Here is a 128,632-nt window from a genome sequence, read left to right on the forward strand (position 1 = left end):
AGTAAGAACAGGAACCACTCCTAATATTCCCAGACTTCTTTCAGTGGAGGTGAATTGCTAGTAAGTTCAGGGCAAATGGAACCATTAATCTGTAAGAAAATCTGCTGGGTTTCAAAATAAATCTACACAGAATCCTTATCTGATCCAATGCGTAAGTTTTAACTGAGTTTTCTTTTAAGTTATCTCACTTTCAATAATCAGGCCTTGCCCCCCCTCAAACTGCAGCAAGAGAATTACAATCTGGCTTTGTCTTGAAACACTCTGAGTCTTTTCGATGATGCTCTCTTGACAGCTCTGCTATTAATAGTGGCATTTTCACTGCTTTTTAAAAAGCAGAGATGAGCTGAACTGAAAATCAGTCATGTTAGTAATGATTTTTTACTAAGGGCAGATGCAGCGTACTAGGTTACATAGAAGGATTTATGTTGACAAAACCATGAAACATAAATTAACTTATTTATGATATGTCAGCACATGTGTCTGCAAAACGAGATAGCCTTTCTTCAGAAAAGTGCAGTAAGGATGCATTTATGGCATGCTTGGATTAGTGTCTGTGTGAGGGCAAGACTTGACTTTTTCATTCTACCTGGAGATGAGAAAAGATTTTGCTAAGCATTAAACATTCTTTAGGACTTTAACGCATGTATCTTGAAAAAAATAGTGGATTTTTATTCTGTTGTGGTAGTGCTTTTGACACCAAATATTGCTGTTTCTATCCATTTAGCAAACACTCCTCTTTTGGTAACAGAAAGCATTAATGGTATGGAAAAGTCAGAATTTACATGTGAGCTCTCATAAATACTTTAGGGCCTACAAGTAACATGGCTGATTGTTCTGGAAAGACCTCACTATTATGAAGGGGTAATTAATTAATGCAAGATGCTATTTTTTCCATAATTAATATTGTTTACTAATTTTAATATTCAGAATGCTTGCCACCCTGTGCTGGTTTGGGTATTAACCTGCCCCCCCCCCCACTTTGTAAAATCACCCAGACTAGACTCAGCAGCTCTGGAAATTGAATGAAGCTTTATATTTACAGCTTAGAACAATATACAATATATACAGTTATATACAGAAATACACAAGTTTAAAAGTAATACAGAAACACAATACCCCCCCAGAAACCTAAGTCCCCAGGAGGGCTCTCAACTGTCCTTCCACCTTTCTCCCACCTTTCTCCCACCCCTCTCCCTTACCCCAGATCTTGCCTTATGGGCAAGGAAGATTGGAGGGTTGGCCAGGGGGGTTAGGAAGCAGGTGGATTAATCAGAGAGATGGCAGGTTAGGTTAGAGAGAAAAAATGCAGCCCAAAGCCCAAACAGCAACTCCATTATCTATGTTTGTGTTCTTGTTCTTGTACATCTCAGCAAGCCTATAAGTGGACATCACCATTGTTTTCTTCTCACAGCCTGTAATCTAATTCTTCTCACCAAAAATTCTAGCTAGCTTCAAACTAGCACACACCCCCAACCACTAATTTTACTAATAATCAATTTTTGCACGGTTATGAAAACATTTTACAGATAATAACTAGATCTGGAAAAAACCAGCAAAAATATAAACAATAACTGAACTGGAAGAGAAGATTCCTCTGGTCAAATGCTGCTTGTGATCAATATACTGATTGCCCACTAGATGGCCTCAATTAGCTCTTTTCTGCTTATGGCAGAAGGCAATGGTGAATCACCATTGAGTCTCTTAAGTATTTACTCACAGGGCTAGCTACAGCTTGAGACAGTACCCAAACACTTTCAGGGAATTAGGTCTTGTTGGCCATTGAGCCTTCTGATTCTTCCCAAGCTTCTGGGGAAAGGACGCAGATAATCTCTGACCTTGTCTCCTGTCTCCTTTGGATGATCTGTGTATTTCCAGGACTTCCTGTCTTGGCAGGAGACTTTCAGAGGTAGACAGGATGTCTTGCAATGTGCAATCTTAGCACGATGTCAAGCTGGCTATGCAGGCCGATTGCATGGAGACATTTAGAGCCTGTCTCTGGTAAACTTGCAACAGTGGAGTTTCTAGGCAAACAATAAGACTGTAAACAATGGCAGCAGGCACAAACAGAATGGCAGAGCACACTGTGTTTACCTGCATATTTCTTTTATCAATGTGGGCCAAGACTAATGGGCTTTTGGACACAGAATAGCAATCAGAATGACAGTTCACAGTATCACAGTATCATCAGGGTTGGAAGAGACCTCACAGATCATCAAGTCCAACCCTTTACCACAGAGCTCAAGGCTAGACCATGGCACCAAGTGCCACGTCCAACCTTGCCTTGAACTGCCCCAGGGACGGCAACTCCACCACCTCCCCGGGCAGCCCATTCCAGTGTCCAATGACTCTCTCAGTGAAGAACTTTCTCCTCACCTCCAGCCTAAATTTCCCCTGGCGCAGCCTGAGGCTGTGTCCTCTTGTTCTGGTGCTGGCCACCTGAGATTAGAGAGCAACCTCCTCCTGGCCACAACCACCCCTCAGGTAGTTGTAGACAGCAACAAGGTCACCCCTGAGCCTCCTCTTCTCCAGGCTAAACAATCCCAGCTCCCTCAGCCTCTCCTCGTAGGGCTGTGCTCAAGGCTTCTCCCCAGCCTCATCGCCCTTCTCTGGACACGCTCAAGCATATCAACGTCCCTCCTAAACTGGGGGGCCCAGAACTGAACACAGTACTCAAGGTGTGGTCTAACCAGTGCAGAGTACAGGGGCAGAATGACCTCCCTGCTCCTGCTTACCACACCATTCCTGATGCAGGCCAGGATGCCACTGGCTCTCTTGGCCACCTGGGCACACTGCTGGCTCATGTTCAGGCGGGTATCAATCAGCACCCCCAGATCCCTCTCTATCTGGCTGCTCTCCAGCCACTCCGACCCTAGCCTGTATCTCTCCATGGGGTTGTTGTAGCCAAAGTGCAGCACCCTGCACTTGGAGCTATTGAACCCCATCCCATTGGACTCTGCCCATCTGTCCAGACGGTCAAGGTCCCGCTGCAGAGCCCTTCTGCCTTCCAACTCAGTCACATCTGCCCCCAGCTTGGTGTCATCTGCAAACTTGCTGATGACTGACTCCATGCCCTCATCCAGGTCATCTATGAAGATGTTAAAGAGGATGGGGCCCAGCACTGATCCCTGAGGGACACCACTAGTGACAGCTGCCAGCTGGATGTGGCACCATTCACCACCACTCTCTGGGTCCGGCCCTCCAGCCAGTTCCTAACCCATCACAGAGTGTTGCCTTCCAAGCCATGGGCTGACAGCTTAGCCAGCAGTTTGCTGTGGGGGACAGTGTCAAAGGCCTTGCTGAAGTCCAGACAGACCACATCCACAGGCCTCCCCACAGCCACCAAGCGGCTCACCTGATCATAGAAGGAGATCAGGTTGGAGAGGCAGGATCTGCCCTTCCTAAACCCATGCTGGCTGGACCTGAGCCCTTTGCCATCCCTTAGGTGCGCTCTTATCACCCCCAAGATAACCTGGCACTGAGGTCAGGCTGACAGGTCTGTAGTTCCCAGGTTCCTCCATCCGACCCTTCTTGTGGATGGGGACCACGTTGGCAGTTTCCAGTCTCCTGGGACCTCTCCAGTGAGCCAGGACTGCTGGAAAATGATGGAGAGCAGCTTGGCCAGCTCAGCTGCCAGCTCTCTCAGCACCCTGGGATGGATCCCATCTGGTCCCATGGACTTGTGGGTGTCCAGTTAACCAAGCTCGACCACATTAGGTGAAACCATAGGCTTGCTTTACCCAGATTTGGGAAAAGCATAGGCCTTGCACAAAGCAGGCACAAGCTAAGTGTGTGTACCTTGTTTACTACAGGAGAAAAACATGGCTGGGCAAGCCAGTACATATATAAGCATATTTCTGGCCCATCAAGCCTACCATGACACTCACCTGGAGTGCTGCATCCAGCTCTGAAGCCATCAAGACAGGAATGACATGCATCTGATGGAGCAGGTCCAGAGGAAAGTCACCAAAATGCTCAAGGCACTGAAACACTTCTTCTGTGAGGACAGGCTGAGGGAGCTGGGTTTGTTCAGTCCAGGGAGACTTAAGAGCTTCCTGAAGGGGGCCTACAAAGAGGACTGGAGAGGGACTGCTTCCAAAGGTCTGTAGCAGTAGGATGAGGGGCAGTGGTTTGAAATGAGAGCAAATTTAGACTGCATGTTAGGAACAAGTTCTTTAGTATGAAGGTGGAGGAACACTGAAATAGGTTGCTCAGGGTGGTAGTTGAGGCCCCATCCCTGGTCAGGCTGGATAAGGCTGAGCAAGCTGGTGTAGTGGAGGATGTCCCCGCTGACTGCAGGGAAATTGGACTAGATGACCTTTGGAGATCCCTTTCAACCCAAACCATTCTATTATTTAAACTGTGATTTTTTTTTTGGTTATCGAATCAAATACCTGTGGCTGTAGCTGCAGGGGTGCTCAGACCGGCCTGGTGGGCCATGATGTGGTGGTCCCTGACCTGAGTGCAGCTCCACCCCAGGCTCCCCCTAGCTCCGCCCTGAACTCCATCCCAAGTTCCACATCAAGCTCTGCCCCGGGCTGAACCCCCACAGATAATGATCTCTGATATTCTTGCTCTTTCCCCTATGACTACCCGCAGAACTCAGTTACAAAAGATGAGCCCTTTCCCAGGCACGGATCCAGTGGAAGGAAGCTCTGTGGGAACCAGCACCCCCCAGCAACATGCACCAGATGGGGATTGATCTCATAGCAAGGTGGTAATCATGACTTCTCTACCCAGGAAAGAGATCAGGCAAACATGACAGGAGTATGCCAGAGCCAGTGGACAATATTTTTTAGCCTGTCTCTTGAGCTGCTGAGATGGAGGAGCAGAAACTGTGGATTTAGATCAGAGGGAATCTAAGCAATTTGGATCCTTGTTGAGGGATGGGGGTGTGGATAAAGAGCTGGGGAGGCTGGATGGCACACACACACTTTGGACCAGACTCCTAAGAGCTGTGAGACACAGATACCCCTCCAAGGATTGTTGGAGAAATTCTTGCTAGCAGAGGACACAAAATAATAAACATGAGCAACCCGTGCTGGGAGCATCCTTGAATCCATCTTGGGAGTTAAGATACCAGGCGCTGGGTAGTTCCCCCCCACATGCAGCTGCAGGGGGTGGAGTGCCAGCTGCATGTGGGCAGAGTTAGCCAGCCCCAGAGGCTGACCCTCAGATTGTTATGGTATATTACTCTATCCATGCCTTACATGTAACCCTGTACCCTCTATATGTAGCCAATCTTGGAGCACGCCTCTTGCAAGAATGCATATAAGTCTCTGTAACACCAGAAATAAAGCGGACTATGACCATCTAACCATATTGGTGAACAAAGAGTCATTTTACCCAGGTGCTCCACTGGCGGTTAATAAATGGCGCCTGAACAGTGAATCAGGCATGCGGGTCAGACCGCGGCAGGCCGGCAGTGGGAAGGACCGCACTCAAGAGAGCCGGGGTTGGCAAACGGGCCGACCACCCTGCGGATGTTTTCATATCGAAAAAACTAGTGTCACCAGTGACACCAGACCGGAGGGTGTCACCTAAAGAAGGGGGGTGATAGCCGGAAGCTCAGAGCTGCGGCTGAGCACTCCGAGTGACAGGTAAGGCCAACATGGAAACAGATGCGGCACTGTCCCTGCTGACATGCATACTCTCCGAGAGAGACGTTCCGTCAGACGTGAATAAGCTCTGTGAGCTGAGTGCATAGGAGGTGTCGTGGGATGCAGTTTAGGGGATTTTTATGGGGAAAACATGCGAGGCTGATTTGTAAAGATGAAATGATTTATTGCTATAATATGAAAATCCCCTTCCCCAAAACTTATCTAAACTATCCCACGTAAATTCTTTTGATCTGAGGTCGCAGGTAAAATTGCAGAAAATGGCAAGAATAAGGAGAGTCTGTGATTTTTAAGAGAGTTCTTTGAGTCTTGAGAAGTTACTCAGTCTTTAAGTAAAAGTTCGTTGGTTACTCACTGTTCAAAGCAGTTTCAGCAAAGTTGTTTCAAAGTGTTTATGAAGTTCAGGGCGTTGTCCGAACCTCTCCGCAGGATCGGGCCCAGGCAAACCCTGGCTTCAGAGGATCGGGCATCCACTGATCTCGTGGCAAGCAGGGTGAGAGATCGCAGGAGCGGCAGGAGCGAGAGCGAGCGAGCAGGCTACAGCAGCAAGCTGAAGCTGAAGCTCCCGATCAAGGCAGACACACCATTTTTATAATGTTTTAGAGGGGTGTGCTTAACCAGTTCAGGCGACTTTATGTTATTCTCACAGATTGGTACAAAGTTATAATCAACTTGTACAATTGGACAATTCTTACCATAACCTGTAAGACCACCCAGAGATCGGCCCCCTGGCAGGTGTTGAACGCACATGGGAATCAAGGCCTTTAGCTCGAAAACATGGCATTGGTTTACCTTTTACCCTTCCTAGAGAGGAACCTTCTCATGGGCTAGAAATACTGTTTTGGTTTCACGATTGCTTTTGGCCTTCAATGTGAGACACTGTAACGTGCACAACAGAGGCCTTGCTAAAAGGGCTCTGCTACCCTCCATGCCAGGAGGCTAGAGGACTTTGTATCGGATCTAGCCAGAGCGCTGGAGAGACGTGGGAGACACGCACTTGGGACTGAGTTGCTGCTGACTGTAGAGCCATTAAAATCGCTCAAATCCACCTGGCAAGACGTAAATCATTGCCTTAGCAGACAAAAATCCCGCCGACGGGCGCGATGGCTGACGCACATGACCGGGAGCTGCCCCAACCGGCACCTGTAATGGCGGCTGCCGTTAGGTACTCAGCGGCTTCTGTGATGGTGGCTGCCGATAGGCACCCAGTGGCAGCAGCCGCGAACACTTCTCAGTTTGAAAAAGTTTTCTGGACTGCCGTGACGCGGCTCGACACTTCAGCCTGTGTGCTGCGGCTAATCTACCAGGTGCTGCGGTGCCTCTTTCTGCAATCGCCAGGGTCCATTTTTTCGTCTGTTATGCAGCTCCCCCACCGCGCCCCCGTGTTCCCCCCAATGACAGCATGCAAGGCAGTACAAAGACTTTTTGCTTTTAAGCGGTAAAAGAAACTACTGAGAGGAACAGAGGGACAAAAAGCAGAGAGCCAAAAGAGACGGCAGAGCGACCACACCAGAGAAACTGGAACCCCGCCCCTCTTCCTACAGCTTGGCGAGCACTCCGGATCCTCCCTTCTTTACTGTCCTCCACAGAGTTGCATTGTGCCCGCCCGCCCGTCCCTCCAGCCCCCCGGAACGCACCCGTAGCTGGGAGGTTTCCTGACGAATCTCCAGAAATTAGAGGGCTGAATGCAGCTGGGATGGAGAGAGTCAGACTCTTTGCCTTGCTTTCTGGGTGTTTGTGCTACGGGGACTGAGGGGAGGCGCGGGAATGGGTGCACTGGGGACAAGGATCAGTGGGTCTGCTAGAGCTGAGTTGTTTCGGAGTGTTAGGTTAATTTGCATTTGTAAAGCTACGGGGTCTGGTTAGCATTTCAATAGCTCACACAGCTTTAGGTCCTGCCTTTTTTCTTTTTTTTTCCTTCGCATTTTGCCTTCTGTCTTGAGTGTCTGAGAAAAAACAGCAGTTTAGAGGTTTTCAGAGTATAATATCAGGAGGCTGAATTTGGTACAGCTGTGGATTGGATAAAGGAGAGGGAAGGAAAGAAACAGCAACCATCAGGTGGATGAGCTGAAAGGCTGGGGGCTGGGTGAGCTGGAGAGCAAAGGCAAAAAGCGGCGAAATTTGCTGCTGAGACTGCCAGCCCTCCCCCTCCTCCCCACCCCCCCCACCTGTGGAGCAGCTTGTGGGGCCCATTCTCCCGCTGCCTTCTCCCTCCTTCCTAATCTCTTTGCAGGTTTTGCTGGACTATCAGAGCCATTGGAACTGTTTGGACTGGAAAATTACTGAGGTTATAGCCAGACCTCAACAGACTGACTTACACACAGACTTGAAAATACTGCCAGATGTCAAAAAGTTTATGGAACAGATAGTGAGAATAACCAACGAGGACCTAGCACCATTTTCTGCCTCTGTTGCAGGGCGTGGATGCGCACGGGCACATCTTAAGCACCCAACGGCAGTTGGCAGTCAAGACGATAGCCAATAAATTCCTGACTGGTGTGTTCACCCATCACATTACCGATTAATTCCTTCTACATGTCAATAGGCAGTGACATCCTTCTGCACTTATTGCTCAGTGGTCAAAAAGAGAGGGAAATTGCTAGGAAATAGGAGAGATGCCAGTGCCACTGACAATGAGTGGAAAATCATAGAATGGGTATTCTTGCCCACTCATACAAAGAACACCATACAGACTCGTGCAAAGACACTTGACCTACAGTGGTTTAGAATTCCAAAATTAAGCCCCATGCCTGTACCTGGACAGACAGTATACACAGACTTGGGAAGGAGAAAGAGGAAAGCAGCATGTACATGACATAACAGTGGTTGATGGCATCATCACCCTGTGGTGTCATTGCTAGAATTGAAGATTCATTGCTAAAAGCACCAAAACAGGGAAGACTAGCACAGTTTTTTACTAGAACTCAGATGCATTGCCTCTCTCAGAGCATGAACACTATGTAACCCACATTACAAGTCACCAGCTAGATTCTTGACTAGGAGAAGGGAATGATAGAGCTGATAGGCTAACGAGTGCCAGTCAGCTCCTTCCCCCAATAAATGTGTTCAAACAGATAAAGACAGTCCTGTATTTTTGAAAGCCTTTTTAATGGTAACATATTTTGGAGCTTAGGAGTTTACTGGAGAAGCTGTTAATTGCAATGGGATGAGTTTTGTGATAATTCTGATTTTCTTCTTTTTCTGAGAATACCATGGTATTATCTTCTTGAATTTTCTTTGCTTTTTCTCGAATTTCCTTCAGCTTATAGATTTTTAGGGTAAGATAAGTTAAGGCTAAGGGTTTGTAATATGACAATTTTGGGATTTTAGGATATAGGGATATCATGGGATGTTTGGTTTGTTTTTTTTTCCTGTATATCTGGGTATCACTGGGATCACAAAAAAAAAAAAAAAAAAAAAAAAAAGGGAGAAAATGTGTGGGAGAATTCTATCGCAGCAGGATGAGAGCTGGTAAACATGAGAACTTGTGCTGGGAGATGTCCTTGAGCTGGAAGCTACAATGAGCAACCCACGCACACCTGCAGGGGGCTGGGCCTGCTGGCCCCTGGGGTGGACACAGCTACAGGGGGCTGAGCCTGCCAGCCCCCTGGGGTGGGCCCTGCGGGTTGTTATTGACACAGGGCAACCTATCTGCACCTTGCACGTGGCTCTGGGCCAATCTGTACTGTCCACTTGTGCCAGCCCCAAACTGATTGTATACACCTCCTCTGAGCACTATATAAGAGGCTTCACTACCCTAATAAAGTGTACTGAATGCATAGGAGCTGCTGAGTCAACTCGTCAGTATCCCGATCTCGCCTCTCACCAGCCTCCCGACTCTGACAGAAATAGGATTAGAGGAAAGTAGGATAGCAGAAGGAATTTTTTTTTAAATTTCTGTAATTCCATCATACAGACTAGGCCAATGGATCTGTTAGCCTAGGCAATGAATATGTCTGCATTTGGTTTTGTATTTGCTTGTGTTTGATCACTTATCTTCACAGGCCTTAATGGAGACCAACTTGATTATGACCAGCCTGTTTTTGTTAAAGTGAGCAGAAATCTTGCTCAGATGGCAGAACTGTGGAAAGAACTTGAAAGGAGTACTGACATGATGATTGTGTGTGTATGGATCATAAGGCTTTGTTCATAGTTAACGAATTTGGGTATTTTCATGAGGTTTGATAGCACCTGTTGTAAAGGCCAAAGCCCGCTTAATTGCCATAGATGGTGATGTGATTGTTATCTTTTGCAAAGGGCCCTGCAAAAGCATAAGAAACACAGCTTTTAATTCTTAAAGCAGATAAAGAACTGTGGGGGAAAGGCCTAATAGAATAGCCTGAAAGTAACATCTAGGGCATATCTTTGTATCGTATTTAGAAATTAGTAGTTCTTAAGCACAATAGACAGACACAGCTCATAGCTAAGGAGTGTGATGAAAACATCAAGATTTCTGAGAACTATAGAGTGAATCCAGAACTATGGGGGTCTGAGGAGAAATACTGGACAACAGATACATCTGTGAATCTACGATGTCGACTGCCACAGAGAGCCAACAAAGATGTGGCACACCTGCACTCTCCTGTAACTGTGATGTTCGTCCGGACTTTAGGGCTTTTGAGCACATGGCTTACTGTCACTTGAAGAAAAAGCTTTTAGGATTGTTAGCTGAGCTTGGGTTATTGGCTTGCCAAACTAACACTACTAGTGAAAGCTCTAACAGGTTTATTCTCTTTCTGATTTTAGCACTATTGATTTGTAGCTGTATCATTTACCCCTGTGTTGAACAGCCTATGTAAAGTTGAAAGGTCAAGCCCAGGTTGCTCAAAAGAAAGAGAGGGAATTCTTGGAGAAATTCTTGCTAGCAGAGGACACAAAATAATAAACATGAGCAACCCGTGCTGGGAGCGTCCTTGAATCCATCTTGGGAGTTAAGATACCAGGCGCTGGGTAGTTCCCCCCCACATGCAGCTGCAGGGGGTGGAGTGCCAGCTGCATGTGGGCAGAGTTAGCCAGCCCCAGAGGCTGACCCTCAGATTGTTATGGTATATTACTCTATCCATGCCTTACATGTAACCCTGTACCCTCTATATGTAGCCAATCTTGGAGCACTCCTCTTGCAAGAATGCATATAAGTCTCTGTAACACCAGAAATAAAGCGGACTATGACCATCTAACCATATTGGTGAACAAAGAGTCATTTTACCCAGGTGCTCCACCTGCGGTTAATAAAGGATGACATGATCTTCCATTCTCTTAAGTGGGCAAATATGGAACAGAGGATCATGTAACTGAGGCAAATGGCTGTAGAAGAGATAATCTATGGAAATGGCCAACTGCCTCTGGACCCAGATGATGTCCCTGTGAAGCCAGCCCTCTTAAAGAAATTGACCCAAAGTGTCCCTTCCACATATGCACACACACTGGGAGGGCTGCTCTTGGGCAGAGAGCTGAACAATCTTCAAACTGTCCAGTAATTTGTTAATGACCTGAGGCAGTTTGAAGACAGTGTCTCCAGAAAGGCTCTGATACCAGCTGTGGAAACCCTTACCCAAGAGATGAATGAGCTTAAGGCCTCTGTCTCAGAACTGCAGAAGGCAGAGGATGATTACTCTTCACCTTCTGAATGGATGCCGGTCTCAGCTGTTAGAAACACACACCGCCGTACTCCCCCTCCTCCTCGTAGGAGACCAGTTCAAGCCAGAGAGGGGACACCTAGGGACTCACTATGGAGAACACTGTGTGAACATGGGGAAAACATGGACAAATGGGCCAGAGTGAGGGAACTGCAGGGTGCAACCACAGGGAATAACTCCTTCAGAAGAGGGGTTGCTCCAGTGTCCCACAGGCAACCCTCTCACCCAAGGGGTGGTCCTGCCAGTAATTCAGGTCCATGTGCCTCATGTGGTCACAGTGCTCAGCATTAGAGGTGCCCTGTCTCCAGCCAGGCGGAGAACAAGGACAACAGAGTATATTGGGATGTGTTTGTGAAATGGCCAGGCACTTCTGAAGCTGAGAAGTACCGAGCTTTGGTAGACACTGGTGTCCAATGCACTCTGATACCCTCCAGCCATAGGGGGACAGAAACTATCACAGTCTCAGAAGTCATGGGGGGGGGGGGGGGTCGCAAGAACTGACTTTACTGCAGGCTGAGATAAGCCTCACTGGGAATGTGTGGGAGAAGCACACCATAGTGACTGGTCCTGATGCACCTTGCATCCTGGGGATCGACTTTCTGTGGGAAGAGTATTTTAAAGACCCAAAAGGAAACAAGTGGGCATTTGGCATAGCAGCTGTAGAGACTGCCAATAAAGAGCAGCTATCTATTATGCCTGGCCTGTCAGATGACCCTTCCATAGTTGGTACCCACCAGGTGGAGGATGTTAAGTTACCCATTGCTTCTGGTATAGTTCATCACAGGCAATACGGCACCAATCGAGACTCCCTGCTGCCCATACATCAGCTGATTTACCACCTGGAGCAGCAGCTTGTCATCAGCAAGAGCCACTCACCCTTCAACAGCCCGATATGGCCAATGCAAAAGGAGAGTGGGGAATAGAGATTGACTGTGGACTTCAGAGGCCTGAATGAAGTGACTCCTCCAATCAGCGCAGCTGTGCCTGATATGTTGGAGCTGCAGTATGAACTGGAGTTGGAGGCCAAATGGTATGCAACAATTGACATTGATAATGCCTTTTTCTCCTTCCCCATTGCAGAAGAATGTAGGCCTCAGTTTGCTTTCACCTGGAGAGGAGTCCAGTACTACTGGAACAGACTACCTCAAGGGTGGAAGCACAGCCCTGCAATCTGCCATAGCATGATCCAGACAGCGCTGGAGAAGGGTGGAACTCCTGAACACCTGCAATTTATTGATGACATCATTGTATGGGGTGAGACAGCAGAGGAGGTCTTCGAAAAGGGTGAGAAGACCGTTAATATTCTTTTGGATGCTGTTTTTTCATAAAGAGAAGCAAAGTGAAAGGGCCTGCCAGAGAAAGCCAGTTTCTGGGAGTTCAATGGCAAGATGGCCGATGCCATCCCTATGGATGTGGTGACTAAAGTGGCCACTATGGTGGAACCCACTAACCAGAAGGAGACGCAATCCTTCCTGGGGTTTGTGGGCTTTTGGAAAATTCACATTCTTGGGTGCAGCCAAATTGTGAAACCCCTCTTTGACGTTACAAGAAAGAGAAATAACTTTGAGTGGGGACCTGAACAGCAGGTGGCATTCAACCAAGTCAAACAAGAGGTGGTCCATGTGTTGTGGAGGGGGATTTCTGTACCTGCGCCTATTTGGCGGAGGTGAGAAATTAATTTGAGGAGATATAAATTTCATATAAAAATATAATTTATTAAATTTATTATTTATGAACTCTCAACACCCCAACCACTGTGTATTAAAATTTAGTTAGGTGCAAGGTTATGAAAACAATTTAGGACAGAATATATACAGGGATTTGGTTATTTAACTAGCAAACATCAAACTATAAACAGAGAGAGGAGTTTCCCAGAGGCTTAATACCGCTTGGGATTTTCTATGCTATTTGCCCAGCAGGGTGAGCTGAAACTCTTTCTGCTCTAAGGCAGAAGTAACGTATATTACAGAGGTACTAAAGCTTTACTCACAAGTGTTATTATTAATTATTATTCACCCTCCGGGGTTGTGTCACAGCCTGTGCCCAATGTCCGGACTTCAGGGGATCTGTCTGTGGACTCTGTGAGGCTGGAATCTTCCCAGCTTGAGGGGAAATGATAAATCTTCCCAGTCTCTGGGGTAATAGGTTTTCTAACCTTTGTTCTCCTGGTGATGGACGATCTCTGCCTTTGATGCTGCTGTCTTCTTCTGGATGCTGCATCCAGGGATATCAGCTGGCAGGATTCCAGGAGCAGGAGAATGTCTGTGCAGTCTCTGGCACGGTTCCTTCATGGGTTCAGGCCAAGTGTGTGTGGATGCAGACAATCCAGAAGTCTGCTTCCTGGTTCTCTCAGCGGCAATGGGTTTTCTGGGTGTTCCCAGGCAATAAGCAGCGGGCATGTGAAGTGTGCTCGGCTGCTGGGAGTCTGAGCTCTGTAGGTAAAGCAAAGCAGGATCTTGTCCTGATAGCAATATAGCTTGCAGATATGCACAGCTGGATTAGGAGGCTATAGGCTCCATATATATATATATATATGCAGGCTAAAATGAGCTCTGCATGAAAGGTACGCAGGCGGGTAAGCTGCGATTGAATCAAAGCATAAGGCCTAAGCCTCAGAGAGCTGCAAGTGAGGACCAGAACTATGTCTGAGCCTTGCAGGTGGGTCAGAGCTGCACTGCAGGCAGGGTCAGAGAGCTGAGCACGTGGTTCTCCTGTGCACCCATCTTTATTAACTGTGGGTCGAGATTAATGGGCCCTTTGGCCACTAGAGTGACCAATCAGGTTGGCAGTTAGCCAAACCTTACCATAATAGGCAGAAGGCTCTTGCCTGAACTCTCCCAAATATGGGGATCACATGGATTTGCCCCAGGGAGACACGAGCTGGGTGTGTGTGGTTTACGTAACTTGTTTACAACCAGGGGTTCTCGCAGAAAAACATGTCCAGGCATGTAGAGGCATAAAAAAGCTTCTTTTCAGGCCTATGGACCCTCCACAACACCATGCCATGGCCTTGGGGCCAGTTAGAACTGGCCCAGAGATTAAGAACATTCTCTACACAGCAGCCGGTGAGAATGGCCCTAGCTGGAGCTTATGGCAGAGAGCTCCTGTTGAAACACGAGACTGCCCACTTGGGTTCTGGAGGAAGGCATACAAAGGTTTAGAGGCCAATTATACCCTCACAGAGAAGGAAATGCTGGCTGCCTACAAGGGAGTTAGAGCCGCGTCTGAGGTGACTGGGACAGAGTCACCACTCCTTTTAGCTCCAAGGCTTACAGTTCTGACTTGGATGTTTAAGGGAAGAGGTTCAACTCCACACCATGCCACAGATGCCACTTGGAGTAAGTGGATGGCTCTAATAACTCAGAGGACTTGGATGGGGAGCCTCGAGTGTCCAGGCATTGTGGAAGTCATCACAAACTGTCCAGAGGGCACTGACTTCGGAAAAGCAACAGAAAAGAAGACAGTGACCCATGCTGAGGAAGCCCCCCCATACAGTGACCTTCATGATGAGGAAAAGGGATATTCTTTGTTTACAGATGAATCCTGCCATTTTGTAGGCAGCTAGTAGAGATGGAAGGCTGCCACCTGGAACCCTACATGCTGGGTTGCAGAGGCAAGAGATGGAGAAGGCGAATCCAGCCAATTTGCTGAGATAAAAGCTATCCAGCTGGCCCTGGACATTGCAGAATGAGAACAGTGGCCAATGCTCTACATCTACACTGACTCATGGATGGTAGCAAATGCCTTATGGGGGTGGCTGAAAGGATGGAAACGAAATGACTGGCAGAGACAGGGGAAGCCTATTTGGGCTGCTGACCTCTGGCAAGACATATCTGCATGCCTGGACAAACTACCAGTTAAAATCAGACACATCAGTGCTCACATCCCCAAGAGCAGAGCCACTGAAGAACAAGAGCACAACCACCAAGTTGACTTGGCTGCCCACATCTCCCAAATAGACTTAGACTGGAAACACAAAGGTGAACTGTTCCTAGCTTGGTGGGCTCATGACTCTTCTGGCCACCAAGGAAGAGATGCCACATACCAATGGGCCCGAGACAGGTCCATGGACATACCCATGGATGCCATAGCCCAGGTTATCCATGACTGTGACGTCTGCACTGACATAAAGCAAGCTAAGCGCATGAAACCTCTGTGGTACAGGGAATGGTGATCAAGATACAAGCATGGGGGGCCTGGCAGATCGATTACATCACTCTGCCTCAATCTCGCACTGGCAAGCAGTATGTGTTAACCATGGTGGAGGGAAGCACGGGATGGCTGGAAACCTACCCAGTACCTCATGCTACTGCCTGCAACACCATTCTGGGTCTGCAGAGTCACATCCTGTGGAGACATGGCACCCCAGAGAGAACAGATTCAGGTAATAGGACCCATTTCAAGAACAACCTCGTAAGCAACTGGGCAAAAGAACATGGGATAGAATGGTTTACCATATCTCATACTATCTACAAACTGCAGGAAAGGTTGAACGTTACAATGACCTGCTGAAAACCACCCTGAAAGATATGGGGAGTGGAACTTTCAAAACCTGGGAGAAACACCCAGCAGAAGCCACCTGGCTGGTGAACATTAGGGGATCAGTCAACAGAGCTGGTCCTGCTCAGTCTGTCCTATTGCCCATAGTTGAAGTTGTGAAAGGAATCTACTGGGAAAATTGTGTGGGTTGCTCTTGCTTCTGTGGCCGAACTTATCAAAGGAGTGGTATCTGCACAGGGTCCTGGTCACACTGGGTAATGCTTGAAACTGGTACTATTGATTGTGTACCACAGAGAAACCTCACTCTAGCTGAAAAGGTCTAAATCTCAGAGTTGGTTCCATGTAATCCTATATCATAGTTGTAGAATAGTTGTGTAATAATTATGCAATAGTTTATAAGTGGTTATAAGTTATTTTTCTAGTTACACCCTCACCACAACAAGGTGTCCAACAGAATCCACACCACACAAACAGCAATCCAGAGGAACTCTACAGCATCGCATCACAACATGGCATCCAACAGAACCTACACCACACAAGCAGCAATTCAGAGAAAGTCTACATCATCACAACAAGGCATCCAACAGAACCCTGCACCTGATTTTCCCTGATGCCCTACAGTGAAAGACTGTTCCTGATATTTTCCTTCCAGAGGGAAAAGACTTTTTCCTGAGTTTCCCACAAGAACTGTTCCTGTTTCCCTGATTCTTCCTCCATGTTCCTATCCTGCTCAGATCCCACCTCACCAACCTGCACAGGAGAAGCACATTGCCTTGGGATACAGCTGGCGACCAAGAAGGACTTAAGAACTCTTAATCCATGGACACATTTTCATATCTTTGGAAAAGGAGACTGTTTGGAGGAAGGTGGAAATGGTCTAACCAAGGGGTGGAATGTATAGGGTTAACCCTCCAGGGGGAGTGACCTTGAACCTGACCCTTGTCGGTCTTGACCCCTCCCCTGGGGTGGGTCTGAACACCACCGGGTGATTCATGGTTAGCCCATTCCCCCTTCCTGTCTAAAGGTCTACAAAAGCAGGGGGACTTCCTGCTCTCTCTCTCTCTGTGCTCTCTGCTTCCCTGCTTATCAGCATCACCATCCTGTTCCTGGTTCTCTTTGTTTTACCATGTGGCCATCACCCACGAGGGGGACAAACCCATTACTATCAAAAAAATCTGGTTGTATTTACACATCTTGTATTTTGTTTTTTCCCTTCCCTATACCTTTGTAACTTCCCTACCTCAGATACTTTTTAAATTTATTGTTAAACTTTTCTTCTTTTTTAACTTCCAAATCAGAGTGAAATTACCTTTTCCTCTCTCTACATCTAATTCCTTTCTTTTGAGAAAGAATGGGGAAGAGGGAAGGGCACTCTACAAAATTGTTATTGGTTCTATCAATTATATTTGAGTCTCTGGGAATTTAAATTAGAACCGAGACAGACAGTTTCAATAGCATGAAGCTGATAAGTTTGATTCTAAAAATTGCTGCAGTGCAGCATAGAAGTTTATAGCTCAGGACAAGTGTCTTTCAAATTTGTGGGTGTTGAGTATACATTATTTATTTAGAATGAGAATTCTAAACTGTGGGTTTTGCATTCAGTGTTTTCTGTTGCATAAACTATTGTCTGCATGGATGGTCTTTTATTATTTTTATTTTTTCATTGATTAACAGGACTACATCACATGCTGGACGTGTAGGCCTCTGGCTAGTGGTTATGATTCTAGTGTTTGTAGGCTTGATATTGTTATTCTTCAAAGAGGCCCTGTACCCCTTCCTGACGCATTCTCATGAATTATAAATGGCTATCACATTGCCACTCTCCTCACATTTACTGGTATTGGGTTAAAAAATGAAGAATGTTGCCCATGTCATGTTCATACCAACATAATATTTAATATAATTTCATGTCATTTAAGACTTACCACATTCTTAAATTATTTTATGACCAGTTGCCATAAACAGTCATAATCTTCTCCATGGTGTTATGAACCATTATGGCTGGCTGCTCTCAGTCAGGTATCATCCTATTGCCTTTTATAATACAATATTCTTTAGCAGTTGAATAAAATTATAATACAATATTCTTTAGCAGTTGAATAAAAAAAATATTAAAAGAGCCATAAAAATTGTCATCACAGAGGTAAGATTTTTTATTAGAGATAAGATTTCTTATTAGCAATGTACACTTATTTGATGTCAATTCTTTAATTTCTTTTGTCAAAAAAGGATGTGTATTTCACACAGCTTAAATATTTCTGAGCAGTTATTGCTGCCTTACGGGATCCTATGAAGATGTCCAACATTTCAGTAATGCAGTTGGACAGCCAAACTTACAGAGAGATGCCAAGCTATGTGCCTGATTCCCAGGGTTTGCTCATGTTTCTGGAACTTCTGCTTGGATATTCACACCTTTTAGGATTGATCTCTCTTAGAAGAATTTGCTATGTTAAAGTGCACTTAGAAAGTCCAAGAGTATCACCTTTAAACATTTTTTAGTAACCAGTATCTAACCTGATGATATCTCTGCACACAAAGCATATTATCACGCACCAAAACCTTGGAGACTTGATGGATAGTGAAAGCGAAATGCTATCAGGTTACATAAACCACTGATTGATGAATCAGAGTTATTGTCATTTTTTAGAGGAAAAGATTCCAGAGAGACTTTTAAGCCTTTGAACTGCTAGTCAACCTGCAGTACATTTGTTTCTTTAGTTTTTCTTAAGGTATGTTCATGAGACAATAGGCCTCATTAGTGGAAAGCTGATGACCTGACCACACAACAAATCTGTTTGTACTTTAAAAAGGAGGTACTGCCCATGAATATATGATGAAATTTTTGTTTTCCACCCCTTTCCCATAGGTAATTTATTCTGAAAACAGGTTTTGACAATTGGAATATTTATGTTTTCTAATATTTAAAAATAGAACTTTGTGCAACAAAACCTTCCAGCCTTGTTGCAAATTTTATGAAGAATAAAGAATTTTATTTCTTTATGAAGTTTATCACAAGGCTGGAACACATGAACCTGTTTTGCTAAAACAAAAGCAAAACCCCTGAATTCACACAAGTGGAAATGAATGTGTTGAACTCCTTTCTTGGGAGAGAAACTGTTACAGCAGTCTCATTAATTCTAATAAATATGTAATCAAGTAAATAATGATTAATGTTTTGCACATGGACATTATTATCTGCAATGTACAGATATGAAATGAATGCTAGAAGTGACTGACATTCTTGACTAATGGGAAAAAAATGAGATGATGATTAATTAAGAGGAGTGATCACAGCTTGAAAGAGTCCAGAGCAGAGTCACAAAGATGATTAAGGGAATGGAACATCTCTGTTATGATGAGAGGCTGAGGGATCTGGGGCTCTTTAGCCTGGAGAAGAGGAGACTGAAAGGTGACCTCATTAATGTTTATCAACTTGTAAAGGGTGAATGCCAAGAGGATGGAGCCAGGCTCTGCTCAGTGATGCTCAATGACAAAAGGCAATGGGTGGAAGTCAGGGGGTAGGAAGTTATGTGTAAACATGAGGAGATTTTTTTTCACTGTGAGAGTGACAGAACACTGGAACAGACTGCCCAGGGAGGGTTGTGGAGTCTCTCTCTCTCTGGAGATATTCAAAACCCTCCTGGATGCGTTCCTGTGTGATCTGCTCTAGACACTCCTGCTCTGGCAGGGGAGGGTTGGACTGGATGGGCTTTTGAGGCCCCTTCCAACCTCTGACATTCTGCGATTCTGTGACCAGAAATGATAGCAGAGTCAAGAATGGGAGACAGATCTGAATGTTTACCTAGTCTGTAGCTGACAAACTGTGTTGAGGTGCCAGGAAAGAAAATCTCACTGGGCAGTCAAAATAAATCTGAATTCAGGTTCCAAACTGTCAGAAGGTCTCATGTCTTTCTGTGTTTCTGCAAACACAGTGGTAAACACCACCCCGCTTTCTCAGTCAAATACAGATGGGCACTTCTCTATAACTTGTTAGTCTCTATACTGGCCAATAGAAAGAGACCTTGTGATGCCCCATAATTTACCCCAGTCTTGTATAACCATTATGACAATAAAGATTTTTTAAAATCAAGTTATTATTTTTTTTAAAGTCCTTTCTCTCTGTCTTCTGCGACCATAGGTTTCCAAATATAATGCAAAGAGTTTTTTACTTTGTACAGATGTTGTGACCTTTATGAGCAGCTGAAAGGAGAGAACATGTTGTGAAAGAGCCTGTATTGAGCTTTCCAGGCTCGGTTTTGCTGGTCTATTTGAACATTTAACTTTTGGAGTGTGTACTTGAACAAGAGAACAACCATGGGAAGAAACTCCTGTGTTGTCCTTGTTAGAAATCTTGTCCATTAGCCACCACTTGACATGGCTATCCAACTATCACAGCTCTGCACTGCTGCTGTCTTGATTAGGACTAGCGAGGGGTGGAATTTTAAAGTCCCTTGTGTCTCCCAATAAGCCTCCAGTAGAGAAGTAGATTGCAGGAGATACAACTGAGGAAAAAAGTAGTTTCAAATATTGTTTGGATTGCAGTCCAGCTCTGAACTAATAGGAGGGGAAATGACAGTGAACCTAATCTGTGTCATTACGTCCTTATTTGGGTTCTTTTGCTGTCTTAGGTTCTGTGGGATGTGCAACCCATGATTGCTGTAAGGTAAAGTTCTGTGGTGACACACCTCATATTTCCATCTTTTCCTGAATTAGTTACATCTGTGGTTGTTTACAGCTGTAGTACTGGGAAAGAGCTATGTATTCATCTGTTTCCAATGTCATGTCTTGTATTTAGAGTGAGAACAGAAGTGACTTATATATTTTTGGAAGGTAACTTGTCATAACACAGAATATTTAGACTAGGACCAGTAATTGTACATCAACTCTGCATGTTTTTACTGAGAACTTTTAATGGTTTCCAGAAGAACACCTTTTATCTGTTTGAAGTTCCCAGGAGTTTGCATAAGTAACTGTAAGGAGATCCTAACCTTAGACTGGGTGTTGCGGAGGGGAAATTAATTGATATGAAATTATATTTTCCAAAATTAATAGTTTCTTAATTTTGCTATTCAGAACTCTCAACCACTAATTTTAATATTTTGGTTCTTACACAGTTATGGAAACATTCTATGGATAATATCTACATCTAATATAACTAGCAAAATACATAAACGTTAATTGAACTGGAAGAGACTATTCCTGTGGTCAATGCTGCTTGTGGTCAAATACGCCGTTTGCCCAGTAGATGGGCCCAAGCTCTTTCTGCTCTATGGCAGAAGGCAGTAGAGAATTACAAAGAGGCATTGAGCATTTACTCACAGATTATTATTATTATTATTACCCTTGTGGGGGCTAGCCACAGTCCAGACAGTGCCCAGATGCTTTCAGGGGATTCTGTCTTGTTGGACATTGAGGCTCAAATCTTCCTGGCTTCTGAGGAAAGGACACAGACAGTCTCTGACCTTGTTCTCATGGCTTCTTCTGGATGATCTGTGTATATGTGCGGGGATTCTAGGCAGGACCATCAGGTTCAGAAGGCAGGATGTCATGCAGTCTCAGCACGATGTCATGCTCGTCACCTAGGCCGATCGCATGCAGACATCCAGGGTCTGCTCCTGGTAACTTGTGGCAGTGGAGTTTACCAGGCAGTGTACAGTAGCAGCACGTCTGGGCACAGCAGAGAGAGCACAGCAAAGAGCAGGAAAGCAAGCAGGGGAGAAAAAGGATGTTGTTCACCTGCATATCTCCTTTTATCAATGTGGGCTGAGATTAATTGCTCTTTGGACACAAGAATAGCCAATCAGTATGGCAGTCAGCCAAACCTTACCATATTAGGCAAAGCCACAGACTTGCTTTTCCCTAATTTGGGAAAAGCACGGGCCTTGGACTAGGCAGGCACAAGCTAAGTGTGTGTACCTTACACCACAGGACCCTGGGTAGGCCAGACTCTATGGCTCCAGGTCCTTTTGTGTCTGTTTCTGCACTTGCCTCTCTGGTGGAGCAGAAAAACATGCCTAGGCAAGGCAGGACATGAATAAGCCTATTTTGGGCCTATGAGGCCTACCACAACACTGGGATCTGCTGGCTGACAGGCTTCTTTGTTCCTTGATTGACATGAGTAGATCTAGAATGACATAAATAGAGATAACCAAGACAAGTGTTATCTGACCTGGTTTTTATCTGTCTAAAAGTTAGTTATCTAGACTAAACTAGCTCTCTAGACTTTCAAATCAAAAAGAAGAATGAGGCACCTTCAGAGACTGTTTCCTCCCACTTATTGTATACAGCTATCTTGAGATAGGATACATTACTATCTGGAAATATCTTATTCTCTGTAGTGCCTGTTGTGAGTCTCTAGATAAGGATCTTCAATAAGACTACTTTCTAAGTATAGGGTATACCTGATTACCTGATTCTATACAAGTACTTGACTCTCTCAATGTATTTTCCCTGTATTGGCACATTAGAATACCCCTCAGACACAATCTGTCCAGACAAAAAGAATACTTACAATTTCTATTCCTCAAGTGGACTCGTGAAGTGGCAAATAGAGTCAGAGTCCAGTATAGTCCCCCTGTAATCCGTGAGGAAGAAGTAAGGGACTTGCTGAGACACTTGGATCGTCATAAGTCCATGGGACCAGATGGAATCCATCCTAGGGTGCTGAGAGAGCTGGCAGATGAGCTGGCCAAGCCACTCTCCATCATTTTCCAACAGTCCTGGCTCACTGGAGAGGTCCCCAAAGACTGAAAGCTGGCCAGTGTGATACCCATCCTCAAGAAGGGTCAAAAGGAGGAGCCAGAAAACTACAGACCTGTCAGCCTGACCTCAGTGCCAGGCAAGGGCATGGAACAGGTCATCTTGAGTGTTGTCACAAAGCACCTACAGGATGGCCAAGGGATCAGGCCCAACCAGCATGGGTTTAGGAAGGGCAGGTCCTGTCTCACCAACCTGAGCTCCTTTTATGATCAGGTTACCCACCTGGTGAATGTGGGGCAGGCTGTGGATGTAGTCTACCTGGACTTCAGCAAAGCCTTTGACACTGTCTGCCACAAGAAGCTCCTAGCCAAGCTGGCAGCTCATGGTTTGGACAGATTCACTCTGTGCTGGATCAGGAGCTGGCTGGATGGCAGAGCCCAAAGAGTCTTGGTGAATGGTGCCACACCCAGATGGCAGCTGTCACTAGCGGTGTTCCCCAAGGATCAGTGCTGGGCCCAGTCCTGTTCAATATCTTTATTGATGATCTGGACGAGGGGATTGAGTCCAGCATCAGTAAGTTTGCAGATGACACCAAGCTAGGAGCAGGTGTTGATCTGTTGGAAGGTAGGAGAGCCCTGCAGAGGGACCTGGACAGACTGGATGGGTGGGCAGAGGCCAATGGGATGACATTTAACAAGGCCAAGTGCAGGGTTCTGCACTTTGGCTACAACAACCCCAAGCAGCGCTATAGGCTGGGGACAGAGCGGCTGGAGAGCAGCCAGGCAGAAAGGGACCTGGGGGTACTGGTGGATAGTAGGATGAAGATGAGCCAGCAGTGTGCCCAGGTGGCCAAGAGAGCCAATGGCATCCTGGCCTGCATCAGGAACAGAGTGGCCAGTAGGACAAGGGAGGTTATTCTTGCCCTGTGCTCAGCACTGGTCAGGCCATACCTTGAGTGCTGTGTCCATTTCTGGGCCCCTCAATTCAAGAGAGATGTTGAGGTGCTGGAAAGTGTCCAGAGAAGGGCAACAAAGCTGGTGAGGGGCCTGGAACGCAAATCCTATGAGGAGAGGCTGAGAGAGCTGGGGTTGTTTAGCCTGGAGAAGAGGAGGCTCAGGGGGGACCTGATTGCTGTTTACAACTACCTGAAGGGAGGTTGTAGCCAGGTGGGGATTGGTCTCTTCTCCCAGACAACCTGCAATAGAACAAGAGGACACAGCCTCAAGTTGTGCCAGAGAAAGTCTAGGCTGGATGTTAGGAGGAAGTTCTTGACAGAGAGAGTGATTTCCCGTTGGAATGGGCTGCCCAGGGAGGTGGTGGAGGCACTATCCCTGGGGGTGTTCAAGGAAAGACTGCCATGGTCTGGTTGACTGGATAGGGCTGGGTGCTAGGTTGGCCTGGATGATGTTGGAGGTCTCTTCCAACCTAGTTGTTCCTATGATTCTATGGTGGGCTGATAATGCGAGAAGCAATTTGGTGAGAATATGTTTTTTATGAGTAAGGCCATGAAAAATATGGGAATTGACTATGCTAAGACAACATAGACTCTCTATAATGATGTAAATTAAACTCAGTGGAGAAAAATACTGAATTCCATGCATACTGAATTTTACATAAATTTACTGAATAATAAACTGTGCATTTATGAACATATGTGCATTTCACATCTCTACTCCTTGTGGGTTTTTTGTTGTTTTTTTATTTGTTGAGGTATTTTGTGTAATTTTATTTAATTTGCATATGTTGCTGGGAAGTAACTGAGAGCAACTCCTTATCTTCATTTAGTATTCCTGTGCTACTGCTGTAGACTGTATGCTGAAACAAAAGTGAATTACAAAGGTCAAGATCTACACGGCAGGTGCTTTTCTGTGTCATTTAAGCATATCCAAAAAATAAAAATTCACAGAAGTCACTGATGTGTCTCTGTGTGTACTCTTTTCTGCATACAGACCATGCAAGTAGGTTACAATGATTTACTTTGACAACATATACTTGCCCTAAAAAATGTTCCCCTGACATCCTTCAGGTTCCAAAAGGCCTTACAAAACATAAAAGCTCTCCAGCACTGTCAGGTCTTTTTTTTTTTATTTCCTGGGAAAATACTATTTTCATAGAAATAATTTCTTTCATTATCCCTACAAAAGGCCTTTCTCCTTCCTCTGGGGCTGTGCAGCCAAAGGTTTGTTTGTAAGCAGAACTCTCTAAGACACTTTCTCCATGAAGTAAAGATTGATATAATTAATTTCTCCTGGTGCTACAGAAAAAAACACCAGGAAAAAAAGTTTGAATGTAGACAGTTCTCAGGAAAACTCCTGTTAGTTTGTACGTGTTTGTCTGTGTCTGTATGTGCATGTATGTGTTTGAAGGAACATGCTCTTCAAAAATCAATTTCTTCATTTTGCCTTTAGGGAAAACCTTAAGCACATTGAGGAATAAAATTCTTTTGACTTCTGTGAGCATTCAGCACTTATGTTCCTGCTTTAAGGCACTTATATGAATTGATCAAAATTGAGTGTTATCTATAAGACTAAATTGTTTATAGTGGACACTGTGAATCTTTGGGAAGAGGCTTTTAATCCTAAAAGTCAGTTTTGATGAGCTGATTCATGCAGTAATTAAAGCCATCATCCTGAAGAGGTACTTCAGCTTCTAAAAAGATAATATTTTTAAAAAATCTTCTTCCCCTTTATTGTTTCTTGCTTTCAAGGGGGATAAAGGGCAGTTACTTGTCTTCAATTTCTGAAATGCATATTATTGGTGACTAAACCCAGGGAAAAAACATTCTCTAAAATGGAGCCAGAAAATCATATGATAGTAGGCATAAACTATAAGTCACTTAAATTGTCACATGAATTATTTTTTTTCTAACACAGACATAAATATTTAAAGCAAATTGTTAAGTGTGGGAGAATTTCTCCTGCAGCGGGGCATGAGCTGTAAACATGAGACCTTGTGATGGGAGATGTCCTTGGAGTCTCGCAGGCTCCAAGGAAGCTAGGCTGTGGACAGGAAGCAACCCACACACAGCTCCAGGGGGCTGACCCTGCCAGCCCCCTGGGGTGGAACCACGGGCTGTTTTGATAAGGGGAACCTATCTGCACCCTGCACGTGGCTTGGGGCCAATCTGTACTGTTCATTTGTGCCAGCCCCAGGCTGGCTGGGTACACCTCCTCTGAGCACTATATAAGACACTGCACTACACTAATAAAATTGTACTGGTGCATAGAAGTTGCTTTGTCAAGTCTTCAGATATGGAGATTTGAAAATAGGCAACTCTGTAGACAAAATCACAATGCGCAGTTCCCAAATGGGGTAGATTAAAATACAAAATATATGCAGACTCTACAAACAGTTATGAGATTAAATATTAGCCAAAATAGAGTGAAAGAGAAAAGAGTGGTAAATCCTTTTAATAGCTAAACACAAGATAAAAAAACAGCTAAAATGAGCTTTACAGTTACAGTTTCCAATTGATTAAGATAAATATGATGTATCAAATTCCCTGTGTGTTCTTCTAGACAAATCTTTTGGTTAGGGGCTTGCAATCCGATTTGCATAACTACTGCAATTAGAATATTGAAGATATTTTTAAGAGTGATTTTCTAAAGACACTGATACTTCTACATAGAACAAGGCTTAGTCATACACAGAGGGCTGTTGCACATGCTATGAGTACAGGAGATAAGTCAATTTACACCTGAGTGAATACTGTTTTCTTCTGACATACAATGTTGAACCACTGCCATTTTGGAGGGCAGTGTCCTCTCCCTCCTCATCTTTGGCTATACTTTAAAGGAAGCTAGAATGACAACATGAAGTTAAATTAGCTTTATCTTCAGCCATTTTCCACCTCTGTTCATTGTTGTACCATGTTGTGGTAGGCCTGATAGGCCTAAAATAGGCCTATGTATGTCCTGGCTTGCCCAGGCATGTTTTTCCCCTGTGGTAAACAAGGTACATATGCTTAGTTTGTGCCTGCCTTGTGCAAGACCTATGCTTTTCCTAAATTTGAGTAAAGCAAGCCTATGGTTTCACCTAATATGGTAAGGTTTGGTTAACTGCCATTCTGATTGGCTACTCTGTGTCCAAAGGGCAATTGATCTTAGCCCACATTGAAAAAAGATACGCAGGTAAACGCTGCGTGCTCTGCTGTGCTGTGCCATTCTATTAATGCCTGCCATTGCCTGACACTACTGCCTTATTGTTTGCCTGGAAACTCCACTGTCACAAGTTTACCAGGAACAGACTATAAATGTCTCCACGCAGTTGGTCTGCATAGAGGGCACGACATCGTGCTGAAAATGCACATGGCAAGACATCCTACCTGTACCTGAAAGTCTCCTGCCAAGATGGGAAGTCGTGGAGATATACAGATCATCCAAAGGAGCTAGGAGACAAGGTCAGAGATTGTCTGCCTCCTTTCCCCAGAAGCCTGAATCAGAAGTCTCAGTGGCCAACAAGATAGAATTCCCTGAAAGCATTTGGGTACTGTCGGGACTGTGGCTAGCCTTGCGAGTCGGGTAACAATAATTTTGTGAGTAAATACTTAAAAGCCTCTTTGTAATTCTCCATTGCCTTCTGCCATAAGCAGAAAGAGCTCTTTGCGTCCATCTAGTGGTCAAGTGGTATATTGACCACTAGTGGCATTTGACTGCAGAAATTTTCCAGTTCAATTAATGTTTGTATATTTTGCTTATTATTATATGTAAAAGATATGATTATTATCTGCAAAATGTTCTCATGACTGAACAAGAACTTGAATATTATTAAAATTAGTGGTTGGGGGGGGGCAAGAGTTCTGAATATCAAAATTAATAAACAATATTAATATTGGAAAAATATAATCTTGCATTAATTAATTTCCCCTTCATAACGCTCTGTAAGCCAAATCCCAGTATAGACAGCTATCAAGTGTGATTTGGAGGCCATCATAGAATGAGAACAGAGACTAGTGCTATATCTCTTATGAAGTGTGCATTTTCTGAGGGAGAATGAGGCTTTTCACATATTAGAAGTATGCTAATAGATTTTACTTGAGACATTTTCTAATGTGTAAAAGCTGAGAAGACTATGCTCTTAGAAAGTTTACCAGTTGTGAACTTCTATTTTAAGAAATAACAGGTAGAAATGCCTTGCCTCATGCTCTGGTGCATCACTGAGAAGCTACCACTGTTTTGTAAAGCATTAGCAGAGGGGCCACAAAATGTTCTTCAGCATAGCAGCAGAGTTGCAAATTTGTGAGACAATAGCATACCATGTATCAGAAATGCCAGCTATCTTGCTGGTGTGTCGCTTCCTTCTCCTGCAGCGTAACCAGCACAATTGTAGGGTAGTTCAGGGAGATTTTTCAAATGGTCTCTCAGAAAGCTAAGAAAAACACTACCCTGGAGATTGGGCTCAAAACTAGGCCTTTTATTAATCAAAATTCCACCCTCAACCATACATTTAAGACTTTCCTTTAGTAGTTATTTTTTGTAGAGTAAATAATAAGTGCGTCAGTAGTTATTTCTGTGAGGGAGACAAGCAAAAGTGTCAACAAGAGACTTAAGGTCACAAATGAAACCTTCTTCAGCACTAGTACTTGGAAGTGTATCTACTAATTCTCAGATTTGATCAGAGTCACAGGGTTCTTCATGTCACATTAGCTAGGACTATTTACACTTGGTCAAACCACATTCTGATTTTGTAATTTCCAGTAACCAGTAGGTAGCAGGCACTCAGCCTGTAGGACAAACACAGGGGCTATGTGACTATGGGTGGCCCTCTTTATTTTCACTTCTGCATGGTGAACCATCATGATTCAAAAAATTACTAAAGAAAAGGCTTCTCCTAGTGAATATCTCAGCACCTAATTATAAGCATCTTTGCCCCCTTTTAGAATTAACAGCACCCCAGTTATACCCCAGCAGGTAGCTGAGCTAGGATACTTCAAAAGTAGATGCAGAATGGCTGTTACACTGGGAAGAAGCACTTAAGACCAGAAGCAGAGGATGCTGAGTGATATTATTCCTCTGTGTTCCAGGGGCTGAGGTAATTTTCATCACTTTTAGTTCAGATCCAGGCCTGTCCTACAGATGAACCTTTGGATAATTTATACCAACAAGGAAGGCCTACATTTTCTTCAAATAATTCAAAGACAGCAAGAAGAGGCCAGTGATTATCTCTGTGCTGCTCTCCATCCACTAACTAACATTTTAAACACCCCCTTCAAGATATGAGAACTACAAATTCATTCACCTGTTCCAGTCTGACCTTGTGTCACCCTTTGCTAGGACACTGCCTACCCTATAAGTCTACACAGCTATATACACTCTCAAAGTTCCTTTCTTGTTTGTGAGCACTCTCCAGGCATCTTCAGTGGGCGCTTCATCCTCAGATATCCAGCTCTTGACTTTTTGGGTGGGGAGAGAAAAAGATGGGCTTCTTTTTTTTTTTTCTAATGAAGAACTTGACCCATGTCTTTTACATCTGAGTGAGCACCCTAAAGTGCACAGCTGAAACCATTTGGCAAGACCACAAATTCTGCAGTAAGTATCCATGAGTTAATTTTCAACAACTTAGAATAAAGGTCAAAGTTCAAGTGTACAGTATCAGTCATTTCTTCTGAACACCTTTTCAAAACTGTAAGTAACCCTAATTGTTTTGCCATGAGATATTTCCCTTTGCCTTAGACTACTGTTGTGTAATTGCATTAGAATAACTGTTTGAACTCTGGCTAGTAAAACAGAGATTTCAAAATGCTTTACAATTACAACTTTAACAATTAGTTAAAAATTCTAACACAGTAATTGCCTTCTGCTTGGTTATCTCATGTGATTTTTTTAATCCTGTGTGTAAACAAAACAGGGCTTATCAGTTTATCTATATGACTAAGCTAAGTCAAGAGGAAGATGCATTTTATGTTGAAAGTAGGTTGTATCTTTGGGACTCAGGCAAGGCAACCTAGCAGATTATTGCTTCCTAACATTTTTATCCAGAGATTGGTGTGGTTTTGATTTATTTTATTTTTTTAATTTTAAAATTTTGGTTATTGGTTAGCTAGCCTGCCTGCTGTGGTCAGCTATGTCGAATAAGCCTGCTTTAAATCCACAGAGGATGGTAACCACTTTGTTTTTAAATCAACCCCTTCAGCCAAAGTTACATCAGCTGTACTTCATGTTTTGTAGCTGAGGCCTACAGTAAAGTGTCTACACCTATGCTTTAGCTCTGTGCACTTTGTAAAGTGGTTGTTTTCTAGAAAGAAGTCTTCTGATTATTGTCTGTTCTAGTTTTGTCCAGTAGTGGAGATGGCTGGAAGAAACACTTCTGGTGTTGCTGCTAACTTAGTCTGCCAAAAAAGTGCTCCCAAACTCAGTACAGAAATGGAAGGATTAAGGCATTTTACTAAGGAGAGGTTTTAGTGATGTCTTCCCTGAATTTCAGTGAGCATTTCATGTTTAGGAGTAGGACTCAAGTGTTGGTGTTTTGCAAATTATCTGGTAGGTCAATCAGAACCCCAAAGGTTCTCTTGAATAAATACTTAGCTTTACTTAGCCTGTGCAAATTCCTCAAGTGAGCAATCTAGTTACATAATGACTATCCAGCAGCATAAGCTGCCTATCCTCTTGCTGTTGGCTGAAGTGATCCTGATCAATGTTCATTGAAAGAAGACAATTTCCCTTACAGCTGTCCCTGACCCTAGGAGTCCTGCTGTGTTCAGGGCTGTCCTGGGCAGTTTAGATTAGGGCTTGAGACTGCAGTACTACAGATATTTGAAGGGTTGTAGCTCTTGGGATGGTGCTAAGATGAGAGGTTTCACCTCTTCATCCTTTCCTACTCTGCTTTCATTCCCACTTTGCCCTCATGTTCTTGGCTTCTACTTTCCTGCTTTTTCTTGCTTATGTAGGTCTGACCCTTGTTGAACCATTCTGCAAGCCAAGTCAGCTCACTACCTGGAAAGCAAACTTTTTCTCTCACTAAAATGCTGCCTGTTTAATGAGTTTAAACAGGTTTTCTAGAAGAATCTGGAGAGCCCAAGTGTGGAGGCAAGGTAAGCAACAGGAAAGTAGAATGGAGAGTTGATGGCCGTGGACAGTACTATTGGTTTATCTTTGGGCACAGGAAATGCTAGTCCTAATCTAGGTGTGGTGTAAATGCACCTGAACTCAATGAGATGCACACCTACATCTTATTAATTAACCAAGGCTGTTAGTCTGTGTTGGCTTCAGTTTCATATTGACCAAGTGTGACCACAAAAATATTTTAAATGCTGTGGAAAACGACTTTAGAAATATAGCTAGAAAGACCTAGGTCTGTCTATTTTATTATTCAATTAATAACCTTAATAATCTTCCAGTAAAAAATGGATTGGAAGCTTTTTCTTCTACTGTAATTTACATTTTCAGGGGAGGTAAGAAGTAAAGGCCAAAACATGCCCATTTTGTCACTTGCAATTTTTACAAAAGGTAGAGTGGTTTCTGATGCCCTTAGAGAAACAGAGACCAAGAGAGTGCTAGCTCATTCTTTTTAGCACCAGAAGCAAAAAATGTATTATTAGCCATTATACTGTTCATAGATTCATAGAATGATTTAGGTTGGAAGGCACCTTAAAGATCATCTAGCTCCAACTGCCATGGCATGGGCAGGGACACCTATCCACTAGACCAAATTGCCCAGAGCCTCATCCAGACTGGCCTTGAACACCCCCCAGGGAGGGATGCACTCACAATTTCCCAGGGTAACCTGTTCCAGTGTCTCACCACCTTCACTGCATGTAATTTTCTTCCTGATGTCCAGTCTCAATCTGCCTCCTCTCAAGCTTCAGTCCCTTCCCTCTTCAATCCTATCACTACAAGCTCTAGTAAAAAGTACCTCTGTACATGCAGTGAAACGCAGGGACCAGCACAGTAAGGGACAAAATACCCATTGCTAGCTCCAAGGACAGAAGAGGACACACCCTTTCTCATTGCTAGTGGGTTTACAGTCTCAATAAAGCAATATTAAGTTAAACAATAATCTATTCTCCAGGATAGCAAACTTTCATGCCAAAACTGCAAAGGAAGTGTAAAGCTCTATTAGCACACTTTAGTATTGTGATTGAACACAGTTGTATAAGCATCTTTAAGCAAAGCCTGGAACGAAAGCTATGTATATATATATCATAGTTAATTGTGTTGCTGACCACCTACACTTACTTGTAGATTAAGTATTTCCAAGAATGCTGTAATACTGCAATACACTTTAAGGCTGAAAATGAGGAGGTAGCTGTAGAAGGAGTTAATGTCCAGAGAATTCACTAGCAATCAAGTTAGTTGAGAAACACATTTGAGAGGATTAACAATTGTTGTAGAAAGTAGTATTTGAAGAGATTGACTGAGGAGGGTGCTGGGTTAGAAGAATTATGAAAAGCAGCACAGTCCTATTGATGTGCTTGTCAAGAGCAGCTTGCCTTTCTCAGCCAGGCTCTGTGAAGTGGAAAACATAGAGGAGAGCAGGTGCTGCAAGATCACCTTGGGAAATGTACCCTGAGATGGACAAGAGGAAATTAACTGTATTCTACCCCTACTATAAGGTAGGCTCTGACTTGCCCTGACTTTCTTCAGCTTTACCCTCATCAGCAGAGGGAACACCACTTTGTGTCAGACCTTAGAGTGAAATCTTCTTTAAACTGGTGCTCTCCCCTTGTCTAACTCGTTGTGCTGACCCTCAGATGTGTAGGGGCTTTTACAGTGTATAGGGTTAACACACTCTGGGGGAGTAACCCCTGAACCTGACCCTAGGGGTCTTGGCCCTTCCCCAGGGGTGGGCCCACACTCCAGGTGATGGTTAAGCCCACTCCCCCCACTTCCTGTGCTATAAAAGAACAGAGGAGTTTCCTGCTCAACTCTCTTTTCCTGCGTTCACTCTTGACCCACACACTCACACTGCACACCACAGCACAACAACCGTGGCAGCCACGAGGCAGAGACACCATCACACTACTCGGGTTGTATCCATCCCTTTTTTGTATTTTGCTGTTTTTCCCTTCCTATCCTTTTGTAAAACCTCCCCTACCTCCAATACCCTTTTTTTTTTTTTCTAAGTTATTGTTAAACTTTTCCTTTTTAACTTCCAAATCGAGTGAGATTGATTTATTGGGGGGTGTGCTTATCTCTTTTCTCTCTCCCTTGTCTTTTGGGAAAAGAGGGGGGAAGAGGCGAGGACACTCTATAATTCTATAAATTGTCATTGGGTCTGCTAAATTTATTAGAGTCTCTGGGAACCTGCATTTGATACCCAAGACATACAGGTAAGTCCAAGTCCCTGGAATATACTGCTCCTTCTTAGAACACATTTTTGGGAAACATGTAAGATGTGTAAGAAAGCGGATGGCTTAACACTACCAGTGGCTCTAATCACCAGATTGAGATGGAGATGACTGAAAGAGGGATGTTTTTGCATAACTTGGGAGGGAAAACAGAATGGAGTCAATTTTGTTCTGTTATAACTTAAGCTGGTCTGGTGGATTTGGGTTCTTTTTTTGTCCTTCTAATTTGAGTGCTAAGAGATTAGTCTCCAACATAGCTTCTGCTAAAATTAACAGACTTGCACTGGTGCCAGTGGAAGAGGGGAGGCCTCAACAGAACATGCAGAGCAGAACTAAGTATCCTTTTTATGGCTAGCAAGGGCAGGTATAGGAAATAAAGACCATGGAGACAAGTATACATCAAGATATAGCCTTCACAGTCCTGTCTCCCACTGTGGTCAGTGCAAAGTACTTGTGAAGAAGACTGAAAAGCTGTATTACAGACAAACCAGCTTGCCCACAGAATATATCTTTCCCCTGCTTCTCACAGCAATCAGTGTTTGAGTAAAATAACACATGTCAAATAACCTTTATTGGAATAAAGTTCATGGGCTTGTAGCTTTTGTTGGAATCCAGTTTTCAATTATTTAAGGAAGATGCTCAAATATCAAATATCTTAGAAGGAATGAAGTTTTTGCAAATACGGGATGAAAATGTTTCTTTTTTTTCTTTCATCTTTTTCAATACTCTGATGGGATCATTAGACTCAGGCATCAGGATCAGTTGAAAAAAGGCAACATGAATGAAGCTGAGAAGCCACATGCAGAGAACAAGTTCTGTTGCATTTCCAAGCTGAAAGTACAGAACCATTTTAGCAATTTTGTATGAACACACAACTGTAATTACTTTAGAGTAGTTTGGTAGAAGTTACATCCAAGACTAAATGAATGAATAAGCTCTGTTACTTACCTCATTCTTAATACCTTAACCAAGATCAGGCAAGTTTGTAAACACCCATGTTGTTTTTTGTGCCCCTGAACTTTTACAGTCTGGGAGGTGTGATTGGTTGCTCCTCTGAAGCTCCACCTCAGAATTTGCATAATCCACCTGTTCTGACATGTTTATTGTTCCATCTTAAACCAGTGGAATGGACCTCACTGACTGTGACATGGCAGTAAAAATTGGCTGTTGATGTACCCTAGACTACAAGTTGTCAAGAAGTGCTATAAAATGCTGTGAAATAGCTTGGGTTTAGTAGTAATTCAAAGTCCAAATACCTTGCTTGTGCTCTTCAGCATTTGTAGCAAATGTATTTTAAAATATTATTAATTTCACAAATACTGTTTTTAACAACCCCAAAGGATTTGAATGCAAATATTCATACTATTTTTTTTTTCCTACCAGTTGGTTCTGGATTCTTATCACAAGGACACAGTTTACTCCTGTTCTAAATGACTTGTATTGGGCTCCTGACCTCGGTCGAGGTGGGCATGGAGACACAAGATCAAGTAATTCAATCAAAGGAAACCCTTTTAGTTCTGCATGTAATTTGTCATTCAGATTAGCAAGGAACGCAAAGGGCTTTGCATCCGGGCCTGGCTGCAGACGATTTTCAAGTCCTGCAGATGGCAATCTTTCAGGAGCCACACAGTGGGAGAGGTTGTGCTGTGCCTGTCTTGGCTGGGGAAATGGGGCTTAAGGTTTCTGAAGATAATCTTGTTCAATGGGAGCAGGTGAAAAATGAAATCATTATTTTGTTGTTGTTTTGCCTTTGTTTGCCTGGCACTTGCCTGGACATATGGGTATCACATGGACCTACACCAGGGAGACACGAGCTTGGGTGTGTGGGGCTTACACAATGTGCTTACAAACACCTTATACAACACAGACCTAGGCAGGGCATGGCATAAACAAGCCTATTTCGGGCCTACAGGCCCTCCTTGACACACAAGTATCAATTGAGCAGAACTGCTGCACTTGTTTTGCCTAGAAGTGTGTCTTTGGTGGGGAAAATAAATATGGAATATTCCTAAATATAAAAAAATTGATTTTTTTAATGTATTCTCTCTTGTATTCTCTCTTTTTTTCCTAGGTCGTCTTCTGCTGGCACTTATCTCTTGGCATTTGTTGGTAAAACATGTCCTGGTGCTTACATGAACAGCATGTACACACAGATAGAGAAGCAATTTAGTATACTAGCTTCTTAGTGGGATTATGAATGGGAGCTTTGAAATTGGTAATAACTCATTTTAGTATTTGCTATTCTTTGAATATATATTTTATTGTCCGAACATGTATGAAGTGACTCTCATCTCCATGTTGATTACCATATGTGACCAATTTTAGCCTACTGTTCCAGCTGGTACCATGCATCTAGTGTCTTGGAAACTAACATGACAATTAAATGAGGAAATTTAGGATTAAAATCTGATTGAGCTAATTTCTGAACATCTTAAGATATGCACAGTATCTAACAAAATTGGACTGATTTATGATCTTTGTATTGAATCTTTCTGAGCAAAACAGAAGTATTTGATAAACTTTGTTTAAATTTAAGGTTGTAGGTAGCATTTTACAATTCTTTTAATCAGTGACCTCGAAGTGGCTTGGATTGTCCTCCTTACTCAAACTCAACAGCTATTTCACACGAATCACAGAATTAACCACTTGGAAAAGACTTCTAAGATCATCGAGTCCAACCCATCATCTACCCTTCTAATTAACGAAACCATGGCACAAAGTGCCCTCCCCTAGCCTCCTTTTAAACACATGCAGGGGCGGTGACTCCACCACCTCCCTGGGCAGCCCATTCCAATGGCAAATTAATTTGAAGATTTTGTACCTGTACACGTGTAAGGAAAGTTCTCGGTTCTGCTTTTAGTGACACTTACCTAGCCTACCAGTGAGTTTTATAATAAAACTTATCTCTTGTCATTACCAAAAAGATCGAACAAAAGGCTCAATATGTTCAAGCCCATATAAACAGAAATCTTCAGTAGATATGTTTTGTACTCCAAAGTGACAATGTAGATTTTTATTATCTCTGTTTCAGCTGAGGAAATGGTCAATATAGGCTCATGTACATTGATGGGGAAGGGAGTCAAGGCTCCTTCTCCCCTTTTTCCCTGATCTCCAATATCTGCATGTGTAAGAAGAGGAAATTCTGGGCAGCACACTGCTGCTGCCTGCAAAACAGTCTGATGGACAGCTCAGAGTTATGACAGAGAAGGAATAGTCAGAATAGATTTTTGCTTTTGGTAAGGAGGAGAATTTAAGAAATCTGAAACGACCAAAATTAATTAAGTGATATATGAAAGGCTGATGATATTAAATAACTTATCTTCTCATGTTCATTTTCCTATAACATGTTGTGGCATTCTTATCTCCAAGGGTGTAAAATAGTTGTGAATAACCAGAATAATATTTGAAATTATTAAGAATCAATGCAGACAGAACCAACTTATTAGGACCATGTAAGTGTACAGCTTTAAGTGTCATTCAATCCACTGGTTCAATACAGTCTGTCAAGCAATTGTACATATAAGGCATGTTATCTTGCTCCTCAGTCAGAGATATGTTTTTGTTCTTTTGACAAAAAATCCCCACAAAATTAGTAGGTGTGCAATTATTAAATTTCTGTTTTTATGGGACCTAATTCATAACACACAGCCTGATTCTTTTCTTAATTACACAGCAATAAATAAAAAGTAGAGAAAAATCAGCTGCTCCTGAAGTGAAATTGGAGGAGAAAAGAATCAAGATTTTTAGCACATTTGTATTTTAAAATTGTATTAGGTACAAAAATCTATACATTTTTATTCCTTTCAAACTATCACTGAAGTTAATTTAGCATGCTTTTATCTCTGTGTGTCATATTTTGTTTACTATTTACAGTACAAACCCAATTGGATATGTACTACTTTATTTTCCCACGCATTGCAAAGCAGATCATCCTAGAAGAAAATCTTCCTAAACCAGCTATTATTCTGCAACCTCTAAGCCTAGTCTTCAGTCAGGGAGGCAGGAAATTTCTTCTTTACAAAGATGAAGTTAAAAATCTTCTTTCACCACAGTGTCATTTCCATTTTGCCTTCTACTCTCATGCTCTTTTCATGCAGTGTGTAACTCTTCCAGAAAAAGATCACAGTTAGGAGGGAATTGCTGTGCCATTTAGGCAGTTCCCTGTCTAGTTACAGTTTTTGTAAGACAAGAGAAGTAACAGATGTTCAAGCTAGTAAGGTATAACCAAATTTGTGTTGCACTTTAAAAGGTATGAAGATCTCTTGCTTTGTCAATATGAATCAGATTCTTTTTTGCAGGTAACTTGCTGCTGATAGCATTTGTGAGTTATTTTGGAGTAAAGCTTCACAGACCCAGAATAATTGCATTTGGCTGCACAGTTCTGTCATTTGGATACCTTTTGATATCACTTCCTCACTTCGTGTTTGGAAGGTGAGTCTTCTTCTTAGCTCACAGCAGATTCTGTGATCCTTATTTGCCCTAATCTACAACCTCTCCCACTGAAATAGTGCTGCTTAGCTGGGGGACACTTTGCTGAGCATGGATACAATATGGTAAGTGTAGAGCAGCTTGTTTTGTTTTGCTTGTGAGATGACTTTAAAAGTCACTCATCGCTCAACCCTGAGGAGAGTAGCTCCTCTGCTGGGCATCTTCTCTTGCCTTTACCTTTATCCTTCTGTTACCTCCTGTGTGGACTCTCTGAAGAAATGGTGGCCTGTGATACTGTGATGATTTTCAAAGATGTCTGGATGAGAGGTCATGACTGATTGCTGTGTTAACAAGGGCTATACAACGACTCTTCAATTAACTTTTTAGCTATTTTTTTGCTCAGCTTAACAAAATACTATTTTATTCTTGTCTATATTTTGATAGCTTGGAGCTTTAAAGAGCAGAAGGTCCTCTGATCTTGTTATCTCTGATGTAGCACGGTTCTGACCGCATTGGTAGCACTCTCAGTGTAAATCAGATCTGATTATAGGAAGAACAGAGAAGGTTAGGGTGTTGTATTAACTTCTCCAGAAGCATCTGTTACAAGATTATGTTAAAGGCTGGGTAACAGTCCCAGTAAAACATTGTGGTTTTTTTTTCCCTGCTTTGTTGCTTCTCTCTATAGCTACACATTCCTCTTCACTACTTCACTGCAGTAGCTAATTACTGAAGTACAGGCTTATGTGGCATTTCCTTTTAACCTATACCTGCTTTCCTTTGATTCAAACAGGTACCATATTGAAAGCAGTATTTCACAGAGGGAGAAATTTTCAGTCATGCCTGTGTGCCTTGTCAGTCAAAGCTTGTTTTCTTTACCTGAAGAGGACCCATCACCAGGTCTGACTCTTCCTATGTCCCCTCAGTTTTTATAGTGTTTAAGCAAATATGATTTCATTTTTATGAACAATTATGTCAGGGTCCTGCTTTTGATCTGTACCTTTTGAAGGCATAAAAACCAAAGGTCAGGAAATTTCCTAGCCTTCTTGTTTCTTTAGTCTGTGACTTGAGAGATGAAGTTGTTTTTTTTTCCATACAGTTTTCAGGATACCTGAGCATGTTGGTTAACACCCCTGTCAGTCCACTTTGGGGAAATACAACACTGAGCTGTTCTCAGAACTATTCCTCTTTTTTACTTGAAATACTGTGATGCTGTAAGATGGTGGGAATCACATTAGGCCAGTGAGCAAAAGGTATCAGGATGCTTTTTTTTGTTGTACCACACCAAAAAAAAAAAAAAAAAAAAAAAGAGAGAGAGAGAAATAAACACAGAACAAAAATATAAATTCCACTTTCTTTCAAAGAAAAGAGAAAGTAATTTAAAGTAGACTACAACAAATAATGGGAGACTGAATCATGCATGTGCACTAGCAATATGCATATATAGTAACTATGAAATCAAAAGGCTCAGAGACCTCACAATGAAGTTTGGTTTAATCTCCTGAATCCTTAGCTATGTCCAAGGGAAGCATTTAGTCTGCACCATCTCCTTATGCTCCCTTGATAGCTGGACAAAGAAGTAACCAGAAACACCTTTTTTTCACATAATAAGATGGACTGCCTTTCATACATTATTACTTTCAGAGTTATTTCTAGTGGGATGTATCTCTGCCTATGGTGGGGGATTGGAACTAGATGATCTTTGAGGTCCCTTCCAACCTAAACCATTGTCCTGGTAGGGCATAAATCCTGTTGGGCAGGTTTAACTCTGGCTCTCCTCCTTCTTTTGTGCTGGGGTCAGGGAGTGAGTAGATTGGGCAAAAAATAAGGGCTTCACCCCAGCAAAGCCTTGAGGGCTAGGGGCTTAGCATCTTGTGTCAGGTGTCTTGTGCTGCCCTCAATGTGCCTGCATAGTCAAAGACAGGAAGCTTTGAATTCATTGGCCAGAACAATGGTGCTAGTGCCTATTGGCCAGTTTGATTTCAAAATTGGGTATATAAAGAGGAATGATTTAGAAAACCGCACCTTTCTACACTAGCCTTTGTACATTTGCTTTTCTATGATTAGCCTTTCTGCACCGTGCCTTTGTCTGCACAGAGCATCTCCTCCTTCGAGGCTCGTTAACAGGCGGCCACGTCTATGCAGCTCACACTAGTAGCTTAGCGGCATCTCCTTCCTCCTCTGCCTGAAATATTTGTATTTTACCTCAGGAACAGTGCGAGTTTAAAAGCGTCTTTCATACAGAAGACATACTCAGGGACCAAAGGCATCATGAGTATATGCCAAGACTGCATAGGCATTAGTTAGAATTTTTCCTGTTCTCACGTTATTATTTTCCAAGTTCTGATTGATTAAACTGTTTCATTCTATGCAATTACTTCGTGTCAACCAAAAACCTAAAGAACACTTGGGATTTTTTCCTGATTTTTAATATTAATAATAAAAATAAGATTCATACAGAAATTAATATTAATAATCCATAACCTATTATTAATTTCTAATACAACCATTCTATGACATTCTGTGAGGCTGTGGAACTCTCACAGTGTCCTTTGTGTAAGGATGTTCGTATTCTGTACTTTAAGGTGGGTCAGATTACCTCCTAGATTCACCTAATGATTGTTGGAAACTTAGATGAATGGAGTTATCTCACAAATTAGGTGAGATGAACTCCACTGCTAATTGCTGTATTTTGTGAGAGTGTTCTCCCAATGTTTTCTAAAGCTGAACCACATCTGAAATTCTGTATGAACACAGTGACATCAAACCATGGTGCTGTTGTGTTTTAGTTTTCCGTGTCTCCATTCGGTAATGGCTTATAAGCTTTCCAAAACTGTGTGCCACTTAGGGTGTTAATTTTTCCACCTTCACAAGGAAAAATAAGAATATTGTATACTTAATAGGACTTCATATTATCATTTATGTGAAGATTTCAGATACTGTTTTCCTTCATTTCATAAATGCACAAATTCAGCATCTTATTTTAAATTATATAAAGGTAAAGCATCTTCTTGTAAGTCATGCAGCCATTCCACCCACAGTCCTATGATTATACTTGGTAAGGTGATTATTAGTTTATGGATAAGCAAAACTGTGATATTCATACATATCAGTCCATGTCTTGTGCAATGCAGAAACCAGTTTGGATTGAGCCACATATACACATGGATTGCTTCACCCATGTTTGCTGATGGCAATCTGACATTGATACAGTGTGTTCAAGCTTGCTCTCTGGATAGTGATGCTTTCATTTAGAAAAACATCAATTGCTGCTAACAAACCTGGTTTTAATTCATTAACAAATAGGCAATGAGAAGTTTCAACAGGACAAAGTGAACCAGACAAGACAGTGGAGCCTGTGAGCCCATTTCCCACCTCGCTCATGGGCTGTCCATTCAGTCTGTATCTTGCCAATTTGTATAGGAGGAGGCAATGGGAAGCAGTGTCAAGTGCTTTGCTCAAGTCCAGACAAAAAAGACCAGCTGCTTTCCCATGTTGACAGAAAGTGTTACTTTTTGTACAAGGTGGTCAGGTTAGTCAGGCATGATTTGCCATCCCTTCACTAATGATGACTTATCTTCACTGATGTGAAAATGGCAGTTTTAGTGAAGGAAATGGGTGGTTGGACTGCCAAGTGGTTGAAGAGGCATGAAGAGTGAAGGGTTTTAAACTCTATTCCAGCAAGCACAATAGCTTCTTCCAGTACTGTAGCCTTTCAGATGTTATGACTACTGACTCCCACATTTATTAGACAGACTTACCCACCAAAATTTGAGCTGTTTGTCATAGAATCACAGCACACATCTGCTTCAAAGAGACCTCTAAGATCACCCAGCCTAATCCTCAACCCAGCTCTGAAGACTCAACATTAAACCATGTCCCTAAGTGTCAGGTTGACACACTGCTTGGACACCTTCAGGGATGGTGATTCCACCACTATCCTGGGAAGCCTGTGCCAATGTTCAAGAATACTTTCAGTAAAGAAAGTTATTTCCTAATAACCAGTCTGAACATCCCCTGGTGCAGCTTGTAACCATTTCCTCTAGTCCTGTCTCCTGGCACTAAGGAGAAGAGGCTGCTCCCTCTTCAACCTTCCTTCAGGTAGTTGTAGAGAGTAATGAGGTCTCCCTTCAGCTTTCTCTTTTGCAGACTGAACAACCCCAGCTCCCTCACATCCTTGTAGGTCATGTGCTCCAGGCCCTTCAATTAACAGTTAGACTAAAACATTAATTCTAGCTTCTTATTTTATTCACAGAATGTGAAAGAGAGACTGGGTCCTTGCTGTGGATATTTGTCATGATTGGAAACATAGTACGAGGGATGAGTGAAACTCCCATCATGCCTTTCGGCTTTTCATATTTGGAGGAGTTTGCCAAAGCAGAGAATTCACCTTTCTACCTGGGTAAGTCTACTCTTTTGTGATTACTCCCATCCCCAAACAAACATACACACAAACAAAACCAAAAGTGAGGATTCTTATGACTCTCTTCAGAGCAACAAAGGAACAGAGAAGACAGACATTATTGCCTTATCAAAATAATTGGAATATAAAACATATAATTTCACTAGAGTCAACTTGTTGAAATGAGACAATTTTCAGATGTGAACATCTATTCAGTAGAGCTGTCCTAAATATATGCTACAATGCAAGAAACTAATCATGTCCAGGTTCTAATTTAGTGTGTTTATTCCTTTCCATACTTTAGGATGTCTACACACAGCAACCATATTGGGCCCCTTCCTTGGTTGCTTGCTGGCATCATTTTGTGCAGAACTGTTTGTTGATGTGGGGTCAGTAGATGCAGGTAATAGATGAAATATAGAAAATCTTACATGTAAGTCAGTAAACACAGTTTATTTTTATTTATCAGCACGGAAAGACATTTCTTCATTAATGTGAGATGTCTTAATTTTATCTGAGTTTGCTGGTGTTTCCTCAGAAAGGAAAATATGTGTAGAAGTTTCAGTTCAATAGAAGGCCTGAATGCACCCATACACAAGCGAACGAAATTCAGCAAGGGTAAGTGGGGAGTCTTGCATCTGGGAAAAAATAACGGCATGGACCAGTATAGGTTGGTGACTGACATGTTGGAGAGCAGCACAGAGGAGAGTGACCTAGGGGTCCTGGTGCACAGAAGGATGAGCGTGAGCCAGCAATGTGCTGGTGTCCTGGGCTGTATTAGAAGGGCTGTGATTAGCAGGTCTACTCTGCCTTGGTGAAGCCACATCTGAAATGTTCTGTTAAGTTCTGGGTCCTTCAGTTCAAGAAAGACCTCAGGAAACTACTTGAAAGAATGCAGCAAAGAGCCGCAAAATGATAAAGGCAGTGGAACATCTCCCTTTTGGAGAAAGGCTGAGGGAGCTAGGGCTCTTTAACTTGGAGAAGAGGAGCCTGAAGGGTGACCTCATTCATGTTTCTAAAAATGTGAAGGGTGAGTGTCAGGAGGACAGAGCCAGGCTCTGCTCAGTGATGTGCAATGATAGGACAAGGGACAATGGGTGCAAGCTGGAGCAGAGAAGGTTCCAGGTGAACATCAGGAAAAACATATTCACTGTGAGAGTGACAAAATAATTGAGAAGGCTGCCCAGAAATGTTGTGAAGTCTCCTTCTCTTCAGACATTTCAATTCTGCCTGGATTGGTTTCTGTATGGCCTACTCCAGGGGATCTTGCTTTGACAGGAGGGTTGGACTGGACGATCTTTGAAGGACCCTTCCAGCCCCTAACTTTCTGTGATTCTGTGAATCTGCATACAAGTGTAGCACCGCTGCAAGAAAATAATAAAACTGAAGACAAACAGATCATGTATGAAGTTGCTAAAGGTGAGTTATAAATTTTATTTCCTTCTTAATTTAGTCCTTAAGATGTATTTTATGTCTGTATAATTTTGTCAGTAAAGACGATTCCAGGGTATGTAGTACAAAGGGTTTGCATGGAGATTTAGATGGCTTCTGTCAGAGGAAAGAAGTTAATTCCATAAATCCAGGATCTGAATTCAGTCCTTTTCCCCTCTTACATTTCAGGTGTTCATAGGTCTGGATCTTTTCTTTCTGGTAGAGGATTCATGCTGTAAAAATTGGTTAAGAATGGTACAACTCTGTGAGCTCTGGACAAGTTGTACATATTAATTAATTGTACTCCGTGTTCACTGTGCAGGCAACCAGCACAAGCTTTGTGTCCAAGAGAGCAGCTCAAAGCCATAAAAGGCAACTGACATGTACTTAAGTGTCTCATAACATTTAATGGCTGTTGAGAAGGGATCTATTTGAGACACAGTTTCACATCAGTGGCCTTTCAGATCTATATATCTGTAAGAAGCTAATTTTTATCCCTTTTATTTTCCATACTGTTGGAAACATAGGTTAATAGAGCATGTCTTTGGAATAGTCTCAGGATTTTGTACATCTAGCTCAGGGCCCCCTGGAGGATCTTCGTTTTTCAGATAATAAGTGCCTAGTACCAGGTGCTATCTCTCCATGGTGAAGAGTCCTGCAAATTCACTATACTCAGAGTACTCAGATCTGGACTCAAATTGCAACTTCATTGTGCTAACCATGGCGTCCTTATCTGCTGTCAGGTAGCCTTAAAGGAATCCATGGACTAAGCAGTACTCTGGTGAGGAAAAGTTCAGCTAAGACTGTGGGTCACAGGATCACAGGATGACAGGAGCTGGAAGGGACCTCTTAGATCACTGAGTTCAACCCTCCTGCCAGAGGAGGGTCTTAGTACTCCAGAGTCCTTCAGGGCTTATGTTTTCTTCATCGTTCTCTCTCTTTGTTGGTGTGAGTGTCCACTCTACCTGAATATCCTGAATCAAGAATCTTTTAATTTCACAGAATGCTTGATGTTGGAAGGAACCACTAGTGGTTACCTGGTCCAACCTCCTGTTCAAGCAGTAGCACGTACAGCCACTTGGCCAGGATGTGTTCAGATAGCTTTTTAAATCATCAGGGATTTCAAGTTGAAAATTAAGGTATTTATAGTTAAAGTGAATCTATTTCCCAGGAAGGTTTTATTAGGAACTATATTGCATATATTAAAAAATGCAGATTATTTACTGTGTTTTGGATATTTGACTCGTTTTTGCAAGACTTGCATACCGATCCTATTCTGCTAAGATATTTGCCTGCCTCATAAAGATATATGTGTCCTAAGTGGTCTTCACTTTTAATGAAGCACAGCCATTGTTTGCTGATGCTTTCTGCAGTTTCTTGACAATAGCTCAAGCACATTAATTGAGAGCATTAAACAAAGAGAAATTGTGGAGGTCTTATGGTTCAGATCCTAACTTAATAGGTATTTTACAGAGAAAAGACCCATGGAAATTAATTTCTCAGATGTTTACTTGGCTGAAGACTGGAAGATCCGGATACTGAAAGTACAGTGGGAATAACTGCAGTTCCATCCCTCTTCAGACCTCTCCTTCCCCATCACTGACAGTAACAATAACCAAAATCTGTGATCACACCTCTGGGGTCAGGTTGTTACAGCTACCTCATGTGTCTTCACCCCTTCCTGCTTGTTGTCCCTTTGCATTCCAGGTGCAGAAAAAGGGTTTTGGTGAATACTCTGAGTGCATGGAATGAGGAAAAAAAAGGAGTAGGAGTGGTGGGGCAGTAGCTGCTGCTGCCAGTCTGTAGATACAAAGTTCACTCACTGTACAGTTAAAAGTTTCAGAACGCATTTAGGAAAAGGTTATTGCTGTGATTTTTTTTTAATATTTTTTTTAATAAGCAGCAGCATGCATTGGTGTGTACATGTGTGTGATTAGCTTTGTGTAGAGAAGCCATACTGGGGTAGCCTGGGCTGAGCAAGTATTAATTGGCCTGTTGTGCTTGGCAAAGCTTAAAAATTAGCCTGATCTAGTTGAAGGATGTTTCTATTCCTCTTCCCTCCTCAGCCACACTGAAATGGGTGATCCATTTCATACAGTATCACACTAATCCATTCCATTATTTTATTCCAGATTTCATCCCACTCCTCAGGGCTCTCTTTCACAACCCAGTTTATATGTTGTTTATATGCATAACTGTGTTAACAGTTCAGTGCCTTTGATGGCATGATATCCTTCATGCCCAAGTATCTGGAAGAGCAGTTTGGAAAATCTGCATCAGATGCCATCTTTTTAATTGGTATGTTTGCATTTTTCTCTCTCTTCTCTACCACACAGCCATGTCTCTATGCAAATTCTCTCTGGTTTCATTTATGTCATAGAATTATAGAATGTCATGTCACGTTCATGTGCATGTGTATAAATATACATACTAAGGTCAAATGCCTCTACACATGAGGGATTCCACACTACAAATATTTCTATAGAATCTTCTGCTAAGCATTTCCTAATTTTCTGGGCAGAATTTTATAACTGACTTCCAATCTTCTGAATCATCTCAGAGAGTTCAGCTGTGATATGGAAGTCGCACCACTGATCTCAAGGAGGTTAAGCTAATTTACATCAAGAAAGCATGGGCCCAGTGCTTGTACTAGCTTGATTAAAAAGAAAACCATCAAGCAGAAGGTGGATTTAATGTTCATGGAAATTATATCACTGGCAAAATTAAGCCATAGGTAGGCTGAATCTGTGCACAGCTGAAATTGTCAGTAATCACCAACACTTACTATCTTCTCAAGGTATTGGTCTTGGGCTTTTTTAAAGCCTTAAATCCTCCTTCATATGAAAAATTCCATGTAAGAAAAGCACTGACCAAATAGCTGTCTTCTTTTTGTTTCTAATATCTTGTCTTTTTTTGATGAGTAAGGCCAGGGTATTTGTGCATTGGGAAATGGTAACAGCAAGTACTTTTAGCGTGGAACACATATCCTGAATCTGCAGGAGCCTTTCTATCATGTCTTAAATTCTGAGTTTTCTTCTCTTTAACTACAGTGACTTAATTAGACTAGAATTTACTCAATCATTATAGAGGAATCATCTTAAAAAACATCTATCCACACTTCTGTTCCTTCACTCAGGGCTCATCTTTGACAGTAGCTGCACCACTGTCTTTAAAATCTGCCACAAATGTCTCTGATCCTACAAGTGTATTGCCCTCTATGACCCTGTTGCCCTCTGTTGCTACTGTTTAGGAGCTGTGCATCCAAAGGCCTGTAACTATCATGCATTTTGGCTGGCATGGTGCTGCTGGGTTGTTTTTCAGACAGATTATTTCTTGGTTATGTATTGGAATTGAGAGGATCCAAACTCAGGTTTAATAGTCTTCTCTTTTCTCACTTTCACCCACAGTCAAGTACTGTTAGAGAACCAAAACTGCCTTGAGTAAAGCCAACCAAGCTGCATGATGCTTATGTGTAAAAGCTTCCTAAATGTCTTTCAGAAACTCTTTGCTTCATTAAAGTATCAAACAGCAAAGTGTAAGAGCACTTTCAGTAATCTCATATCAAAACTGAAAGGCTCTTCCTCCTTCCTCTGGTGCTCAGTGTGAATCAAGATGTGATCAACTGTCTTGTCCTCCTGCTGGGTTTCTCTCTCATCTAGGGAGGCTGGATTAATTTTTTTTTAAGAATCTTTTATTTTAAGTCTTTTTTTTTCTTTTCAGATTGATCTCTAGATTGCAATTTTCCTATGACTCATCTCACCCCTTCACTCTAGATTTTTCCCCAAACAGTTTCCAACTATTATTGACTTTGGCAGCTGTTTTGAGTGTGCAAGAGAACTAGCAGAGATCTCTTTTTGACTGGTTAAACTATTCAGTCACAGCAATGTTATGACTCTTTGCCAAACAGTCTTCCCTTAGGAGTAGCTTTAGTGGCTTCTTCTCTTTATGAGTAGCTTTTATGTTCTCTTCCCTCATGAGCAGCTTTTATGGTCTCCTTTATTTTAACATGAAAGTTTCACTTGTTTAAATAGGTGTTTACAACTTACCAGTTATATGCATTGGATACTTTTTTGGAGGCTTATTTATGAAGTAATTCAAGATAAATATCTATCAGGCTGTGAACATAGCATTTTGGGTATCTTTACTGGAATACCTTCTCTACTTTGGTGCTTATTGGACTATATGTGATACTTCACTAGTTGCTGGCCTAACGGTTTCCTATGAAGGGTATGTTCTTTACAACACAAGAAGACTTAAGTCTTATGACACCAGCATGATTTTTCTTGTTAAGAGTCAGCCAGAGAATCCACAGATTTGCAACATTCTAGTTTAATGATATAAATTCTCAAGGTTTTATTCCTTGCATGAGACAGGAGGTCTGTCTTCTGTTCTCCCCATTTTAAAAGATATCCCCATCAAGACTCAAGCAATTGCATGCCTGTATTAATCCTTTGGCTAATACAATTATACACTCAAGTGAAGTGACTGCAGGTAAAAATAACAAATGGTTGTTCAACTTAGACATACAAGAGCGCAATTTCAGAATTATACTGACACAAACCTCTTCCTTTATCTTATGCTGGTTTAGTGGAATTTCATTTATGTTGACTTCTCAGAAGATATTTTATCTGCAGTTTCTTGATTTGAAGCCTGCCATTAATTGTTGGGAAGGGTTGTGCGTCTATAAAAAGGACTTGTATCTGTAAGGGTTATAGACAGTAAAGCATATAACTACCATAGATGAGAAAAAATGGAGGATATGCTATAAATTGGTAACACTAATACATGTTATGTAATATCCTATAGAAAGGTAGAAAGGCATCACTCAGGGATAGGAGTATGTAACGTTGTGTCCTGGATCAACACTTGAGCTAGAATAGTCTTAAGCATTGCAAAGGGTGACTGTAGGTATTTTGTGACTGAAATATTTATTAACCTTCTAACTGTGTTTCAGAATAAAGCAAGTTTCATATGAAGAAAATACTCTACTTGCTGGCTGCAACAGGGATTGTGACTGCCCACTTAAAATACGGGACCCTGTTTGTGGGAACAACAGAATCACTTATGTGTCGGCTTGTCTTGCTGGGTGCAAAGCCTCAAGAGGCACTGGAAAGAATGTGGTAAAGCAAAGATTTTATAGTGCTATAACCATGAAATATAGTAAGTGAGAAACATCCATATAGAGTGGGAAATATCCATATGTGTACATTTAATTGCTATATAAGGTGATAAATAGAGTTGGGCAAATTTATTGGGTGGCAGATAATTCAAATTCCAAATTGAATATGAAAATTAGTTGCAAGTTTAGATTGAAGAATATAATGAAGAAGCCTCCTGTTCTTTTACTATTTGAAGAAATCTTAAATGCTTAAAATGGAGTGAGAAATTATCCTCAAGGTCTTGCCATTGGAAACTTGAGCACATAAGAACACTTCCACCGTAATGAAATTCTGTAGCATGGACTTAATGTCTTTTTCCATGTACATTTAAACAGGTAAACAAATATTAAAGAACATTTATAATATTAGTTCACAACACATTAGAAACTTAAAAGTTCTAATTAAATTGAAAATCTTGTAAAATGCTGTGTTAAATAAACCCCCCAAATCATACATATTTCAGAAAGCCTTTGTACTCTACAAATATTTTAGGAAAAGTATTAGAGGAGAGCATGGCCAGACACTGATGTTCTTGCTCACCTTGGCTGACACTTGAAGGCCCTTGTTCTGATAATCTTGATGATTTCAGTAAAAGCAATTGTTGGAGTGGGAATATTGCAACCCAGTCTCAATCAAACATCTCTGTTTTCTTCTCTGACATATGAAAGACCACACATTAGGTTAGGAAAAAGAGAGTCAAACCTATTGACACTGGAAGAATCACATAACCAGACTCTTTTGGGAAATAGGAGGGCTCTTTTCATCATGGACTCTGAAGAACCACAGTTCCAGCTGCATAAGGGAACTATAGGTCCATCCTCCTCTCAAACCCATACACACAGAGAGATCTGTGCCTGGCAGACTGGGAGAGAGGCTGCCCTTCAGTGCTGCATGAATAACATATTCACTGCAGGAGTAAGCTACTGCCACCTGTGCCAGTTTCACACTCATTGAGTTCTGACAAGCCTACGTGATTAAAACACTCTTTTGATAGGTATTTGAGAACTGCACCTGTGTTGCGGCCTCAGTGTATTCATCTCAAAATGCCTCTGCAGTTTTGGGCCAGTGTGATGGAGAAGAAAACTGTGACAGAATGCTTCATTATTTTTTGATGTCACTTGTCTGCAGCTTCATTTTTAGCTTAGGAGCCATGCCTGCTGCTAAGGGTACATGGCCTTAATAAGGTACAGTAAAATGTCTTTATCTTGAGAAAGCTACTGAACTTTTATCCAGTGGCCAGACACCCCTAGAAATTAGCAATGTGTTGGTGTATGGAGGAAGATCCTGTATCATTTCTGTGCTAAGGTTTAGTGTCTTGTCAGCTTTGTAACCTGTTGTTGCTTGTAGCTATTAGCTGCATCCTGAATATGACTACTGATTCAGTGCGCTGAGATAATGAGAGGTGTGTTATGGGTGTTTATTGATCGCATCAACATTATGTTGATTAAGGTTCAGCTATCTTTCACTTCATGCTGATCTCAGTCCAAGCAGATGATAACAGGACAATAGTTTTTCTTTTTGTGATTTGGCAGCCCTATTTAAAGAATGTCTGTAAACATCACCTAATGAGAGTGATAAAGTCTCTCAACCAATGCTCTGTTTAGAATGTGATGAATATGCTGAAGAGTTTTATTTTAAAAACCACAGATTTAAACTTTTTTTTTCACCTCTACTAATTGGTGCACAATTTAATTATCATGCAGGTCTCTAAAGCCTGAAGAAAAGTCATTTGGAGTGGGTATCCATGGACTAGCTTCAAGAGTATTTGGTAAGAAAAGTGCTAACACATAAGGATCACATCAGGGCTATGGGCATGATGCAGGAGTCTACTCATTCTCAATGATGAGATAAAGTGTCAAGCTTTGACTAGGAATCACAGTTCATGTTGTAGCATGTACGTGTTGTTAAACAGGCTAATATTTATTTGTTACTATTATTTTCAGCTGGAATTCCATCTCTCATTTATTTTGGAGATTTGATAGATAACACTTGCTTGAAGTGGGGTACTATGTATTGTGGTGAAGAAGGAGCGTGTAGAATGTATGACATTGTCACATACAGGTATATTTTCTAGTTTAATTTCTCCATTTTACTGTACTATTAGAGGTGGAATTTTATGCTATTTATATTTCCTAGTAGACAAACTGCTTCTGTCTTAGCTCAGTTTGGACGAATGCTAGCTCATGAGTACTCAGAAGTTTTGCTCAGGTGGTCTGAGCTGCCCTTTTCAGGTGTCTCTCTTTTCCCTGCAGAGAACACCATAAGACCACTAGGTGGCTAACATCACTGGCTAAACTGGTTGATGTAAATAACATTTTTATTCATATGGACATATTCTCTTTTCTCATGTTGATTCGTCAACAAGGGCAAGTGTAGAGGAATAACCCCAGTACAGGTTGGGGGTGATCTGCTGGAGAGCAACTCTGCAGAGGGCCTGGGAGTGGTGGTGGACAATTAGTTCACTATAAGTGAACTATGGGCAATGTGCCCATATGAGGGCAATGAACTCTCATTGTCAAGAAGGCCAAGGGTATTCTGAGGTGCATTAAGAAGAGTGTGGCCAGCAGGTTGAGGGAGGTTGTCCTCCCAATCTACTCTGCCCTAAAGAGGCTACATATGAAGTATTTTGTCCAGTTCTGGGCTCCCCAGTTCAAGAGGGGAGTACAATTCAGGGCCTCAAGGATGATTAGGGGACTGGAGCATCTCTCTTAAAAGGAAAAGTTGAGACCTGGGGCTCTTGAACCTGGAAAAGAGAAGAGTGAGAGGGGATCCTACCAATGCATATAAATATTTAAAGAGTGGAAATGCTGGTGATGGGACTAGGCTTTTGTCAGTTGTGATCAGTGATAGAACAAGGGACAATGGGTACAAAATGGAACACAAGTGGTTCCACATATACACGGGAGAAACTTCTTTGCTTTGAGGATGGTTAAGTAATGGAACAGGCTACCCAGAGAGGTTGTGGAATCTCCTTTCCTGGATATTTTCAGAACTCATCTGGATACATTCCTGTGCAACCCAAACTAGGCATACCTTAATTAGTGGGGAAGTCTGACTAGATGATCTCCAGAGGGCCCTTCCGAAGCCTACCACTGTATGATCTACTGTGAGATCCAAAAGGACAGGGCACAAGCTTTAGAGGACTGGGCAATCATTGCAAAACAATGTATGCTGAGTAGCTGTGTGATGGTTTGGTTTTCTGTTTTTTTTTTTTTCTTTTTCTTTTTTTCATGAGTGTATGTATTTAATGGAGCTCATCCTTCATTTCAGGTGGCTCTATCTTGGCCTGCCAGCAGTATTACGTGGAGTGTCCTACATCCCAAGTGCACTAGTTCTCCTTATATTAAAGAAGAAACTGAAATCTGAAAGCCAAGTCTTATTAAATGCACCAGTAGAAATGCAAGAAACATTGACATAGCATTTCAAAGCAGAATATATTGTGAGAATATAAATTTTGGATGTATCCTTGTGAAAGATTGCATACTTTAGCTAGTGAACACTTGGGCAGAGATTCACAGAATTACAAGTAGCTGTATCATAGTTATATCATAAAAATGTCACATCACAAACATGTTACAGGAAAAAAATGTGTTTGCTTTAGAATAAGGAATATAAATAAGAAAACCTTGGATATGCAAGGTTTGAGTTGTCTGAGCAAAGGTCTGGGAAGCAGAAATTTATGTTTTCAGTCTTCTTTTCCCTGAAGATAGCCAGAGTTCTGCAACTGACTTCAGTAGTGCCAGATTTCACCTTGGAATTCTCCAACAGCTTCTGCCACATCCTCTTTCATTGACTGTAGGCAGGCTTTGTAGTTTCTTTGAGTCTGGATTTGCAGGCAGGATTTGTAGTTTCTTTGAGTTCCATATATTAAGTTATTTCAGACAGGGCCTGTTATTCTACATAGCGTAAGTGCCCAATGTACTGGGAACCTGGTTTATGATGTCATCCGGGTACTGTGGTGATGATCATATTAATTAAAAAAACCTCAAACAATTTTTTTTAAATGCAGTGTTATGGTGATGTTTTAAGGTTTGCACAGTGTGTGGACAGGGAAAAGCTTTCAGGATTTGTCAGGGGAATAACTCGCATTAAATGAGCTCTTTCATTATGGCTATTTGAAATAGAAAACAAAAATTCTCGATTATTACTCCATATGGCATAAAGCATGACGGGAGCTTTGAGTTTACCGTAGACCATAGTACTTTCAAGACTTTCCAACCTATCAAGGGTAGATGACATAGACTTAGTCCCTTTTTATCCCCTTGAGACCTTCTACAGCCACTAAAAAATGGGAATGCTATTTTCCCAAAGTAGTTATGTTAGTTAAGATGTATTCTATTTTACTATTTCTTCCCACATGACAGAATTTTAAAGATGATTGTGTCTTTTCTCAAGAAAGGCTGGGCTAGATGATTCTTGAGGGGTCTTCTAACCTGGTATTCTATGATCAAATACAGGAGGTCCTTATAAGCAGTTATTTTGAAAAGATGTCACAGCTCTTTCCTCCCTTTGCACTGCAGGATAGAGCCGAGCAGGTATAACATGAGGAAGGGGAACAGAGCAGAGCACAGGTCTGCCAGAAGCTTTGTGGACATTTGATGCATAGTCCATTTTCAGTATTCCTCTTGCTACAACGAGGCACTTATTTGAAGCCATTAGTCTTTCGTGTGGATATTATATTCCTCTAAAGCTAGAGTTAAAACTCTCCAGGCATTCAGTCACAGCTTCATGCCAATTCAACCTGGGAAACATGAAAAATTGCCAGGCACTGAAGTTCCACAGCTGCAGGAAACAAAAGGGCTTTGTTAGGTAGGCAAATCTGTGCCATTTAAATGAACCACTGCCAGAGTCAGGCTTAGTTAACTCACTGTACTGTGAAATGGAAGGAGGCAGATAGGAAGGTTTTCAAGTTTTGAATTTAATATGTTAGTAGATACATTAACTTTCTTTGTAATTGTTCCAGTTCATCTGTTTGAGAATGCAGCAGTGAAACAGGCCACCTTCAACAGATGCTTTGAAGTCATTAGCCTGCTACTCAGACTGGTTATCAACTTAGATGGTGCTGGCTGGAGAGATGGATAGCAGCCATATAGAAAGGTTTCTTGCCATATGTCTGTGGTGGGAACATGACTTACCTCAAAGCAAAACCAGGAAGCAGAGAGTGCAGGTCACTCCAAAGTAATTATCATAAAACCCTTATGATAATGCCACATAAAACAAACAATCCTAAGATTAGTCTTGGAGGCGAAGAAAAAGGTCTCCTTCAAATCTAAAGCCTTGATCCTATGTAGACTTGATCCTGTGAAGTTTTCAGGATGCTGACCTTGATTCAGCAAAACATTTAAGCACTTGCTTAACTGAAATATAAATTCCCTTGCTGATGTTTGTTGTTTATGTAAGTGATGTGAGACATTTCAAGACCAAAGCTCCATCATGACACAATAATTTGACTGAGGGGGTGACTGTTTGATTTAGGATATAAATATTGGCTTTGTGTTTGTCATATAAATGTACTGTGTTAACATGGAAAGCTTTTGAATACAATTTTGGACAGTATTATTGGCAGATGAAGTTTGCTTGGTCTTTCAGCCATTTCAATTACAGGCCTTTTATCAGTCCTTCCAATCTCAAGCTGAGTTTTAGGAGACAACTCCTCCCTACAGACTCTTCTCATCCAGTCAAGCCTCATGATATCGGGAGTGAATTCAGCCTGTGAATGTGGAGAGGGAGACACCCTGAGTATACCTGGAATGGGATTTGGCATGTGAAAAAACCCAAATCACTTTTTGAGTTAATATAAGATTGCTCATGTGATAAATAACTGGATATATCCAGCAAAATGTTCTTGGCTACTGCTGCTTTTTTTTTTTTTAACAGAATTGTTTTCAGATTTTCCTTTCTTAATAAGGCATAAAGTGTTCCCAGTTATGCTAGCTGGGATTTTGAACTTTCATTGTTTAGGACTTTCTCTGAGAATGTGGAAAATTACCAGGTAATTGCCCCTCTCTTTCTTTGTTTGGGGAGTCAAAGGCATAGATTTCTTAAATCATGGGAGACTTAAATCACTGGGCAAGACCCACCTTTAGAAGGTGAAATCTTAGGTACTGGAATGCCTAATGTCCCTTCAAGAACAGACCTTTTGGCAGCTCCATGCCAGAAGCTCAACATATGCCTGTTAATTTCCAGAAGAGGTGCTTTGGGAATACAAACATCATTTCCTCAGGGCAGACATGCATGTGACTATGAATGCCAGGTTGCTGGAGGATACTTGAGCAGTGTTTGAGGAAGGTTCTAACTCAAGAGGGCAGAAAACCCACTGGAGATGGGAAATGGTGGTGTAAAAGAAAACACTTCGACACAAAAGGTGTACATTTTTAAAGTGCCTTGACACTCTGTGTTTGTATAAAGGCCACCTAGCTTTATATTACTGTCATTTAAATGGTTCCAAAACAGGCTTTGAAAAAAACAAACTTCTCATTTGTGGTTCATGAAGACAAAGTGGCCCAGTTCGTGCTGTACTTTTGCTGTTACCATTGTTTTGAGGCAGCTCTATGGAAGGCCACAGTGCAGGCTACTTCCCATTGTCTGGCACAGGATGATTTTTCTTTTTTTTTTTTTGCAGGTAGTAAACCAGGTTCAAGAAAACTTGGTATCAGAAAGACAAACCCATATATAAAACAAGCTTAAATTTATGTGGAAAGTTTCAGAATTTCAAAAGATTTCCAACAGGACATGAACCCTGCTTTAATTCTGTGGTTTTGGTTTTAGTTTTAGTTTTTTTTTTTTGTTTCCCCCATGCTACTGTACCTCATACTGCATATTTGGAATGTTTCCCCATGAGAATCTGGATAACTGGATACCAGGATTTGCAGTACCACTGCTATGGCTTTATTACTTCCTCTTATGACCAGAAGCTTGCAGGAGTATTCCTAACAAGGTGTATATATATATATATATGTATGCATGCACTTAAACACAGAGACAGACCACTTGTGCTGTACATGCACTCTATTTTTCTAGCATTACACTAAGTGACTTCTCTTTTAATTCCTTTCATATAGGAGTCTGGCTTCTGAAGTCCTGTCCTGAGTGCTAGAGAAGTTATTTCTAAATTCAAATGCACCAAACACAAAACTATTCATTGGTTCAAACTTTCTCTGCTCATTTTATCTTGTTATGGTTTAACTTCAGACAAAGCCTGAACAACAGAGGCTTAATAGAGCTATGAACTTTTCTCACAGTCAGAGATTGCAAAGGCAGTGGTAGGTAGAGAGTAGCTTAGGTTTCTCCAAATCTTATTTCTGTATGAACATTGTGAGCTTGCTACAGCCTTCAATGACAGCAGACAGTGATACTGTTAAAAAAGAATTATGACTTCAGTAAATGTTTGGAGAGATGAAGAGTGACAGGTATGGGAGAGCTGGTTTGCTTCTCACTATGAGAAGATAAATTCTGAAGAAATCCATATCCTTGGGAAACCCTTTTTGCCATATATTTAGGTGGCTTTAGTAGTAAGGCTGAGCTATTGCAGTCATTTGTCGTTGCTGTTATGACTTGTACCTTTCACCTTCCCCCAACTTCACTGAGCTACTGGAATGCATCCAGAGAAGGATGACAAAGCTGGTGAGAGGCCTGGAACACAAAACCTATGAGGAGAGGCTGAGGCAGTTGGGGTTGTTTAGCCTGAAGAAGAGGAGGCTCAGGGGTGATCTCATTGCTGCCTACAACTACCTGAAGGGAGGCTGTAGCCAGGTGGGGGTTGGTCTCTTCTCCCAGGCAACCAGCAACAGAACAAAGGGGCACAGTCTCAAGTTGTACTGGGGGAGGTATAGGCTGGATGTCAGGAGGAAGTTCTTTACAGAGAGAGTGATTGGCATTGGAATGGGCTGCCCAGGAATGAGGTGTTCAAGAAAAGACTGGATGAGGCACTTAGTGCCATGGTCTAGTTAATTGGATAGGGATGTGTGATACATTGGAATGGATGATCATGGAGGTCTCTTCCAACCTGGTTGATTCTAGATGCAGAGATGACTAATAAGGAGTTACTCTTTGAAATTCAAAGGCCTGAATGCTCCAAAGTGAAAGGTGAGCTGTCAGTGCTCATTTACATCTTTAGTATCACAAACTCACTGAATAGTGTCTTCTCTAAATGAAGCTAAAGGAAAAGGGAGCACCAAGATTAGTCTGCATGTACCCTTAAATAGTGAAACAAGAAGACTTTCTGAGAGGATCTGTTTAGCCTGTGTTTGCATGGAATCCAGGTAATTCCAGGATGCAGAATGATCCTTACTCAGTGTTTATGTACTACAGTATGGCAGGCAGAAGATAGTGTTTGCTGCAGAAATCAGACCAAGACAGTCAGGCAACAGCCAAGGTATAATATCTGCTCATAACATTTGGCAAGTGCAGTGAGTGCTGGAATAATCCCATAATCCAGACAACTCTATGGAAATAAAACATGTGCATCATCATTTTTTTGTTTTGCTTTTCATTTTATAATCAAGTACTTACCTCTGTCCCTCACTAGAGGCTTTGCAGACACCAGTGTGTTCTGCAGCAAGATGAATTTGCCTTGGTCAGTCTGATTTGCAGCACTAGTGGGATCCTCCATAGCTCTGGTGTGACCTGGCTTTGTTTGAGAAGAAGAACTACTTCCCAAGTAGTGGTAAGCAGAAAAGGAGGGTAATAGGCAGAGAGTACTGCAGCTGATGTCTCTGGCATCTCCTCCACAGAAGGAGGAAGAGTATATGGGAGTATATATTACTGGCTTGGGAGTAACAATTGCACTGCAAGCTGCCAATGGGAATCTTGGGCTATCAAAGCAGATTTTAGCTACTGCTTGTTTATGAAGTCCTCATGGTGGAGAAGGTAGGTAGTGATGTTAACAGATGGGAAAAATGTAGGTGTCTAATTCTAGTCCTAATCGCATTGGTTTAGTGCTTCGGAGTTTATGAATTCACTACAGTAAATAACGGCAAATAAGAGAGAATTTCTTGGCACATATTTATTAATCCTTGTCAAGTCTAATTTTTAAATCTAGGTGGCTTGACTTACACAACTTCTCTGGAGATTGTTTTGTGCTCTGCTAATTTTACTGTCTTAGGACATTTCCCACTCTGTCACAGACATCCTATTGTGTTCAATTTTAATATAGAGCTTCTCATCCAAATTTTTTCTCTTTGCTGTTTTTACATTCTTTGGATGTCAAGCACCCTAAATGAAGCCTGTGCCGTCCTTATGTACCAAGCACGTTATGATCTGGCCCAAAAATGCATAAAATCTGTGTGATGCTCATCCAGTGAACATCCTTTTGTTCTGATAGCTGGTTCTTGTCTAGCATATTTCTTTATTACCTTGAAAAAAGGTCTACCAGCAGCACTTTAACCAATCATACGGTATATTTTGATACTGTGTGATTATTTTGCCTGTGAATTTTTCTATAATTTGTGTCATTTACAAAGCAAAAATCAAGGAACCATGTTTTTTGTGTAAGCTGTATTGAGTGACATTCAGATGCAGATTAAATGTCAGAAACATTTTTGTTTTTTTCAGGTACTCATATTTTTGCTTTTCTGCCACAAACCAAACCAAATCCCCCAGTGAAACAAAAGCAAACAAAAAAAATTTAAACAAACAAAAGCAGCCAGCTGTGATGGTTTAGGTGTTTCCCCTCCACCCCCCACTTTGGACAAATCACCCAGACTAGACTCAGCCAGTTCTGGAAAATGAATGAAGCTTATTATATACAGCTTAACAGAATATATAAGCAGATATTCACAGTATATACATTTATATACAGAAATATACAAGGTAAAAGGGAATACAGAAACACATCAGCCCTCCCAGAAACCTGAGTCCCCAGCAGGGGCTCCCAACCGCCCTGTCACCTTCCCCCTGCCCCTCTCAACCTTACCCCAGTCCTAAGGAAGAATAGAGGTTCAGTCAGGGGGTTAGGAAGCAAAGTGGATTAGGAAAGAAATGGCAGAGAGGAGTGAGGTTAGAGATGCAGCTCAGTCAGCTCCCCAGCAGAAGTAGACGTGAGTGCCTTATCTGTGTTTTGATTCTTCTTCTTATACATCTCAGCAAGCCAATGACTGAAGTAGACATCACCATTGTTTTTCCTTTCACAGCCTGTAATCTAGTTCTTCTCACCAAAACATTCTAGCTAGCTTCAAACTTAGCACACCAACCAACTAAAAAAAAAACCAACCAAAAAAACACAAACCAAACAAACAAACCAACCCAACCCCCAAAAAACAACAAACCCAATCCCTTTTCCCCCAAAAATGGGTCTCTATGGTGCTGCCTTGTCAGGGTTTACAACTGTATCACGAATGCCACCTATGACTTTTCTTGCAGACTGTAGAAGAAGATAACTTTATACATTCCTTAGTGGAAGAAATTTCCATTGGACGCTTGCCTGAGGTTATGCTGCATGATAGATTACAATATGTTTAATTTAAATGCTAAACCCACAACTCTACTCCCTCCAAATCAATTACTGCAATTAATGCTTTAAAAATCCTTTAGGCATAATTTCATGAACCCCCCTAAATTTTACACGAAATATTTTTTTAAAAAGTATCTGTGAGAAAAGCTGCTTTCCTTGGAACTGCCAGGTGAAATATGGATCTAGGGAGAAATCAGGATTTTTTTTTTCTTGAAGTTGTTTAAGTGAAAGCACAAAGTTCATAAGTTTTCTTTAAAGACTTTAAAACTATCATTTAGTAGTAGTAATCCTATTGATTTGTCTAAGTAATAATAGTCATGCATTGTAAAAGTGCTTCAAGATTTCTTCTTATTAAAGAAAACTGAAAGTAAGTTTATAACTTTCTAAGGTAAAAACAAACTGGTATTGAGATGTTCCTCCTAATTTTCCTCTTTCACATAGTGAAAACTATTTGAGAATTACTCAGCAGTAGCTCAAGCTATTATTGTATTTTTGAATGCAAGAGCTAACTAGTGCTCAAATACCAGCTACTTCGATGAGCAAAAGTGATGCAGGTCCATCATCATGCTCACATGTTCTGGAATCCAGAGGGTTTCCCCACATTTTGATAGCAGAGAATTTCTCCTGTGCTTTCAGGTTGTCGTCCACTGGAAGGTGAGACTGAAAATGCAATCCTTGTGCAGGTATGTTGCTGGAAGTGCCCACGGTTAACTATTTCCAAGTGAAGGGCTTCTCTCCACTGTCACTCTACACATGAGGGCACAACTACACTCCTCCCTGCCCTCTGACTTAGGTACATTTTGCACTCCTGCAGATCTGGCACAGGTATCTCCTACTCTGAGCTGGGGTTTGAGAGGTCAACAGAGATCTTGACCTCTAAAATACGTCAGCACTACCACATTTGAAGATGCCTTCTTTTGGCTTGTAATCCACTGTAGAGTTGCTTGTTTACTTTCTTTTAGTAGAAACTTTCTATGGCAAAAAGGGCTGTGATTTTTAGAAGCTACTTTCCCCCATTATTTCATAAGGTTCATGTTTAATACAACTCACACACAAGATAGTTGTAAAAGTTGACTTCCAATGGCATACATTGAAGGTGGGCACCCCTCTTCAGAAGGTTGTCTGTGGTAGCTAGACTTCTCCTCTACAGCTTTGAAAGTATCTCAGGTACATTTGTGTGGGCTATCCAAATCCTGTGATACTTTATTTGCGAGTGTATATAAACAACAATTCCTTTATTCAGGTTAAAGCATTGATCCAAGTGTGCTGAAATTTCAGTCTGGAAATCATGCATTAAAACTGTACAAAATTTGATTTTATTTTTTTAAAGATACTCTCTTATTTTTCAGAAGACTAATTAATTCAAGCACAAATTTGATCTACATTCAAAGCATATGCCGTCTATCTTAGCAAGAAATTATATGACTGGAAATATTTTGTATCTCTATTCCTTTGAAGTTTGCTAGTTTTCACTTTGTTCCCCACATGAAAACACATGAAATGTGTCTTATAGTTTCAAGAGATCAGCAACAATCCTCCCCTAATACTGTTATTACTTGAGGTTTTGCATATGAGTACTCCATGGGGCTTGCACCAGTTTTGCAGGAGGTCTGTGGACAGTTTCCAAATGAAGTTTTGCAGGAGAAAATGGAACAGCACTCTAAAATTATTTTACCACTTGTATCTTTGTCTTATTATATCTTTTAGTGACCTAAAGAAACTGGAGTTACTGAAACAAGGTCATCTGATAGCATAGTAACACCATGGTAGCATAGCAATTCCAGAGCCTCTGTGCGCCTTTCCAGAAGGCGAAAATTTGGTGTAGAGAAGATGGAAGACCTTCTATAGAAATCATGCTTCTAAAAGTTTTGGGGTTTTTGTCTGCTTGCTTGGGATTTTTTTTAAGCAGAAGATGAACTTCCCTCCTCACCCCCTTCTTTCACATCTTGTCCTCCCATGTTTCAGCGCCCATAGGTCTATTGAATTTGTGTTCCCTCTGCTACTGCTTACTCTGAGAAAACCCACGATGTGTTTTAAAGACTGAGCTCTCTGAGCCTTGGTCTTGTAGCCACGTCAGTCCTGACACAACACCACCACGTGGTATTTAGGCTGCTCGCTTGGCACTTAGGATTGTGCTCTTTCAGACTGGGGCTTTATTTGGCAGTAAAATTCAATCTGTGCAACTGAGTGCAGCTAAAGCCACAGCAAGTGGGTTCCCCTTGCACAGCACTTCCTCCACTGCTGAATTCGATACAGCTCTGAATGGACAGCCTCCTGAGCAGGAGCTGCCACCTGGTTAACCTCAACGTGGCACGAGGCCAAGCCTAAAACTCCTGCAGTTTCTTAGGTGACTATTGTACAAAGCAGGCTCCTGGTGAGACAGGCTGGCTGAGCATGGGAATGTACACCCACTTGCTTGGTCGCAATGTCCTTACTTGTCCTCAGCCACAGAATATCTTGCACTCTTTTGATGCAGTTCATAACACACTGAAGGCATTGAAGTGCAGCCAGCCAGACACGTCACATCAGGGACACCATGTCCTGCATGAGGCATGAGGGACAGCTCCTTGTGTTAGGGCTGTTCCTAGGGAAGCTTGCAGAGGCTCTTGCACCTGCTTTTGAATGCCTGTCACTACCACCCTGCTGCAGGTAGACAGCATGAGGTCACACAGGAAGCAGCAACACTTCATCAGCTACAACAAGCATTTCCGTATTGGTGACCTGCTTTCCTGTTTTTGAGGTTCTGTGCTCCCAGAGGCCTTGCAGAACAGGTTCCCAGTTGTCAGGCTGGTGGCTTGAGGAGAGGCATTGATGTGTGCTGCTGATGCTGCTCTTGGCCAGCATGTTCTAGTGGTTTGGCCAGGATGTGGCAGCTGTGGCTTGCCCCACCAGGACTGTCCCTCTATTACAAGGGCCTTTCCCTCATCTGTTATAATCTACAATATCACAACTGGCAAATACTGTCACAGGCACTGGACATGATTTTGGTAAAGCTACGGAAGTGGGAGTGTAGAAAATATTTTATAGTGGAATTCACTTCTCCTGACTTTCCATTGTCAAAAGCTGATCTTGCTGTCTAGCTTTCTTCCACAGTCATACCTGGTGTTCATTTCATCCCATAGATAAACTATCTACAACAGACTCATACCTTTTCCTACTCTGGCTCTAAAAAGAAACTGAGTGGCTCATATGGAAGTGTCTACACTGAATCCATGCAGCGCTGCCTCATAAGCAGGTTATACCATCTGCATGCAACAGCTACAAGTGTCATGCCCTCTATAGATAAATGTCTACTCAATGTTAAAATACATTTATTGAGGTGTTTATGGGACTTTTCTGGGTGTCTCATGTCAAGAACTGTACCTCTTCTCATGTCAGACCTTTCTAGCTACCTTCCAATAGACCTGCCCTTTCCCCTGCTTGTAGGCTGACATCAGTGATAAGCAGGGGACCTGTGGCTAATGTTCACATCTGTTATTCCACAAAGTTTACCATGCAATGAGGACTGTAATATCTCTAAATTAAAATTTCTCAAGTGAAGTAAATTCTGATTTATTCTAGTAAATATTTATTCTGGTAAAGTAAATGTAAGCATTTTATAGATCTTGATTTTTTTTCCCTAAAATAATGGTTAAGGTCTTAAGAAAGAAGCAAAGATAACTTTACTTAAATATGAGTATGAAAATGGATCAGTTTGTCTGAAGGACAGGTTTGATTGCATTTCCTGCATTCTGAATCCTTTTGAGAAGAAGTTTTAATACATACATTCACTCCTTGTGGTAAAACTAAATTAAGCAAGAAGTTAATATCTAAAGACTAATGCAGCAACACTGCAATTAAAACCATTAGAAAAATGACACCACATATATTCTTACTAAAAGATAGATTTATTTACTAACTAGTGTTTTTACTTGCTCACTGGTGAAATACAAAACCTGAAACTTTAAATAAATACACATAATAAATTGATAAATATGTGATAATTGCAGAAAAATCTGTAAAATTCTGTGAAGCAATATCCAATAACAAGTGGGAAGATGGCAGCTAAAAATTGTAGCCTGCAGTTAACTACCAAGCCTCAGAGGACTTCCATATTTATGGATTTAGCAAGGTCATAATTTAGTTGTGAAAGCTAAAAAAAACCAATACATTTCCATGTATGCTATTATGACAATATAATACTTAGCAAATCTCTTAATGTATTTTTATATACAAAAAAACTAATCAAGGCTTTTCACACAAACTCTGCAAAAGTTTGTCTCTGAGGAGTTTACCTTTAGCTGCAAAGAAAGGAGATGGTGGGACAATGCTTTTTCTTTCCTGCATTCCTGAAGTGACAGGAGTCATAAACTCTTTGCCCACACCCCCCCCCCCCCCCCCCCCCCCCAATATTTAGAAATCACTAGAATGGTATTTTATTTAGATGTGAATATGATTCTGTAATTCAGGTTTCTGCAAAAACAAGTTCGGTGATGTTACATGCAATCAGATAACCCAAACCTGTTTCTTGAGACTCTGTTGACACCACCTGGAGTGACTTGTGACTTCTGGGTCAGAATTTGTATCTGTGCTGGATAATTCTGCTTTAGAAAAGACATGGATTTTTGCACTCTGTATGTGCCTTATTAGACCTGCAATATAATTTTTTACATGTGGTTGGTCAGGATGTGAGATATGGGCTAGCTTTTGTTTGGCTGGCCTGTAAGAAGCTTGGGGGGTTAGCTGTGTTGTCCCGAATCACCTATTGGCACTTGCAGGAACTATTTGTGGCTGTGTTAAATAATCCTGATTTATGATAGACAGAGGGCCTGAGAGCAGGCTGTGATTTTCTAAGGGAATCTCTTTCTCTTTAGGTCTTCACAAGGGTAACCCTTTTGCACATCTGCATTGGGGTGATGATATAGAGTCCACACCAAAAATTGATAGATGTCAATACAAATTTTATCACCCTTGAAGTTATCCCTTAGTATCGCTACTGATCCTCACTGAAAGCTGAACTTATTCATTCTGAGCTCTTGTATGTGAGCTGCTGCATGGATAGTGGGGCACTAATCTCCCTCTGCTCTGCCCAGATGAGGCTGCATCTGGAATGCTGTGTCTGCTTGTGGGCCACTCACTTAAAGAAGGACCTCAGGGAAATGCCTAAGAAAGTCCAGAGCAGAGCTACAAAGATGCTGAAGGGAGTGGAACATCTCCTTTCTGAGGAAAGGCTGAGGGAGCTGGGGCTTTTTAGCTTGGAGAAGAGGAGCCTGAGGTGTGACGTCATTCACGTTCATAAAGATGTGAAGGGTGAGTGTCAGGAGGATAGAGCCAGTCTCTGCTCAGTGATGTGCAATGATAGGACAAGGGGAATGGGTGCAAGCTGGAGCAGAGCAGGTTCCAAGTGAACATAAATAAAAACCTTTTCAGAGTGAGAGTGCCTGAACACTGGCACAGACTGCCCAGACAAGTCGTGGAGTCTCCTTCTCTGGAAGCATTCCAAACCTCCCTGGATGCATTCTTGTGTGATTGCTCTAGGTGATCTTTTTGTGGCAGGGGAGGTCTTTCAAGACTGCTTCCAGCCCCTAACATTCTGTGATTGTGGGTCTGTGAAGATGCTCAAAGCAGCATTAGTGTTTCGACTTCAGGACTAAGAAGAGAAGAGAAGAGAAGAGAAGAGAAGAGAAGAGAAGAGAAGAGAAGAGAAGAGAAGAGAAGAGAAGAGAAGAGAAGAGAAGAGAAAGAGAAAGGAAAAGAAAATAGAAAAGAAAGGAAAAGAAAATAGAAAAGAAAAGAAAAGAAAAGAAAAGAAAAGAAAAGAAAAGAAAAGAAAAGAAAAGAAAAGAAAAGAAAAGGAAAGGAAAGAAAAGAAAAGGAAAGAAAAGAAAAGGAAGGAAAAGAAGAAAAGAAAAGAAAAGAAAAGAAAAGAAAAGAAAAGAAAAGAAAAGAAAAGAAAAGAAAAGAAAAGAAAAGAAAAGAAAAGACAAAAGAAAAGAAAAGAAAAGAAAAGAAAAGACAAAAGAAAAGACAAAAGAAAAGAAAAGAAAAGAAAAGAAAAGAAAAGAAAAGAAAAGAAAAGAAAAGAAAAGAAAAGAAAAGAAAAGAAAAGAAAAGACAAAAGAAAAGAAAAGAAAAGAAAAGAAAAGAAAAGACAAAAGAAAAGAAAAGAAAAGAAAAGAAAAGAAAAGAAAAGAAAAGAAAAGAAAAGAAAAGAAAAGAAAAGAAAAGAAAAGAAAAGAAAAGAAAAGAAAAGAAAAGAAAAGAAAAGAAAAGAAAAGAAAAGAAAAGAAAAGAAAAGAAACGAAACCCACCCTTGTTCCTCCCGGGAGAGGCTGGCACCACTGGCATGCTGGCAGGTAGGCTGCCAAAGCAAAGTCTGCACAAGAAACTTGCCTTCTTTTGCAAAGCTTTTGTATCAGTAGTTTTGGGAAAGTTTTGCAATCACTCTAAGAAGGAAATCCAGGGTTTAAAAATCACGCAGTGGAGTGCTCCACTTATTGGAGTAGGCAGCGCTCTGGCTGTGACGTTGCACTGGCTTCAAGCCTGAAGGCCGCAGGGCACAGGAACGAAACAGCCTGACACCGCAGTGACACAAAGTAAGTTCTCCCTCTCTGCCTCTCGCCATTTCTCTTCACTCTCCCTTCCTGCCTCTTGCCATGTTTTTATTGTTTGTTTATTTGTTTAATTGTTAGGTGCTGGTGCAGGACACACTGGGCATTTTTGTATATCCCAGTGCACTAAACCTGGAGGAGATTATGTAAAGTGCAAAGGTACAATTCTGTACATTAGATCTTTTTTAAAAGTGGAGTGTTTTATCCCTCCTTACAAAAAAACTAATAATTAATTTCTTTCTAAGTGGCTGTAAACTAAAATTTCCATCATTTTTCTTGCTTTATTTAATTTGAGATACCACTGATGTCAATGATTTAATGGTTTATGAAAGTTCAGATTTGTATAGAGTGGTTATGGAAAATATAATTTCTTTATTAGGCATAAATGTTTATACAGTTTAAAAATTTTTAAGTTTAAGGTAGGTTTTCAGGTTGGCAGCATAACATTGAGTATTGTGAAAAGAAAACCATGTTAGTGATTTAAATACTATTTATCTAGTGCAGTCAAATATTACACAAAGTTAATCATAAGCAAAACACAAATCAATAAAGAATGTATTTGTTTTGGAGAGCTTCCAGCTCTCATTCTGTAAAGATTTTGGTATGTCTGAATTCATTAAACTTTAAGTATCTCTAACTTCTTTTTTTTCTTTCAGTGTTTTTTAATTTGTGAACTACTTTGTGAATTTGTGAAGATAGCCTAAGGAAAGTTAGGTCCCTTGAGTAGTTTTATGTGTCAGTCTCTCTGAAATATACCAAGCATTTGCTTTTCACAGTCACTTTTGGTGGGTTTTGCTATATTAGGACTTGGAACAAAACCTGGAAAATTTAATCTAGAATGCTGTATAAGTGCTTATTTGCAGTCAGTACAAATAAGTGCTGGATGATTGTTTGTTTCTAAGATGGTTGCAATTTCTGGGCATGGGTGAACATTTCCAGTGAGTCCAGGTTGCTCCTGGGCATCTTCCTTAGGAGAACTGAGCTCTTCAGAGGAAGAAAGTGCTCTTTGCACATTAGACCAGGACTTTGCCGTGTCTCTACCACTAATGGTGCCTAAAATCTCTCGCAACATGTACTAGTTTGAAGCTAGGTAGAATGTTTTGGTGAGAAGAACTAGATTACAGGCTGTGGAAGGAAAACAATGGTGATGTCTACTTCACTCATAGGCTTGCTGAGATGTTTAAGAATAAAAGCAAAACATAGATAAGGGAGTCTCTTCTCGCCTCTGCTGGGGAACTGGCTGAGCTGCATCTTACTCTCTAACCTCACCCTCCATTTTGGACTAACCTACTTTGCTTCCTAACCCCCTGGCCAAACCTTCATTCTTCCTTGGGTCTGGGGTAAGGTTGAGAGGGGTAAGGGGAAGGTGAAGGTGCAGTTGGAGCCCCTTCTGGGGACTCAGGTTTCTGAGAGGGGAGTTGTGTTTCTGTATTACCTTTTACCTTGTCTATTTCTGTATTACCTTTTACCTTGTCTATTTCTGTGTATAACTGTATATACTGTAAATAGCTGCTTATATATTGTGCTAGCTATAAATATAAGCTTCATTCATATTTCCAGAGCCAGCTGAGTCTAGTCTGGGTGATTTCTAAAGTGTGGGGAGGCAGGTAACACCCAAACCATCACACAACATTTAAATGACCTCCACTCAGGTCAGTTAGCCTCTGAAAGCTACAGGAGGGGAACTTCAAGAAATTCCCAACGGGACAGGAACACAGGATCAAAGGATGTCAGAGATTGGAAGGGACCCAATGAGATCATTGAGTCTAGAAGGGGTGGACCCAATTATTTCTTTGGGTCCCTTCCAACTCCTGACATCCTGTGATCCTGTGAACAGTTGAGAGAGTTTGGGCTCTTTAGCTTGGAGAAGAGAAGCCTGAGGGCTGACTTCATTCATGTTTATAAAGTTGTGAAGGGTGAGTGTTGGGAGGACAGAGCCAGTCTCTGCTCAGTGATGTGCAATGATAGAACAAGGGGCAATGTGTGCAAGCTGGAGCATAGGAGGTTCCAAGTGAACATCAGGAAAAACCTTTTTCAGTGTGAGGGTAACAGAGCCCTGGAACAGACTGCCCAGAGATTATGGAGTCTCCTTCTCTGGAGACATTTGAAACCCACCTGGATGTGTTTCTGTGTGACCTACTCAGGTGATCCTGCTCTGGCAATGGGCTTGGACTGGATGATCTTTCAAAGTCCCTTTGAACCCCTAGTGTTCTTTGATTCTGTAAACAGAGCAGGATATCTAAGTTACCAGTCTCTTGTGGGAGAAATGTTAAGAGCCCAAATTGTTGATCTGTGTTCCTCTATGTTCCTCCAATATGTGTGCCAATGTATACTGGAGCTAGCTAATTGATTTTGGTACTACTGCACCAGTTTTTCATCAGGGGAACTTGACAATTACTCTTGACTTATGGTTCCAGATCTGTCTATATTAGCTGATTCCCCCTAAGTAGCTTAATCTGTATCAACCAATGTAGCTGAGTACAAAAGTAAAGTTTTGACAGTGTCATTATAATACCACATTTATCATCTATCATGTAGGAACTTGTGGAGACTTAAGCACTTGAAGGCAGTCCTTATTAATTTATTTTAATTAGTGCCATCTTTTCACTAGTACATTTTAACCTATGACTTCTCTTACCCTATTTTCTCTTCAGTCATCATTTATGGTTTGATTTTGTATTGATCCAATAAATAATATTGCTCACAGGAAACCTGACAGAATGGCATTCAGAATTTCTGCAAATTCATATTTTGTACAGTCAGAGAAAATTCTCCTCAGTATCAGGTGATGAAATGAGAGGAAATGGCCTGAAATTGTGCTAGGGGAGATTTAGTTTGGAGATTAGGAAAGATTTCTTTCCTGAAAAGAGTGGTCAAGCATTGGAATAGACTGCCAGTGGACATGGTGGAGTCACTACACCTGGAGGTGGTCCACTCTGGGACATGGGTCAGTGGCAATGATGGTGTTAGGTCAATGGTTGGACTTGATGATCTTAGAGATCTTTTCCAACCAAAACAATTCTATGAATATCAGATGCCTAGTGGATCACACCATTTACCATGGAACAGTGATCAAAGGTGGACATCTAAAAGACAGTATAAGAATTAGTTCAAGCATAGTGAAGATGTATAAGAATGTATAAGAATTAGTTCAAGCATAGTGAAGATGATACTCTGACATACTGTCCTAACTTCCAGCTGCATAGGGATTTTTTTCTTCTCTACAACATTCTTCCTGAGAAAAGATGTCAATGTACAGACATCTCAAGCAGGGTCTCACTATCTAGTATGTTGTAAAACACTGGTACCTTTATTCTTATGCTAAAGGGCAGGTATGCCAGAGACACCTGGACAATATGGAGAGGTGGGCCCAGGTCAGCCTCATGAAATTCAACAAGGCCAAGTGTAAGGTCCTTGCACCTGGGTCAGCGCAATCCCAAGCACAAACCCAGGCTGGGCGGCAAGTGGCTGGAGAGCAGCCCTGAGGAAAAGGACCTGGGAGTCTGGGTTGATGAAAAGCTCAACATGAGCTGGCAGCATGCATGTGCCGCCCAGACAGCAATCATGTGCTGGGCTGCAGCAAGAGCAGCGTGGCCAGCAGGGCAAGGGAGAGAATTCTCCCCCTTAACTGTGCTCTCATGAGACACAACCTGGAGTAATGTGTGCAGTTCTGAAGCCCCCAACACAAGAAGGACATGGAACTGTTGGAGCAAGTCCAGATGAGGGCCACAAAGATGACCAGAGGGATGGAGCAGCTCTGCTATGAGGACAGGCTACAGGAGTTGGGGCTCTGCAGCCTAGAGAAGAGAATGCTTCAAGGAGACCTTGCAGTGGCCTTCCGGTTTCTGAAGGGGGCCTATAGGAAGGCTGAGGAGGGACTATTGACGAGGTCTTATAATGACAGGATGAGTAATGAGTTTAAACTGGCAGAGGGGAGATTTAAACTAGATGTTAGGAAGAAGTCTTCACAGTGAGGGTAATGAGACACTGGAACAGGTTGCCCGGGGAGGTTGTGGCTGTTCCCTCCCTGGAGGTGTTCAAGGCCAGGTTGGATGAGGTCTTGAGTGACCTGTTCTAGTGGGATGTGTCCCTGCCTATGGTGGGGGCTTGGAACTGGATGATCTTTGAGGTCCTTTCCAACCCAAACCATTCTATGTTTCCATGATTCTTATGCAAATAATAGTTAATCATAGTGATATTTTCCAAACAGGAAACCCTACATATCAGATCTGGAGGAAGGAAACCATGGACAGAACAATCACTGCTGGCAAACTTAAAGACAAGTCACTGTTCCAAGACAACAACAGCAGCACAGGCCCTGCTAAGACCATGTGCCGTAATTGCTCAAAGCTAAAGGTATGGAGAGGAGCCTCTGCCACGTATTTTCTCTGGAATAGAGAAAATGTCAATTTGAAGTTCTATCAAAATTCACTTCTGTATGACAGTACTTATGTTGGAAACAATGCTCTAGATTGTGGTTCCAATAACAAAGAAGTCAATAAATGTGTTTGGCAGTTAAAAAGTGAGGTCACACTTTACTTTTGTATCATTTAGACACGTGCTGTAGTCACAGTGGTAGCTTCAGCTGTATCTTTCCATCCATGGTTTTAGAACAGAAATAGGAGTAGTAAAGATGTGCTGCTGTAATAATGCCAGTACTGAACAACTTGATGCTGTTAGAAGGTGAACAAGCAAACCATTATGTGGTAGAAAGGTAGAAGGTGCATACAGTCAATTCAGCTTTCTTCTTTTTGTAGTAGAAGAGGCTTTGGTGGAGGTCATCCTGAAAGAGAAACTAAAATCTTGTGTTTTCATGAAAACAATAGGAAGAATCTCTTCACAGACAATGAGAAAGCACAACATTTGATTTTTGTGTTTCTTGAATTAGTTGCTTAAGCATCCAACCAAGAAGAAAAAAATGTTTCTTTGCAAATTCTGTTGTTTTCTCTCTTCAGATATTTCTTGGAGCACTAGCTTTTTCCTTTTTTGCCAAAGGATTTTCTGGAAGCTACATGAAGAGCATGTCCAGTCAAATTGAAAGGAGATTTGAAATCTCATCATCAATTGTTGGCATAATTGATGGCAGCTTTGAGCTAGGTATGTGTGCTTTGAAAGTGGACAAGTACTGCTTCTTGATACCTTTCTGTGATATCTTTCTGTGATCTTACTGGTTCTCTCTCCTGCTGATGCAGGCAACTTAATGGTAATGCTGTTGGTGAGCTACCTTGGACCAAGAGTTCATCGACCAAAAGTGATTGGTGTAGGATGTCTCATCATGTCCTTGGGAGCATTTTTGTCAGTGATGCCTCAATTCCTAATGGGACGGTAAATATGGAAGTTTTTCACATTGTGCACTGAATGAACTTGACCATTTGAAGTGTTTTTTGATCATACACCTGAGTTAAAAGCTTAACAAGAGTAGGTTTTTTTTCCAAGAAGGTTTTAATAGCATTTTTTAGGATTGACTTTCTGATTTCCTATCTGAATGCTTACCTTTCTTTTTACAGGTAAGAAAGAGAGAAGGTTTCTACAGAACTTATGCATAATTAGAGATGCAGTGGGTTGAAATTTTCACCTGGGATGGACATCCCAGGGAGGTTGTAGATACGCCCTCCCTGGAGGTGTTCAACGCCAGGTTGGATGAGGCCTTGAGTGACCTGTTTTAGTGGGAGGTGTTCCTGCCTATGGTGGGGGAGTTGGAACTGGATGATCTTTGAGGTGCCTTCCAACCTAAACCATTCTATGATTCTATATACAGATATGTCTTTTTCACACTCAAATGAACAGTAGGAGGTCTTGATGGAAGAGGTTTCTTTTTCTGTGGTGGCTATTCACGCTAAACTCTTGACAAAAATGTACGTTTCTCTCCTCCAAACTCAGGGAGAGTTAAATATCTAAACACCCGTTCACAGCCAAGCTTTAGTGCTTAGATAGTTGTCAGAACCCCTTCATACCTCTCCAGTCCTTTGGCATCCTTGCTGAAGAGTAAGTTGAAAAACTGTTCCTCAGAAATTAAAATCTATTTGTGCGTCTTCTTTAGCTCCAAGACCAATACCTGTGATAAGAAGGATGTGGAAAGGATTATATCTGGAGGTATGGGAAGTGGTCACACTTTCCTTGGGACCCTGCACTGGAAGAGATAGCACAGGCCAGAAGCAGAACTATGCAAAAAACTCCCCAGAAAGGTTGTGGAGGCTCCTTCTTTGGAGACTTTCAAGACCTATCTGGATGCATTCCTGTGTGACCTGCACTAGATTATGGTCCTACTCTGGAATAGAGGTTGCACTCAATGATCTCCAGAGGTCACTTCCAACCTCTAACATCCCATCATCCTGTGAACTCAAATTCATGGCCAAGTTCTGAAGACTAGCTATTCCCAACACTGAGGAAAACCCTGTGGCCCTGAGGACCTCATGGCATCCATCATGATATTGAAGTTTATCACTTAATTGCACAGTCAGAGGGAGTATCTGCTCTCTATTTATTTCAGTGTAGCATAGATGTACTCAAACTGGCCTCAATTTACTTAGCAGATTCGCTGGTAGCTTGCTGCCTAAATACAGACAAACTGGCACGTCTTGCAGCCTGTGTTAATCTTTACAGATAAGCCACTACAACTTGTAGTAGTTAATTTTGAACCAGTACAGAAATCTCTGTACACATCTGCCACATAGGTAAGAACTGGTGCTGGTATGGAAAAACATCAGCACTATTGCATGTAGACAGACATGCAATATATGGCTTAGAATGGCTGGGTCATTTGAAGAAAGGGATAAAGATCCCTCACTTTTTTTTTTTTTTTTTAGTGAGGACTCTGGAAATGTGCTGCAGTTTAGTTTTGTCTGCATTTAAAAAAAATGAACATGTGTGAACTCAAGGCTCATACACACTTCCTACAAAGCAGAGTCTTTCATGTGTCAGTTGTATTTTACATAGTTGTTTTCCAGTTATAATTATGAAAGGATAACTGTTACTGGAGACAACTCCTCTACAAGTGTGTCAGCTTGCTCCCCAGCATTGTCTGAGGGCCATCCAGTCACAGATGCTACGGAAACACTCATCTCAGTGAAAAATTTTGGTAAGCAAAAACTCTGATGTTGGATTCCCTTCTTCTGAACGTCTCTTCTTTTACTGGAAAGTAGTAAAACCCCTTGTTAGAAACTACAACATATACAAACTAATTCTATAGCAGTGGCAGCCCTCTTATTCTTATTTTCTTTTCCAGATGCAACAAAGTATTGTAGAATTATGTTCACAGGAATGTAAATATTTATGTCCTGCAGGATGTGAGAAAACAACAAATTCCTATCTGTGGCTCTTTGTGTTGATGGGGAACCTTTTACGTGGAATTGGGGAAGCACCAATTATGCCTCTGGGGGTTTCATATATTGATGATTTTTCTAAAGAAGAAAACTCAGCATTTTACATAGGTAATATGCAAATGATGGGTGTTTATGCTAAATGGTCTCTTCTTTAACATTCCTGTATTCAAGAGACAGAAAAGCCATAAAAAAGCCATCTCGTGGTTACTGTTTAAGGATATTTCCCAGATGCTCCATTTGCCTTTCCAAAATGGCTTTTGCCAGTTTTCTCTGCCATGAAGAGAAAGAAGCAGAATCAAATACTCATTTCTCCAAAGTGAGAAGTCGTATCTATCGTATTGTGTTGGTTTAAAATGAACCCTCTGGACTGCTTCTAAATTACAAAGAATAAATAGCAACTTTCTGGACATAATAAAAAGTAAATAAAATAGGGGATTGGAATACAAAAGAAAAAATAATGATAAATCTATGTCATTCCATTCAGTTACAGATTAGGATTAAGAGTGCTGCACAAACTAGTTTTTTTTTCCTCTTCTTCACTCTGGCTGATGTTTTTTTGTGTGGCTTTTACTGATCTTGGCTGAGACTCTTGTTAGAACTGAGTAGAGAGCAGCAATGGGGCGTCTCTGATTTCTCTCTCCCTTATAAGGGTGGGAAACAAACAGCTATTTCACTTTTCCCTTGTCCAAGAGGGTTCCTTGCATTGTTTCTGTATTGTAAATGATTGTAAATATATGTAAATATATTTTGTACATATGCATTGTATTTTATGCTTTTGGATTTTTAGCTTGCTTGTAAATATAGCTTCCTTTTGCTTCCAAACCTTCTGAGCTACTCGGAGATTTATTTTGGGGGTAATTTCAACCTACCACACACATCAGCAGCACCACCACAGCTTACATTTCTTCATAATCACAGTTTCACAGATAAGAAGATCATCCTTAATGTGAGAATCAGTATTGTAAACATATTTTGGAAGCTTTCATCTGACTTCCTGACTGTTACATAAAGCCCACTTCTTGCTGAAAGTTTTTTAAAAGTCACTACTTATCAAGGAGAAACTAAACTCTTGCCAGGGTGTTGCAACAAATCCCTTGTAATTGGAATTTTGTTGTTGTTGTTGTTTTGATGGAAGATAGCCTATTACTTACACCCAAACTCATCAATTTGTTGCCAAACTGATTTAGTAGTGTTTGTGTGGCTGAGGGAGGTCAAAACTGCTGCCTGAAGTAAACTTGGTGAAGTTGAACTGTTCATAATAATAGTTAGACACCATTTAAGGAAGAATTTGCTAGTAAAGCTAATGTCTTAATTTGAGCATGAGGAAATGCTATGAAGGGAGCTAATAAAAGCAGAAGTTCTATTGGGTGCTGTTCCATATCAAAATATTTGTAATCACCTCTGTGCTTATGATTAAAAGTTGTTTTAAAATATTGCTTGAATATTTTTTAATGTCAGAATCTGATTAGAAATTGCAACTGATTGGAGACTTCTGGGGAAATGAGATTAAAAGTATGAAGTAGGTACAGAGAAATGAAAATCTGTTCAAGCCAGGCAAGTGAAATAAAATTATTTCATTTACAGAATATTAAAATGCTTCATTTTACCATTCCAAACAAGAATTTTCAGTCTCTTCTTCTGTTTTGATGAACTGCTCAAATCTATAAAAACAGTATATGTTGAAAGTCTTTTCCACAGCGCTGAAATTCCTCTTTCTTGATCAAATTTAATTATTTTCTAAATCTGGGGGTTTTTTAATCACTTCAACTGTAGCAATTTCTGATCAGTGATTTTGTAAAATAATTTAAAATATCAATCAAGCCTTGCTGATGATTTTGACTTTTAATCTCATTATCTGACCCTTAGCAAGAAGCTTCATCTCCCTGTCTCTCCTTTTTCTCCTGCCCTTAGATGCTCTGTTGAATAGAAGCATATTTTTGAGGCAGAGAGAGCTTTTTATTGAGTGTGAAAAAATATGCTGTTAAATGCCAGTAGAATCTTAGTGGCACAGTTGTAGTGCAAATGATAGCTGACAGCAGTAAAGCCAGAGTTGCTGTAGGAAAGAACAGAAAAGGAGAAAATAACATTTGTTTAAAATGTCTTACAGAATTTAGTCGAGGATGGTACCTTTCTGTAGAACTCTGTGAGACAGCAAATTGATTAGTTGTTGTTGTTGCTGAGGAAATTCTGTATTCTTCACACTGAGTTTTACAGGACTTTTTAACATTAGGTAGTTCTGCCAGGCCAACAACATGGTCTTGAGGTGGTGCAGAGTACCATACACAGCCCTGCAAAGCTTTTCTACAGAGCCGCGACTAAGTATGAATGTAAGGTATAATGGTATAATGGTCTGTCCCTCTCCCTTCAGGAGACTGAAATATCAGGATCTCAGTGGTTTGCTTTTCTCTGAGAGAGGCCTATTAGGGGTGTGACCTCTGAGGGCAGTACCTTTGATGGAGAGGTTATTTCATAAATATTGCTCCATGCTAAGCACCTTATTTATTAAGGTATTTCGTGGTCTTCAGATGTTTCACTTCAGGTGCTTATAGAAGAGTTGCCAACATACATGTGAGGGTTTCAGCTATACTAATCAGCTTCCAGTAGCCAATTTTAAAAGAGAATTTCCAGTTTTCTTTGAACTGAATGCTGGCATGGTTAATTAACGGCAGTAGCTTTATCAAGTAAGAGGAATAATAGATATTCAAAGTTGTTTAATGAGGAGCACTTTACTTCCATGGATTTCTGACCAAAGCAGTGGCTTTGAATGAGTGAAATTTAATCAGCGTCATATAATCTTGTACCTCTCAAACCCATGGCTTCAATACAAACACTTGTTAATTTTAACAAGTGTTACCTGCAATACAAGTGCTTGGATGCTCGAGCTGTCAACATGCAGCAGGTGATAAGTGATAAATCTACATGATTTACTGTTTGTAGTTTAGTCTGTTAATCACAAAGAATAAATACTGCAAAGGGAAAATATGATAAGAAATTACCACAGTGAACTGATCTCGCTTTGGTTTATCACAATACAAGCATAATATCTTAGCCAAGTTATTATTGCATCTAAGGAGCATGGAGTTGTGAAATGTGACTCCAAAACTATAACTACACCAGATTATTGCACAAATGCCTCTTAGCTTATCTGATAGCTTATTGGTATGGGTGTGCTATGTTTTATCTGCTTATGTTAGGAATTTGCCACAGCCTGCTTGAACTTTGGAGATGAGCTAGCTTGCATAGTTCCAAGTAGTAAGTTCTGCTTTAGACTCACTGGTAGAAAAATATAAACAGCTAATACCTGTCTTCTGGTGTTAAAATCCTGACTTTGCAGAAGTCAGTCACTTTGGAAACATCAGAATTTAGTCTAAAATATCAGATACTTTGATGAAGTAACATCAGAAAACTAAATGGAAGCAAACTGCAGCTGGAGCAATGAAGCAAAGGTGAAAGCTCTCTAGTTAAATAGTTCTGTAAGAATTTTTTTACAGATACCCTTGATGCTAAGATGAGCAAACACTGTATTCAGAGGAGAGTCTGCAAAACTAACAGAGGAAAACTCTGCAGTAGTCCACATTAGGGTTCATAGGGCATAGTGCTGAATGTGGGCAAGAGCTGATAGGCTATTGATCAAGATTTTTTTTTTTTTGGTGGAATTAAGACTCTGCAAGTTCAAACAGCTCCTAGGTGGCAGGTCATGGCTAGGATTCAGAAATCAGTGTCAGTGAGGTTTTTTTCTTTTTCTTTTTCTTTTTTTTTTAAATGTCACCCCCTTACGATAAATGTCAACAGATCACCATAAGTGACAAGGGAATGTCAAGATATACTTGATTTACTTTGAGAATGTTTTTATTTGACATTGGTCAATGGCCACCAACATCCGATTGCTGGGTATTTACATATCCAGTCAGCAAAATGCAGTCACAGCTTCCTAGGTTTCTGGTAGCCTTCAAAGCTTATTCATTTGCTGCTCTAGGGACACTCCACCACCTTCTGATCCCATGTTATCTCATTTGTAAGCAGAAACAGACTGTTTGCTAAAGAAAATATACTGAAGATCCTGTACATAATTCCATGTCTATGAATCTTTATTGTTACTGTCATCCTAATGTGACTCTAAACTGAAAAAATGTGCCTTTTTTATGGAAGTCAACAGATTAACTATTGTTATTACTACTTATAAATTAAATTAGGGATCTAATTAGGGAAAAGCCCTGACTTCTACAACTGTAGAATATGATTCAAGCTGTGAATAGATTTACAGGTGCCCTTATGGTACCTCCAATGAAACTACAAAAATCTGAAGAGAGAAGTAGGGAAGAGGAAGCATAAAAATAATTACAATGTTACTCACTTTCTGTTCCTTCCAAGATGCAAGTCATGGCAATGAAATTTAGGTGGGGGTCCACATGAGACTGTGCTTGCTTCAACAAAGCCTTGTATGGGTGAAGGAGTCTCCTTTGCAACACAGCTAGAGCACTGACAGCTTAAGGCTTATTTCCTTGTTGTTCAGAAACTTCCCACTAGACATCCCCTAATGGCCTGTGTCCCTCTTCTGCCTCCTCTTCCCTATTCTTGCCCTCAGAGAAGAAGGCCTGCTTGTCCATGAAGTGTTTTGCTCACTCTCCTCTGCTGCTTACCTTCTCCTACAGGACTGGTGAGATCCTCAGGCATGTTTGGCCCAACTCTAGGCTTCCTGCTTGGATCGTTCTGTGCCAGCCTCTGGGTTGACATTGGAGTTGTGGATATTGGTAAGAAACTGTTGGGCAGTGCATTAAGTGAGAAGATGGTTGTGTGTGGGAACCTTCATGCCAAGAAATACCTTCTTGCCTTACTACTCTAAAAAGGGTGGCTCTGAGATTTTCCTGCTCTTTACATTTGGATATTTTCAGCATTGTAATGTGACTGGAGGAGTCCTTGGTGCAAGACTTGTTGCACTTGTTGGTGCATGCACTTGTTGCACTTTATGCACTTTTTGCGCCCTCACAATGCAGCTGAGAACAAATGACCAAATGAAAGAGCATCCTGGTGTTGAGGGAACAATGGAAGGACTTGTCTTTTGGACACTTTCAACACTTGGCAAAAATTCTGTTCTCTTTAAAAATCAGCAAAAACTAATATGAAAACTCATTTCATTATTCAAATCACTTTTAGTCTCTCAGCCCAGGGAAAATTTGAGGAACTTCCAGGAAAAAAAATGTTGAGTTAAGGAATGGAAGATGGAGGAGACAATGGAAGTTGAGAAAGGGAAGTACTTTTTGGATGGTGAAGTGTACTCTTGCAATCACTTATTCCCAAAGAAAGTGTTGAAAGGTTGTGACAAAGAAATGAAACTGGGTCTAAATAGACACATCTGTTTTATGACTGCATGAGATTGATTTGACTCAAGCTGCTGTCACAGAGGGGAATTCTCAATACCTACACCTATTTTGGGAGAGGGTAGAAATTAATTGGGGTGAGATAATTTTATATAAAAATATTTATTTATGAATCTCAATATTCTGAACTCTCGCCACCCCCAACCACGGTATATTAATATTAATATTCTATACATGGTTATGAAAACAATCTAGGGTAAAATATGTACAGAAACTTATTTTTTATCTAGCAAACATTCAAACTATAAACAGAGAGAGGCGTTTTCCCACGGCTTAATGCCGTTTGGGGTCTCTATGTTATTTGCCCAGCAGAGTGGGCTGAAACTGATTCTGCTCTACAGCAGAGGCAACAGATATTTACAGAGGTATTAAAGCTTTTACTCACAACTCTTATTAATTATTAATCACCCTCTGGGGCTGTGTCACAGCCTGTGTCTAAAGTCCAGACTTCAGGGGATCTCTGCCCGTGGACTTTGAGGCTGGAATCGTCCCAGCTTAAGGGGAAAAGATGAATCTTCCCCGTTTCTGGGGAAATAGGTTTCTGACCTTGTTCTCCTTGGTGAAGATGCGATCTCTGCCTTTGGTGCTGCTGGCTTCCTCCGGATGCTTCTGTCCAGGAGTTCTCAGCTGGCAGGATCTCAGGTGTAGGAGGAGAATATCATGCTGTCTCTGGCAAGGTTGTTCATGGCTAGCAGGCCGTGCGTGTGCAGACAATTCGGAATCTGCTTCCTGGTTATCTCAGCGGCAACGGCTCTTACCAGGCAATGATAGGCAGCAGGCATGCAGGATGTGCGCGGCTGCTGGGAGTCTGAGCTCCGTAGGTAAAGGCAATACAGGATCTGGTCCTGATAACACAGTAGCATGCAGATGTGCACAGATGGCTTAGGAGACTATAGGCTCCTCATATATATATTATAGGCAGGCTTAAATGAGCTCTGCATGAAAGATACGCAGGCAGGTGAGATGCAAATGAGTCGGAGTATGAGGTCTGGGCCTCTGAGCATTTGAGTGGCTGAGCGTCTGAGCGCAGGTCTGAGCTGCAAGTGAGGGTCAGAGCACGTTGTTTACCTGTGCACCCCTACTTATTGAATGTGGGCTGAGATTAATCTCCCTTTGGCCTCTAGAATGACCAATCAGGTTGGCAGTCAGCCAAACCTGACCATAATAGGCAAACGCTGCTTGCCTGGACTTTTCCAAATATGGGGGTCACATGGGCTTACCCCAGGGAGACACGAGCTGGGTGTGTGGGGGCTTACACAACCTGTGTACAACCAGGGATCCTAGCGGAAAAACATGTCCAGGCAGGCATAGGCATAAATAAGCCTTTTCGGGCCTACAGGCCTTCCATGACAGCTGCATTTCAATTCTTCATATGACACATAAGTCACCTTTGTTCTGGTCTTTAAAGAGCATATATAAGGATATCTATAGAAAGCTTAATTGTTCTGCATTATATTTATTCTATTTTCCTGTCTTTCTCCATTTTATAGATGCCATCAGTATAAATCCCAGAGATACTCGTTGGGTTGGTGCTTGGTGGCTTGGATTGCTTATCTGTGGAGCAGTCAACTTCATTGCTTCATTACCTTTTTGGTTTTTACCTTACTCCCTAACAAAAGAAGGAGAGAATGAAGACCTGAAGATTAGTCATTTGTCTATTCAAGATCACTGTAAAATAGATCCTCCATCTCAGCCACAATTAAAGTTCTCAGAGGCAGTAAAAGGTGAAAGATTATTGCCCAAATGCAAATTCTTTCTGATGGGTTCATTCTGAGCTCAGCATGGATTTGCACAGCTCTCAACAAAATGCACATTTCTGCAGTTTATGGGCAGAAATACTCTTTTTTATTTGTGGTGTTAGAATTACATACTAAGAGCATGTTTCAGTCCTCTGTGTCAGATAGCTGCACAAAGCTTGTGCTGTGGCTTTAAGCACCACAGATTCTGAGTTCAGCACTGTACTTGTCATATGATGTAGTACAGCTACAACTCTATGATTATGAAAGAAAAGGAGGTGGAAATATCCCATCCTTCATTAATGACCAGTCCACAACTGGCAGGTTACTACTTCACTGAGGCCAATATATGGGAGGGAAACATGTGGCTTAGAACTGTGTTAGCTGTGTCAGGGATTTCACTGGATTCACAGCTCTTCTCTATGGGCTCAGTGATGCTAAATTAACCTTCTATAGCAAACTACTGATAACTGGACTTCCTCAATGGTTTTATTCCAGTGAAAGTACATTTCTTAGTGGCCATGGCAGATGTGTTTTGAACTTGCATCATTCAGGCTAGTGTGCCAACAGCCAGGCTGCTGGGTTTTGTCTTCATTTTAGTTTCACAGAGTTAGATGCTCAAAGGTCTCAGGAAATGTTCCAGCCTTGTGATGGATCAGGTGCTCCCTTTCTCATGTGAGGATCTTGTGTTGTTTGTGAAGGCTCCTGCTCTAGGAAGCAAAATTTCGATTCCCAGTTCAACATTCCCTGTGCCATTCAGGCTTGCTGCTCCTCTAAGTGTTGGAAATGAGGAAAACTTTCACTTGAGCAAGCATATGTTTTGCTAGGTAAGGAGTTCTAACCTGCAATACAGCCAGTAATTAAATCAAAGTTAGTTATAGTATCTAGAAGATGTCAGAACTGCTCTTCTCTATGTTTAGCAGGTTGTACAGCATATACCTCTCCATTGCAGATTTCTTCCCAGCTCTGAAGAAGCTGTTCAGAAATCCGGTTTTCTTAGTATACATCTTTCTCACTATCCTGCAGTACAACTCTCTTGTTGGGATAATAACCTATGAGACAAAGTTCATGGAGCAGCAATTTAATGTATCAGTGGCAAAAGCCATCTTTCTAATTGGTAGGTACCTGTCATTTAAAATTCTAGAGTCAGAGGCAGCTTCAACTTGTTCTTTGGCTTTCCTTTTTTGGGAGGACCTTCTTTGAACAGTTTTTTGGTTTTTAAAAAAAAAGGGGGTCTAGTGGTCTATTAGTTTTACTACTGTGTTTTAAAAATGTTAATTTTAAGGTTACTTTTCCTGCTATTCTTAATTTTTTGAGCTAGAATGAAGTCAAATTTTCTTTCAAGTGAAGTTTTTTTTTCAGTTATATTTGGGTTATGAATGTGCTTGGTTTTGTGATTAAAAACCACATGAACTGCAACTGAGTAACAGCTAGAAGGAAGAAAAATAATGATTTAGAAAATGAGTAATGAAATATAAAACTGTCATTTTGAGAATAGCATCTTGATATCAATGTTCTTCCGTTTTGATTACAAGTACAAATTTTGTAAGTAATTTAAAAAAAGAAAAAACACTAAAATTTTGGTCAATTCTGCTCAAAGCTCTTTTCTCTATTTGCCAGTTCCCTCAAAAATAAGTTCTTTGTACTCTTCTACAAAAAAAAGAAAATATTAATTTCACAGTAATTAATATGGTCTCACAACCTGACAAAAAATGCCCGCCAGGCTATTTGAGGTCGTTGCAGAACTGATATGCTGTTACTTGAATCTATTACAACCCAGATTTGTGCAGATCAGGTACAAACATGGGGAGAACTCTTTTTTTTTTTTTTTCTTTTCTTTTTTTTTTTTTTTTTGGATGCAGGGAAAGTTTTGCAGAAACAGCATGGTCAAAAAAGATGACCAAACGGAAAACAACCAACCCCCAACAAAAAAAATCCACAACCCAAAACACCAGACAGAAAGAGGCAAAGCCCTCACAATAAAACCTTGTGAAAACTCACTATTTGACATATAAATATTAGGGCTGCTGTTTGTGAAATGCTGAATGGATTAAATCCAAATTCAAATCTTTCCATGATGCACTCTCAAAGCAAAATAGAAAGCAGTGCAAAACTAAACTCTGCTTCCTTGAATCTTGTGAGAATTGGTTGGGTTTTTTTCATATAACTTTCAGGAAGTGTAATGCTTTATTTCATTTGAAAATGTGGGTTTTATCTCATTTATCTCATTAACTCCACTTTCAAACAGGTGCCTGTTTGTTATTTATTGGTATATTTGCAAACAGTATAGTAAAAAGTTAGGGAACATTGGTAATCTAAGCTTTTAAATGGTGTAACAGGACTCGAAATAAAATGAGAAAGCAAACAAAAATACTTAAAGGTGCTAAAAAGTCTTTAAACCACAAAGAATCAGTCCAAAAATAGGTCAATGTCTGATATTTCAGAAAATACCCCTTAAAAAGGGTCAGTGTGAGTGACAGCTCTTAACATTTGTATTATCTTTCATTTGCAGGTGTGGTACTTTTGCCTGTCACAATCCTGGGGATGTTTCTAGGAGGCTTTCTAATCAAGAAATTCAAACTTCACATAACTGAAATGGCAAAGTTCGCCTGCATCACTTTTATACTAGCATATTTGTTAAACCTCTTATACTTTACATGCAGTTGTGAGGTGCTCCAAGTGGCTGGCTTGACAGTGCCCTACTCTGGGTTTGTATTCCTCTCAGTTTTGTGTTGCTTGTGTCATTTGTCATAATTGCTTCCTACCATGTGCAGGACATGGTGTATACACCTTTGTTCATCTACTCTTACAAACTAGTGATAAGACTAGGGGAAATGGAGCAAAACTAGAAGTGGGTAGATTCAGATTGGATGTTAGGAAGAAGTTTTTCACCATGAGAGTGGTGAGACACTGGAATAGGTTGTCCAAGGAGGTGGTCGAAGCCCTATCCCTGGAGGTTTTCAAGGTCAGGCTGGATGGAGCTCTGAGCAACCCGACCTAGTGTGAGGTGCCCCTGCTCAAGGCAGGGGGTTTGGAACTGGATTATCCTTGGAGTCCTTTCCAAACCTGACAATTTTATGATTCTAAACTAGCCTGGGCTACTCTGGAAAATATTTTGATTTTAATTTGGATGTATTCTGAAATGTGTCTTCTCTGCTGAGTTACTGTAGAATATTGCTATATGCTTTTGCACTTAAAAAAAAAAAGGTGTCTTTTTAAAGACAATATTTCTTTTTTTTGCTGAAGTTGACCTGCACTAGGCCATCTGCTAGTATCATTCAGCATGGATTAATCTAGAGTGGAGCTACTTTGATTATATCACCTTGCAGCTCCCTTGGTGGTGATGCACACAAGAAAATCCTAGGTTTTGAGGTAGACTTGTCAGGCTGAAGTGATGTCTAGAATTGGGGATGGGCATAATGCTCCAATTTTGTTCTTCTTGCCAGATACTGACAATGTACCTCTGTATTCTAGCAAAATGCTAGTTCAGATGAAAAGTGTCGAAAGTGGTTTCCCCAAATGGCTTTGCCTCCAGAAGGGACCATCCTCTAGATAACTACTTGTTAACCTGCACATGGAGTTACCAACCTCCTTTGATATCTGGAGCTACTGACGTTCCTGCACCATATTTCGCAGCTGTGAGGTAGAAAATGGTTACGCCAGGAGCACGTGATACCCAAACAGAGGCTGCCTCTCCCTAATCATGGTCATGATGTTTTGAGAACATTTTGCTGACTCTAGCAGCCTGCCACAATTGCCTACTGTTTAAAATTTGCTCAGTCTAGTCCAACCAATTTCAAGGGATTTTAAAGGATCAGGCTGAAACTAGCAAGACTTGATAGATTTTCAGTCCAGACAGAAACTCAGTCCTGTGCCTAATGAAACTGATTCTATGTTCAGGGAAATATCTCAGCTGCCTTGGCAAACCTGACACCCAGCTCATCTTTGAGGTTAGTTATATTAAAGATGTCAGCAGTTTGTGCAGTGAAGACAGCTCTAGCTGAGTGCAGTATCTGATGTTCTGGAGTGAATAGCAAGTAAGCAGAAACAACAATACAACAAATATTGAAAGAGCAATTACAGTTTCTCCAGGAGCACCAAGACTGGATAATTTACGAGAGTAGCTGGGATTGCTACTCACATAGTGTTTTACTCATTTAACAATTCTTAGTTTGAAGATGAACAACAGCTTAGTAAAGGCTAAACCCCACAGTTATTTTCCCCTCTGAAAGACTTAGGAGAAATGTAGCCCCATTGAGATGTGTTTTGGATTGAGAGTCAAGGAGAAAGAAAAGGCAAACTTTGAACACTCTTTTCTTTACATTGTGAATGACTTCAAAGTTGTAGTGATTGGTAAATGGCAGATTCCTACCACTCTGGACCACTGTGCATCCTGCTACCATGCCCTCAGAGTCATTGGCCAATTTTAAAATTCTCAATTCTAGTTATCACCCACTTGGTTTAACACTTTGGGGTCTGATTTCTTATAGGAATGTTGATGGAAGTGAAAGCTATAAGAATCCATGATAATATATGACAAGAACTGAGATCTGGTAAGAAATGCAGCTGAGCTGCTGCAGCTGAGTATGGTCAGAGCTGAGCCAAAAGCAACACTTCTTACTCAGACTCATACAACTTTCACTGCCACTAGCCAGCTCTGATCTAAAGAACAATCAAGCACATCATGCTGGTTTAGTTTTATGTGCTTTTATTATCACCACTTCTATCACTCAGATATGGTATGGTATCTACTGCTCAGGAAAAGCATGGATAGCCTACAGATGGTAAGAGTTTCTAGGTATGTTTTTTTCTTTTGATTGAGTTGAGCTTTCACATGATATTTCCTCCCAGACAAGAACACTTAGTTTGCAAGTTCCATAAAAACTTGAATGATTGATGAAAATCTCCGAGAGATTTGGGTTAGCTGAAATTAGCTTAGTCCGCTGAATGGTAGCAGGTACTGTCCATGTTGCTTACTTTGCTTTCTCCATGTTCGTTCTGCCCACCCCCCGATATTTTAACTACATAATGTGACTAAATAATTATTTTATTACTTTTTGTTTTCCTCCAGATTAAAGCATCATTCCTCCTCTAAAAATGGTTTCATGGCTAGTTGCAATGTGGGCTGCAGCTGCAAAGTGGATCAATGGGACCCTGTATGTGGGGATAATGGGATCACTTACATGACAGCCTGCTTTGCTGGATGTAAATCATCAGTTGGGATGGGAAAGAATATGGTAAGTACATAGGTGGACAGATGAGTATTAAGTAAGGCCCCTCTTGTGACAGAACAATGGGAGATGTTTGTAAATTATAAAGAGGGTAGATTTTGACTAGATATAAGGAAGAAAGTTTTCATCATGAGGGTGGTGAAACACATTGTCCAGAGAAGTGGCAGATTCCCCATCCTTGGAAATGTTCCAGGTCAGATTGGACAGGGCTCTGAGCAACCTGACCTAGTTGAAGATGTCCCTAGTCATTGCAGTTGAGGATTGGACTTTATGACCTTTAGAGCTCACTTCTAATTCAAAATATTACATGATTATAGAGCTAAATTTATGCATCTTTTTTTTTTTTTGCATTGTGCTTAAGAAATGCCGTAGACACAAATATATATTCCGTATGGCTTTAACTTGCAGAAACTGAGTGAGTGCAAGGCTGCAGGGAGGGTTTTTAGAAGAGCTGAAATGAAGTGAACTAATTCAGGAAAGACATGGGAAATTCAGATTCTCAACTTATATTTCTTGAATGTTTTATTTTGATGTTTTGATAATTCATTTAGTTCTCCTCAGTGCAACCATACATTTAAGTTTCTCAGTAGATCTCTTATTGTGCATGCAGAATACAGCTAAGAGAGGTTTGCTTTAGAAGACCTATACTAGTCTGTTTTTCACACTAGTAAAATCCTGTGGTACCAACTCATGTGCAGACTGTATTGCTGGTTTCACAAACCAGATTATACTGGAATTTCCTGCTTTCCTGAGCTACCATAACTCAGGAAAGCAACTCATAACACTAAATTGTACAGCCATAAAGTCCTGTAGATACGCATCTGACCATTTTGTTCAGTGTATCAGCAGCAAATCCATTTCCAGGACTCCAAATAATCCTGCCTGGGCAAGATCCTTAAATCAGTTGACGTGCAGAATTGTGTGCAAGTGGTTATACTTTCTGAACAGAAGCGGGATTGTCTTTATGTAAAAATAAAGACAAAGAAATATTTTCAACCTTATCTCAAATACATCCAAGCAATATTTTCTTGCTTCACTTCAGGCAAACCTCAAAGGTTATGAAACAGATCACTCTCAGTCCAGGGCTAAATCCTGGCTTAGATACATAGTTTTAGATATGCATAGAGATGATTATAGATTTGCATTGTTTGGTCCAGACCTATACCATTATTGTTACTAATTTACTCATAAGACTCTTGACTAGAGTGGCTGGTTAACAGTTCATGTCTGAATTGTACAGCTTTGACTCATTTTAGGCATACACGAGGAACATCTGTCCTAGCCATGGCATGGCTCTGGAGCAGCTCAAAGTGGCTAGAGTATACCAATGAACTTGGCCATCAGTCTGCACAGATGATTTTCAGCATAAACAAGAGCCTGTCTGTTATGGGGACTGAAAAATCTAGTTGCTGATATAGCGGTTTTTGTGCCACAGAATTGTGATTAAATTCTTCTCATTTTCTCCTTTCAGGTGTTTCACAATTGCAGCTGTGTGGAAGGACAAGGGCATGGGCTCGGCAATTCCTCTGCAGTTTTGGGACAATGCCAAAGAGGAAGCTGTGCCAAAACATTTCCCTATTTTTTAGCATTACAGACTGCATGTGCATTTATTTTAGCCTTAGGAGGCACTCCTACATACATGATTATGTTTAGGTAAAACATTTTACCTTACCTTGACCATAGAGCTTGAGGAAAGAGAAGCAGAATATGTTATCTACTATTTCATTCCTATTGTAAGGAATAGCGTGCCAGTGAAATTGAGGGCCCTCTGCAACTTGCAGTCTGAAATCCAGCTTGCACTCTGAAATCCAACTCTTTTCAGAGGCACAGCAAAATATCTGCCTACCAATTTAATTCCAATTTAAGGCCGAGCAGACACTTTGGTAATGAGATGGGTGGGCCTTATGCTGATCCTGAACATTCCCTTTCAGTGCCAATGGCAGGGAGATTTTTAACAGAGCAATCAATTTGAAATAAGATGAGGTGCTAAAAGCCATATCCAAAGTGGCTGCACCACTCAGTATACTTTACCCAGAAGGAAAACATTCACCTTTGTTAAGCCTTGTTGCCTCAAGAGTGATTTCTGTGTTGTGAGAAGTCCGACAGTCCCTTTTAATTGTTCAGCTGGTAAAAAACAGAACTATGGTATCAGCAATAATCTTTTAAATTTTTCTTCCTTCAGTCATAGAGCAGCTTTATGTTTCACACCTGGAAGTAAAAGCAATGTTCTCTGCTTCTTGTGCCAAAGTTCTTCACTCTCATGCTTGTGGGTGAATTGCAGTCTTCAGTAGTGGTTGATTGGGAACACCCCCTCCCCCCCGAGTTAAAATTTACCAGACCAACTCAGATGGATTGGAAGCAAGATGAAGCTGTATTTACAGCAAAGCTAAATTTACAAGCATATATACACTTCCATGTGTTTAAAACTATATACAACTTAGAAATAATATCGAAATCCAATCTTTCCCTCGGACAAAAAAAGCCCAGAAGTGGTCCAATGCCCTGCTTTTTCCCAGGCAGAAAACAACCAGCAAGGCTTACCTGTTGTCTGGTTAGCCAGCATTAGTGGAAGAGATCAGAAAGAGAAGCAAAGAGAGACAGTGCCCAACAGCCAATAAGAAAGAATTGTTTATATTTTGGCTTTTTGCAAACCAGTGAATGATACAGACTTTATCATTATTATTATTATTATTATTTTACAACCAATGATCTAATGTCTCTTATTAGAATATTCCAATAAGCCTTAAACCAGTGCACGTGGCTAGCTAACTTTGTTGGCTGAGCTGAAAATTCTTCTGCAATATTTGTAAGTGCAGCCATTCTCACTGTATGTCTAGATTATGGACAAGGCTGATTTTTCTCGGCAGTTTTCAGAACACAACTGTGTATAATGAGAAGCCTTTAATATTAATGCTGTAAAGACAAAAGTAGATATACTTCAGCTCAGGAAACAGAGTAGCTATACCAAGTCTCCCTCCTGCCCCTGTGCCAGCTCACTGTTCCTCTCTATGTCAATTGCTCCAATTAATTTGGAATGTTGTGTTCAGTTCCGGGCCCCTCAGTTCAAGAAGAACCTCAGGAAACTGCTTGTAAAAGTCCAGAACAGAGCCAGAAAGATGATGAAGGCAGTGGAATATCTCCCTTATGAGGAAAGGCTGAGGCAGCCTCTTTAGCTTGGAGGTGACCTCATTCACGTTTATAAAGATGTGAAGATTGAGTGTCAGGACAATGGAACCAGGCTCTGCTCAGTGATGCCCAGTGATAGGACATGGGGCAATGGGTGCAAGCTGGAGCAGAGGAGGTTCTAAGGGAACGTAAGGAGAACTATTTTCAGTGTGAGGGTGCCCAAACGCTGGCACAGGCTGCCCAGAGAGGTAGGTGGTCCTGCTCTGGGGGTTGGACTGGATGATCTCTTGAGGTCCCTTCCAAGCCCTAAAGTTCTATGATCTGATAAGACACAAGCTCTTTCTCTACCAGTAGGAATGAGGTGCTTTTGTAGAGAGGCAACTCACATCCTCTGTTTCCAAAATGCTGAAGGCAGAGCTGTGCTTTATGTGCACAGAGGACTGCACAGCATTGTTTTCTCCATTCACCACTGCACAGCACAACTCCTTCTAAAGCAAGGCGTGAAACATATGGGCATGACTGCCTGCTTTCGGTTGGTTCACCTGAATTTTCTCATGCATCCTCAGTCTCAAAAGTGTTTACAACTTGTTCTCTGGGTTCAAGGTCACTTACTCTGTAGATTCTCCCATTTATGGCAATGTGAGTTCATGCACTGAAGTCAATGAAAGGAAGCTATACATCTGAATTTGAACTTCATTGAATGTTTTAATTTAGGGTTTGAGTAAGCTATGCTAGGTAAGCCATAGTACTCACGCAATGGGGCATGTGCAGATGTTCACAGCATGACTTTAGATACATTATTCATTGTTCCTCAAAATAATGCTCTATTTTTTTGTTTCTGTTTTAGATCTGTTTCACCAGACCTGAAATCCTTTGCTGTTGGGATCGAGACCTTAGGTGGTAGAGTACTAGGTAAAATTTGATTTCTTTGTGGCATTCAAGTAGTTAATCAGAGGTAGATCAGTACAGTGCCTTTGCTCCAGATGAGAATAGAAGAAATTTTCCAAAATTTTCATTTGTAAGCAGACTTACATATTTCAGAATGTTTGGAAGAGCTTGCTACACATTTTCTGGTATGTAATAACATACTATGCTTTTTCTTTGGATTTTTTTCTTCAATGCAGCAAAGGAGTTGGGAAAAGGAAGGAAATTCATTTTACTTTTGGGGGCATTTTTGATTTATGGACACAACTATCTGAACTCGATCAATCTGGATGTACTTAACACCTGTGCTCATTTTGCTGACCATTTTTTACTTAGAGCTACCATGTGCTCTGCCTATGATTTTCTTTTTTGTGTTTATCATCAATAAATAATCATGCAAGTGCTTGTACTCTTCCTCCAGAAAGCCTTGCTTTATCTGCATTTGTTTGCTGATTTTTGAGCTCTTCTCCATACAGACATGTCTGAACTATCATTTGGATCTCTCTTCTAATCTCTGTATTTTAGCTATATGCTGCAGTGAATCAGTCTTGTGCTTTTATGAAATAATTTTATTCACAAAACTGCTTATTATCCCTGAAACAGCTTACTGATTATATTAAAGCTTTAGGACTGTCTAAAAATAATTATTTCAGTACTACATGAGTAATGCATTTACATTTGAGCAAGTGCTTAATTTCAGGCCTTCACACTCAGCTATTTGGTTTTAATGACAAACTGTTGTGTAATATCTGAATAGATACATTATTGTCTGCAATTATTAATGTCATAGCACAAAATTCTACAGTGGGGACTGAAAAATAAATGTTGGTTAGATTACTTCTTTAAATAACAGAAGTTATAATTCTAATAGAAGTGTGATTAAAGCAGAATGACTAACATCTCTGTTGCTGAATATAATAATGCTATAACCTTCCATTCTTTCAACTCCCTTTAGATACTTTCTTGAACGTTTTCACAACTCTTGGAATCTCAAAACTGGACCTGAAGGTTTACCCTAGTTTTATACAGCCATAATTAAAAGATTAGTATCTCATTTTGACATTAAGTGCTGAGATCTTCAAGTCTGAGATAATGTAATAATTTTCTTTGTAGGAGGACTCCCAGCCCCTATTTATTTTGGTGCCTTGATAGATGAGACCTGCTTGAAATGGGGGACAAAATCCTGTGGGGGATCTGGATCCTGCCGGGTATATGACACAGAAGCATTTAGGTGAGCTGAACTCTTCAGTAAGGCACTGGAAAAGCTGGCTTCTGAGGTGGCTTTGAGCACCAAGCACAAAGATATATTTTTCCTGTGTCAAATGATTATGGTACCATTGATCACCACTCTTGCAGCTCTTGTAATGAGTTCCTAATCCACCGCACTGTCTGCTCTTCCATCCCACACTTCTTGAGCTTGCTTACTAGAATATCATGGGAGTTGGTGTCAAAGGCCTTGCTAAGGTCAAGATAGACTACATCCACTGCTCTTCCTGAGTTCAGTTATGTCATCATAGAATGCTATCAGGTTAGTCAAGCATGACTTCCCTTGGTAAATCCATGCTGACTACTCCTGATAACCTTCTTCTCTTCCAAGTGCCTTGAAATGCCCTCCAGAAGGAGACACTCCGTCATTTTTCCAGGAATGGAGATGAGACTGACTGGTCTACAGTTCCATGGAACCTCTTTCTTGCCCTTTTTGAAGACTGGAGTGACATTGACTCTTCTCCAGTCCACAGGCACCTCTCCTGTCTGCCGTGATTTGGCAAAAATGATGGAGAGTGGCAGAGTGATAACATCAGCCAGTTGTCTCAACACCCTTGGGTGCATCCCATCAGGGTACACGGACTTATGAATGTTCAATTTGCATAATTGATCCCTAACCCAGTCTGCACTAACCAGTGGGGATCATTCTCTCCTCCAGGCTTCCTCTCCTTCATCCAGGGTCTGGAGTGCACAGGGGAATTCAGCCCTAGGTGTAAAGACCGAAGCAAAGACTGCATTCAGCAACTCTGCCTTCTCTTCATCCTCAGTTTTCAAGGCTGCCTCCTCGTTCAGCAGTGGCCCCACACCTTCCCTATTCTTCCTTTTTATACTGATATATTTGAAGAAGCCTTTCTGGTTCTCTTTTACTTCTTCTGCCAGCTTCAGTTCCAAGAGGGCTTTGGCCTTCCTTGTTGCCTTCTTACATGCCCTGACAAAGTTGTAGTTCTCCCAAGTGACAAATCCCTTCTTCCATGAATTATAAAATTCTTTCTTCCCTGATATTTCCTTCAGGAGCTCCTTGCTCAGCCATGCAGGTCTCCTAGCATGCCTACCTGATTTTTTACTCAGCAGGACATACCTAGCTTGGGCTTGGAGGAAGTGTTCTTTAAAAATTAACCAAATTTCCTGGGCTCCTTTACCCAGAGCCTTAGCCCATGGGATTTCTGAAAGCTTGTTCCTGAAGGGCACAAAGTTATCTCTGCAGAAGTCCAGGGCTGTAATTCTACTTGTTATTCTGATTCTACCCTGTAGAATATTAAACTCCACCATGTCATGATCACTGTCCCCAAGGCTGTTCCCGACCTTAATGTCCTCAACCAGTCCCTCTTTATTAGTTAATACAAGGTCTAGCAGTGTACCTCTCCTTGTTGGCTCCTCTACTACCTGCATCAATAAATTATCATTGATACACTGCAAAAGCCTCCTGGACTGGCTGTGTCTGGCTGTGTGATCTTCCCAGCAAATATCAGGGTGATTTAAGTCACTCATGAGTACCAAGGAGTTAGCTCTAGAGGCTACCTCCAGTTGTCCTGTAGAAGACCTCATCAACATCTTCCTCCTGGTTTGGTGGTCTATAGTAGATGCCCACAACAATTTCATCTCCTTTCCCACATCCCTTAATTCTTACCCACAAGCTTTCAACCTGTTTTGCCCTCCCTCCTTGGATAGATCTCAGTACATTTCAGTTGTTCTCACACATAGAGAGCAACTCCCCCACCTCATTTTGCTGATCTATCCTTCCTGAACAGTACATAGCCATCTGTGACAACATTCCAGTCATGGCAGCTGTCCCACCATGTCTCAGCAATGGCAATTATATCACAGTTATTCAGCCTAATGCATATCTCCAGCTCCTCCTGCTTATTCCTCATGCTCTGTGCATTGGTATATAAGCATTTCAGAAAGGGAGTTAATCTGTTTGCTTTCACTATTAGAGTTTGACCATTCCCAGCCTCTTCCATGGCCACCAATCTAGCAGTAAGCTCTGCATGTACTGATTCCTCGTTACTTGATTCCTGTGGTCTATCTCTGTTAGACTTAAAGAGTTCTTATGTGTCCCCAGCATGCTTCAAGGCAACAGGCTGAAGGCTCTTGTTAGCCTCCCACCCTGATGTGCCATCTCTTGCATCCTCTCCAGCACATAAATCATTGTTATCTACTTCCCCTGAGATAGCACTGGAGCTGACACATCACCCCACAATTATCTCAGGCTTGCTTATAGTAAGCCTGGCTTTCACCCTCCCCTCCTTCCAACCTACTTTAAAGCATGATTAACGAGTCCAGCCAACCCCTGCGATATAAATCTTTTTTCATTTGGAGAGCTGTTCACCCCATCTGCTGCCAGCAGACATGGTGTCATGTGGGGAGACCCATGGCCAAAAAAAGCCAAAATCCTGCTGGAGGCACCAGTCTTGAAGCCAAGAGTTGAGCAGGTGAGTCCTCATTCTTTCTGGGTTAGTCACTTCAACAGGGAGCATAGAAGAGAATATTACCTGTGCACCCACTTCCTGAACCAGTTGACCCAAGGCCCTGAATTCTCTCTTTATAGCCTTTAATTTTCTTTCCTCAAGGTTATCATTGCCTATCTGGAAGGTTAACAATGGGTAGTAATCTGTGGGCTGTACCAGGCAGGGAAGCCTACTTACCACATCCTTGACCTGGACCTTCAGTAGACAGCAGACCTGCCTTTGGAGTGGGTCAGGTCTGTGTATTGGGCCTTCTGTTCCCTTCAAAAGGGAGTATCCTATAACAACGACTCAATGTTTGCATGGTGGGCTTAGGCTTCCTTAATTTTGGGAATTCCTCCAAGCCAGATGATTCACCTTCCTTGATGGTTAGTTGTACCTGCAGGACAACAAACCTGTTCTGCAAGAGCAACTGGGGAGCACTGTTAATAACTGAAGTAATACTCCCACCACATCGGGTGGGGACTTGTTGCCACAATCCCTTGTTGAGGGAGTACAGGGAGTCTGGGGGCTGGGAGGTGGACAAGGAAGGAATTTGTTTACTGCCTTGACCATGGACTTGCCTCTGCTCCCTCTTTTCCTTTGAGTTACCAGCCTCAATCTGACAGGAGATGGATTCAGGGGATACTTGACCCTCAGTATCTTTTAATGGGTAATCCTTCAGGGCTGCCAGGGCCTGGCACCACCTGTCTATCTCATTTTCTGCTTCCCTGAGGTTGTTTGCTTGCTGTCTCCTATTTCTCAAAATGTGGAACAATACCTGGATTATACTGCCAAAGGAGATGCTGGTTGTGCCACAGTACATTTGATATCTTACTTGGTTCTACTCAGAACAAGCTTTATGAAATAATAATAGCTTTTCCTATTTTTTTTTCCTAGAAATGTTTATCTTGGCCTCATTGCAGGACTACGGGCAGGATGCTGTCTCTTATACATAGTGCTCTCTGTTTTAATAATGAAACACTTCAAACCAAATGGCATAGAGATGACAGATATGAAAACTAAGCAGAGATCAACAGGCAAAGAACCACCTAGTGCCAACAAAAAAGAAGTGCTTCCTGGTTCAAGAACCTCAGTGGACAGCGAGGAAACTTTTATGTAAAGAAGAGGCAACGTCTTTTCAACTTTACCTATGCTTCATTTTTTTTCTAAGCACAACAGGAGTCTAATTACTGACTTTAACAGCTAATTTACATTTTTGGGGCTCCAAAAAATGTCTATGAAGCATTGACTGTTAATTTGCTTTGCCCTATCCTTTTCCTCTCTATATTTGAAACAATAAGGGGAAAAGATTTTTGAAAATTTAGGATCTCTCCCACCCTTTTACTCTCAGTTCCTTCCTAGATCAACAGTAGGTCTAGCCAAATTTTTCAAAGTGACATATAATTGATTGTGATTGAAAAATTAAAAAGAAGAAATCCCTGATAAGTTTCTTTTCCATTTTCCGCCAACTTTATTTAATTTTTTCTTGCTCTGTATTTAGTCCTACAGATGTAAATGTCCCAATCGATCTGATGGCCGTTGAGCATGGTTCATGACCAGAGGTCTGTGTTTCAGACTGGGTCCCATGGAACATGCTCAGGCAAGAGCACTAGGGTCATCAGTGAATGCTCTCTGAACAAGACCTGGGTAACAACTCTGGGGTTTGGCTTGATCAAACTACACAATCAAAATTGAAGGCAAACAAAAGAAAGAGATGTATTAATTTTGCAGCACGTTTCAGTGTTGAGTTTGAGTAAACTTACTCCAAACTGATGCAATAAAGTGATAAATGTTGACATTTCTTTGGGTTTTTTTTTGTTGTGTATGTATGTGGCCACTTCTATCCTGATTTCTGTACATTGTTTTTTACATTATGGGTTTTTTGATGAGAATCATAGAATCATAGAATCATAGAATCAACCAGGTTGGAAGAGACCTCCAAGATCATCCAGTCCAACCTATCACCCAGCCCTAACCAATCAACTAGACCATGGCACTAAGTGCCTCATCCAGTCTTTTCTTGAAGACCCCCAGGGACGGTGCCTCCACCACCTCCCTGGGCAGCCCATCCAATGGGAAATCACTCTCTCTGTGAAGAACTTCTTCCTAATATCCAGCCTATACCTACCCTGGCACAACTTGAGACTGTGTCCCCTTGTTCTATTGCTGGTTGCCTGGGAGAAGAGGCCATCCCCCACCTGGCTACAATGCCCCTTCAGGTAGTTGTAGACAGTAATAAGATCACCCCTGAGCCTCCTCTTCTCCAGGCTAAACAGGCCCAGCTCCCTCAGCCTCTCCTCATAGGATTTGTGCTCCAGGCCCCTCACCAGCTTTGTTGCCCTTCTCTGGACATGTTTCAGCACCTCAACATCTTTCTTGAATTGAGGGGCCCAGAACTGGACACAGCACTCAAGGTAAGGCCTTACCAGTGCTGAGTACAGGGGAAGAATAACCTCCCTTGTCCTACTGGCCACACTGTTCCTGATGCAGGCCAGGATGCCATTGGCTCTCTTGGCCACCTGGGCACACTGCTGGCTCATCTTCAGCTTACTATCTATCAGTACCCCCAGGTCCCTTTCCTCCTGGCTGCTCTCCAGCCACTCAGTCCCCAGCCTATAGCGCTGCTTGGGGTTGTTGTGGTCAAAGTGCAGAACCTTGCACTTGGCCTTGTTAAATCTCAACCTATTGGCCTCTGCCCACCCATCCAGCCTGTCCAGGTCCCTCTGCAGGGCTCTCCTACCTTCCAACAGATCAACACCTGCTCCTAGCTTGGTGTCATCTGCAAACTTACTGATGATGGACTCAATGCCCTCGTCCAGATCATCAATAAAGATATTGAACAGGACTGGGCCCAGCACTGATCCCTGGGGAACACCACTAGTGACTGGCTGCCAACTGGATGTGGCACCATTCATCACCACTCTCTGAGCTCTGCCATCCAGCCAGTTCTTGATCCAGGACAGAGTGAATCTGTCCAAACCATGAGCTGCCAGCTTGGCTAGGAGCTTCTTGTGGCAGACTGTGTCAAAGGCTTTGCTGAAGTCCAAGTAGACTACATCCACAGCCTTCCCCACATTCACCAGGTGGGTAACCTGATCATAAAAGGAGATCAGGTTGGTGAGGCAGGACCTGCCCTTCCTAAAGCCATGTTGGCTGGGCCTGATCCCTTGGCTATCCTGTAGGTGCTTTTTGATGGCACCCAAGATGACCTGTTCCATGCCCTTGCCTGGCACTGAGGTCAGGCTCACAGGTCTGTAGTTTTCTGGCTCCTCCTTATGACCCTTCTTGTGAATGGATATCACACTGGCCAGCTTTCAGTCTTCAGGGACCTCTGCAGTGAGCCAGGACTGCTGATAAATGATGGAGAGTGGCTTGGCCAGCTCATCTGCCAGCTCTCTCAGCACCCTAGGGTGGATCCCATCCGGTCCCATGGACTTGTGAGGATCCAAATGACACAGCAGGTCCCTTACTGCTTCCTCATGGATTAGAGGGGGACTGTACTGGTCCCTGACTCCATCCACCACTTCAGGAGTCCAGCTGTCCTGGAGACAACCTGTCCCACTATTGAAGATTGAGGCAAAGAAGGTGTTAAGCACCTCTGCCTTTTCCTCATCCTTTGTCACTATGTTCCCCTCTCTATCTAACAAGGACTGGAGGTTGTCCTTGGCCCTTCTCTGCCATTCATATATTTAAAGAAACACTTTTTATTTTCCTTGGCAGCCGTGGCCAGCCTGAGCTCCAAGTGGGCTTTTGCCTCTCTCATTTTTCCTCTACAAGAGCTAGCAACTTCCTTGAACTTCTCCTGGGACACCTCCCCTCTTTTCCAAAGGTGATACACTCTCTTTTTTATCTTCAATTCCTTCAGCAGCTCCCTGCCCATCCAGTCTGGCAGCCTCCCTCGTCGGCTCATCTTCCGGCTCAATGGCACAGCTGCTCCTGTGCCTTCAGGAGTTCTTTCTTGAAGCAGCTCCAACCTTCCTGGACCCCTTTGTTTTCAAGGGCTTTTTCCCAAGGAACTTTCTGAGTTAGTTCCCTTTAAATAGGCTGAAGTCTGCCCTTGGGCAGTCCAGTGTGGAGGGTTCTGTTAGATTGCCTGATTTCTCCATGTATTGCACACTCTATAATTTCATGGTCACTGGACCCCAGGCAGCCTCCATCACCACATCCCTACCAGCCCCTCTCTATTTGTGAGCAGCAGGTCAAGCAGGGCTGCCCCCCTGGTAGCTCACGTAACAGCTGGGATAAGAAGTTGTCTTCCACACATTCCAGGAACCTTCTAGACTGCTGCTTCTCTGCAGTGGTTTAAGTCCCAGCAGATGTCTGGTAGGTTAAAGGTCGTCCACCAGAACAAGGGCAGGTGATCTTGAGGCAGCCTCCAGTTGTTTAAAGAGCAATAAATCAAATTCTTCTTCCTGGTTGGGTGGTCTATAACAGACTCCAACCAGGATATCAGCCTTGTTGGCCTTCGCCTTAAGTCTCACCCATAATGACTCAACTTGATCATCTTTGATTTTCTACCTCCATGACATCCAGAGCATCCGTAATATACAGAGCCACTCCCCCACCCTTTCTCCCTTGCCTGTCTCTCCTGAAGAGTCTGTAGCCATTGATTACAGCACTCCAATCATGTGAGCCATCCCACCACATTTCAGTGATGGTGACAATATCATAGCTTTCCTCCAGCACCAGAGCTTCCAGCTCCTCTTGTTTGTGACCCATACTGTGTGCATTAGTGTACTGCACTTCAGCTGGGCTGCTGCTTTTACCCCTAGCTCTAGCCTACCGTCCTCAATTCCCTTTGATTTATCTCTGGTGCTGTCATGTTTAACCCCCTCCCCCTTCCATTCTAGTTTAAAGCCCTCTCAACAAGCCCAGCCAGCTTATGTGCCAGGGTCCTTCTCCCCTTCTGTGATAGTTGTATCCCATCTGCTGATTGCAGACCTGTGGCAAGATGAAGTTCCCCAAGATCAAAGAATCCAAAGTTATGTTGGATGCACCAACCTCTGAGCCACTTGTTCATCAAATATGCTTTCCTGTTCTTCTCTGTATTCCAGCCTGTAACTAAGGGTATAGAGGAAAAGATTACCTGTGCCCCTGCTCCCTAACTGCTTTCCCCAGTGCCTTAAAGGCCCTTTTTGATAGCTTTTAGGCCCTCTGTTATAATCCTCATCATTCCCTGTCTGTATAACTAATATTGGGATAGTAATCAGAGGGCTAGCACTACAGTAGCAGCCTCCATGGTAACATCCCTGACCCGGGCTCCAGGGAGGCATCAGACCTCACTGTGGAAGGGGTCTGGCTGGCATATGGGGGCACTCTGTTCCCTGCAGAAAGTTGAATCACCAATAACAATTACCCTCCTCTTTTCTTCTGGGTACTTGTTCTGATGCGAGGGGGCAACTGATTTGTCTCAGTTGCCCTCTCAGCTGGTGATGCTTCTGCCTGCTCCAGGATCACCTCATCCTCAACCTCTAGTGCCCTATATCTGTTATGCAAGGGCAGCTGAGGATGTGAGGATGGCTGGAAGGGTTTTCCCTTGCCCCTTCTGGCAGGCACCTGCATCCATTCTTCTTGGTTGCTCTGTTCATCTCCCTCTGGCAAGGGGGACTGCAGAGCATGGTGCTCTCTTTTACATTCCCTTTCAGCCTTTAGGCGTTCCACCTCTCCCTTGAGTTCATCCACCAGGTTAAGCAGACAATCAATCAGCTCACACCTAATGCAGCCATTGCCTGTGTCAAGTGCCAGGCTCAAGCACTCCTCACATCCAGACGTCTGGACACCTGCATTCCTACAGGTGGGCTCTGTTTGGGTGCCCACAGTTTTACAAGTATTATACAGCTTGGACCTAGTTCGAACCATGTCTGCTGTCCTGAAGGTCCGATGGGAGTTGTTAGGTGTGTTTGTTTTTTTTTTGTTTGTTTGTTTGTTTTTTTTTCTCAGCGGCGCGCGCTGCGCTCAGCAGAGAGCATCCTGGGAGGCAATATCTTATCAATGATGCAATGATAATTGATGCCAGACTATAAATGAGATTCTGATCAGATCTGATTATTCACATCCAGGTGTTTATCCCAGATGAAACTTGGTAAAGTGAGCTTTTTCAAACAAAAAAGACTTCACTTTCAAGTTTCCCTTGAACTTTGAGAAGAGCTTCTTTACACTGAGTGTGATGGAACACTGGAACATACTGCCCAGAGTGTTGTGGAGTCTTCTTGTCTGGAGACTTTCTAAACACTTCTGCACATGTTCCTGTGAAACATCATCTAGGTGTATCTGTGTTAGCATGGGGGGTTGGACAAGATGATCTCCAGATGTTCCTTTCAACTCCTGCCATTCTGTGACTCTGTAGTTCACATAATTCTTCGTAACAGTCCCAAATGAATAATAACATAAACAGTGCCACAGGTGCTGTTAACTGAGCCTCTGGCTTGGCATACTTCCAGTTTCAAGGCTATATTACCTGCTTGTGTTTTCAATGTGTCCTGTGAACAGCAGGTAGAAATTTCTTCGAGTGATTTGTTCTTCAATGTGCAACTATTCATATAAAAAAATAAATAGGTGGTCAACTGAGTGGCATTTTCCAAAAGCTTTTTTTCCCCTGCCTCTCACAACAGAGAATAGGTGAAGACATCCTCATCCTCCCTTTTTATTCCTGTCATGGAAGGGTTTTCTCCTTTCCTCCCCTGTTAGGGGGAGGTGAGAAATTAATTTGAGGAGGTTTTGATTTTTTATAAAATTATTTATTAAAATTGATATTTACAAATTTACACCACCCCAACCACTATGAAATCCAGGGTTCATTTGCAAAGTTATGAAAGTAGCTTTGGGATATATATATTTACAGGGATTGATTATTAAATGGAAATATCAAATATCAAATTATCAACAATTATTGACAGAGAGAAGATTTCTTAGGCTTAGTGCCTCTTAACAACTCTAGTGTTTGCCCAGCAAGGGCTGAAACTGTGTGTACTCTTTAGATAGAGACAACTTATATTACAAAGGTATTAAAGCTTACTTATGTGTGCTGTTCTTAAGTATTGATCATTAATCATTAAATCACCCTTCCCCAGGATTCTGCCTCCATGTGCCTCAGTCTCTAGGGACTTGATGGAGCTGGAGATTTGTCCTGGCTTGCAAGGGAATTGATAAAGTTTCCCAATCTTCCCAGTCTCTGGGGTAAATAGACTTTCTCTAACCTTCTCTCCTGGGGTAAGGTAGTCTCTGCCTCAGTGCTGCGGCTTCTGGATGCTGTGCGTGTCCAGGGATGGTCAGCTGGCAGGACTCCAGGTGCAGGAGAAGCTGCGTTTGGTCTGGCAGCTAGGAAGCTGCGTTTGCAGGTTTGCAGACAGTTTGGAAAGGGGTCTGCTGGTTCTGGGTCTTTCCAGAGTTACAGAATAGCTGGCAAGCAGTATTTATGCCAGGCAAGCAGGGTATATGCCATGCTGCAGGGAGAATTAACTCCTTAGAAGAATCAAGATAGCTCTAGGCTAGGCAGGGGGTTCTCGGCTCCCCATATATGTATGGTGCAGGCATGAATGTGCTCTGCTTCTCAGAGGGTGGCTGCGCCTTGAGATTAATGCATGAGGTCTAAGCCTCTGTAATGCTTGCAAGTGAGTGAGGCCTGATCCTGTGTCTAGGCTGATGCAAGCGGGTCAGAGCAGCAGGATGCTGCTGTGGATCAGAGCTGAGTCTATATGCTCTAAGCTTCTGACCTGGTTAACAGTCTGGATCGTCTGACCAGACTGACTGACTGAACATCTGACCGACGGACCACGTGGTGCTGCTGTGCACCCCTCTTTATAGACTCTGGGCTGAGATTTGTGGCTTGTTGGACATCTAAAATGAGTAATCAGGCTGGCCATAAGCCAAACCTTGCCCCAATAGGCAATAGAGATATGCCTGGACCCTCCCAATAGGGGATTCCCTGGGCGGACCCCAGGGGTACATGGGCTGGGCGTGTGTGTGTTATGCAACTTGTTTGCTTCCTCATGGGTCCTGGCAGAAAGGCATGTCTGGGCATGCAGAGGCATTGAAAAGCCTCAGTTTTGGGGCTGCTGCCTCTCCACCACAATTCCTCCTGCTCTAAAGGCAACATTTCACCAGAGAGGCCCCATGGACATTAGTTTGATTGCAAAGCCACATTAATGATTCTAGGATCAAAATTAGGCTCTGTTGGTGGCGATAGCTGTGTCAACATGCTCAGAGCTAGCTCTGACATCTGTGAGTTTCATCATTGTGAAGATCCTCCAGGAAGGAAGAGAAACCTGTTGCATTAAGGTGGTAAGAGAAACTGTAAGGCAAGAAAGCTATTTTGGAGACAAATTTGCAACTATGCCAAGTCAGGCATGCTTGCATAAAGATGATAAATGAGGTGGTTTGATTATGGACACGTTGGTGGGCTGTAAATCATGACAGTTCTGCTGAAACCAGTGAGGAAATAACCAAACAAGTGAATTTTTATCACACTCCGAGAGATGTAAGAGCACAAACCTTATGTTTACCTAACTCTTGTTTGAGGCCATGAAAAAGCCCTTTAATGACATTTTCAAACCCTTCTGTCAGAGTAACTATGGAAGACAGATTTATCCATGAAGATAGTGCAGTTATTTGGTATTTCTTTACTTTTAGATATATAATCAAGCAGACATCATGACCTATGACTGTTTTTATGATGTTTCCTAGCAGCCCTATACATTAGCATCACGGACCCTACAGACATCAAACCCTGCTTTGAGGTTTGTATCCCCATTATCAACAAGTCCTGTCTGTCCTGGAACAAAAATAGCTTATAGTGTAGAGCACTAGCTGTTGCAGAATAAGCAGAGAATACTTCAGACTGTCAAATTAAGTTTAAATTTCAAGTATTTTAACAATATAGCAGAAAGGTAACATTCGGTTCATTCTGCCAGCTTTTCATTGTGGAATATTGTGTCATTTTGCCTACCTTTACATTGGAATACAGACTGCTAGTTTGAGCCTAGCTAGAATATTTTAGTGAGAAGAATTAGATTACAGGCTGTGAAAAGAAAACAATGGTGATGTCTACTTCACTCATAGGCTTGATGAGATGTGTAGGAACAAGAACTTAAATACAGATAACAGAGTGGCTCTCTGGGCTTTGTGGGCTGCACCTCTCCTCTAACCTAACCTGCCATTAGTGTGACTAATCCATCTTGTCCTAACCCCCCTGGCCAACCCTCCAACCTTCCTTGGGCATAAGGCAACATCTTGGGTAAGGTAGAGGGGTAGGAAGAGGGTAGAAGGGTGGTTGAGAGCCCCTCCTGGGGACTCGGGTTTCTGGGAGGGGTGTTGTGATTCTATATAACCTTTTAACTTGTATATTTCTGTATATATGCTGTATATATATTGTAAATATCTGCTTGTATATTGTGCTAAGCTGTAAATATAAAGCTTCATTCCATATGAAGCGGTCATTTTGCCTATCTTTACTTTGGAATACAGATAAAGTTATTTCTAATTGAAACTGTTAACATAGATATGAATCATGTTATTTTCTTCAGTGTTACTTATAGATCTTGCTTTCTAATTAGTTAATGTTTTTTACGGTGAGTGTAACTTCATCACAATTCAAGGCAGCCAAAAAGAAAACCCAATAATGTCCTTTTTGAAGGCTGAGAAAATTCCTTCATCATATCCCTCTACGCTAATATTCCAGTGGTCTGTAAAGGCAGATTTTTAGAGAAGGTAAGTCATTTGGCTGTGTATGGCTGTAGATGTTGGGGGGTGAAGAGCGATCATGGGAAAAACACAGGCGTGGCCTGCAAGTCCTAAAATGTTTGTCTATCCCTTTGGTCAGCTCTGCATTATGGACAAAGTGAACTTGTGAGCTCAAGTCCTTCCAAAAACACCAGCAGTGACCTGCCAGAGGTATTAGCTCTTAGCTTAGGTTGAAAACCCAGTGTTGCAGTCTCAAATTTATGAAAGTTAGGACACAATTTCTCTCTTGTGCAGTCAGGATCTTTACGCATCCAGCAAAACCTGGGCTTTGGCATCCACGGCATAACCAAATGCAGCACAGTGGAATTATTGTATGGGTTTGGACAGGCTGTGTGTTGCATGTGTGTTAAATTTTGTCTTCTCTGAGACTAAACATTGTGTCACTGCACTTATGGTCCCAATTTAGTTTCTAGGACATGTCTCTCTTCCATTGAAGGGAACTGTTTGTCCTGGAGTCCTGGATACCCTGAAATTCCTCTCACTCCGTGGTTTGAATGGGAGAGAAAAGGCACAAAAAACCTGTTCTCCCCCAGCCTGCCCTGCAGGCTGGAAGCAGGGGCAGCAAAGGGTCCTTCTGCCATGAAAGATGACCTGTGCAGATGCCTGCGCTGGAATTGGGCTGGTGGTTGATTGTGGTCTTCACACCTAGGAAGTGGTAAATCGACTCTTTGTCTAGGAAAGGTATAAATATTGGGGTACTTCCCGCCTTGGAGTTCCCGCCTTTGAGTTCTTCCCTGACTGCATAGTTCCTGCAGAGAGTCTCCTGGTACTGTGAAAGACAAGCTCCTGAGGGACTGGACCATTCCTGCCTAGGATGGCTCTGTTGTGGAGGGCCTGTAGGCCCGAAAAGAGGCTTATATATGCCTGTGCATACCTGGACATGTCTTTCTTCCAGGACCCCTGGTTGTAAACAAGTTGTGTAAGCCACACACACCCAGCTTGTGTCTCCCTGGGGCAAATCCATGTGATCCCCATATTTGGGAGAGTCCAGGCAAACAGCTTATGCCTATTATGGTAAGGTTTGACTTACTGCCAACCTGATTGGTCACTCTAGTGGCCAAAGAGGCCATTAATCTTGGCTCATAGTCAGTAAAGAGGGGTGCACAGGAAAACCACATGCTCCGCTCTCTGACCCTGCCTGCAGCGCAGCTCAGCCCTCTCTGACTCACCCGCATGGCACAGACCCTGCAAGGCTCGGACATAGCTCTGTCCCTATCCGTAGCTCATTTCGGACCCTATTGCAGCACCCTGCTGCTCTAACTCACCTGCAAGGCTCAGACACAGTCTGACCCTCACTTACAGCTCTCTGAGGCTCAGACCTCATGCTTTGATTCTATTGCAGCTTACCTGCCTGCGTACCTTAGATGCAGAGCTCATTTAAGCCTGCACATATATATATAAGGAGCCTATAGACTCCTAATCCAGCTGTGCACATCTGCAAGCTGTCTTGCTTTACCTACGGAGCTCAGACTCCCAGCAGCCATGCACAATTTTCATGCCCGCAGCTTATTGCCTGGTAAAAGCCACTGCCACTGAGAGAACCAGGAGGCAGATTTTGGATTGTCTGCTAACACACACACACGGCCTGCTACCCATGTGAAGGAACCATGCCAGAGACTGCATGGACATTCTCCTGCTCCTGGAATCCTGCCAGCTGATAATCCTTGGACACAGCATCCAGAAGAAGACAGCAGCATCAAAGGCAGAGATCATCCCTTGCCAGGAGAACAAAGGTTAGAAAACCTAAGACCCCAGAGACTGGGAAGATTTATCATTTCCCCTCAAGCCAGGAAGATTCCAGTGTCCAAGACCTTGAAGTCTGGGCACTAGGCATAGGCTGTGACACAACCCTGGAGGGTGATTAATAATTAATAACAACACTTATGAGTAAAGCTTTAACATCTCTGTAATACAAGTTACCTCTGCTGTAGAGCAGGAGTTTCAGCCCACCCTGATGGGCAAATAGCATAAACTCCTCTCTCTGTTTATAGTTTGAATACTTGCTAGTTAAATAACCAAGTCCCTGTATATATTCTGTCCTAAATTGTTTTCATAACCTTGGATTGAACAAAATATTAATATACAGTGGTTGGGGGTGGCGAGAGTTTAAAATATTAAATTTAATAAATTAAATTTTTATATAAAATTTATATCACCTCAAATTAATTTCCCACCTCTGCCAAATAGGCGTAGGTATAGAGAACCCCCTCTGGATCAGGCTCTATATTATATGTCTATAATATCCTTTTTTGGAAGAAATTCCTGATCCAACTGAATGTGTCAATAAACTAAGCTAGTTTTTGTATATAGTTTGGGGACAGGGTTCCAGAAAAATAATTTTATTTTTATAATTCCTGACTTGGCCAAGACTTGGCCTCCTCCCTGCCTCCACGACAGAGAGCTGGTGCTCTTTAGCTTGAAGAAGAAGAGACTGAGGAGTGACCTCATCCATGTTTATAAAGATGTGAAGGGTGTCAGGAGGACAGAGCCAGGCTCTGTTTGGTGACATCCGGTGATAGGAGACAAGGGACAATGGGTGCAAGCAGGAGCAGAGGAGGCTTTATGGGATGTGGTGGTTTGGGCTCTTACCCACCCCCCCCCACTTTGTATTTGCCCCAGCTAACTCAGACGGACCCTGGGAATATAGATGAAGCAATTTATTTACAGCTAGCAGAATTTACAAGCAGCTATTTACAATATATACAGTTATATACAATTATATACAGAAATATACAAAAGGATAGACAATACAAAAGCACAACTCCCCTCCCAGAAACCTGAGTCCCCAGGAGGGGCTCTCAAACCACCCCAACACCTCCCCCGGCCCCTCTCAACCTTACCCCAGTTCTCAGGAAGAAGAGAGGTGCGGCCAAGAGGTTAGGGAGCAAGGTTAGTAGGAGCAAGGTTAATGAGATGTGACCAGGTCTGAAGGCAAAGGCAGAAGAGAAGGACAAAATGGAGAAAAAGTCTTTCTTCTTCTCAGAGTTCTCAGCGAGACTGTGAGAGAAGTTGACATCAATTGTTTTCATTTCACTGCCCGTTATCTAGTTCTTTTACCAAAACATTCTAGCTTGCTTCTAACTAGCACATGGGAACATAAGGAGAAACTTTTCCAGTGTGAGGATGCCTGAGCCGTGGAACAGGCTGCCCAGCGAGTTTTGGAGTCTCCTTCCCTGGAGACATTCTAAAGCTGCCTGGATGTGTTTCTGCATGACCTACTCTAGGCGATCCTGCTTTGGCAGAGAAGGTTGGACTGGATGATCTTTCAAGGTTGCTTCCAAACTCTAATATGCTGTGATTCTGCGATTACAGGCTTGAATTTTTATTATATTCTTTGTGATGGTTTGGGTGTTCTCTGTGTCCGTCCCCCCCCCCCCCCCCCCCCCACTTTGGAAATCATCCGGACTAGACTCAGCTGGCTCTGAAAATTGAATGAAGCTTTCTATTTACAGCTTAGCACAATATATAAGCAGATATTTACAGTTTATACATTTATACACAGAAATATACAAGGTAAAAGGTAATACAGAAACACAACTCCTCTCCCAGAAACCTGAGTCCCCTGGAGGGGCTCCGAACCACCCTTCCACCTTCCCCTACCTCTCTCAACCTTACCCCAGTCCCGAAGAAGAATGGGGGTTCGGTCAGGGGGTTAGGAAGTAAAGTGTATTAGTCAGAAAAATGGAGGGTGAGTTTAGAGAGAGAAATGCAGCTCGGATCTCCCCAGCAGTTTAAGTGCTTTTATCTATGTTTTGATTCTTATTCTTATGCATCTCAGCCAGCCTATGAGGGAAGTAGACATCACCATTGTTTGTCTTTCACAACCTGTAATCTAGTCCTTCTCACCAAAATGTTCTAGCTTGCTTCAAACTAGCACGTTCTTTTATATCCACTGAGTTCTACCACTCCTATAGGTCAGATGATGGCACTTTCAAAGGAGAGGTATTAACACAGTTTCTAAAGAGGCCAGAAGGCATCCTCCAAGAATACTCTAATTTTAGGTGTTTTCAGACATAGCTATTGAGCTTTTTTCCTACAGTGTCCATACACAGCCCTGTGGAACAGAGCTGTCTCTTGTGTTCTGCAACTGCTGATGGCCCTGCCTGCCCACTTTGATCCTCAAAAATGTGTGTCCCTGACAATAAAAGGGTGTTGTCAGTGTGACTCATGAGGACATTGGAGTTGTGAGGCGGCCTTACATGAGATGCTGATTTGTAATGGATAGTCAGAGAACACAGCTCTGTCCAAATGTGCTGATCATCTTCAATCCATGGGGTGCTCCTGCCAGCACAGCAGTTTCCCTGCCACAGCTGTGAGTCATGGCTTGAGTTGGTTGTATCTTTGTGGCCTTTTAGAGCATAACTTCAGAGTGAGTTTGCCCCATCTCTGCTGGTGTTTTCTTCCTCAGACAGCTAGACATCTTTTATCTCTTCTTAGGCTAGAGCAAGGGCCAATATATGTCAGCAATGTAAATAATCACAGAGTTTGTGCTCAGGTTCTGCCTTAACCTGGTGAGACCAAGGAAACTTGAAATACCACTTCAGGAGTAGTGTTGGAGGATTCTTGTTGGCAGAGGACACAGAAATGATAAGCATGAGCAACTGTGCTGAGAAACGGCCTTGGGACACTGCTAGCCCAGGAAATCAAACTGTAAACAACTGAGCACCCCACACACAGCTGCAGTGGGCAGAGTTAGATAGCCAAGGGGGCTGGAGTAGGTTGTCTGGAGGGCTGACCCTTAGAATGTTATGGTATGCTGATCTATTGATGCCTTACAAGTAACCCTGTACCCTCTGATTGTAACCAATCTTGGTGGAGCATGCCTCTTGCTAGAATGCATATAAGTCACTGTATCATGGAAATAAAGTGGATTATGACCATCTAACCATATTGGTGAACAGAGTCATTTTACTCTTTTTGCTCCACCGGCTAAACGCTAACAGAGTAGTAATAGATTATAGTAATAATAATGATGATGTGACCCGACATGAAATAACTGAGAGGTTTTATGTTTTGATTGCCTCAAACTATTTTTTTTTAAGCTGCAGATGCAGAGATGAGAAAAGATTCTCCTGAACACAATAGATAGATTTCAAAGTAGAATTTTATTCTTCATATCCAGAAGAAGGTATGAATCATACAAAATTGTCAGGACCAATTATAACATTATATCAGCTGGAGAATGGCTCATTGGGATGCATAGTTTGGAAAGAGGAGCATCTCAGCACATGAATAAAATTTTGTAAGTGAAAGGAAGAATTAATTTACTATGCCTTTAGGAGACAGTGAAGAAATTTCTGATTAATGCTTAAAAGTGTTGATCTGTGTATTCAAAAGATGATCACGAGTTCAGAGGGAGAGTTCCATTTTTGGGTGCCTTGTTTCAGGTAATTTAGGTACCAGTTTTGAGTTTGAAAATATTGCTACTCATCACTCCCCAAAAATCTAGTACTGTGATCACTGAATAATGCTTTTCTTAAAAAAAGAAGAAAAAAAGATAATCCGGACATCTCAAAAAACTTTGCCATCATTAATGACCTGGATGAGGACATAGAGAGCACTGTCAGTAAGTTTGCTGATGACAGCAAACTGGGTGGAGTGGCTGCCCCACCAGAGAGTTGTGCTGCCATTCAGAGAGACTTAGACAGGCTGGAGAGTTGGGTAGGGAGAAATTTAATGAAGTTCAACAGGGGCAAGTGTAGAGTCTTGCACCTGGGAAAGAACAATGCCATGTATCTGTATAGTTTGGGGACTGACGTGCTGGAGAGCAGTGAAGGGGGGAAGGACTTGGGAGTCCTGGTGAATGGGAGGATGAGAGGATGTCCATGAGCCAGCAGTGTGCTCTTGTGGAAAGGAAGGCCAGTGCCATTCTGAGGTGTGGTTAGTGACTTGATTAATGTTTATACATATGAAAGGAGTGAGTGCCAGGAGGATGGAGGCAGCATCTTCTTGGTGATGCCGAGTGACAGGACAAGGGGCAATGGGTGGAAGTTGAGGCATAGGAGGTTCCATGTGAACCTGAGGAAGAATTTTTTTCCCTGTGAGGGTGACAGAGCACTGGAACCAGCTGCCCAGGGAGGTTGTGGAGTCTCCCTCTTTGGGGATATTTGAGAACTGTCTAGATATATTCCTGTGTGATGTGCTCTAGGTGATCCTGCTCTGGTGGGGGGTCTGGACCAGATGATCTTTTGAGATTACTCCCAGCCCCTGACATTCTATGTTTCTATGATTCTATGGTTTTCTTCTTCATCATCTTGAAATTGCACAGTGTGATGATTCAATTCTGTGACAACACAAACAACCCCAGTCCTGCATGCTGTCCCTAACTAGATGTTGTCTTTTGGATAATCTGGGGTGAATTATTTGCACATTTTCTGCGTTAATGCCTGTTGTGGAGGGCCTGTAGTCCTGAAAGCAGGCTTATTTATGCCTGCTCTGCCTGGACATGTCTCTCTGCCTGCACCAGGGGTAAACGGACACCTGATTGTGTAAGTCCCCACATGCCCAGCTTGGGCCTGCCTGGTGCTGGACCCACATGATTCCCATATCTGGAGTCCAGGCCAGTGGGTTTTACCTAGTATGGTAAGGTTTGGTTGACTGCCAACCTGATTGGTCATTCTAGTGGCCAATGAGACCATTAACTCTTGGCCCACATTTAATGAATAGGGGTGTGTTGTAGAAATTCTTGCTAGCAGAGGACACAAAATAATAAACATGAGCAACCCATGCTGGGAGAGTCCTTGAATTCATCTTGGGAGTTAAGATACCAGGTGCTGGGTAGTACCCCCCACATGCAGCTGCAGTGGGCAGAGTTAGCCAGCCCCAGAGGCTGACCCTCAGATTGCTACGGTATATTGACCTATCCATGCCTTACATGTAACCCTCTACCCTCTATATGTAACCGATCTTGGTGGAGCACGCCTCTTGCAAGAATGCATATAAGTCTCTGCATCATGTAAATAAAGCGGACTATGACCATCTAACCATATTGGTGAACAAAGAGTCATTTTACCCAGGTGCTCCACTGGCATTTTTTAATACATGGCGCCTGAACAGTGAATCAGGCATTTGGGTCAGACCGAGGCAGACGAGCGGGTAGGACCAGTAAGCTGGGGTCGGTAAAGGCTGACTAATCTGTGGACATTTTCGTATTGAAAAGCAATGTCAGCCAATGACACCGGACTGGAGGGCATTGCCGAAGGAAGGGAGTGATAGCCAGATGCTCAGAGCCATGGCTGAGCACTCCGAGTGTGAAACAAGTAAGGCCGACTTGGGAACCAATGCGGCACTGTCCCCGCTGACATCTCTCCGAGAGAGATGTTTTGTCAGACATGAATAAGCTCCATGAGCTGAGTGCATAGGAGGCTAGAGGACTCTATCGGGTTTAGATGGAGCGCTGGAGAGATGTGGGAGAGATACACTTGGGACTGAGTCGCTGCTGACTGTAGTGCCATTAAAATCACTCAAATCTGCCTGGCGAGACGTAAATCATTGCCTTAGCGGAAAAAAATCCCACCAACAGGTGCAATGGCTGCTGTGCGTGACCAGGAACCACCCCCAACCAGCACCTGTAATGGCGGCTGCCGATAGGCACCCAGCAGCATCCGTAATGGTAGCTGCCGATAGGCACCCAGCAGCCGAAGCCGCAAAAGCTTCTCAGTTTGAAAAAGTTTCCTGGACTGCTGTGAAGCCACTCGGCTGCAGCCGTGTGTGTTGTGCCGAATCTACCAACTGCTGCGGTGAATCTACCAGCTGCTGTGGCGGCTCTTACGGAGATCTGCAGGGTCCGTTTTATCGTCTGGAATGCAGCTCCCCCGACCACGCCCCCGCCAATGACAGCGTGCAATGCAGGACAGAGACTTTTCACTTTTAAGTGGTAAAAGACACTACTGAAGGGACAGAGGTGTGGGAGAATTTCTCCCGCAGCAGGGCATGAGCTGTAAAAATGAGACCTTGTGACGGGAAAAAGTCCTTGAGCTGGAAGGCACCGTGAGCAACCCACGCACACCTGCTGGGGGCTGATCCTGCCAGCCCCCTGGGGTGGAACCACAGGTTGTTTTGATAAGGAATAACCTATCTGTGCCTTACACATAACTTTGAGCCAATCTGTATTGTCCACTTGTACCAGCCCCAGGCTGGCTGGGTACACCTCCTCTGGGCACTATGTAAGACGCTGTATTGCCTTAATAAATTGCACTGATGCACAGAAGCTATAGAGTCAACTCGTCAGTGCCCCGATCCGCCTCTCGCCAGCCTCCAGACAAACAGCAGAGAGAAAAAAGAGATGGCAGAAGCGACCATGCCAGAGAAACTGGAACCCCCTCCCGCACTTCCTGCCTTGTGGCGAGCAGCCTTTTAGATCCACACCTCTTCACCATCCCCCACACTGTTGTAGCACGCCCGGGCCCCGCACCATCCCCAGAGGAAGGCACCCGCAGCCGAGTGGTTTCCTGACGAATCTCCAGAAATCAGAGGGCTAAATTCAGCTGGGATGGAGAGAGTCGGACTTGTTGCCTTGCTCCTCTGTGTGTTTGTGTTGTTTATGGGGTCTGAGGGGAGGTGCCGGGAATGAGTGCATTGGGGAAAAGATCAGTGGGAAAAATCCATGGGTCTGCTTGAGTTGTTTCAGAGAGTTAGGTTAACTTGCATTTGTAAAGCTACAGGGGCCCAATTAGCATTCCAATAGCTCACACAGCTTAGCTCCTGCCTTTTTTCTTTTCTTTCTCCCATGATCTATGCCTTTTGTCTTGAGTGTGTCTGAGAAAACAGCAGTTTAAAAGTTTTCAGAGTAGGTTTCATACTGAGAAAGAATGACGAGGAAATATGAGGGAGAAGGACAGTAAAGAAACAACAGCCATCGGGTGGGTGGGATGGAGAGCTGAGGAAAAGCAGCAACATTTGCTGCTGAGCCTGCCAGCCCTCCCCCCCCCCACCTGCGGAGCGGCTCACGGGGCCCAGTTCCCCCCCCCCCCCGCCTCCTCCTTCCCTCCCTTATCTCTTTGCCCGTTTCTGCTGGAGCAACAAGAGCCTTTGGAACTGTTTGAGCTGGAAAATTACTGAGGTCACAATCAGACTTCAAAAAGCCTGACATACACACAGAGTTGAAAATGATGCCAGATGTCAAAAAGTTTATGGAACAGATAGTGAGAATAACCAATGAGGACTTAGCACCATTTTCTGCCTCTGTTACAGGGCATGGATGTGTACAGGCGCATCTTTTTAACCACCCAACAACAGTTAACAGTCAAGACGATAGCCAATAAATTCCTGACTGATGTATTCACCCGTCATATTACCAATAATTCCTACTATATGTCAATAGGCAGAGACATCTTTTGCACTCATTGCTCAGTGGCAAAAAGAAAGAGAGGGAAATTGCTAGGAAATAGGAGAGATGCCAGTGCCACTGACAATGAGTGGGAAATCATAGAATGGGTATTCTTGCCCACTCATCCAAGGAACACTGTACAGACACTAAAAGCACAAAAAACAGGGAAGGCTAGCACAGTTTTTACTAGAACTCAGATGCATTGCCTCTCTCAGTGAGAGCATGAACACTCTAATCGACATTACAAGTCACTAACCAGATTCTGGACTAGGAGAAGGGAATGATAGAGCTGATAAGCTATCTAGCAGCCAGTCAGCTCATTCCCCCAATAAATGTGTTCAAACAGATAAAGACAGTCCTGTATTCTTGAAGGCCTTTTTGATGATAACATATTTTGGAGTTTAGGAGTTTATTGGACAAGCTGTTAATTGCAATGGAATGAGTTTTATGATAATTCTGAGTTTCTTCTTTTTCTGAGAATAACATGTGTGGTGGAGGGGTCGTAGTCCCAAACGCAAAGCCCTCCCTATGCCTCTACATGCCTGGATATGTTTTCCTGCCAGGACCCCTGGTAGTGAATAAGGTTGTGTAACCTACACACACCCAACTCCGCCCATGTGATCCCCATATTTGGGAGGGTCCAGGCAACCAGCTCCTGCCTATTAAGGTCAAGTTTGGCTTACTGCCAACCTGATTGGTCACTTTGGATGGCCAAAGGGCCATGAATCTCGGCCCACAGTCTATAAAGAGAGGTGCAAAGGTGCACCACATGTTCAGACTCAGCTGTTCGGATCCAGATTCAGCTCTCTGATCCACATTGCAGCTCTGACCTGCACCTGAAGTGCTCAGCCGCTCACACCCACATGCTCAGAAGCCAATGCACTACTCTGATGCTCACTGGGGCTTAGATCTCGTGCATTGATTTCAATTCACAGTTAACCTGTCTGCGTACCTTAGAAGTAGAGTACATTCAAACCTGCACTCATTTATACACATGGGGAGCCAATAACCCCCTAAGCCTAGAGCCAGCTGTGCACATTGGCCAGCTATCTTGCATTTATCTGCGGAGCACAGACTCCCAGCTTTAGCCTGATAAGAGGAACCAGGAGAGCAGACTTTCTAGATTGTCTGCAAACCTACACAAACAGCCTGCTAGCTGTGTAGAAGACCATGCCAGAAACTGCACGGACATCCTTCTCCTGCTCCTGGAAGCCTGCCAGCTGATCATCCCTGGACACGCAGTATCCAGAAGAACCAGCAGTGCCTAGGCAGAGACCACCTCACGCCAGGACAACAAAAGGTTAGAGAAAACCTGTTTATCCCAGAGACTGGGAAGATTTATCATCCCCCCTCAAGCCAGGAGGATTCACCTAGTTTCCCTCTTAAGCTGGGAAGATTCCAGCCCTGCAGAGTCCGGACACTGGGCACAGGCTGTGACACAACCTCGGGAGGGTGATTAATAATAAGAGCAACACTTCTAAGTAAGCTTCAATTCTTCTGTAATATAAATTGTCTCTGTCTTAGAGCAGGCAGTTTTCAGCCCCTGCTAGGCAAACAGCATAGCTCCTAAGCAGCACTAAGCCTGAGGGAAATTTTTCTCTCTGTCTATAGTTGATAATTTGACAGTTACTAACCAGATCCCTATATATATCATATCCTAATAGTTTTCATAACTTTGCACTAGAACTATATTTTATTACACAGTGATTGGGGGTGGCAAGAGTTTGTAAATATTAATTTTAATAAATATATTTTTATATAAAATTAATACTGCCTCAAATTGATTTCTCACCTCCCCCAAATAAGGGAGTCATAGAGAAACCCCCTCTGCAACACCATGGTATTATCTGCTAGATTTTTAGGATAAGATAAGTTGAGGCTAAGGGTTTGTAATATGACATTTTTGGGATTTTAGGATATAGGGATATTGTGGGATTTTTTTTTTTCTGTTTATCTGGGTTTCACTAGGATCAAAAAAAAAAAAAAGAGGGAGAAAATGGGATTAGAGGAAAGTAGGATAGCAGAAGGAAATTTTTTAAAAATTTCTGTAATTCCATCATACAGACTAGGCCAATGGATCTGTTAGCCTAGGCAATGAATATGTCTGCATTTGGTTTTCTATTTGCTTGTGTTTGATCACTTATCTTCACAGGCCTTAAGATGAAGACCAGCTTGATTATGACCAGCCTGTTTTTGTTAAAGTGAGCAGAAGTCTTGCTCAGATGGCAGAATTGTGGAAAGAACTTGAAAGGAGTACTGACATGATGATTGTGTGTGTATGGATCATAAGGCTTTGTTCGTGGTTAATGAATTTGGGTATTTTCATGAGATTTGATAGCACCTGTTGTAAAGGCCAAAGCCCACTTAACTGGCATAGATGGTGATGTGATTGTATCTTTTTGCACGGGCCCTGCAAGAAGATAAGAAACACTGCCTTAAATTCTTAAAGCAAATAAAGGGCTGTGGGGAAAAGGCCTAATAGAGTAGCCTGAAAGCAACATCTAGGGCATATCTTTGTGTTATATTTAGAAATTAGTAGTTCTTAAGCACAATAGACAGACACAGCTCATAGCTAAGGAGTGTGATGAAAACATCAAGATTTCTGAGAATTATAGAGTGAATCCAGAACTATGGGAGTCTGAGGAGAAATATTGGACAACAGATACATCTGCAAATCTACGACGCCAGCTGCCACACAGAGCCAGCGAAGACGTGGCACACCTGCACTCTCCTGTAACTGTGATGATTCGTCTGGACTTTTGGGCTTTTGAACAAATGACTTACTGTCTCTTACAGAAAAAGCTTTTGGGATTGTTAGCTAAGCTTGGGTTGTTAGCTTGCCAAACTAATTATTCTCTTTCTGATTTTAGCACTATTGATTTGTAGCTGTATCATTTACCCCTGTGTTGAACAGCCTATGTAATATTGAAAGATTAAGCCCAGATTGCTGTGGGAGCAGACCCACTTGTCTGCATTCGATTGGCCTGAGGAGCAAGCACTGGACCCGTGCTCAGACTGCACAGAATCCTGCCTCTGCACCTGGAGATCCTGCCTGCGTACACCTGGAGAGAGCAGCCAGCAGAATCCAGCAGCAGTAAGGCCAGAGCCTGCCATTTCCCTTGCTGCCAGAGGATTCCAGCCTGAAAGTCCACAGGCAGACACCCTGAAGAATTGGACACTAGGCACAGACTGACACAGCTCCAGAGGGTGATTGATAATAATTGTGAGCAGATGCCTCTGCAATTTCTATTACCTCTGCCATAAAGCAGAGACCAGCTTTCAGCTCAGCTTTGCTGGGCAAATAGTGTAAGACCCCAGGTGGCATTAAGCCGCAGGGAAAATTCTCTCTCTGTTAATAGTTTGAATGTTTGCTAGTTATTAATAAGTTTCTGTAGATATATATTCCCATAATGTCTTCATAATCGTTTAAAGAACAATTTAATATTAAAGTTCAGTGGTTGGGGGTAGCAAGACTTGAAAATATTGGAGTTTAATTTTTTTTTTTTTTAATATTCTCTCACATTAATTAATTTCTCCCCTCCTCCTAATCTGCGTACAGGCAATACCCCTCTCCGCGACAATGCCAAAAGTCAGACAAGATGATTTAGACTAGTTACTATAAACAATCCTTTTCCATGTATTCCTAAGTCCTTTTTAAAAAATTATTTTCCCTCTAAATTCAGCTTTAGAAATAGCACTTTAAGGTTGTTGTCTTTCAAAGATTTCCATATGTACTCTCTATTGTATTACACTAACTATTTTGACCAATTATTTTGCTTTAGGAGATAATTTATGCAGTAGATTGACTTGACACACTTTTATTCTGATTTTGAGTATGTGCCTGCCCATCCATCCATGCGTACTGCTAAGGCAGCTTTGTTCTGCAATTCTACATTTGTTGAAACCTTCAGTCCTTGTAAAGCGTGTTAGGAACAAGAGTCTACTGGTTCAGGGCATCATCTGCTGTGGCTTTCCAGTTAATGTTAGTCTTGGCATTTACTGGAAGTTAAAATTGACTGTAAGCTAGCAAAATACATCTCTTGTAGTGTCAACTATATAGAAGTAATGAAAACTCATCCAGTGGTAGGACTTCTAGACCTGCTGGTGTTTGGATGACTGTGCTAGTTTGAAGCAAGCTAGAATGTTTTGGTAAAAGAACTAGATAATGGGCAGTGAAATGAAAAACAATTGTGTGTCCTTCTCTCACAGTCACGCTGAGAATTCTGGGAAGAAGTAAACATTCTCAATTTTATCTTTCATTCTGCTTTTGCCTTCAGACCTGGTGACATCTCATTAACCTTGCTGCCACTAATCTTGCTCCCTAACCTCTTGGCTGCACCTCTCTTCTTTCTGAGAACTGGGGTAAGGTTGAGAGGGCAAGGGGAGGTGTTGGGGTGGTTTGAGAGCTCCTCCTGGGGACTCAGGTTCCTGGGAGGGGAGTTGTACTTCTGTATTGTTTATCCTTTGTATATTTCTGTATATACCTTTGTATATTTCTGTATATAATTGTATATATTGTGAATAGCTGCTTGTATATTTGCTGCTGTACAATAAATAGCTTCATTTATATTCCCAGAGGCCGTCTGAGTTAGCTGGGCCAAATTCAAAAGTGGGGGGGAGGGTGGGTTAATGCCCAAACCATCACAATGACCTTAAGAACTAGCTGTTGAATTTCTTGTAGCCCTAGAGGATTCATCAAACAGAGCTGGAATAAGGTCAGGTGTGAGACCTGGATGGCAAAATAATTTCTTAGCCTTCATATTATCATTTCAAGAAACTCAATGCATTCCTGCAGCCAATGAAAACAACAAACAGCTTTAATATATATTTAATTATATATTATAATAAGGATTAAAAAAAGACTAGTGGGCTGAAATGATTATTGATGATTCAGAAATGAGTCAGCTATTGAACTGTCCTTTATAATCTGTTTCCAAGAAGAAGGAAAAAAAAAAAAAAAGAGAGAAAGAATAGTACAAATAACTGGACACTAAGGAGCTTTTGCAAGCAAATACTTGCAGGTGCTTAGTGTGTGTGGAAGTAAAGCATTCCAGAAGGCATGGATAGAAGATGCACTAAGAAAACTAACTGGTGCCGTTACTGACATCCTCCTTTCCTGCTCTTCCACATTGCTGCAACAACTTCAAGTTTTGTGAATTTTAAACTATGCTTTTTTGGATTTAAAGGCATTACACCTGATGTTCAAAATTATGGTATGCACCTAAATAAAATCAGCTTACATTTCTAAAGAGTTAAACAACGGGAGCTATGGATATATTTACAGCAGCAGGTAAAAGAATAGGTGTAGGCATTTAATTTTCTAATGTGTAACAATTGTGTCTGCAGCGACAGAGTATTACTGAAGCACATTCACATACACCTTCCCAACAAGTAATTGTTCTTCCCTCAAAAACAAAAATGGAGGGAGTGAGCAGGTGAACTTTCTCCTCACCTTGGTGGCAGAACTGAAAGATGAAGTGGCTGAGCTGAAGGATTAAGTATCCAGGCTCAGGTCAATAAGGGAAAACGAAAGGGAGCTGGATCTGTGGGAGCAGGCCCTGCAGATCGCCCCTGCTAAGGGAACTGCCCCTGGAAACAGGGAGGGATGGGTACAGATCCCTGGCAGAGGCAGCAAGGGAAATCCACCCCAGCCCTCTCCTCCTCTTCCACTGCCCTTGCACAACAAGTATGAGGCCCTGCATGCAGAGGGCAGGGAGGATGAGAGGGCTGAGGAGCAGCCATCTGGGATGCTGCCTAGGGTGGAGCAGTCCCCACCAACTGTGGTGACCAGCTCCACAAAAACCAAGAAAAAGAGAAGGGTTATAGTTGTTGGGGACTCTGTCTTGAGGGGGACTGAGGGACCCATTTGTCATCCCAACCCATCCCACAGGGAGGTCTGCTCCCTTCCTGGTGCCCAGGTTAGGGACATCACCAGGAGACTCCCAAACCTAATCCACCCCTCTGATTATTACCCCTTGCTGGCAATACAGGCTGGCAGGGATGAGATCGAGATGAAGAGAACCAGGGCAATTAAAATGGAATTTAAGGCCCTGAGAAAATTGATAGATGGGGCGGGAGCACAGGTGGTGTTCTGCTCAGTTCCCTCTGTGGCAAGGGAGTTCACAGAGAGGAACAACAGAACCCATGCCATCAACAACTGGCTCAAGGGATGGTGCCAGTGGTGGCACTTTAGGTTCTTTGACCATGGGGAAACTTTTACTGCACCAGACCTGCTAGATCCTGATGGGGTGCAGTTGTCTAGGAGAGGCAGGAGAGTTCTGGCACTGGAGTTGGCAGGGCTCATTAGGTGGGCTTTAAACTAGGTCTGAAGGGGGTGGGTGAGGCAATTGCTCTCTGTGAGAAGGAGAGAGTGGGATGGAAACTAGGGTCAATTGAGGAATCAAGAGCCCAGCTGAAGTGCATCTACACCAATGCATGCAGGTTGGGTAACAAGCAGGAGGAAATGGAAGTCCTGGTCCACCAGGGTGACTATGATATAGTTGCCATTTCAGACACTTGGTGGGATAACAGGTACAACTGGAGTGCTATACTGGGGGATACAGCCTCTTCAGGAGAGATAGGCAAGGGAGAAGAGGAGGAGGGATGGCTCTGTATATTAGGGAGTCACTCCCTGCCACTGAGCTTGAGGTGAGGGATGAAGGGGTTGAGAGCTTGTGGGTTAAAATCAGAGGGAGGACTAACAAATCTGACATCCTGTTTGGACTCTGTTATTGACCACCCAACCGAGATGAGGAAACAGATGAGGTATTTTACAAACAATTGGAGGCTATCTCAAGATCATCAGATCTTGTTCTTGTGGGTGACTTGTGGGTGCCAGATATCTGCTGGGAACTTAATTCAGCAGAGAGGAGGCAGTCCAGGAGATTTCTAGAGTGCATGGAGGACAGCTTCATGACCCAGCTGTTAAGTGAGCCTACCAGGGGTCAAGCTCAGCTTGACCTGCTGCTCTCCAACAGAGAAGGGCTGGTAGGAGATGTGACAGTGGGAGGCTCCCTGGGGTGTAGTGATCATGAGATAGTGGAGTTTTCAGTATGCAGGGAGATAGGGAGGAACTATAACAGAACCCTCACCTTGGACTTCCAGAGGGCAAACTTCAATTTGCTCAAGAAACTTATTTGCAAAGTCCCCTGGGCAACAGTCCTTGAGAACAAAGGGGTCCAGGATGGTTGGACCTGCTTTAAACAGGAGCTCTTGAAGGCACAGGAACTGGCAGTTCCCATGTGCCAAAAGACGAGCCAGCGGGGAAGGCGACCAGCCTGGATGAGCAAACAGCTCCTGAAGGAACTGGGGGGAAAAAAGAGGGTGTATCACCTTTGGAAGGAGGGGAAGGCTTCTCCTGATGTAGCCAGATTATGCAGGTGAAAAATTAGAGAGGCTAAGGCCCAGTTAGAACTTAGGCTGCCACCTCTGTGAAGGATAATAAAAAGCACTTTTATAAATGTATCAATTCTAAAAAGAAGGGCAAGAAGAGCCTCCACTGCTTACTGGACCAGGAGGGGAACATTATAACTGACAACGAGGAAAAGGCTGAGGTCCTTGAATGCCTTCTTCACCTCAATTTTCAACATTAAGGAGGGAGGAGTTCAGGGCAAGTGGCCTCTTGAACTGGGGGATGGGGTTGGGGAGTGTGATGGTTTTGGTGTACTCGCCCCCCCACACACACTTTAGAAGTACCCAACTAGACTCAGCTGGCTCTGGGAATATAAATGAAGCTATTTATTTACAGCTAGCACAATATACAAGCAGCTATTTACAATATATACAGTTATATACAGAAATATACAAGGTAAAAGGTAATACAGAAACACAACTCCCCTCCTAGAAACCTGAATCCCCAGGAGGGGCTCTCAACCACCCTTCACCTTCCCCCTGCCCCTCTCAAACTTGCCCTAGCCCTAAGGAAGAATAGAGGTTCAGCCAAGAGGTTAAGAATCAAAGGAGAGTGGCAGGTGAGGTTAGGGAGATGCAGCTCAGTCAAAGCCCAGCCCGAGAGTGAGATAAAATGGTGAGAGTGTTATCTAATGTTTTCCTTTCTTCTTGTTCAGCAAGACTCTGATGGAAGGAGACATCACCACTGTTTTCCTTTCACAGCCTATGATCTAGTTTTTCTCACCAAAACATTCTAGATAGCTTCAAACTAGCACAATCCACCCCTGTCTACTTCACTCAGTGTATTGCTAAGAACTATCTGATCTAATCTAAACTAATATTTACTAATGAATATTACAAGTTCAGTTCACACTTCATTCCAGCTATCTCAGATGTAGGTGATTCAAAAGCTCAGAACAGTTTGTCTCCTCACAGATGAGGCGAGAACAGGGACTCCCAAGTGACGTTTGGTTCGTGCTCACGTACTGTAGATTCTCTTGTAGATTCTTTTCAGTGTTGGACGCCAATGGTACCTAGAACAGAAAACTCCTAACAGCCTATATTATACACTCTGAATTTAAACTCTCTCAGCTAAGGTTAGATTTCTCTGTGGCACACACTGGATTTCACCATTGTCCTGCATTACCCAGTAGGTATGACCGGGACCTTCAGCAGAAACCACCCCTCGGACAGGTTTCCCTTCGCCCGAAGGAGAAAATACCCAAACACTTTTCCCTAACAGATTCTTTTCATGTATAACAGGAACTTTATCACCGTCTGCTGTTTGGACCAAATCTGATTGTGCAGGTCCTGCTCTGTTTACTGAATCTCTACTATTTATCAGCCAGGTAGCTTGTGCTAAATGTTTGTCCCAGTTTTTTCAGAGTTCCACCCCCCATGGCTTTTAGGGTGGTTTTCAGTAAACCGTTGTAGCATTCAATCTTCCCTGAAGCTGGTGCATAGTAGGGTATATGGTAGATCCACTCAATACCATGCTCTTTGGCCCAGTTTTTCACAAGATTGTTCTTGAAATGAGTACCATTGTCTGACTCGATTCTCTCTGGAGTTCCATGTCTCCACAAGATCTGTCTCTCCAAGCCAAGAATGGTTGTTACGTGCAGTAGCATGTGAACTGGATAGGTTTCCAACCATCCAGTGCTGGCTTCTACCATACGTCAGCACATTCTGCTTGCCAGAACGAGATCGAGGGTAAAGTGATGTAGTCAATCTGCAGGCTTCACCATACTTGTACTTTGACCATCTCTCACCATACCATAAGGGCTATGATTCGCTTAGCCTGCTTAATAGCAGCACAAATGTCACAGTCATGGATGACTTAGGGTGATAGAGTCCATGGACAAGTCAATTGACCTATCGCGAGGGCCCCATCGGTATGTTGCCATCTCTGCCTTGATGTCCAGATGAGTCATGGGCCCACCGAAGCTAAGAACAGTTCACCTCGGTAGTTTCCAGTCAAGGTCAAGATCAGAGTTGGTATCAACTTGAGAAATCTTAGCAGCTTGGTCTGGCCTGCTGGTTGTGGTGATGTTCCCTCAGTAGCTCTGTTCTTAGGCATGTGTGCATCTACGTGCCGCACCTTCCACTGGAGTTTTCTCCAGCCGTGCCATCAATGTCCTGCCAATATCAGCACACCAAATAGGCTTTCCTTTCCTCTGCCAACCATTCTTCTTCCAGTCCTTTAGCCAACCCCATAGAGCATTGGCTACCATCTATGAGTCAGTGTAGAGGTAAAGGATAGGCCAATTTTCCCGTTCAGCCACATCCAGAGCAAGTTGGACAGCTTTTACCTCAGCGAACTGACTGGATTCTCCTTCGCCATCTTTCGCTTCAGTAACTCTCCTGGTAGGACTCCAGACTGCTGACTTCCATCTTCTCTTGTTCCCAACAAGACGACAGGAACCATCTGTGAACAAAGCATAGGTCTTTTCCTGACCAGAGAGACCACCATAGGGAGGAGCTTCCTCAGCATGAGTTATTTTCTCCTCTGGAGGTTTGGTACAGTTTGTGCCTTCCGAACAGTTGGTGATCACCTCCACCAGACCAGGTCGGTCAAGATTACCCATTTGTGCTCGTTGGGTTATCAAAGCCATCCATATAGACCAGGTTGGATCTGCGGCGTGATGCGGTGGTGAACCTTTCCTTTGAACATCCAATTTAGTACTGGCAGTCTAGGAGCTAAAAGCAATTGTGACTCAGTTCCAATCACTTCAGAAGCTGCTTTCACTCCTTCATAAGCTGCTAGTATCTCTTTCTTTGTTGCAGGGGAATTTGCCTCTGAACCTCTGCAGCCACGTCCCCAGAAACCAAATGAATGACCATGTGTCTCATTTGGAGCTCTCTGCCAAAGGCTCCAGGTTGGACCATTGTCACTGGCAGCCGTGTACAGAATGTTCTTAATGTCTGGACCGGATCGCACAGGTCCCAAGCCCACTGCATGGACTATTTCTCATTTGATTTGATCAAAGGCTGCTTGTTGTTCGAATCCCCACTCAAAATTGTTTCTGTTACGAGTCACATCATGCAGGGGTTTGACAATTTGACTGAAACCAGGAATGTGTAGTCTCCAAAATCCCACTGCACCCAGAAAGAGAGAGTGTCCTTGCTTCTGGGAACAGCCATGGAGGAGACTTTATTGATCACATCCTGCAGAATGTGAACGACGACCATCCTGCACCACGAGCTCCCAGAAACTGAATTTCTCTGGCAGGTCCTTTGACCTTGTCTCTCTTAATGGCAAAACCTGCTTGCAACAGAATGTCAATGATTTTGTTACCTTTCTCGAAGGACTTCCTCAGCAGTTTGGCCCCACACAATGATGTCGTCGATGTACTGGATGTGCTCTGGAGCTTTACCTTTCTCCAGTGCATTGTGGATGACTGACAGGTCGTTGAGCTGTGTTTCCACCCCTGAGGCAAACGATTGAACTGATACTGGATTCTTCTCCAGGTGAATGCAAACTGAGGCCTACACTCCTTTGCCATGGGAATAGAGAAGAAAGCATTAGCAATGTCTATGGTTGCATACCATTTAGCCTCCTTCGATTCCAGCTCATACTTCAGTTCCCGCATGTCCGGCACAGCTGCGCTCATGGGTGGCGTCACCTCGTTGAGGGCACGAAAGTCAACTGTCAGTCTCCAGTCGCCGTTAGGTTTGTGCACAGGCCAGATGGGACTGTTGAAAGGTGAATGAGCTTTCTCGATGACAACCTGACTCCCCAGTTGATGAATCAGCTGATGAATGGGCAACAAAGAGTCATGGTTAGTTCTGTACTACCTGTGGTGCACAGTGTGAGTAGCAATTGGCTCTTCCAGATCCTCTATGTCATGATGTCCCACAACTGCAGATTCCTCTGACAGTTCAGCTCTAATGGACAATTTCAATTTACCATCCTCAATCTCTACAGATGCTATTCCAAAAGCCCATTTGTGACCCTTAGGATCTTTGAAACAACCTTGTCTCAAAAAGTCAATTCCCAGAATGCAAGGCGCATCAGGACCAGTTACAATAGTATGTGTCTTCCACTCTTTACCAGTTAAGCTTATCTCAGCCTGCAACTTAGTTAACTCTTGAGATCCACCAGTGATTCCAAAGATAGAAACGGACTCTGTCCCTTTGCAATTGGATGGCAACAAAGTACACTGAGCACCTGTGTCAACTAAAGCCCTGTATTTCTGAACTTTTGAACTGCCAGGTCACCTAATGAATACATTCCAATAGATTCGGTTCTCTCCACTATCCCTTTCCTCCTCCTGGCTGGAGGCAGGGCACCCCTAATGCTGAACATGGCATGTGGGGTGTACACAGTGATTGGTGTTGTTGTGAGAGGAACTGCAATTGTTGGAATAATTGCAGTTGCACTGAGGAGCTGAAGAAGTGACAGCTACTTTTCTGGCATTATTGCCTCTGTTTCTGCCACTCTGCAGTTCCCTGAGTCTCTTTGAAAGAGCTGAAGTAGGTTGACCATCCCACTTGTTCATGTTCTCACCATATTGGTCATGCAGAATTATCCACAGTGACCCATGTGATTGCTGATGTCTAGGTGGAATTTGTCTCCTCCTGGGCTGGAATTGCCTTGCAGAAGGTGGGCGTCTGTTCCTGATTGCAGAAACATGCACCCATTCAGATGATGCAGGAATGGTATCTCTTACCAGATTGGAAATTGAGGTTTTAAGATCCTCCTTCAGTTCTTTCATCTATCTTTGATGCCATCCTTTATGCTATCTTTCATCCCCTTTATATCTGTAGTCATAGTCTTTATGGCACAGATTATACCAGAATGTGACAAGCTGTCCTCTATCTGCCTGAGCTGGTCAGTGAACTCACCAACTGTGAAAGACCTTCCATTATCACTCCTTGCTAGAAACTTACTGGCCAAGATGTTAGCATAGGATGAAGGAGCAAGCTTAATCAGCTTCTTCATGAGACCTGTCCCAAGAGGAATGTCATCAGGCTCATGTGTGCCATGATCTCCATAAAGCACTTCCTTCACAGCAAACTCCTTCAGAAGCTTAATTCCCTGCTCAACGGTGTTCCACTTCTTGGCAGCCTATGGCAGATCATCTCGGGAAGGATATCTCATAGCCACAGCCAAGAGAAGGCGTGTCCACAAGCTAACCCTACCAAGAGGACTTGCTAGGTGTTTGTCCACTCCACTCTCCTTGGTGAGTGGTTCTAGCTGCTTGGCAGACTTGTGTCCTACCTGCAGGGCATTAGCACCAATGCTATGGCATCTCACTAGCCAGCTTAAGATTGGCTCTCCTGATTCCCTTGTGTATTCCTTCCTCACTTCCCTGACCTCTCTGAGGGGATCGTTGGAGTCCTGCTTGTCATCTTCCTCCTCTTCCTTTTGTTGATCTGGTTGTCCCTGGCCTGGAAACAGAACTTCCTCATAGCACTCTTAAACTCATTGGAACCATCCTCTTTCTTGGCAGCCAACCTCACGGCACTCTTCTCATTAGAGTACTGGGATCTGAGCATGTTCGCCAGGTTCCGAAGACTATATGTCTCCTCTTCCTCCTCTTGCTGATCACCAGAGGTCCCCTCTCTTACATCCTCCTTTGAATCACACTTTGTCAAATGCTGTGTCTTGGCTTTCACTTTAGCAGGTGCCCAAATGGCCTGCGCAGCAACAGACTTTGATGTGTCTACTGGAGGGTTTGAATCATTGGGGGTCTGACCTGAGGTTTGTGAGTTCAGATCTGCCTTAGAGCTAACAGGGTTCTGGTCTGTTGGCTGGAGGGTTGGATTCGAACTGACTGAGCTACTGTTACTATTATTATCAGCAGTATTACTTGCCTGTGCTCCGGGGATGCCTGCCAATCCTGACGTGTTATCTTTGTTATTATTCCCGCTAGGAGTGGTGGCAGCCTTTCCAGAATCTGGAGAGGGAGGTGTAGTGACTGTCCCTGAATTTGGCTGGGGAGAAGGTAGTTGTTATTGAGACACTGTCCCTTTCACTTTCGAGACAGAGACCTTCCTAGTTCTTACAGGCACTGCATTCAAATTTTTCACACATAATGCCAGAATTAATATGAAAATCAAAATTATAAGACATAAAATTACAGCCAACAGACATGCCACAATTTGCCTTGAGTAAAATTCTGAACAAGGGTCTGGCATCTCAGTTCTGGAGTAAATTACCCTCATCAATGCAGTAGTTAAAGCAGTATTTTGATTGGATGCAATATTATTGGTAAATACCCCTGTAATGTTACTGGTAAGATTTTCAGTGACATTAAAACCAGCATACCCAAGAATGAGATCGCTCCAGGACCAGAAAATGGTTGTGAGTTTAGCTTTAGCCTTTGTATAAGCTACATTAAGAAAGTAATAAACAATTTGGGCTTTATCCAATTGAATGCAAGAAAACAGAAAACAGGCCACATAATAGCCCCCACTAAGTAAAATACCTGCTTTATTAACTTCATTCTGATTCCCAGAGTTAATTAACAGTCACTCAAATGAATTTGCCCCATGATGGGGAAAGCCAAATAAAATATGAGATGGTTTGGGTATACCCTGCCCCCCCCCCCACTTTAGAAGTACCTAACTAGACTCAGCCAGCTCTGGGAATATAAATGAAGCTATTTATTTACAGCTAGCACAATATACAAGCAGCTATTTACAATATATACAGTTATATACAGAAATATACAAGGTAAAAGGTAATACAGAAACACAACTCCCCTCCTAGAAACCTGAATCCCCAGGAGGGGCTCTCAACCACCCTTCACCTTCCCCCTGCCCCTCTCAAACTTGCCCTAGCCCTAAGGAAGAATAGAGGTTCAGCCAAGAGGTTAAGAATCAAAGGAGAGTGGCAGGTGAGGTTAGGGAGATGCAGCTCAGTCAAAGCCCAGCCCGAGAGTGAGACAAAATGGTGAGAGTGTTATCTAATGTTTTCCTTTCTTCTTGTTCAGCAAGACTCTGATGGAAGGAGACATCACCATTGTTTTCCTTTCACAGTCTATGATCTAGTTTTTCTCACCAAAACATTCTAGATAGCTTCAAACTAGCACAGGGAGCAGTGTGTTGCCCTGGAAATTCATGAGGAATTAGTTCAGGACCTGCTGAGCCACCTGGACACCCACAAGTCCATGGGACCAGATGGGATCCATCCCAGGGTGCTGAGAGAGCTGGCAGCTGAGCTGGCCAAGCCACTCTCCATCATTTTCCATCAGTCCTGGCTCACCAGAGAGGTCCCAGGAGACTGGAAACTGCCAACGTGGTCCCCATCCACAAGAAGGGTTGGATGGAGGAACCTGGGAACTACAGACCCATCAGCCTGACCTCAGTGCCAGGGAAACTGATGGAACAGGTTAGCTTGGGGGTGATAAGAGCGCACCTAAGGGATGGCAAAGGGCTCAGGTCCAGCCAGCATGGGTTTAGGAAGGGCAGATCCTGCCTCTCCAACCTGATCTCCTTCTATGATCAGGTGACTGCTTGGTGGATGTGGGGAGGCCTGTGGATATGGTCTATCTGGACTTCAGCAAAGCCTTTGACACTGTCCCCCACAGCAAACTGCTGGCTAAGCTGTCAGCCCATGGCTTGGATGGCAACACTCTGTGCTGGGTTAGGAACTGGCTGGAGGGCTGAGCCCAGAGAGTGGTGGTGAATGGTGCCACATCCAGCTGGCACCTGTCACTAGCGGTGTCCCTCAAAGATCAGTGCTGGGCCCCATCCTCTTTAACATCTTCATAGATGATCTGGATGAGGGCATGGAGTCAGTCATCAGCAAGTTTGCAGAAGACACCAAGCTGGGGGCAGATGTGGCTGGGTTGGAGGGCAGAAGGACTCTGCAGTGGGACCTTAACCACCTGGACAGATGGGCAGAGTCCAACGGGATGGTGTTCAATAGCTCCAAGTGCAGGGTGCTGCACTTTGGCCACAACAACCCCATGCAGAGATACAGGCTAGGGTTGGAGTGGCTGGAGAGCAGCCAGATAGAAAGGGATCTGGGGGTGCTGATTGATACCCGCCTGAACATGAGCCAGCAGTGTGCCCAGGTGGCCAAGAGGGCCAGTGCATCCTGGCCTGCATCAGGAATGGTGTGGCCAGCAGGAGCAGGGAGGTCATTCTGCCCCTGTACTCTGCACTGGTTAGACCACACCTTGAGTCCTGTGTTCAGTTCTGGGCCCCCCAGTTTAGGAAGGACATTGAGATGCTTGAGCATGTCCAGAGAAGGGCAATGAGGCTGGTGAGAGGCCTTGAGCACAAGCCCTACGAGGAGAGGCTGAGGGAGCTGGGATTGTTTAGCCTGGAGAAGAGGAGGCTCAGGGGAGACCTTATTGCTGTCTACAACTACCTGAGGGGTGGTTGTTGCCAGGGGGAGGTTGCTCTCTTCTCTCAGGTGGCCAGCACCAGAACAAGAGGACACAGCCTCAAGCTACGGCGGGGGAAATTTAGGCTGGAGGTGAGGAGAAAGTTCTTCCCTGAGAGAGTCATTGGATACTGGAATGGGCTGCCCGGGGAGGTGGTGGAGTCGCTGTCCCTGGAGCTGTTCAAGGCAGGATTGGACATGGCACTTGGTGCCATGGTCTAGCCTTGAGCTCTGTGTAAAGGGTTGGACTTGATGATCTAGGAGGTCTCTTCCAACCTTGGTGATACTGTGAAACTGTGAAAAGTATCTAAACTTTCCTCAGAGAATTTTAAAGATACTCAAAATTATTTAGTTTTCTTCAAATCTCTTCTGAATGTGCTTAGCAGGAGTCATAATTTCTTACTAATTTTCTATTCAGTGATATCTATCTTGCACTACCTCAAAGGCATGGATTTTGCATCAGGGATTGCCATTTTGTGCATGTGTGTATGTGCCTGTGTATGCGCAGTACTTTCTCTGCAGCAAGGGCTCCTGGGACACAACAGCAGTACAAAAATTAATTACAGAATTTTTCTGTGAGATAGAAAGATCTGTCTTGTTTGTTCTGCTTCCATGACAGATCCATGACCTACAGTTGGAGGGAAGACCACATTTTTTCCAAGGAAAGCCACAAATCAAAGTGTTGCGTGCGTGCTCTCTCACTGTTTCCCTTGTAGGTGTTTAGATGCTCTGGCACACAAAGGCATCTGGACTTTGCACCTTGACTTTGGCTGGAAACATTGGTTTCACAAGACAGCAACAAAATACCTCATTAAGCAGGTTATGGCCCTTTGGTGTCAGCCTTTACTATATCCAGAGGCTAGTGTATTGACACCTCCTTGGCCTCATGAGCCTGAAGTAATAGCTTAAATCTACTGTAGGCTGTAACACATCCCCTGGCATTGCTGGTTCCTTGCAATTCTCTTAATCTGTCACCTGGAATTAGCTCTTGGTTTCAGCTGGAACAGGCATATTGTGTCACATTAAATATGTTTTCAAAGGTCACTGCTTTTGGATTACAAATATCTCAGCCAAACCGCTTTAAAGTTGCCACAGGAAATGATATGTACACCAAGAGGAGTTAATAAATTATCATCTGGACAAAAAAAGCCAAAAGACAAGCAGAACTAGACACTTGCAGTTACTTTCCCTCTTGGTTTCAGTAATTAGATAAGGTG

General features: G+C 42.6%; 2 protein-coding genes across 4 annotated transcripts; both read left to right on the forward strand.

The window, feature by feature from the left end:
- The first annotated feature begins 33,512 nt into the window (after positions 1 to 33,512).
- On the forward strand, positions 33,513 to 52,156 carry LOC135182149 (solute carrier organic anion transporter family member 1A2-like). The gene is given in 17 exon segments (XM_064156014.1): positions 33,513 to 33,574; positions 34,825 to 34,914; positions 34,916 to 34,950; positions 37,034 to 37,166; positions 37,954 to 38,060; positions 41,416 to 41,562; positions 41,867 to 41,965; positions 42,667 to 42,981; positions 45,126 to 45,196; positions 45,198 to 45,291; positions 47,025 to 47,220; positions 47,948 to 48,113; positions 49,147 to 49,311; positions 49,314 to 49,336; positions 49,856 to 49,920; positions 50,096 to 50,213; positions 51,423 to 52,156. Coding segments are annotated over 17 exon segments (2,034 nt in total). The 3' UTR covers positions 51,571 to 52,156.
- A 12,707-nt stretch (positions 52,157 to 64,863) lies between these two features.
- Positions 64,864 to 94,420, forward strand: LOC135182139 (solute carrier organic anion transporter family member 1C1-like). Of its 3 annotated transcripts, none has more exons than XM_064156002.1 (15): positions 64,864 to 64,937; positions 69,403 to 69,548; positions 70,148 to 70,289; positions 70,385 to 70,517; positions 72,140 to 72,270; positions 72,476 to 72,622; positions 77,167 to 77,265; positions 79,383 to 79,616; positions 80,581 to 80,745; positions 82,141 to 82,336; positions 84,700 to 84,865; positions 86,331 to 86,512; positions 88,833 to 88,897; positions 90,023 to 90,140; positions 93,520 to 94,420. In XM_064156002.1, exons 1-15 carry the CDS (start codon positions 64,928 to 64,930, stop codon positions 93,740 to 93,742), a joined length of 2,157 nt encoding a protein of 718 aa, XP_064012072.1. In that variant the 5' UTR covers positions 64,864 to 64,927; the 3' UTR covers positions 93,743 to 94,420. The 3 variants fall into 3 exon arrangements, with proteins under 3 accessions (XP_064012072.1, XP_064012074.1, XP_064012073.1); XM_064156004.1 differs by having other exon boundaries at positions 64,885 to 65,351; XM_064156003.1 differs by having other exon boundaries at positions 64,885 to 65,177.
- Positions 94,421 to 128,632: the final 34,212 nt, after the last annotated feature.

This window comes from Pogoniulus pusillus, chromosome 15 (assembly GCF_015220805.1).
Source record: "Pogoniulus pusillus isolate bPogPus1 chromosome 15, bPogPus1.pri, whole genome shotgun sequence".
In the NCBI taxonomy this organism is placed as follows: domain Eukaryota; kingdom Metazoa; phylum Chordata; class Aves; order Piciformes; family Lybiidae; genus Pogoniulus; species Pogoniulus pusillus.

Excerpts from the sequence above, each read along its gene's own strand:
- LOC135182139 (XM_064156002.1), top strand. Across the intron at positions 80,746-82,140 it reads AAAAGCCATCTTTCTAATTG|GTGTGGTACTTTTGCCTGTC; the intron begins GTAGGTACCTGT and ends TTTCATTTGCAG. Across the intron at positions 90,141-93,519 it reads TATGACACAGAAGCATTTAG|AAATGTTTATCTTGGCCTCA; the intron begins GTGAGCTGAACT and ends TTTTTTTCCTAG.